General features: G+C 39.6%; 1 protein-coding gene and 1 long non-coding RNA gene across 10 annotated transcripts in view; both read right to left on the reverse strand.

Moving 5' to 3' along the window:
• Positions 1–10841: 10841 nt before the first annotated feature.
• LOC106039621 (uncharacterized) lies at positions 10842–87123 on the reverse strand. Of its 2 annotated transcripts, XR_001209418.3 has the most exons (6): positions 87036–87123; positions 86841–86932; positions 79377–79515; positions 19064–19212; positions 15286–15400; positions 10842–12280 (listed from the first exon to the last, which is right to left on the reverse strand). It is a non-coding gene; the product is annotated as an uncharacterized lncRNA (long non-coding RNA). The 2 variants fall into 2 exon arrangements; XR_001209419.3 differs by lacking the exon at positions 15286–15400.
• Positions 87124–127504: 40381 nt separating this feature from the next.
• TSHZ3 (teashirt zinc finger homeobox 3) overlaps positions 127505–144179 on the reverse strand; it is an 83379-nt gene continuing 66704 nt past the window's right edge. For 7 of the 8 annotated variants that reach the window (XM_067004212.1, XM_067004213.1, XM_048073303.2 and 4 more), the window contains one exon: positions 127505–132383. In XM_067004212.1, the coding sequence (XP_066860313.1) occupies positions 129184–132288 (3105 nt within the window). In that variant the 5' untranslated portion in view covers positions 132289–132383 and the 3' untranslated portion in view covers positions 127505–129183. Of the gene's footprint in view, positions 132384–140432; positions 141190–144179 lie in introns of those variants that run through there. The other variant, XM_048073305.2, reaches the window with a different exon arrangement.

A 144179-nucleotide genomic window follows, 5' to 3' on the forward strand; every position in this document is an offset into this window, starting at 1 on the left:
ATTTTTATTAATGTGTTATTGAGCTAGAAGCTGAGGGCACTGGTCAGTTTGCTACTGTATAACTCACTCACTCAGAGAATGAAGTCTAACAGTACAAAGGGGAGAACTCGTATGTGCTATTTGGGCATCACAATGGTATATTTGATCTGTGTTCGTATTTTATTCAAAGTAAGGAGGCGAAAAAAACAAAATGCTCAGACTGCTGATTTCTGCAGAAAAAATCTGCAAATGAACTGTTCTATTAGCACAAATGTACAAAAGTCTTTAGAACCTCTCTCTTCAAAAGCATAATTAGGTATTTATTTCAGACATACTAACATCTTTGCAGTAGCTAATAAGATGCAGCCCATTTGAATATTAATATAATAAATGATTAAATTAAACAGCAAGATTCAGACTCAGAAATAGCCTTTATAGGTCCCAGGGGGTCACTAAAACTGTATTCCATTTCTTCCTACAGTTAACATAGTACAAGGGACATGAATGCGTAAAGCAATATTTGTCTTATGAAACATGGAGTTTTATATTGTGCTATTCAGTTTTATTACTCCACAGTTTGAAGCGGAGGCCTGTGATAAAGTCACCATGCTGGGACCCAACAGCAACTCTTCCTGTTTCAGTGCTTTTTGGCATCCTAGTGACACATCGCTGCTTTGGCAGATGCAAACCTCGTGGCAGGCTACATATAAATAGGTTAACAATGGTGGCATGTGATAAACTAATAACACCACACACAAAAACTTGTCGTAAAGTAAATGGCTTAGGAATTTTTCATCTGTACATTATTACGTATTTATTATTAATAATATGTACCTAATAACGTGCAGAATTAATATCAACAGTGCTAGGATGATCGGTTGGGCTTCTATTTTTTCCCCTGTACACCAGATAAAAGAAAAATAGGCAAAGTAGGCAATTATAATTGGCCACTATTCCAATAAAGGTTTTTCCCTTCTCAAATTAGTCCATGAAAACTGCACACAATCCAAATCCCATGAACCTGAGAGGTGTTAATAAACATCTGGTCCTGGTTTTTGCTTAATTAGCAATCCTTAGTTTGGACTGAAGGCTGTTTGTGTAAAACAAAACACACACACACACACACACACACGCGTGCACACTCTCCCTCTTCGTAACAATACTAAAAAAGAGGGGGTTTTGTTTTGTGAGTCACAGCCCTTCAGGAGTCCAAACCAGCTCCTTGTAAGTGCTCCATGGGAGAATTGAATTTTTAAGTCTTATAATTTGTCAACACAGCAGAATAAAATGAAAGCTATTTGGATTTGTCTGTTTCTGTTCATTTTACCAGACTAATGTCACCTCAATCAGACCTGCAAAATCCCTGTATTTTACTGGAAGCAAAATTACCATTTTTAAATGCAAAAAGAAATTGCATACTTACTACAGGTTACTGAAAAATGCCATTTTATTATTCTTAGCATCCAAAATCTTACAGCACCGTCTCTCTAAGGAGCAGCATTGGCAGCAAGGTAATGGATAAACATGCAACTGGGCTTGCAAGACTATACTGTCTAAATTAGATAAAAGAAAAGTAGGAAGAAAACTCTAAGATAAGTTGTACAAAGTAAATCAAAACAAATCATCTTACCAAACTTTATTCGCATCTGATACCATTTTTAGAAATTAAGGTCAGTTTTGTGGAACTAATAGGGAGTTACACCTATATATCTTGGGCACCATGACAATGCTTGAGAGGAAGATTTATACACTATGGTTGCAGATGCAGAAGAAAGATATGAGAGATCAAATGGAAGTGCATGATAACAAATGAAAAATGGCCCCCACAGCCCATAAATTAATTGAGAAAAGAAGGTTGTCATTATTTGAACATGCTTTAAAATAAGGTATGGGGTCCAGATGGCAGAGAATAGATAGGCCAACAAAGTTTGAGTAATTGATGACTTAAAAATAAAACAAGATCTTAAAGAAATGAATCATGTTGGGAGAGTTAGAGGAGGAATATTAGACGAAAAAGCACAAAAACTCCTCGAAAATTCAGAGCAAAAATCAAAGTATAGGAAAACAGACACATTTTTTCGTGAAGGATCTAAATAAATGTAAGTAATAAATATTTCAGGCAGCAATTGTATCCCCATTAAGGACACTTTTCTATTGTCATTTCATTAACCTATTCAGCTTTGTTTTCGTGATTTTATTTCTCTCTTCTGTGGTCTAGGATTTTTTAGGAATGAACTGAAAGAAATTAGCAAAGCCTGTGCTATAAAAATCACAATTACCATTTCTACTCCCATCACTGTTGTTAGCTCAGAAGGTCATTGCAAAGAGCCTGTTGGTAAACAGAGATGCTTTCCAGAGCTCAGTGCCTGCACTTACAGTATCTTATTTCCAGCAGCACAGCTTCTTGTTCAGGTTAAAACCAAACCCTTCTTTGCCTCATTTGCAGGTTAGCAGGGTCAGCAGGTCAGGGAGGAAGTGCTAACACTCACATGCATTTTATTGTTTGTTTGTTTGTTTCATGTTTTTCTTCCCCTCTCTCTGTTCCTGTTCTTCAGTCCCACACTGAAGGAGTGGAAGCATGTGCCTTTAAACAGCACTTCAGTATTATGCAATGTCATGTAATAAATAAATAAACTAGGTACAATTTTATTTTTGCCTTTGAAATTTCACCCACTGAGAAATGGAAAACAGCTGTATGGGATAGGGTGTTTGTGCGTGCAGATGTGTGTGACATGTTTGCATACATATCTGCACGTGTGTGTGTGTATGCATGTGTGCATTTTCCACTTTTAACATTCTTCAGAACATTAAAGCATTTAGTACTTTGGAAGGCACTCATCCAAACAGAGCTCCATGTAAACGCACTGTGTACAAGCCAAGAAAGAGCGGCTTCAGGCTGATAGAAACCTCAGAAGTATGTTAAATCATAGTACTCAACTGTTCCTCATTAGAACACTCCTCATTTCTTTTTTTTTTTTTTCTTCCACTTAGAAAAAAAAAATTCCTCAAAGCCACTTACTTCGATGCTACACTCTAGGAGCATATTATGAATATTCAGATTGGAAATAGAGCACCATCTAATAACGTGCAACACAAAGGAGCCCTGAAATGTATTCAGCCTCTTATTTACATTGTTATGAGAGATATTGCATTATCAGACAATGGCTCCATTCCACACTGTATCCGCTACCCCTCACATTAGGCTCCTTGGGAACTTATTGTTGATGACAAAAATGCATCTAATGAGAGAATGCAGACTCGCTAAATGTGTAGGTAAGCTATATTGCCTATAAGAAAGATAGCCCTAAAGGAAAAAACATCAAAGCCTGAGAGCTGATTTAAGTGCAACTGAGATGAGAAGAAAAGCAAACTTGGGGACCTTCCCATCACTGTACACAATTATGTCATTAAGGTGCATTAATCTCAAACAAGATACATACAGGAAAAGTAGAACATGCCCCTCACTGTGGAAGGCAAGCAAAAAGGCTTGAAAATATTCAGAAGACAGAAATATACAGGCAACAAACATTTCAAGGGAAAGATAGTTGCCAGCAGGATTGATTTGAATACTCAAACCAGTGATTTATTTTTCATGCTTCTCATAAAAAGGAGAGATTCTTTCTTCCCCTCCTCTCTCCCTCACTCTCGCGCTCACTCGCTCTTTCCCAGACAGTAGAAAGGATGGGATGAGAATTGCCCATTGAGCAATGGCTGCCCTTTCACAGGCACTACAAATGAATGCAGGATGCTGGAGAGACTAATTCAGACACTCTGCAAGGAGTATATCAAAAATGGGATAATCCACATCCTTTGCATTTGTAATGGAAGAAAGGGAAAAAGGACAATTTCATTAAAAGTCCAGCCTCTGCAAAGAGAATGTTAAATAGTTTCATACCCAAAACCTGAACTGCTTTGAATGCAAGTCCTGCTTTGCCCTTAACTGAAATGAAATTTCACAAATCCAGCTGTACATATAGAATGAAAATGAGAGACAAAATATTTACTCATGGACTCAACAGTCCTTTTTTTAAGAGGGAGGGGGTTAACTATTGATTTTTTTAACAACATAAATTTAGCATATTTCACATGATCCATTACATTCCTTAGAACCATTATGATGCAGTTTACATGATTTATTCAGAATAAGGTCCACTTTTAGCTATATTTAAGTCTCCTATTTGTTACTTAACATGTGTTTAATGTTTTCTGTCCCTGCTGTGCACAGCTGCAAGCTGCTATTTTTTGGCAATTTTTGTGACTGTAAAGTGATTTGTGTCTTTGAATCTCACCTTTCTATTCTATGGCCTGCTGTTTGTGTTGGTTTTTTTTTTTTTCTAAACTTTAAGAAATAATTTGCACTGCATTGTGACCTTTACTTCACTTCATGGAAGTAAACATGAAGTCTAAAATGACCATTAAAAAATCATGGCAGATATCCTTATGGGGTAGATACAAGGACATGTATGTAATTGATTTAGCATTTTTTGACACTGCACTTCAAAGTAGTTTAAGAAAAACCCTCTAAAAATTCAGTAATGACATACGAACTACTAATTGAGTGGTGGCAAACACTTCACTCATCACTTACAGCCTAGGCACATAAATCTTCCATGGCAGGGAATCTTCCATATTGTACAACTTCATTACGATTTTTTCAGTTGATCTCTATTAGAAGAAATCTAACCAAAAAAAATAAGTTACTATTGTACAGTATATTTATAACATCCTACTTATTTCTACAATAATCAATCAAGCAGAGCATGATTCTGAAGTCCCACAGGTAGATACAAACAATTGAGGAGAATTCTGCATCAAAAGAATGGTCACAATGTAAGGATTCTGGAATTTCAATTGGCTTCCTGGAAGCAAAACTTTTAAAAGCTGTAATAATGACTGATGGCAAAGCATGACAGCAATAGCAATGCAATTACCATTTTTGTTTTGCTTTGGTTTGTTTTTGTTAGTATTAAACGGGACTTTCCCAAACGTGGCTAGGAGCAATTGTGAAAGTTTGCATTCATCTCCAGCCACAGTGTTTAGGCACAGTTGGTATCACCAGACCAGAGCCTGGCCACACTTGATCCCAGCCAGACCTGATCCCCCACACTGCTCCCCAAGGACCAGGAGGAGCTGCTCAGCACCCTATGGTATGAGCCCCCGTGGCTACATATGAAACCATCAATAAAAGGCACTCCAAAAGGACCTAATCACCAGACACTCACCTGTACGTCCCAACCCACTTCAGCTGGACAAGACACCTTCACAGATTAGTGCTGCCTCATCCAGTTATGGTTTTTCATCCCCAGCTCAGCCTGCAGAAAAGGGCAGCCTTCCCAGCAGACTTCATCTTTTCATCTGCTGTTTTCCTTCAGTCACCTCTTGATTTCGAGGAAATGAATCAGTTCTCTCTTGCAAATGAGAATCTACATATAATTCATGGGCAATGAATGTGCAATGTTCATATAATGATCTAAAAAGGCAGTTAGCAGTGCATGATGCATATGCTGGTACCTATTCCTTTTTTTATGTGGAGTGAAATGGGAGTGCTTTGTGGTGTGCTGAAACCTCAGAGATTCATGCTGGGGAGTCACTCTCTTTTTTTGGAAGGCTTATGTTCCACATCACCAGTAAATATAAGCAAGTGAAACACTGTTGGGAGTATTGAGGGTATTTGTCGTCACTCTTTGCAATATCTCTGAATAATTTCAGTGTCTATCAAGCTGCTGCTTTAATTGACAGGAGAGCATTTCCCCCTAACAATTTTAAGCAAATATAGTAGGTAAAAATGACCATGTAAATTTGAATATGTTTACCTGTACGTGGCAAACTTAGTAACTTCATTTATCTGATTTTAATGAAAATGGAAAATGTACTGCTATACGACTATTTTAAAAAAGTAAAATATACCAGTTATTACTGTTTGACGTATGTTTCCCATCCTTTTATAGGATCTATAAGAGAAAGCCATGTTGAAACTGTTTAATGCAACGCCTTTAACTTATCTAAACCACATTCAACTGACTGCACTGGGAAAATTGAATCTTTTCCTCACAATCTTAGTGACATGAAAAATATATAATACAATAAATGATTAATGCAGTTATAAACTATACCTGAGATAAGATTTAAGTATTCATATTTCTATCATGTTAATACAACACGATAAACCCATGAAGCAAACTTGACCATAGCATTTGTTATTCTGTCCAGTGTTCAATTATTCTTTGTCCAAATACAATTTAGGGGCTTGCTGGAATACAGTCTCTGGGTATGAAACATTATGTGCTACAGTGAGATAATCAAAGCAGTGGTCAGCAACTGTAGACCTTGATGCAGTATACACAGAGCTGCAAAATAAAAGGGAGCCCTGAATATAATCACATGCAGGTTTTTATTTGGGTTGTCCAACATATGTCATTTACATGTGAAAGCATTATTTTTCCTTGCTTTCCTTACATTTCACTGGAAGCTTTATATTTTTAGGTAAATCTGAATTGAGGTAATCACAGACATGCTTAGCAACTAGCCAAGCAGTTTCAGACCACATTTCTTTAATAACCAAGTTATTTTTCTAATTTGTGCAGTAAGGGTCAAAATCTGCCTGTGGGAAACACATGTATACAACTCTGAATGGTATCAAGATTTAAAAAAAAAGAGCCTGCCTGCAGTGATGACCACTTTGTTTCTTTGATGGGCATTTCATCACAAGGATCCCGTGCCTCCATGTAAATAATAACCACTTGTACTGTAGACAAGCAGCATGTCTAGCAGGCAGAGCACAAAACTGGGAGCCAGGATGTGAAACCTGTGGTTCTGATTCAGCCAGCAGCTTTAGGTTACTTGAGGAATAAGCTTGCCAAACTTCAAAATGAATATAAAACTCCATTTTCAAAGGTGCATTCATACCCTTGAATGAAAGGTAAGATAACTCTGAAATTAGATAAGATTAAAAGGTTATGACGATATTCCAGAAGTTTAACCCGCCTCTAAGTAAGGGGTCGGAGCAGAAGACCTCCAGAGGTCCTGTTCAACATAAATTATTCTACGACTCAATGATTTCAGCGTCTGGCAGCACTGGGTTTAAAACAGCTGCCACTCCAAGCCCTTTTCCCACAGCTCCAGCCCTTAACATATCATCCGTACCTAGCGACCCCAGATGTGTCTCATACCATGCTGACGCATTTAAACAAGCCATGTGTAGACGGGAGTCTCCTCAGGACCAGCTGAAAATTCTCTTAACTCTCCTAAAGGTTGGTGGCTTCTGAGCTGGAACCAATGACAAAACCTACAGGTTGTTTAAGAGTTATTCAGAAAATAATGTTGAAAATTATTAGAATTTAACAATGAAAAAAGTATATTCTTTTGTCAAAGCTTTCATTGAAAAATTAAATTGCCAAGAGTTTTTCTGTTCTTATTTGCCCCCCAAATCAGCTGTCAGCTGAAGAGCATTTGATGAAAACATATTTTTGAAGTGAGTATAGAAGCCAGCTGGGACGGCCAAGTAAGGCCCTTTGCTAAACTAATCTGTCACTGACTAAGATTTGGATGGGCAAGTATTCAGGGTGATCTGAGGTTTGCCTAGTTTTCAGAATGGTAGGTAGTCTTAATATCCATATTAAATAAATAAATCTGACAATTAGAATAGAATACGATACACCTTTCTGTGTGGAGTTGTTTTCCCCAAAGCATCCACAAGCTCTTCTTTCATTAAATAAGTCTTAAGAACACAAAGAGCATCAAAAAGGATAAGCACAAATGAAATACTTCCCACTACCTGTGTAAAATTTAAGTAGAGTATAATAATTCTTTATTTCAATGATGTTAATTTTATGGTCTCGTTCACTTCCTATTCGATCAGAACTATGGCATATAATAGCTATCAGCATTTCAAATGAGAAACCATATATGTTTGTGTATGTACCAGCATACTCACTATTGCAGTGGTAGTGTTAATAACCAGACATTTTTATTTAAGAGTAAAAGAGCTGACACAATTGGGCAGCCCTAGCACACAGACACCATTACTGCTCTGATAAAACAGTGCCATATACAGCTGTTTAATTAGGTATTGATGTGCACATTTGCCTCTATAGGCACCGATAGTAACTTCGTTTTTATTTTTCCGTGTGTACTTTCATGTATATATGTAAATCTGACCTGCAATAAATATTTTATTTCTCTCCAGCTCTCCTGGTTTACTTTCATGCTTGTTGCACAACTTCTACAAATACAAATGGTTTTACTTCATGAGCAAGATACATCAAGTATCTTTCTTTTTGTAATACATTTGCATTTCTCAGGTTTTCTAGCTTGGTCTGTACTACACTTAGTGACGCAAACACTTGAGACTTAAAGTCCTCACAGCAATCTTACAACAATTTGAAAACACGCCTATGATAATCCTATTATCACACAAGCTTGCAGTGACAAAATGATCTCAGTGCAAGTCTGCAATGACCCTTTGGAAAGCAATACCGTTATAATGTGAAATTATACAGGTAAAATGAATTCCATGAAAACACAAACTGTGTTTGAATTTCTGTGTGGAGTCCTGGTGAAATGATAAAATCAAGTTCACATTTATGCTACGTTATGTTTATGTTAAATGCAATGGTAAGATGGGAGGAGCTGTGTTCAAAAAATATGTAGCAAGACTGGTGTAAAATACAAAAGGTGCAAGTCCAGAATGAAAGTTCAACCGATTTGCAGAAAGGAGCTCAAGAGATTTGTTCAGGTGTCGTTGGTCTATGAGTGGTGCAAAGGCTGTGTGCCAGCAACTCCAGTACATCAAAGCTGCCCAGCAGATCAGGTGCATCCAGTGACGGAGCCCAAAACCTCTGCAGTGCTACACAGCCATGTCGCCTGCTCGTCTGTGGCCACCCAAGGCAACTTTCTCAACATTTGTGAAGAGCTGTTATCCAAAGCCATGTTCAGCCTCCTACCAGTGCAATAATGATTACTGTTTATCATGCCTTCCAACGCTCAAAAGGGCAAAGTGAAATCAGTGCTGAATTCATTAATTTATCAATTAAGAGGAGAGGGGAATACATCAGCAGCCTCCAGAAATGGTCAGGCAGGAGCATATTCTGCATAAAACATTACACCTCCTCCTGCTGGAGCAGAACAGACCCAGGGGGTGTGCAGAGGTAGGAGCCCGACTCTGTGACTTTGGCCAAGGAAGCAGGAAATGTAGAGGTGCTTCCTCAGGGAAACAGAGATGCTCTCCTGCCCCTGCTTTTGATTTTATTCAGCTTAACACAGTTTTCATTATAACACCGACACACAGAAAATCAACAGGGGCACCCAGGCATTGCTAAGGCAAAAAGCCATTTCGCTGGGCTGGCCTGCAGCACATATGGGTGAGGCAAGCTTCCCAGCTGGTGGCATAGCCTCGGGTACTGGCACTCCTGGTGAGCCACCCCTGGCTTCTCTGTATTGTTTTTTTTTTGTTCAGATGTGTGGAGAGCACAAACACATAATGCAATATGCCGGCTAGTAACGAGTGGAATCAATCTCACACAGCATTAAATATGTAAAGTCAGGTATCTAACCTGCACTACTCACTAAGCTACATCTTATTTTATAATCAGTGAAGACTATAAATCCATTTCATTTGACCAATGCTAAGACTCCGTCTTAGCACAAACTGCCCTGTTTCACTCCACTGACTTTAAAGGGTAGCTAGCTCAGACTTAATTGTCTAACTTTTAGATATCAAAGTCAAGGAAGATTATATTATATATCCAGTATTCCATGGATGTCAAACTGAAATGAGCAAAAAGTAAGGAGAAAGTAGTCAAACTATTTAACCTTTTGATAATTAGGAACCATAAGATGTTTACTTACAGAATATGCCTTTCAGAAATAACTTAAATAAATCTGTGAAGCTGTCAACTATTGCAGATGCTTTGTATCTACATCTGTAGGGGTTTCATAACACTTATTAAAAGCTTCAGACATCTTGCTTGGGAAAGCTCTTCTAGATGAAAAGGTGACTTCCAGGGACAGCTTGTTCTAATAGCTTTTTGGGTTGAAAGTATGACTGCCTGTGTGGACTTGAAGTAAACAGTGAGGGAGAGTCCATAAACCTTAATGGTATAATTGAGAATGATCTGGCAGCAGTGGTGTCATATCTGGGGATGAGCCACTGCAGGTCCTCTACAATCAGTCTTACAGGTAACAGTTATCTGAGAAATTAAGGGAGAATTTCCTGTGTGTCATTAGCCCCCTCTGAAGACAAGATGAATGGGAGGTATTTAACGAGAGTAGCTCAAGACTTGACAGATTCAAGTAAAGAAGAGGCCAAAGTCCCAGTTCCTCACACATGAACAATTTTCCCAGCCAACCAACATGCTGCAGTAACAGAAAATCAAGGAAAGCTTTCCTATATTATTGCTTTTACAAGTGTCTTAAAGTGATTGACAGCGTTCATATTCTCATTATGGCATCTGCAGATAATGAGGTATCTCGGCACAGGAATATCCACTGCTTGAGCATGCCAGGAATATTATCACTGACGTTTGAGCAAAAACATTGCAATTGCACACAATACCTCTACATCTTCGAAACGTCAAAACACAGCCAGATGCTGGAGCCATGGCTGCTGAAATCACATGGGTGAGCTGGTATCTCTTAAAAGAATTATTATGGTTGTAATGTATCTATTTAGCCACTCAGGATCATGGGTTTTAATTCTGCAGATAAGAGCAAGCTCCCCCCAGAATTTGAAGACTCGCCTCCCTTTCTCCTTTTGAAATCTTCATAATTTTCTACAAACAAGGCTTAAAAAATGTCTTAAGTGCTGTGAGGAACTTTCTGAGCCAAGGAAGGGAAGTGTGCTGCCTGATGGGGAGACCCGCTGGGCACCAGGCACAGGGACACTGAGTGAGCAAGCTGTTCTACCCTGCTCCGGGGAAAATGTTCTGAATACTGAAGAGGTTTACACCAAATAATCAATGGAGAAGTGCTGGAAATGCATGTCTTCTTCCCTCCTTTCACAGCTGACTGTAGATGTGGAGAGGGCACTGCCAGCACCATCTCCCCCACTTCCCCTTGGGCTGTGTGAGATGCTGATGTTGGGACACGTGCCTTTACCAACTACTTTTTCTCATCTTTGAACACACATCTGGCTTGGGTGGTCTTAGAATAGGAAGCAAGCACCGAATGTCCTTAAGAGGAACAGATGTCCTTAGCATGAAAGAAAGAAAGCAGGCCTTAGCATGCGTAACAGAGAGAAAGAATGTCTCTGAAAGCATTTGTAATGGCTTTGGACATTACAGCTGCTTTTTCCCCCCACCATGCTTCTGCTGTTTGACCCTCGTCCCAGCTAAAAGCACAAGGCATGTTAGGCATAAACTCATATTATCAGCTCTGCTGCTGAAATATCCACTGATCCACCACAGCCTTGTAGTTACACAGCCCGCATGAGGACACCTATGAACAAACACAGAAAGATTTGCAGAAGGCCTTCATACTAAACTAGAAAAAGAATGCATAGGGTCGTACATACGGAATTCATTACTACTCCTTCCTTCTGCAGAAATCATTTCTGCAGCTCGATATCAAAACTTCAGTCAAATGTCCTGTAGAGACAAGGTGCTTAAAAAATATCACTGTGGCTAAAGAGAAGATAGTAAAGATGTGAGATTGATCGCTAGTCCTTGGTGTCACCCATAATCTAAATTGCAGCAGGTGTACTGAAATGAAAATATACACCAGAATATAGGATTAGGCTTTATACTCCTTTAAAAGACTTCTTAAAAAAATCCATATTAAAAAATCTAAACTTTTCATAGACAACAACTGAAAACAATCTCAGAGCAATAGGTTATTAAATCCATATAATATTGCATATTGATATTTCTCAGGGTTTTTTGTTTGTTTGTTTGTTTGTTTCATGGAAAAGTCTGAAAAATCAGTGTCCTAAATGAAAACTACAGATGGGTTTCTGAAGTTAAACCAGTAAAAGCAATGCATTGTGAAAGGTCATACAACAGCCTGAAGTATAGTGTTTTGCTAAATACTAAATAAGCCTTGTTTAATTATGACAAGATGAAGGTCTTGTGGTTAGGACACCTTGTCAAATATGAGAAATTTCAGTTTAATGTGCTGTTCCAGCACAGCTTCTGAGTGTGACTTTGGCCATACCATTTAGTCTCCATTTCCCATCTGCAAAATGGAAACATGATTCCCTTCACATATTCTTGGTGTGGTTGGTCTACTGAGGCAGCAGTTGTATTCCTTCCACACACAGCAAAGACTCTTAAGTTGGTTAGGTCTCCATGTATGCCTCCATGTCTGGCTGCAATGCAGAAAATAATGCATTAAATGAAAGAGTCATTTTTTCAGAATTACAGAAGAATTCAGTAAAACAAGTACCAAAAGTATTAATCAGTTAAATTTCTAGCACCTGTCTGGAATGGTACCATACTTCTGTTAAAATTGGTCTACCTTATGAAGATAATAAATCCTACATTTTCATGACTTTTTTTCCTCCTTGTGCTCGAGAGATTTCTTATTATGCTTTGTGACCAAGCGCCACATTAAATGTTGAGCCCTTTCTTCAGGTTATAGCTAAAAGAGATGAAAATAATGATGTCTCACAATGACAGCTGTCAGAGGGGTCTGTGGGAATCAAACAGCTTTCTGGAAAACCCAGGGTACAAGCTGCTTGACCCAGTTGTTGCTGCCCATGCACGGCCCAGCCACTGACTTGCACACCAGGAGTCTACCCCTGCACTGGCTGATGCAGAGGCAGTGCGGGACAGGCGGTGAGAGAGAGCAGGGCAGCTGCAAATGAAAATCACCCTGGGGAGGGTTACAACTAGATAAAGTTTCGACAATAAGATTCCAGAGACTGCTGACTGGAGAAAAGCTCAATATTTTAGTCTCAGTACAAATTTGCTTCAATCTTATACAACTCCCATGCAGCAGCATCCACAGCTGCATGCTGTAAACAACAAACAAATCTATTTCCATCAGCCCTGCTGATGCTATGAGAAAAGTGCCTGAGCATAAGACATGCACAGATGTAGAGTCTCACCTGAGCCTAGTGCTGCCCTCCATTTGGCCCCTCTAACTTAATATCGTTGTTACAAAGCTATTGGTCTCCTGGTAGCGAGCTGGCTCAATGCAGAGCCTCTTCTTCCAGCTAATCTGACAACTCCGATCCAAGAAGCATCAAGGGCCCAATTAAGAAGACACATCTTATCAAGGAGCTTATTTTGCATAACAGAATACAAATGACGAATAAAAATTTAATGTTTAATAACTTAGTACAAAGAGGGCTGTTGATATAGAATGCCTGGAATTTTTATGGCGGCTGTCAGACTTGTGATAAAACTGTTATATAGGAACACTTGGCAAAAAACAGCGTAGAATTTTTCAGTAATGGTGTGTGCATGATATTGCATTAATTCTTGATAGGAAAGTAACTGTAAGCCTGGGAATCAGCCAGTTTGAGTTTCACTGTAAGACGATTTTTTTTTTTTTTGAAGGACATCTAAATACATTTTAATGAAGAGTTAGCTGAAAGGATGGTTGGTACTTCATAAATGCATTTGTGTGTTTGCTGAAGTCCAGAAATTATAGGCAAACCATCATAATCCCTCTGGGTTCAGAATAACTTTGTCAAATTCAGTGATGTGGCTGCAGCTTGCTAGTAACCATCACTAATGGATAGTAGAGAGTAAGCTTAAAGAGGAAGGAAAGGTTATCTATAAGGCTTTGCCTTTGCTGGGTAGGGGCATTTCTTCAATTTACTTAAACTGCATGCAACAGTCGAACACGGATGTAGCTCTTTTCTGCCTCTAATGATCATAATCTGCAGGAAAGCTTGATTTGCCTTTGTTCTTATAATTGCAATTTATACATTAGAAGTCCTTCAGGATAATAAACAAGATATTTCTGTGCTTTAAGGTCTGATACAAAATAATAGTTCTCCAATCAGCAAGGATGCATTGCATTATCAAATAATTTATGCAACCTCTGTAACTAGCAAGTTCTGTAAATATGTAAATACCAAATGGGGAAAAAAAAAAAAAAAAAGTGTTCAGAATTCCTTTTAACCATTTTCATAAAGCTGATGCTCTTGCTCAGGTATGAAACACTCACATCATATTCTGATGAATTTGCCATATATCCTAATACTTTTTGTAAAAAAAATAAAAAATAAATTAATTCATAATAATAATAATCTAAATATCTAAGTATAGAAATTAAGTCATCTTTACCAGTAAATGTCCATTAAACAATGCTAAAATAATGCTGAATTAGAGTGAAACTCTTTTAGAGGTACATCTCACATCCATATGAATACTAAATGAATTTTTTATTCATTCAATTCTATTGTATTAGTGTTATTGCAATGAATACTAAATGAATTTCTAATGATTGGATACTTAAAATAAAGTGTTACCCCTTTACAATAGTCATCAAACTTTAAGGACAATTTGAGATAAAAAAGATGATGTACTGGTGGGGAAAAAAAGGTTCAACTGTATAGTTCAGACTATTGAAAGGTATAACTTATCTGATGATACTAATATTCAGATGCAGTCATATTAGAATTAATACTACAGGAGTGGACCCTTATACAGAGGATTTGTTGCAGAAATAAAATCTATCAGTAACAGTTTCATTGTTCCATCATTATGAACTCATTTGGTATTCACTGTAATAGCACTGATCATAATGAATTTGTTTGATATTCATGTGGCTCTCACATGCATTAACATAGGCTTTCTGTTGTAATTCAACATCCAACAAGCATTAGTTAAAGCAGACTTTGGTTTAGGCATTGACTAGTATTCTGCCACTGAAGTTTCCTTTCAGTTTATAAGCAGTTAAGGGATGCTTTTCTCTGTCTAATTCCTGGCTCTTTCTTTTCTCAGATACATTATTTTAAGCAGGAAAGCCTCCTAAAAGACCCCACACTGCCTTTTCATATGATCATAGGTGTGTGCCATCTTATATCTCAGGCGACAAGCCAGAAAGCCAGAATTTTATCACCCAGGCACATTACCTCATTATCCCCTTGGCAATAGTGGCTTTGGCACAGCCTGGAGCTGGCAGGGTACCAACGGAGCAAGAAATCCCGACTCCTGGTGCTAAATGGATTTTGTTGCTTTAGGTTTGGAAATGCCAGGACTTCACAAGCATTGAATAATATTTATTTGGCAAAATGAACTCCTGCCCTTGCACTATCTTTCTCAAAGGAAATAACTCCATGGCAAAAAGCTGGGTAAATCTTTGGAAAGTTTTCATAAAGGAGGGAACTCGGCCAGGTTTTCAGCAGTTTTGACTCACTTGAAATGTTTTGGGCATTCCTCAGTCGAAGCTTGACTAACACTGGCTCTGGTGCGATTCAGCCTCAGTCGGGGTGTTAGACTCCGTTACCCCATTGTCTCTCTCTCTATTATATCTTCAAGAGATTATAGATGAGCAATAGATGAACTATAACAACTATTAACAAGAATTATAGCAATTTTTATGCATAAGTATTCAAAACACAAGGGGCCACACACTCAGGTAATACACATGAATTCAGTTCATGTAATCAATTTGATTGTAGTAATTGGTAACATGAAATTAAAGAGTCGGGCAATCTGCTGATGCTGTCAGCACTGCTGCTGTAACCCAAAGTCTTTTCAAAATCCTGTCCCTGTTTCATTCTGGTGTCTCATGAAGGAGGTTTTTCTTTGGCTTTCCTGATTGCTATATACAAAGAATTTCTTCCTCTCCTACAACCCCCCTTTCTCCCTCCCTTCTCCCCATGACTAGGAGGCCGCAGCGCACAGGGCGTCTTTTCCTCTCCTTGGGGCCTGGAGGTGTGAGGAGAAGGCGAAGGCTTCAGCAGAGACCTACTGGCTCCCAGAAACCTGGCATGAGAGCTACAAACCCTTCTCAGAAATACCCTGTCCCCGGTTTGGAAGGCTGATCACAGGACTTGGGGAAGGCAGCTCCCCACCTGCTCTCTCAAAGCTGAATTGGGTCTGCAACAGGCTCCTCACCCTGGCCTCCTTCACAGCATAGACATCAGCAGAACATACTCTTGTTCAGCCCCATGTAGAGGCTATTTGGGGTGGCTGTACCAGATGCCCAAAGCAGGCAGGCTCATTAGAACTTAAATTAGGAAAATACGTGCATTAAACAGTGAGGGATGGGTTTGGATGCTTGGTGCCAGGCAGCAGGACACATGCCTCTCTTACTGGGAGCAGCTGTGTGAAGCTGAACCCAGGAGGAGAGCAGGACTGGTCACGGGGAGAGAGGAGGAGCTGCCTGACAACAGCCAGCTGGGAAAGGCCAGAAAATCAGGATGACTTGCCCCAGGTTGGTTATTGGAGACAGACTCTGCTTGCTGCTCCTCTCCCCTGCAGTGCCCATGATGAAGGGCTGCTTTGTCCTTTGCAAAAATGAGGCTAGCAATGGCTGTGAGGGGCCTCCTTCCTTACAATTCAGCTTCCCTTTTGACTTGCTAGCAGGGTGAAATTCGTCAGGCCTCTTGGAAGCCCTGATAGATTTAAATACTGTTTAATTAATTTGATTTATGATATAACTGCACCACTGTGTTTGAGGGTTTAAGAGAATTCCACCTCCAGCATTTCTTTCTAAAAAGGATATCAGGTAAAAGTTTGCCAGGGAGGCAGCACTGCTCTGGTGGGAGGAAGAGGTGTGTCTGCAAGAGAAACACCAACCTAAGGTGCAGAGTCATCTACCTGCAGACTCTTCTGATGTGTGAGCAAAGCTATTTAAGCGCACAGTTACCAAACTTTTATCTACTAATGTTGTTCTAGGTAGACAGACTTGAAGTTCAGCAGCACTAGTTAACGTATCTAGTTTTTGTGTTGCTTTTTTTTTTTTTTAACCAATGTTGTGTTTATGACACAGAATTATCTCACAGGGCATGGAAAAAAAAAATTATGTTCTTTCTTTTTACTTGCCTAACCAAAAATTTATCTGTCCTTTCTAAGCTGAGATTAAATGTTTCTTTTCATAAATGTAGACTTAAATGTGTTTTCCATTTTTTTGGTATAAATTATGTTTATGATTAGTTGATACACAAGTGAATATCTTATGGTGTAGAAGCAAAGAGAAAGGATTTAAGTAACTGACTATTTTACACCATATTTTGTGACCAAGCACAAAGTTTGGCTGTGTTCAACAGCAAAAATGGTGGGCAGCGCTACCTAGCCACTGCAGGATACCTGTGATAATGTACTTGCATCACTTCACAGTTAAACTAAAGCAAACGTATGTCACTGCTGTGTGTGCTGTAACACCTAGGCACAATAGAATGAATTCATGGACTGTGCACCCATAAATCTTCATTTCCTAGTTTTGTGGGTTTGTCAGGCCTTTAAAGTTATTTAACACGCTTTTTGCGGTGATAGATAGGTACTGAGAGTGTTATAAATACTAACTTGTGTCTGAAAGTTAGGCTGTGAAGCTATCACCCAGGCTTATGGTGTCTGTGATTTTATATCCAGCTAACAAGTCACTTTCATGGGTCGGGACATCATCTGGAGTCTATGAATGTGTAAGAACCAACAGTTACTGTATATATGTTAGGTGCTGTTTGATTCATATATACAACATTTCTTTTAGAAAAAAGCACGGTAAGAATGTTCCTCGCTTTAGTTTAAAAAATAAAGACCATAGACCCTACTGGTGTCTGGCCTATCAGGAATTCATAATGAAAACAAATGTTCATTTTTTCTTTAAAAGTATCTCAAGCTAAATGATACTGACGCTTTCAATTTTTAACATCATAATCAATAAAGGCCGCTTATGCACACTTTGCAAAACCATCAGTTTAGAAGTTTGAAAAAAAAATCTGCATATGGCTGCAGCTTGCTGACTGCAAAGCTCTAGCACTAAATCTTCTGAGTTAAAGTTTTACTGGTGTGTTATGAGTAAAAATGCCTTGTCAGCCATCTGCCAGTTTTTCTCCTAACATCCATATTTTCAACCCTTGCTAAACATTGGGAGCATTTGGCCACAAGAGGCCAGCTCTACAATTAAACAGCCGAGCTCTGCAGCAGAAGCAAGGGCATGTCAAAATAGAACTGTCTGTTATTAATTTTAAAAGTCCATAAAGGAAAGCTATGACCCTGTCAGGGTGATGGACTGGCAGTTAAATGTATTATAAACTGTTAACTCTCTGAGACACAAAAGAAAAGGAAAAGAAAAACAATGCAGCAGTGTCAAAAGCTTCAATAAATGCTAATCATGGCAGATTAATCAGCCTCTAATTCCACTGATCCAAAAAGGTTAGAGAGTCAATTGTGTAAAATTAGCTCTTTCTCATATGTCCCTTTGCATTTGGAGAATCTGTCTGTTCATTTGCATCTTTTGCCAATGTTTACGAAGAATTCAGTTCATTAGTTCTTAAACATAAAATCAGACACTGGAAGGGGGATTCATTGCCTTTTCCTGCTTAAAGTAGTACTTAAAGCAAATAGCATTGCTACAGTGTACATTTATAGATCCTATCAAGCAGCATTAATTGCTGTATGTCTCATATCCAGAAACCTTCTTTTCATAGGAAAGTTTTCATGTGAAGCGTTCTACTTAGTGTTGTAAGGAGCACTTTTTGATGGGTTAAGATAAAACGTTTAATTGCAAGATAGAAATGAGACAAATGGCAAATAGGAGCTGCTAGACCTTAGTAGAGTACATGCTACAAAGAGATCCCAGAAGTATGTGCACTAGCTGCTTTGGGAAATAGCTGGCTTAACCTGCATTTGAAAATCCTGCAACTTGCCAGGGAGAATGGCAGTTCAAATGAATGACTATGCAGAACACAAGAAAGCCCAAGGAAGGATCACTTAATGACAAATAAAGCAGCAGATGAGAAGACATATTAGCTAGAGCTGTTTGAAGTGTTTGTAACTGAACTTGAGACCAGACAGGACTCACCTGCTTTCCTTACGAAGCCAGTGTTCAACTGGGATTCATTCATCATCTGACAATGTTTGACTGCTGGACTGGGTTTTGAGGTCTTACATTGCTATAACTCAAGTTACTCGGGGTGTGCCTCAGAACTAAGAAGTGCAAAAATGGAGACCCTAATTTCAGAACATACCTGCAAGCTGTACTGATCGTGTTTTCCCCTTTTAAGAAAATGTGCATGGTCAGTTGAGGGAAACCTTGAAAGAATGCACATGCTCTCCAAATGCTTAGTTTGCCTTGACTACCTCCAGTGAGATGAAATTTGTGACTGATTTCTCATTCCTGTTGAGAAAAAAATAAATAAAAAAATGATGTTTGTTCCCCACACCAAACCGATCACTGAGTTTAACACTGTGCAGAAACCTAGGAATTTCCCACCCATTTGCTCCCTGGAAGCATGGCCACATCTCTCTGTCAGAGTCCTACCTGAAAGCCATTTTCCCAGGTACAGAGGGGAGGGTGGAGGAGCTTTGCTCATCTCCCAGCTGCCCTCATTTTTGTGCTGGCCTCCCTCTGCAGGTGCTTCCTTCACAAGGAGTGCCCAGGGAAGGTCTGCATTGAGCCCACGCAAAGGAGAGAAGCAGCAGCCTATCACCTTTCCATGGGAACTGCCCCCTGACAGTGAAATCCCACAGAAACTGAGGACCAACACCACTCTCTCTCTAGTAACTGCAAGGCATTGCCTTTGGCTTGGCCCTCTCTGACATAAATGCACACCAATGTACCTATATATTATTGAAAGGTTTCAAAGCAAAACAATCCCTCAGCAGATGCACTGGGGAAGAGGATGAGAGAACAAGCAGGAGCCAGATGTTTGACCTGTTCCTTCATGAACTGCTGAAGGGAGCTCAGCTGCACAGGATGAGTCTCTGCAGATACTGGAGCTCCACAAAGTGCTGGGGGGTACTACTGCCCGATGCTGTCACAGAACATCAAACATCTCTCTCACTTTGAATGGCACTGCTCTCTGGGGACACACAAAGAAACCCTTCCAGATTTTCAGGGCTCAGCCCATTCTTTAGGTTGTGGCAAGTCTTGGGGCATTTATACTGTGGAGATACAGAGCGATGTACCTGTGTGAAGCATCACGCCACCACGTGGGACTACTTCCACTAATCACCCTAGTTTGCTTAAGGATAACTTGGGTGTCCATATACCATGTTTCAGTGCACCACGTAAGCTTGCTTTTTGGTCACAGATTCTTTATGGGGCTTCATGTATTTGCTCCCTATTGGTTCTGAGTTGAAATCCCACATTTTCTCAAGAAATACTTTTGATTTGAGGTAAATTTTATTTCTAGACACACTAAATCAAAAAAAAAAAAAATTAAAGTTAGTGAGGGAGACCATTCTGGGAAGAGAAAATATAGTTAGATATGCCCCCTAAATAGAGGAAGGAAGAACAGCACTGTGGGACTCCAATTTTAAAAGATGACCCATGAGGAATCTAGCTTAAAATATGAAAATATAATATGAAGAGTAAAACATAATAATGATATGGTAGAATAGAAAAACACAAATTATTTTAAAGGAGATGTAAAGTATACATGGCACAGTGCAATGGATGGACTGTCAGCAGTATTTCTTTGTGTGTGTATCTTTTGTATTGCAGTGAAGTGTGCAACAGCAAGATTTGAATATTCTGAATCTGCCATCTCCCTCTTCTGTCAATCAGATCCCTCCAATTTTGAACATGCCAGGATGAACTATGTTGACTTCTTCGGCACAAGAAAGTGAATCCAGTGAAATTCATATATTCGATGGTTTCATGAAAATGAGAAAAGTCTGTCTATTTGCTAGAACAGCTTTGGGCTAGTTTTGAACGGCTGCATTTCATCTCTGCATTTTCCCTCCCCACGACTGTTATGATGTGAAAAGTGCCCAAGGCCAGGGGCTTGTAGGCCCGAGTCCACTGAAATTAATTGTAATTGGAAAAAAAAGGCCTTTTGCCTAAGCCAGTCATACTATACTTTCCAACCTGACCACCTTTTTCCATTGATGGATATAGTATGCTCTACCAAATCATTTCTTTTTTGCAAGTGAAGCTAATTTAATGCCACCCAAAAATATATCAGACAGCTTCTGGCACCTATTCCTGTCTCGGAGGTGCTCCAAATGCTCAGGTATACATACAGCTCTGCAGCATACAACTGCTCCTGCTTCTGCAAAGTTTTTGCTCTAGTAATAGCAATGGACATGTTTAAATGCTTCTATTTTGTATGGAATAGAGTGGATATTTTTCTACCGTAGGTATGCTGCCTCCTCCACCACCTCCAATGAAGTGTGACTCTGTGCAGGTTGCAGAGGGCAGAAGACTTCTGCACTTAGAGCCATTTCGCCTGGCATTCTGCCATTTGGAGTTGTCTTGAGACCAACCAAAGTGGAGTTACCACTACACAATTACACAGCCTCAATTTAAATCTAAGCTTCCCAAAAGTTTTCTAATGTTTGGGTTAACAAGAGTGACATTTGTCCTGTTAAGAACCAGAAAAGCTCAGCTCCTCTTTCCAAAAGGACTCATGTTAAATTCAAATTTGTTAAGAAGGGCCCCCAGCTAAATACCAACTGACAATACTTCATCCTTCCCAATGCTGTTAAGTAGATTATCCTGGTAACAGTAAGGCTTTGATTTGATGATGAGTCTAGTGTTAGAAGATACTTTTTTTACTGGTGTAGTGGAGGATGGCAATAAGAGATGAAATTTCCAGTTTCTGTCACTAATTTTTTTGTTGTTTTGTTTTGTTTTGTTTTTGTCTGTAAAGATGATTTTTAAAGTTTTAAGACATATTAAAAATGCATATTGAGGTGGGGTCATGTCCAGTCAGTATCTGAACAGAGTATCTTCAAAACCTCTTGGGTGGTGCAGGAAGTGGGCAGTGATTCGAGGCATCTGTTTCTTTTATGGGCCAATATGACCAAGCATGGTATGAAGGGAAGAACTTTAATGCTAACGGAGAAAGCTTTCAGATAAGATGTAAACCAGAGTTGGTGGATGTTTTCTCTGCGCCTCAGCCTTCTGGCCACTTTCCAGCTCCTCTCTGCCTACCTACACTTTCAACTGCCTGGGATAAACTTAATTTCCTGCCGCAAAATGTAAATAGCATTCTTGCTCACTACTGAAAGAGCAGCTGCATGTTAGTGGTGGTGAAGAGAGCTTCTACCTCTCAAAGATTGTTATTAGACTTAGTTAATTAAAATCTATAAACACTTTAAACCGAAGAACATCTCTTAAGAGACAGAGGTGCTGGGAAGAGGATGAAGTGAACAGTCTGAGTGACAGCCACTGGAAACCTTTTGTTAACGAGACATGGGTTTTGTTCTCCTTCACCATGTGCCTTGAGTACATCGTACAAAGTGGCTACAAATTGTTATAGAAATGGTAGCATTCATGCCTAGTTTGCACTGGCCAACGTGATGGCTTAAGGTCAGGCTAGCTAGGATCAGCCCTCTGTAACAGGCAGTGGCTGTCAGACTGCCCTTTCCAACAGGCAGTCCAGCAGGACTGCAACCATCTTCTCCCTCACCAGAATTCACCCAGGCACGATGGCCCTTCTTCTCCCTCTCTCCTATTCTACTCGCTCATGTAGGAAATGTAAGTGAGCACCGCTCATTGCCTGACACCCCTTCACTCTCCGCTCAGTAGCAAAATACTAAGGATTAGCCCTTGCAGCTTTTCACAGAAAAAGGGTCCATAGGAATAGAAATAATGATAATAGTAATGGTTATTACTTCTCTTTGCAGATTTTTAGTAATATATTCCTCTCATATTCAAACAGCTGGAGTCAGTCCCTTCAGCATTGTTTGGCATCTGAGTTTTGGTGCCCTACCTATTAAACTAGAGAGAATCTGGAGCCACAAACTCAGAGTTAAAGCATGTTGAAACCTGCAAGAGGGCCAAATCTAAATCTGTATGCAGATGCTGTTTTGGACCCTATTTCTAAACCAAACCTTGCCTGCAGCCTTAGAAAATCTCAGACTCTATTTCAAATTTGGCCCATCCTAGTTTAAATTAGAGGCTTAATCTCAGATTTCCCACGTTTCTCTCTCCTTATCAAGTGCAAAATACTGTAAGAAGAGAAGAAAAACTGCCAGAAACCTTTCTCTTTCCACATATCAGGAACAGCAAATCATAAACAGGTTCTTTGAATGCTTAAGTAGATGATTATATATTTCACTGTCGACCAAAACCACAAGATGAAATAAATATTACGGTGAAAATACTGCCTGTAATCAGAGGACTTGGTTGTTACATTTGGTGAGACATAATTCAATTTTTGCTTGGTGTTAGTGAATTACTTCACTTTTCCATTCAAATTAGTGTGTTTCCCTTAGAAATCCACACAGACTACCCTTAATATTAAATCCCAGGTGAAGAAGGCTATCTTTTCTGGATGTCATAAGCTTCCAGTAATATATAGAATGTCCTCTGAGCTCTATTGGTTTCCCTTTCCCAAATCTGAAAAATTCTCAGAAAAAATATACCTAATTGATTACATCCCAGTGAATCTATGTTGACTTACACTAGCAAAAGATCTGGTTCATCTGTTTTGTTTCATGACCTTCCCATCTTTGTGAAAGTAATTCCCTTTGTCTGGGTTATTTGTCCCCTAGCCAGAAGGTGCTGCCTTATAAAGAGGGTGGTGGTTTTACATCAAACTCAGTGCTGGATGATTTCTTTCTTTGTCTGCAGCCATAACATCCTCTTGTTCACAAAGAAATAATAATAAGAAAGAAAGAAAGAAAGAAAGAAAAAAACACAAAGGGCATGGATTATGCGATGCATTTCCTGTAACATTTAATAATCACAGTAAAACACTGACATATATTGCTATCTACTTACAAATCTCTGTTTTCTGTAGAAATTACAGCCTACTGTTTAAGTCACCTGAATAACCTGCTTTATGCATCTAAACAACATAATAAAATAACTCATCCTGACAAGATAAATATCCTCTAGTGAACTTAAGGTCCAGATTCTGCTCCAAGTTTCCCTAACATCAGTCTTGAATAATGCACCCTTATTTACAAACAGCATAAAATGAGGTACAAACCATTCTCCTAAACTGACTAAACCTAGCTGTTCACAAATGCCCTCACAATGAGCCACACTTCCCAGGTTTTGTCTCAGGGGCCGTCTCCCCATGTTCACTGCCAGCGGGATGACTTGCCTTTCCAAAGCACAACACACCATCATCCCCTCCCATCTAAAGCCAGAAAAATCACTGCAGCAATCACAGCAATTGTTTTCCTGGAAAAAGAGCATTTGGGAAGTATTTAATGTATTTTTAACTGTCTTCCAGTGCAGTTTAGCAGCTGGAAGTCAGGTACAGAGCCAGAGCAAAGGGTTTATCCTGTTACTGCACTTCATGTCTTTTCCTACTGACTTAGTGTAGGAAATGGCACTCGCATGAATGTCAAGTTATTCTCTTACAAACAGAAGGCACAGGACAGTGTCCAGCACAACAGGCTCTGATCCTTGTCTTTATTCTTGACCCATGGTTTAAACAGGACTAATTGCATGTTCCATGCTTTAAGAACCACAGACAAGTGGAAGCTGACAAGTACACGACAAGCCTGTTTTGGGTAGGCACTGGTTAAGTCCCTGTTCCTGTCAGCTGGGGAGGATGTTTGAATTACCTGATTGGAAAATAAAGGCATCCAAAAAAAAATATGTTACATTTCCTTTCCTCTGTTTCTTTTAGAAACAAAACAAAACAAGGAAACCTGAACATTTGACAATCTACAGATTTCTTTTTATAAAACAAATAATAAAAAATGAAGCTTTTTAGCTTTGTGAAGATGATTACCAAGAAACTCCAAGAATGCTGAGCAGTTATGTATTTGTTGGAAACCTGCATTCCTATTATAAAGCTCTTACCTCAGAAGCCTTTAAATTAAAATTATTTTTGAAGCCCAGCCTAAAAACATCAAAACCACATCAGAGTTCAAGTGCACGGTACGATTCCCTTTGGGAAAAGGGATTCATTTATAGATGCTGGGTGATTTTTGTGACAGTAGGAAAGACATTTATTTTCATAGAAGAAGAGAGGTCCAATTCTAAAGTATGGCCTATTTGTACCTGGCTGTGTCTTACTCATTGAAAAAAGTATTGATCTTCACTGAGATTAAGTCAAACATTATTTTTGTTTTCACGACTTCGTGTATTCTCAGCAATCTCGGCTCTGTTCTGAATTGTTCAGTGCCGTGTCCTGGCGGTGGGCTCGCTGGGGTGGGGACCCCTTGTCCTCCGTGGACTGTGCCCCGCACCACGGCAGCGTGGCTGCCGTGGGAAGGATTTTACAGTCTCCCATGCGACCGAGCTTGATCAAAGCTTCCTCTTGATTTCAGTATGGGAGCCTGAACAATGAATCTGAACCAGTGCAAGAGAAAGTGGAACAGTTTTAAGACTGCACTTCAGTTTCCCTTTCACATATCACAATTAACAAATAATGGCAAGCTGCCCATTTGGAAAGGTGGCACATTAATATATTTTGAATATCTAAGAGCCTTGTTGCTATTGATATTATTATCATTAAATTTTCTCTTATGATTTTTGTTAACTCAGTGACCATTTCCAAAGATCACTTTGATCCCTTTATTAACTATTAAAAAAAAAAATCTAACTAATATTTAGCAGCTCCCCAGTTTCTCCCAAATATGCATATGAAACTACAGAGTGTTTCTAAATATCCTGAGAATTCTCTAAATAGGTTTTGTAAAATTCCCGTAACCTTTCACTAACCACCCAGCCCTTATTATCTAAAGAGGCTTCCAGGGAGGTGTTTGTAGGTAATTACCCAAGAATTAATCATAGGATTAACATAAAAGGCAAAATACAATAAATAATCAAGTTCTTACATACACAAGTCTCTGTGAGGTATGTTACCAATATTCATAGAGGGGCCACTCTCAGAAACGCAATTTCATCTACCCAATTAGCAGGTTTTGCTGCATTATAAATCTGTCACTGCTTTCTTTGCACCAAACAGCTGCTTATGCAGAGAACTGTGTGAAACTCTATTAAAAAACACAGGCCTGTGTGAAGGGGGCTTAAAATAAATTCCCAATAAAGCTGCATTAGATCTACTTCATTGGGAAGGCTGTGGCCGAGAAGCGGTTAAAATTATTAGGAAGGGAATTCCATCATGCTATTAATGTCCTGCAATTCAGCTGTGACTGTGTTCTGTTCACTTGGTTTTCCTCTTCAAGTGCTGTTCTGTTTTTAAAGCTGCTTTGAAGGAATGCTCTCCAGTGGACTGCCGCCTGTCACTGCTCCCTGTCATGTGTCTGATAATTAAAATCTGACTGATTTACTGACTGGCATCAACCATCACAGCTCAAGAGTTAGAAGATGTTCATCCTTCCCAAGGCTAAATTTACTTGGTGAAAAGGGGCCGCTTGCTTCCAGCCTGAGCTGTCATTCAGCTGCCGTGGAAACCATAAAGATAGCTAACAGAGCCCCAGCCAGCAGTCTTTAGTTTATTTTATTCTAATATTTATTGCCACCCAGAAAATGAACATAATACAGACAAGTTAGTGGGAGCACTGCACTAGTGATTTGTGAGGCTGGTGTGGAGTGAGAGCAAAACAGTCCTGCAGTATTAAAATAAAATAGAACAGCGGTGTTTCCCAAAAGTATGGCTGGGCTGTAGCTGTGTTTATTTTAACCCTAATGGGGCACAATTTATTATTACATTTTAAGTAGATGCACTCTTGAAGAAGGGTGGGTTTTTTTTCCCCCCTTTTTTCCTAAGTGCCCACTGCTCAGGAAGTGGGAAAAAAAAGGAAGGAAAGGAAAGGACTATCGTGTCATCCTGTGTGAGTGATCTAACAGTATTAATGGAGCCTCTAAGATCTATTGAAAGCAGCAGCTTCAATAGCTCAGGGTCATGATATCAGTACTTCTGATGGAACAAGCTATTTACAAAAGATTTAAACTCTGGGGAAGATGCCTCCTCCAGGCTCTTTGGCTTATTCTCCTTACCCTTTAGGGTCACATCCTGCTCATCTGGCTCCTTCTAGCTTCTGTTATCTCAGGTTGGGTGTGACAGTTGCCAGCAATCTTTAGCTCTGACCCTCCACTACACAGCATCACCCCAACTCAGAGCACAGCAGAGCAGCACTGTTTCCCAGTTCCCAACCTAGATTTTTTTCAGGGCACAATTCTCATTTTTTTTCCTGTTCCCTCAGCTACAGTATTTGTCATTTTCTTCACATAAATAAAGCAAACCTTAAATATATACTGTCTGGTAAGAAACTCAAATACCTTTCTAGCATGAACAAGATTAATCACAGATAATATTTACAGTACTAAACAAAACAATTATAACATCATATATACTCAGTTGAACAAACACGCTGACAGTTCGTTTTGAAAACATACAGTAAAAATCAAATGAAAATCCATATCAGAGTAAAGGAACTTATCTTCAATTTGTATTCCTCCTAAGCCATTTCTAAGAACAAAATTCAGAGGCAGACATCTACTGAAGCCACCAAGGCCTGCTTTACCAGTGTCTTTCTGCTGTAGGGATACAGCTGGAGGGACGAGCAGTGCACCAGCAGCAAAGGCAAGTACAATTACAAGGAGACACCAAGGGAAAGTCAGGTTTGCTCACTTAGCTCTACAGCCTTTCATTGTGTTTTTTGTTGTTGTTGGTTTTTTTTGTTTTGTTTTGTTTATTTCCTGCAATTATCATAAGTACATGAGGAGACAAGTCTTGAGCATGCAATGGCATGACCCCTGTTTTTGGAAACGTGGACCTTGGTGTGGCTTTTAGAGGACCCATAGCATGCCTAGGAGAAAGAGTAAATAGGAGTCTTGTCTACTAAAGAGTTAACACGCTAAGGGCTCAGCCCTGCAAATCATTCCTTCCACGAGTCTTAGACGTGCAAAAAGTCCTACTGACCATATATTTAAGACTCTTGCAAATAAGTGTTTGCAGGGTCAGGCTGGCAAAACTAGGCCCCAAAACAGGTCCATAAGCTCCTTCAGATAATCTGTATAAAACAATACTCTTAATTGTATGGTATCCCTTTCAGATGTACTAGATAAAGGAAACTATTACTGAAGAAGTTAACAGTGGAATCTTTTCTGTGAGACCACACAGGATGATTTTTGTGCATAATCAAAGACAGTCCTTTGTTGGGGTGCAGCTGGGGAAGGAGAATGTGTAAGTGTCCAGTACCTGCCTCTGCAGCACAGCCACAGCACAAACACAAATTTATAATAACCAACTGAGCACTGAAATATCCCTGGCTACCAAACAGGGTGTTGTCTGATCAACCACAGATCTGATGTGCTGTAACAGACTGTAAAGGAAATTCAAAATTATCCATAACCAACAACTTCATCATTCACTCTCAAAAATATTTCATCTTCCCTTGTCTCCTTGCCTTCAAGAATTTCTATCAACTTGATATTTCTTAATCAGAACTTATTTTTTACAGGTCATCAATTTGATTTCTCAGTGTCTTAGTGCTTGGTAGTCTCATTTGGAACAGCAATCAGCTGTGCCCATCGATCTTTAGCACCTTGTATTCAATTTTCATGTAGCAGTTTACAGCATAAAGAAAAAAAAAAGAAAAAGAAAAAAAAGAACAACTTTCTGGCAAATGAAAGTTTAGCAGCAAGTATTGTGAATCTTTTTTTTTTTTTAATAATGTGTTATGAAAGAAAGAGATGTATTTTAAAAAGAAACTCAACAAGCCACAAAAATAACAAAACTGTAGGAACAATTTTAACAGTAAAACTGTCTGCCATTGGAGCACCCTCAGGACCAAATTTTTTCCTGGTTAGTTCAGACATCACTGCAGACTGAACACAAGCTGTGGTTAGATCACTCTTATTTTAGCAAGTATAACTATAAGTGATGGTATTTGCACGTAAACATCTGTACCTGTTCCAGCTACAGTCCTTATGACCTGCTGCGGTAGTGAGTTTCAGAGACTGGGGACGCGCTGGGTGAAGAAAGATATCCTTTCATTTGTTCTAAATGTACCTGCTATTAATTTTAGTCAACGACAAGTTGTTGCTATATTAGGACTTAACATGAAAAGGAAGAACTGGTCGGTTTTCACTACATACTCACAACATTATATACCTCAGTCAAGTTTCTTTGCATTTTTCTTCTTTCCAAATGCTCTTTCTCCTGAAATCACTAATACAGAAGGACAAAAATTGGTTTCTAGTATGACTGATGCTGAGCAAAACTTTCAGCTCTATACTAGACAAAGATCACCTGGTTTTGATATAATGCCTCTTTCCCTCTTTCTCTTGCTCCCTCACCCCCCTTTCTCTGGGGATGCACAAAGCATTTCAACCAGCCCAGATCCCTCACCCATTGTTCCTGAAACACCACCTCTGTGCTCAAGTGATTCCAGGAGCTGCTGCTCTCTACCTTTTCACCTCTAAGTATCCTCTGAAAAGGCTTTTTCACTCTCCCTTCCAAAATGTTTGGCAAGTCAGATGACCCCATTCAAATCTTCAATGTCACTTTGATAGCAGGGGATGACAGAGTTTTTCAGCAAACACAAAATGTGATGCTCTTCCAGTCAATAGCATCCTTCAAGGGAGCTCTTTGCTCCTGAGCTTATTAGCAAACAGGACAAGAAAAGTGTTTTCACCTCTGCTTTGATCTAAGGGCCAGCTAAGCTTCAGTATAAACAAAGTTGGGAAATTACTTGGACTTTATGGGTGGAGAGCAAGAAGACATTGCCCTGGCAAACTAGGGCATCCCTTTGCTCCTGGCCCAACCTCCAGCAGTCACCAGCACAGTCACTGTCCCTGGAAAGTTCCCTCTGGCATCAGGGACTGGAGATGCATAGGGCCTAGATACAGATACCGGGATGTGCTGATGGTCAGAGCTCATGAAGACCAGAGCAAGCAAATCCCCTCACTTCATTAAGAAGCCAAATATTTGAGGTTTTTCAAAATCATTTTGAAATCTCTAAGATTTTTCACAAGCTTTGAAATCAGGGTGAGCGAGCTTTAGAAGATGGTGAGTGTGGCACAGCAATTTCCTTCACTCCCTGAAACCACAGGAATGCGAAGAGGAAAATCTTGCTCGGTGCCATGTCACTGATAGCCCACAGCATGCTCTTCTCCTGACTGCTGCCATCCAGCCTCGCTCCACACACCTGTGGTCACAACAATGCATTCCTGAGATTGTGAGTATACTGAGGGGTAGGACGCTTCATACTGTGTCTTAATCTCTCTCCTTTACTGTCACATAAAATTAATTTAATTAGAAACTGTGATAAAGCATTACTTTCAAATATTTCAAAAGATTTCAAAATATTCAAATATTTCAAAAGATTTCAAAATAAATAAAAGTCAGTATCAGAAGGAAAGATTTTCAAAGTTATTTAAATGCCTGATTTGAGCAAAGCGCCTAAAGTTTTCAAATGTGACCCATAATGCATTTCACCCCAAAGAATATAAGCAGGGTATTGAAGACTATTCATATATAGGAAATATTCATCATCCAAATGCACCCACTTCTGCAGTGAAATATAGCAGATACTTAACAGCACCCGGCAATTCGATATGCACTGAAGGTGGGGTGTGGAGAAAAAATAGAACAGTATCCAGATGAAATTGCAGATGTCAGGAATGGAATTCACCAACTGGGAGGAGACGAGCAAAAAGGGAGATTACTATTTTTATGTAAAATAAATCAGCCTGCTAATCGGGCTGGGATTTTGCTGCTGGGAGTTGAGGAGGGCAAGAGGAGAACCGTAATTTTTAGAGCTGCTACTTTAGACTACAGCCCCTCTTGCTTCAACACTCCTTTTATGTGGCATCAGAGAGGGAGCATCTTGAAGTGCTGTAATGTCATGGCTCAAACAGGCATATTTTAAAGTAACAGGAAGTAAATTAAGCCAATTAAACCATCTTAATGCTTTGACTTTTTTAGAGTGCTTGCTTACCAAGCAGATTTTTCTCAGCTTTCACAGTGATGATCATTACCTACATTTTAGGAGGTAACTATTTCCCAGACTTGTAGGCTCACACTTCAAAGTTTGGGCAACCCCTTTGTTTTCTAGCACTGAGTTTACATGTATAACACGGGGCTCAACAGTTTTCACACCCTGCTTGGGACCCTCTGCATTAGTGGAAAGCAGGGCAATGCAAAAAGCTGTTAAAATCCCTGCCAGGCTCCCCTGCTGGGATCTGTGGCCCAACAAAGAGAACCACCCAGAGCCCCTGCAGCTGCCAGGGTGCCTGCACTGCCTTGGGCCAGGACGTGGTACCCAGCACTCCAGTGCCCTGCAACAGCTCAGTGACATGCTGGGTGCTCCCTGTCAAAGCTTTCCAGCTCTCCCAGCAGCCCTGTGTGTGACATAGGTGTGAAAGCCCCAGGAGCCCCTTATCCCCAGCATGGGGCCACCCTAGTCTGGCTGTTTGCAAACTTCCCCCCCTTCCAGATTTGAACCCACTGGCCAATTTGCACCCAGAAGACCAAAATTACGCCTATGATCTGACATTCCTACCTATTTATTTTAAAATACAAGTCCACCTGTGGTGGAGATACCAGTCTGAAGCAAAGACTCATTAGGTACCAACTATATTGGGAAGCAGTCCCAGAATGAGGTGGAAGCAGAACTGAAAGATTTGAACTTTCATCTTTCCCTGGGGAGGGATCAGCTTGTCCCCTCACATCACACCAGATAGGGTAAACCCAGGTAAAACAAACAAACAGAAAACTCCAGGTCTTTAGAAGTTTTCATCATGGTTAAAAGATGCCTCAAGTCTGGTAAAGAGTCTTATTGCTTTTAACCTTATTTTTCTTTTTCATTCTCCCACCTTCTCTCAACACTTGTTGAGCTCTCGCATGTGAGCCTTTAGTGCCAGCTTGAAGCTGAGCATCACACCCATCAAGATCTTCACTAAAAGCCATTGTAGGTCACCACACAACTCATTAAATAAAGGGACATACTCTGCATGCCAATTAAGAGATTAAATTATGGAACAAAGCAGAGGGAGAAGTAAAATTTAAGGTCCCCTTGCATTTTCAGGCAAGTAATCTGTCAAGTGGAGGAGCTATTCCACTAACTGAAGCTTGTGAAGAGCCTGACATAGCCATAACCATGAATATCTCAAATCATTATGTCATATGAGGTTACTGTGAAGTTGAAATTGTACTGGCAGTGGAGTCCTCTACTGTCGTTATTCAAATAGAAAGATGAGGAAAGAAAGAGAGGCATAGAAGCTGATCAGCACAAGTTTAAATGTGTGATCAGCACAAGTTTAATTGTGAATAGCAAATGGTATGGCATAACATACGTATCATGAGTATCGATAAAACATACATCCCAGAGCATTATGGGGCTATTCATGCATACATTATATTTCATATTGACAATCTCAAAAAAAAAAAGAAAAAAAAAAAAGGATTTTAAAATGGCATAGTGGGAAATTCAGAGGAAGACTTGCACAAAATTATTATTCAAATAGGATTTAAGTACACTGCTGAATTCACCTGTTCATCTAGGCTTCGCTTTTTGACTATCAAGTCCCTTGGATGCCTAAAAGCTCTATGTGTGTGTTTGTGTGTGTGTACACTGAAGATGGTCTAACTATAGAGAAAAGTACACAAGTTTATATATGTGTGCGTGTATACATATACATGATACAGGGGCTACAGTACCACATTCGTGTTTCCATCCACTGTTGAGTGAAATCACTGTTCCACAGGGGACTACCTTAAACCCAGTTTTCCAAAACCTTTGGCTACTGCAGAGATGAGTGCTGACATTCAAACTGCGCACACCCTACAAGCCAGGCAGGCAAAAGCCAGTGCCTCTCTAAAATTTATAAAGCCAAATTCACCCATTGCTATGCCCGCGCTCGCAGCTGAGACTCACAGTATGTTCGCTTGTACAGTGAATGCACTGTAATAAATCCTGCTGCAATTCTAGCTTACTGCTGAACACGACTGTTTGCGTCTGTCCATGGAAATCATTCCTAGCTCCCCACAGCAATGAACCTGGAGGTTGCATGCACCAGGCTCCGAGTCCAGAGCAAGAGACCCTCGTGCACCGGGCTTTGCGTTGGTTGGCATTACAGCCCCTGCATCTCTTTCAGATCTAGCTCTTAGCAACCCTGATAGAGCTTTCTTCATGTAAATGGTGCTCTTCTCATGTGATTCCAATTGTTGGATGGGAGATTATAAATAAGTACAAATCTTAAATTAGTCATCACATTCATAAGACTAAAAGAGGTCTCACACAAAGATTATCTTCCAGGACTACAGGCACCAAAGGGAAGCCCGTTACATGTCCATGTTGAGTCCGTGGACTCATGTCATGTCCAAGTCCATGGACTCATGTAACACGTCCATTACAAGTCCATGTTGAAGATTTCTATAACTTCACCTCCCTCAGATCTGTTCTTAACATTATCCACACAATTCTGAGCTGGCCAGATGTTTTGAGACAGTAAGTTTTGGAGCTAATTATAAGTCTGAACTGCGGTTAATCTGCACAAGAATTGGATTGGTAGCCAGAGAGTTATCACAGTTCTGCACAAATTGTGATTTATCCCATAGTACCAGAGTTACTATGTGGCTGTCACATGTCATTGTATGAGGTGACATGTCACATCATTGTCATGGTGACATGTCACCACGTTACCATACAGCTATCACGGACATAGAGTTAAAAGCCCTCACTACAACTGTTTCCATTTAGGTATTTAGTTTCTTAAGGATTACTGACTGTGATGTAGAAATTCCTATCAATCATAATGTCAGCTCTACAGAAATTAAGCTACTTTTAGATGAGGATTTTGAAACAAATTTAATAACACAGAATAGTGCCTATTTCTCAAAAAGTGGGTTACATGCATCAGGGAAATGACACAAAAGACAAGGTGGAGACAAGGGAGGGTTCCTTCTATTGTTTTCCAGAGATCTCACAAGAAAAAAAGACAAATTTAGATGTGAATAAAAACAATTCTTAAAACGTAAAATTAGTACTGCAACTGCAGAAATGTGTTCCTGAGTTTTGCAGGGAGCCTCAAAAAGAGGTATAGTCCCACTCAACTACATCAGCATGCATGGACCAAAATACCGAAAACTTCTATAGCTAATGCATTGTAAGCATACATGGCTAATCCACCATCTCTAGGAGTTACCACAAAGTGGCTGGTAAACTCAAACACTTGGTTGTTTCAGGCCTACTGGTAATCTTGCCTGAATGTTTCATGCAAAACCTGCCTGAGATTTGTCTCCACAAAGATTTCATAGACAGATAGCTTCATAGCTGTGTATTGTCTTGCTGTTAAAATAAAAATAAAATAAAATAAAATAAAATAAAATAAAATAAAATAAAATAAAATAAAATAAATAACTAATTTAAAAAAAAAAACTTTTTGCAAGTTTTTGCAAAGACAAGGAAGAGGACATTTTTCGTAATGGAGAAATTATGAAGAAATAAGGAAATTGAACCTGTGGAGAAATTGAAGCAAGAGAGGAGAACATGTATATGCTCACATGTATATACATATATGCCTCTGTGTGTGTGCTTATATGTATGCATATATTTCCATATTTGACAACATAAATAGTTATGATTATCTGGTAGTTTTCCTGCTCCTGAGGAGGGACTTGGCTAAGGAAGCACAGGCTAAGCAGGAGGCAAAGAGGAGGTATCTTGTTCTCCTGGAACTGAGAACACTCATGTGGAATTCTCCCTCTCAAAGGAGAAAGAAGAAGCGCTGTTTTTATTCAAAATAAATCAGCTTGCTAATCAAAGTGGGATTTTGCTTCTGGGGATTGGGAAAGAAAAGGAAAAAAAGAGAATATTGAGAGCTGTCATTTTAATGAACAGCCTTTGGTGGGATCACACAAGGTAAAAGTCAGCATAAAATTTAGCCCAGATGTTCAGCTGGAACAGGAAGTTTTGTCTTAATGTCATGTTTTTCACATTTGCATTCTGAAATCGAAGCATAATTCATATAAAAAGATTGTATAAATGTTTACAGTTCTTTAATAGAATTGTAAACAACCTAAGAAAGCTAAATTCACCTTAGGATCTCCTAACATTGCTCCCAAACCTGAGCTCATCCTTTGTAAATTGTGCCTGTCAGACTGTATACAACTCCACACTACACTGCAGTATTTTACCTCCACGCACAGATGAAGTCTGAAATTTCTTGTACACAAAAATGAGCATTTTGGCATGAACAATGTGATCAAGACAGTTTCCATCCTCATCACTGAATCTTGATGGTTTTCTTGAACTTAGATATAACAGTTCCCCACACACAGGATATTGTGTGTGATACAAGCAGTTTTAACTTGAAAGCTCACTCCCACCAAATGTCTGCATTTTTGTGTGAGCCAAGAAAGACCTAAACTCAACTATAACATATTTCCGAGAAAAAGTCTTTGCTGTTATTCTCTCAGGCACAATTTGTTTCTTAACCAATGATGCTATTTAATCAAAACTCACACTAGTCTTCCTAAAAGCATTTAAAAAAACAAAACAAGAAAGAAGCATTTCTGTTCCATAGTTTAGTTCTTAATCATCTAATCAAACTTGATAAATTTTCCACTCTCTCTCTCCGAAAATGAATTCTTGGCAGCCTTCAGTGAAATAATAATAAAAAAAAAAAAGTTCACGTAGAAGTTCAAAGCAGCAATTTATGTTTCTGATAATTCTAAATTAATTCCTAATCTATGAAGCATAAAGAAACTATGCTTGAGATGCAGCCCACATCCAACCATATGGCTTAAGGAGACAGTCTCTGTGATGTGTGGCTGCAGATCTTTCTGTCCCTGGCATACACACCTGAAGTTCATGCCCCCTAATGTAATTGGACAGTTTTGTTTGTGAAAATGGCCTGTTCTGCCAAATGCTGAAGTCCTTGCTTTGACAGATATATCACTTTTCCAATGTGAGTGTATTTTGAAGAGAGCTGACACATGATCAAGTTCTCCTTAATATCCTTCAACAAACCTGACAGTTGTCCAGCAGGGTCTTGTGCAGCATCCAACTGTCAGCTTCTGCAAAGGCATTGTGGGAGAGCTGACTGAGGAGAACAGCAGCAAAGAGGAAAGAAGTGATTTATGCCTCTCTGTGTACTCAGCTTCGTAACAAAAACAAGTACCTCAGCTCATATGTATTTTAGCGGGCCTACATGGACAGGCTCCCTAGGTTCTGGTAGCACAGGAGAACAATCTATTTATATTTAATTTTTTTATTTCTACTTCAGGGATTTATTGTATGGATCATTATAAAGCACCCCAAATCTCACACGTCCAGGTTTGAGTATTTATTTGAAAACAAAATGTTAGAGTAATGAAGACTAAATGTCCTCGTTAAAATCCTTTCCAGATTTGAGCTGCCTTATAAATACCACTAACTGCATGTGTTTTTAACTCTTTGGGGTGCCTCGGTTTCATACAGTTTTTAGAAGGGTCTTTCATTTACATGACAACAGTTCTCACGTACACAGAAAAATGCAGATGGTTAGTATTTTGCTGCTTACCCATGCCACAGCTGAGAAAGTCTGTTTTACAGTAGGAATCTGACAGCGTAAGCTTAGAATATCTGGCCTCTCTTTTTAGGCCAGACTTTACCCTTTTCACCTTAAAATTCCCACTTCTGCGGGAAGGTAGAGTCTGAGTGCAGTCACTTTGTGCTACTTACTGCAACAAGAAGGAATTGAACTGGACCTAGACAATAGTGGAAACCCCATCATCCCCACCATGAAAACAGCCTTTGTACCCTCAGACTGCAGCTATTCTCTTTGTCTGAAATCTCCCTCAGCCCCTCTTCTGGTATGTGTTGCTGAAACACTGAAACATTTCTTAATGCTCCAGTCCCTGCAGTGAACCTCTTTGGTCTGCAGCCTCATGCCAAAATGGTCCACCCTGACCATGGTGGGGCTCTCTGTGAGCCCATCTACACGTCTTAGTTGTAGGCACACGAGTCTGCAGCCAGCTCTGTGGCTGCACACATGGAGAGCCCAGAGCAAGCAACCACAACCTGAAGCGGCTGGAAACTGGAGTAGGCAGCGATGCTGCAAATCAAACTCACCCTAATGCTTGGCCATGTATTGACGAAAATCACGCATGTGAGCAGTGCTGAAGTTGTGTGAGCCCTGAGCTTCTACACAGAATTGAAAGAAAAATCCTTTTAGAGAGAAAGACAAGTGTTATTGAAGCAGTTGTAGAGGAGTTGGTCTGAACTGGAGTACTGGTGAATGACCGTGTTATCTCTGTTATTCCAATGCCCCTTTAAATATAGTGCGGAGGTGACTGCCTACTTAGCCTACGGTGAAGGCCATGCTTGTCTGTGGTGAAGTCTCGTAATCTTAGTTTATTGCATCGCATGTATTGTATTTGCTCAAGCTGTTGCCTGAGGGGGTGCTTGTGGGAAATGTATAGCTTTCTTCTCCCCCCCTTCTCTCGCAGACTATTTAGGCTGACATTTATCAATAAATTGCACATATTGTTATACATTTTCCTGTTGGAGCAGCGCTACAAGATTATGTGATGAGCACATTTTATCAATCTCGCAGCACTTTATTTTTTTTCCTCACAAAGATTTTTGCTGCAGAAGTGACTGGAATGTCACATCTCCAGCATGACCTGATTGCTAAGTCAAACCAGAGACTCAGATAGTTTTCACTGCAGCCCTTGTTTCAGGAAACATTTCTGGGGAAAACTGTTTCTGGCTGCTCTCCCTCCCCCAGTTCTGTGGACAGCAGGACTGTGGTAGAAATGCAACATGGCCCTCTGCTCCCCACAAAGCCCATAAATCTCCCACAATCAGGCGATTTCTACATTCTGCAGTTCTGTATGTTACATTTTTCCCCCATGGGCTAAGCTGCTACAAGCCACTGCCTGACCTCCTGTTAAGTTATTTTGTTTGTTTTATTTTTCCAAGGTAGCAGCATAATGACCCTACAATCAAGATCATGTCAGTTAATCCGCCTTTCAGATCAGCACAACTCTTCCTCATGCATTACATTTAAATTTTCTTTAAAAAATGCCTTTGCCTGAAAGACAAATCATTTGTCTTCAAATTTAATCTGTCAAAACCTAGACAGGTTATTTCCATAGTATATTTTTAATCTTGCTCTGAAGTTTGTTTCTTCTGTTTTACTCTCCTCATTAGTAGCACCCACATATCTGGATTATTCCAAAATGCCACTATTTTGGACAACACTGCAGCAGAAGAATCTGAGTTCAACTTATTTAAAACAGCAGCAGGAATTTATCCTCATGCCTGCTGCAAAATACATGTGGCCACCCCCTGTGCATGACCAGCATTCTTTGAGGTCCCTTGGTTAGAATAAAGATGGGAAAATTGGGGGAAAACTTACTGTGACCACTTAGCACACTTGAAATAGAACTTGGGAAAGCTGCTGTGCACCACCCAATCTAGCACTTCTGTGCACATATTTTGCTACAAGACTTGTTTAATCCTAAAATGCAGTTGGCATCATAAGTAAGCCCCACTCATTTTGGAAGGAGGTAGAACAATTTCAGACGAGGCTGGACCCCACCATAGCATGGAAAGGCAATACCAAAATGATTGAATTCACCCATCTGGAAGGAGCTCACAGCTGATAGCCCATGCATGGTGGCAGCCTTGTTTAGGCCTTCTTTGGGCGTCACGTTCCTGTGCCCAGCCCTTTGCTCTTGTACATCTCCCACCAAGCCCTGGTGGCTACTTGCTGTGGATTGGGGTGCGAAGTGCCCATGGAGCAGGGCGGGCAGCCTGCACCAGCCCCGGGGGAGGGCATCCATGAGAGCACGCTTCCTGCACCATGGTACTGTGATTTACTCCACAAGCAAGCCAAAGCATCCTGTGGACAGAGCAAGAATTACCCTGGAATCCCTCATGGGGACAGTGGCACTAAGTGTCCACTGTTCCTTCAAGGATGGTAATGTGGGGAGAAAAAATTAAGGAGCGCACCACATCTGTGGGTGGCAGGAATGATGATTACTGTGCAGAAAGACTGGCTCTTACCGCTCCAGAGCTGGCAGGGAATCTTTGCCAGAACAGTCTAACTATTGCTGTGCTGCTGCCTCTAGCTTTAACCCAGAACTACACAGTCACTGAAATGATGAAGAATTATCCAGTAAACTGTTTTAACTTTAAGGCTTAATGAAGAAATTCAGTCAGTTTCAACTAAACTATTTTCTTTGGTTCACACTGACTAGCAGACACTACTCTGAAATAAAGAAAAGAAGAATACTGTAGTAAAAAGAAACAATGAAAGAACTCATTGGTTATGTAAATTTACTGCTGTAATTGTTTCATTATTAAAAATGTTTTGGTAAGAACAGTTTGTTGAATCAAGATTGATTGCAATAAAAAGTAAATCCAATAAATAATCTAAAAAGATGTCAAATTCTTTTACAGAAGAATTAAAATAAATAAGGACTGTATTTTATGAAACATGCTGACTCTTTGTTCATCTTTTGATGGTTAGACACAGTCATCAGTGAAAGATTTGTCAGAAGCAACCATCTCAGTTTCTAGTCTTCTTTGAGTTATGCGCTGACTGAAGTCTTTGCATTTGTTAAGTGTTTATGATCACTTCAGAATTAACAGCTTCCCATGAATGTCGGATTTATGGACAGTCTGTTAAATATTTGCATCAGATCTGTTTACCTGAACTAATCCATCTGAAAAAAAAAAATACATGTTTTCCTCAAATGCCAAGGGTTATGTCATGTCACTTTGCCAGTGTGAAAGAAAATATGTTGTTATCAAAGAGAAATTTGCTAACAATCTGAAGGACGCATGATACATGGAAGTATTTGTATGATTGACTATCCACTGCAGCTTTTCACATTCTTAATTATTGGCTGATACATCCTAGCGGTGCATGGAAGAATAAAAACAAGTCTAAGCTATAGTTCTGAATAGGGCATTGAAATTCAAAAAGCAAAATCTCCCAGATATCCAGAAGACTGAAATAGTCTAATAGATACACAATACATTGCGTGAAATATGCTCTGCACTGCAAACAGTAGAAAGGTGTTACATGCATTTAGTAGACATACTTCCTCTGCTGCAGCATTTCAGAAGCATTAATCAACTTAGCCCCACAGAGAGGGACTAAATGGAAGGGGACAGGAAGAGGAAAAGACTAGAAAGGAGGAAAAATACAGAGAAATTATAGAGGGGTATAGCACAAAAGAGAGCTGACTGGATAAAAATGGACAAAGAGAAAACCTCATGTGAAAGAACTGAAACATGTTGTAAATAACTTCTCCAAAGTAAATATATATATCTGAAACTTTCTGAACTGAGTCTTCCTCTTTCCAACAATAACTTTTTCAGCCTAGCCCTCCGCAGTATCTCCGAGCTAATTCTGTTGGTCAGCATTTCCACTGACCACTACAACATAGGGCATTGTTTTCTTTCTCCCCAGGTCTACCCTTGCTTTCCATTTTCTCCCAAAACTCATGCAACAGCTGCCTGTACTGCTTCCTTGATTCTTACACATATTTTTCTCTAGCAGCTTATGGCACTGATGATTCACAGCACAGATTGGAAAGATCCAGTCCCCAGTCTATTACTATGTCTACTCTAAAATCCTTAGTCACGTAAACTCTGTTCCATAAAGCCAGCAGGGCGCTACTTTCTACTGTTATAGGTTATATTTTATTTGTGATTTGATCAGGTTGTCCCAGGCTGCATCATTCCAGAAACAGTTACAGCTTCCTCACATCATCCTTTTCCAATACTCTTGGAAACAGCAGTTCAAGTTGTTACAATTGTACCCCATCCCACTATTTTAAAGTACCCATATAAATGTTCCTTGCCAAACATACCTGTACTTAGACTTTATATCCAACCATCAGTATATAACACATGCACTTAATCAATGTATAATTTGGACATTTTAGGGGAACATCTCACAGTGAACTGGTTTAGCTTATGATAATGAATGGTCATGACTACCATGTAACTGGGATGGCATTTGTGCAGAGGGGAAAAAAAAAAAAGAAGAAAAACCCTACATTCATATAACCAGTGTCACGAGGTTAAATAGTACTACAATTACAACCACTTGCTTTTTAATGTGGAAATGAATAAATAAAACATTAAAAAAGAGGAAATATGCATGAAAGTTAATGAATGGCCATTTTATTAACTTTGCCATTCGTTTCATCTCTGTAAGATAATAAAAGACACACAGATCAGCAAAGCTGTGATGTGACGACCATACTTGAAGCTTTCACGTCCCCCAGTCTCTGAAACAGTGATAGCCACCTCCTTTCTTTGCTTCAGTTTGCAGATGCTCAAAAGTTTTGAAAATCATTTTGGACCACAGAAAATTCAGGAATCCAGAACAGAACTGTTAAAAACTCAGGCCTTACTTATCTGATTATATATCCAAAGCAAGTAATTAACTTTCTAAAAACTAGAGTTGCCATAGATGGCAAACAGCATACGTACAGAGTAAATCTCTCAAAAATAAAACCTGAATGCCTAGGGGAAGTAACACCATTTGTTAATTCTAAGGCTACACATTTTTCTGGAATATGTTTTAGCCACATGAATTTTGTTCCTACCACTATAACCTCTGCAGATATACACACCAGCAGTTCCTGCATATACTTTGCAAGACAGAAGGAAAAAACTCTTCACTAATAGTCCATATCACTTCATAAGAAATTCTCCAAACAAACCTGTTTTCAGACTTTTAGCCCAAATGAAAAATTCAAGGTTTTAATAATTTTAATAAGTTTCTGATAGGCTTTCAAATTTGAGGTGTTTATCCAAATACCCTCAAGCTTCAGAGAATCACTTATCACTGCTTCACTTCCTAATAGCTGTCATTCCAATAAATATCATAGCAATTAAAATCTCTATCAATCAAAAATATTGCTTTCTTACAGGCCTGTCATTTTTTTTAAAAGCAAATCCTGATCTACCTTTTCTAACAGTTCTTGAATTTTATAGCAACATATAATAACTACCTGACTGCCTTTATTTCCATTTAACTTTTATCTTTAATGTCTTTGCTGTTTCAACCAAAATATTTATAGCATTTTTTTCCTTTGCACACTTAATATTATTGTCTCTGCTTCCTGACATATTTTGCTCTTCTTCCCATGAAGAGGGAAAGCAAAACCAGTGAAACCAGTCCTGTGAGACAAAGACAAATTTTTCATGAGTGTTCACAATCTTATCAAGAGAACAAAGACACCTTCCTACATGAAGATGCACGACAATGCAAAAATACTTCCATGGGCAATGCTGAACATTTCAACAAACCTGGACAAATACCCTAAGAACAATCCTTCCTTTCTCTGTAGTGTCATTTTACAGACTAAAATTGCCTCTTTTTCTGACACGACATCTCAAGACCTCTGTTTAGTGCTTCCTTTTGGTGCCATTTGATTTCTTTGAGGGTGAAAGGGGTTAAATAGGCTACACAGGAGCTTGCCAGTACTCATGACATGAAACTGTGATGGCCTGGCAAAGAGATTTAGTTGGAGGACTAGAAAGAAAATAGATGTAAGAGAGGTTATAAGAGAATAAGCATCAGAAATTCGACGCGGCTTTTAAGTGGAGCTATAGTGAGGAGAAACAACAACGACAAAGATTCTTCTTACTAAAATGAGGAAAACTAACAATTCTGCTCATGCTCCATTTAGTCTGAAAGGTGGATATCCACAAGGAATTACCACATAACCAGCTGCTTTCTTGGAGGAAGAGGAGACAGGCCAGGAAAAGAGAAGCAGGTGTGCAAGAAGTTGAGATGAACCTGAATGGACTTTGGAAGAACATTCTTCCATATTGCATTTTCTTTACTGCCACCAGGAAGAAGACCGGAGGAAAGATTTCTGAAGCGTGCTTCAGGGATGTGCCCATCTTCTTTAGCATTCTGTTCCCTCCCCCAAGTTATGCTCTTTTTTTCTCTCCCTTCCTGCAGTTTCCAGTGTAGCCAAATAAATCCACTTCTAAATCAGTCCTATTTTATTTTATTTTATTTTGACTTACTATTTTAGGAATGAGCCGAACTGTTAATGGAGCCCAGTTATCTGATCTGTTCCAAGTCCTATGGGCCCTATTTTCATCTGTGAAAACAAGCATTGAGGGCTGCCTAGGCAGATGACACTTAAAGGTTAAGGAGGTTGGATACTGTTTAGAGGACAAACTGTCATTCCATGATTTTCAAACTCAAGCCAATATTTTGCAATGCAAATGCAACAGTTTTCTGTATATTCGGTTTATTCTGTTTCATGTTTTGGCCATTCCACACTCTCCAGAGCACTATTAAGATTAGGAGCATTGCGTGCAGTGGTTTAAAGAATATGAAAAGAGATATTGTCTGGTGTATGAGTGAGCTTCTACAGATTGGAACCTTGAGTCATTTTAACCTTGAATTCTTCCTAAAGATGTCAGATAGATATTTTTGGTAAACTTATATTTCTTGGTAGCTCATAATATGTTCACTATACAAGACCTAGTTCCCAGGTAATTTGACTGATTAAATATCCAGAGATACGTGTGTGTGTGTATGTGTTTCAAAACATGGTATAAATTTAAAATAAAGGAGCCAGACAGATGCTATTTGGTTGATCCGAGTATATTAGTCATACAGTTATTATATACATAAATCTGTTGCTCTGGATTGATGTCCAGTACTATTTATTTTGTCAGTAAAACAAAAGGTGGTAGTAAATGTTGTATATTGCAGCTTCTGTAACAGTGGATGAGTAACCAGTAGGAGATGCAGCAAACTGCAGACTACAAACTCAGTTCAACAGTCATATCAGGCAGATTTAAAGCCAAGCTTCTGAAATAGGAGATCTTTCCATTCCCCAGTATATCTAGACCTCCCAAAATGTTGCTAATATATTTCATGAAATAGCCCAACATTCACATCTGTCAACTCAAACACAAGGATGACAGAACAGGTCTGGTGCTGCTGGAAGACATGACCTTCTTGTCAGAGGGCTATTGCTAGGTAGGCACATACATATCTTGCTATATCTATACTTTGAATTCTATGTAGTACATTATATTTTTTTTAGCACAAAATGTTTACCCTTCCTTTTGATCACAGTTGGTCAACCTAATTTTAATTATTTCTCAGACTATTTCTCTGGATCAACTTTTTTCATTAAACCAGATTCCCCTTTTGCTAATTTATTCATTCTCTGTCAAAAATAAAAGTTCTAATCCCTTAATTTAATTAAAATGTTCTTGACTGAGATCATTAAATCATGGAGAGATGTTTAATTCAAAATTTACTGTATCCACAATGGTAGCGATTTAGTAACAGAAAATCAACTTATGTCGTAGTAGTTTGTTAGAATATTTGTTTACTCTTCAGCTGAGGCATGCTAATTACAATAAGAGGTCTTCACAAGCAATCCAGTTAGCAAATATGATTGGTTCATAGATAAGGAATGATTCATGATTAAAAGCATACAAAACCTACATCTGCAGAAAAAGGTTATTAGACCTGGGGCCATGTCACAAAGTGTCAAAAATTGGGTCGTCAGATGTACTTGGGTTGCCATGTGGATGGGGAATCAGACATATTTTTATTCTATGTGCAAACAGAAACTCACATGTACATTTGCCTCACTAGAATCGTAGTGGCAGTGGTGTTTGTTGCCACGAACATCAGTCATCTCTCATCCATGTAAATGTAGGATTTTCTTTTTTCAAAAAAAAAAAAAAAAAAAGAGACCCTCACAAAATCAGCAATCTTAGGAAGGGAACGTAAAAAAAAATGATCAACCTGCCCCCCTGAAACAATATGAGCTTAAAAGGTATTCTTTATTACTGCGTAAGAAGGACTACAAAGCTAAAAAAAGCTTCTATTTGTTGCACATGGACATGACCTAAAATCAGGAATGACTCTTCTCCAGTGTAGGCATTAAGAACATGGGTTCAGGAGTAAGGCTTTCCATAAGAACACAAGTCCTCCCTGTCAATGACTCCTTATCAGAGAATTTTACATGCTAAGCTTGTACACAGGTTGGGGAAAGCTTAAACAAATAGGATATCAAGGTAGATGGTAGCTCATTTTTAACTGATTTGTGCAGATATGGGAAATCTATTTGTAAATTAATAAACAGAGAAAGTCCATTAAGTATTGTGTTCTGTTTTTGTTAACTGGGAAATCATTGCTTTTCTTGACACAAGGTTATTTTAACTTTGGGGATTTTGAAATAAGAAAGGATTTTGTTAACTTTTTCCTCAGTCATTGGGGATATTTGATTTTATGTTTTAATTAAAAAAAAAATAAGCATTGCTTTAAGCAGGGCTTCTGTATGCAAACAGCTCTTGAGTAAATACATTACACTGTAGTAGGAAAATGAATCCCATTATAAAACATCTCTTGGTCTCTCACCTTGTTTTGCATTTTTCTCAGATGCTTTTTGAACCTGTCATTTAAGTTTCAAAACTTCATTCCCCTGCATCCTGTTCACTTAATCTGCATCTCATATAGCTGATTTCCTTTCCTCTTTCCGATGAGACCCTATCATACTTAAGTCTGGTACTCTCTTTTTTCCCGGGCCAGCCTAAATGGATGTCTAGTCATATTTCCTCCCAACCTCTTCCCTCTTCTCAGTATGCCTTGAGCCATCCCTCAGCAATAACCCCTACGATCTCCCAGCAATTGGCACAGTCCCTAGCTGGCAGCTCTCCCTGGGAACTGACCCCTGAAGGCACCTTGGTCAGGGGATGCTACACCTGGGAAATCTCAAGGGCCTGGGAAGCTATAAACCTGAGTCAGAATTCACTCGCCTCCACCCTTAGTTTACATTGTTAATGTGAATGGAAGCATTTTATTGTAATTAGCTGGAAGGGGTACAGATTGTAATTGTTTTATAGAAGCAAAACTATGAAATCTATAAATGTAAAATTGTTACGGCAGCCATAATACATTCTGAACACTAAATTAAATTATGTCTTAATATATAGGCCATTTATTAAAGATAAAACATTGAATAGCTCTCTTTTTTTTTCTTTTTTTTTTTTAATGAGGAGCTCCAGATTGAATATCTTGGCAGCTGAACTTTTCTCTTTAGTCACGTAGGTGCAGACTGTGACAGGGTGATCACAGCTGTGTCCCAGCCTGGTGTCACCAGGAGTGAAAGGCTGGGTGACTCCCACCTATACATCATCTGGAGGATGAGGAGGGCGATGTTGGGCACAGTACCCACATCCTGACTGACCCCACAGAGCAACCATGTTCCCATACCCAGGGGCAGCCCAGCTGAGCTCAGGTCAGTTTCAGCAGCTTACACTTTCCTTGCTAAAGGAGCAAGGAGGCTGCCTTACTGCTTTAAGCCCTCCCTTGTCAGAGCAGAAACTACAGTTGTCACAGCAGTGTAAAGCACCGCAGGTTACCCTTACCTGCTACCCTCCATTTCTGCTAACAGAGCCAGGCAAAAGAGTATTGTAACTGGTGGTTTGATGCTACACTACTGGAAGTCACCAGTGACTGGGGCTTACCCTGGCTCCAAAAAACAAGCTTCTGCTCTTCAGCCTCTCAATGCAGAGGTCTCTAAGGGATGGTCTGGGGGCATCAGCATATTGAACATGTCATCAGCATAAACTTTTGTCAAATACTGGCATGGGGTGGTCTAAGTGGGGACCCTGAGCAGGGCCAGGATCCCGTAATCCTTTCCTGGGTGGGTAATTTACTCTTGGAATAGTCTGGATAGCTCCCTCAGGGCTTCACTGAATATGGATTAGCAGGAGGAAGTTTCTAGCAAGACTAAGCTCCTGGTGGTGAAGGAACTGATTCCTTTATGTCAGCTGGCTATTGGTAAAGAAAGAAAGGTAAATGCACAAAGCCATGTACTGCTGAGCAGGGGAATGCTAAAGTCACTGATTACCAGTGTAAAGAAAGGAGCAGCATCCTTACTAGAGCTACTCAGTGATTTTCAGCTGAAATTATTTTCTGAAGAAAATTTCAGGGTTCATCTCAAAAATTCTTTTCTTTTTTTAATATCACTGTTCTCAACACACTTGCCACTGTCTCTGCAGCAATCCGCTTAGGAGTGGAAAAGTTTGGTTTGCTTTTCCTTAAAATCCTTTTCCCAACCAAGGAACAAAATCTATTTTTTTCTTTGTGGATTACTTTTTTTTTTTTTTAATGCCACTTTTTGTGGGACTCTCCTTTGCCAGTCACTTCCTGATGGAAGGAGTGACCTGTAGTCAGCCATCGATTTGTCCAGACAGAAGCCTGTAATGGTAAATTCTATGCAGAAAAGTGTGGGGTAAATGAAGGGCATCAAGCAATCTGCTAAGCAAGACACTAAACTGAGATCCACTAAATCTCAGTTCCACCCCCAAATCACACATCTTTAGGAATCAATAGCATATCCCATATTCATTTCCCATCTCTGCCTATTCCATCTCATTCTTCTAAAACTAAGTTCATATGTGCAAGAAATATCTGTAACTGTATATGTGCAGCACTAACACGGTGGGACCCTGAAATCCACTGCAGCCCCTAGATCCTGCTACAACACAAATTAATACTGATAATGAAGACCTCTATGCCACAGGAGCGTGCGATATTGTCACCACTTCATATTGAAAAATATTTTTGTTTAGGATTTCCCAGTTCACAAACAAACTCCAAAACTGTCAGATAAGCTTCCAGCTGTTCCTATTAGGGCAAATTCATGGTTGTTTTGCAAATGTTCATTAGAATTTTAAGCTGCAAGGCCGCTTGATGGAACATCTCTGAAGATTCACCTTCCAAAAGTGCACAAATGGTTCATGTAAATGGTGTTGCACTTTATGGATATAGACATTCCTAGTACCAGAAACTCTCAAATGGTACTCTCAAGAACATGGTTGCTGGAGAGTATTCACTATTTCCCAACTATTGCACTTAGCCAAAGGGTATGATCTCGTCTGAGAATGCTTAAAACCTTGCCAGAAATAACAGATCATTGGGTATAGAACAACTCTAAACAAGCCCTGTTGGTGGCAATTAATGCAGAAGTAAGCATAGGTTAGCCAACAATAAAAAGAAAATATGCCATTTTTATTACCTGAGCTTCACTGCTGCAGACACAGAAACACACCTGTTAACAAGGATGAGAATGAGTATGTGGGGATATTGCCTGTGCAGAATAGTCTGTGGTGAGAATATTCTACCATTCCTCTATCCCAGTTACAACACAACTATTGTGTTATGCGTGGCAGTGCAGACCGTGACAGTTTATTACTATGAGCATTAAAAGCAACTTGATCAATGGGGTACAATAGATCCCACTACATCAGAAACTCCATTTACAGCATCAAGGGTTGCAGATGGTCATTTTATTTTCCGGAAAGTTTTCTCTTACATTTCAAGTGCTGCACTTGATGGTTTATTAAATGGTTTGCCAGAATTAGTTTTATCTAAACAGTGGCAATAAACTTTACTACTGGCTCTTTACCCTGCAAGATTTCGATTTTCCCTGGTCCTTGCTCTTCAACCAGCCTGTTTCCCAGTACGATTTTCCCTTTGTCTGGCCTGCAACACATTTGTGACTACACAAATTAACAGCATCACTTCAGTAGAAGGATCTTCAGGTCCAAACTCCAGAGTAAATTCCATGATCAAGTAGGCTGAATGATGCTTTTAGTAGGCCAGGGCTGATACTCACTATAATTCACATTCCCTGGGTACACTGCTTTGCAATAAAGCTTGAATGTGAGGCATGTCAGCCAAGAGCTAACATACCTGTTTGAACTAGTCCTGTGCCAATGGAAACATATCACAAACTGAAAACATTTAGCCTACTGTATAATCGTAAATGGATTCTTTTTAACCAAATGAAGAATAATCACTTACACATAAGCACACAAATATGTTAAATGTTAATATGTAATAAAGCCTTAAACCACTCCTAGCTGGCATGTTCAGAATAATGTCACTGTAAATAAATACATTGAAGAGCTATTAGGGTCCAAGACATTTTTGCCCATCAGTAGTATTAGTTTAACAGGACAAACTTTCATTATATTCTGACATTTGGTACACACAGTACGTTGTTTATGCACTAAATGTCAGAATATAAAGATGGTTTAGCCCTTTTATTTATGTATTTAAGAGTTACTAATTTAAGAGTGACCTTATTTAATCAAAACTGCTGTTTAATAAAAATCACGTTCACAGATTTCAAAATAGAGCTTTTGGTTCTGAAGAGACATTATTTGTTGTTTAACACACAGATTTGTGCTTAGCCCTCTTTTGAATTCTTTTTTTCCTATCTAAGATTGTAACTCCAGCATGCACAATGGTTTAATCGTATATTGTTCTCTGAGTACTAACCCTTTACAAATCATATGACATAAAAAGAAAAATAAGTAACATTGTAAAGACAGTAATGAGAACTGTTGAGCTAAAGTGCCTCTTAAAGAAATCCTAATAAATTACAGAATTTCTAGTCTTCTGGCAAGCTTTCCATTTAGAATAAAATCAATGATCAATGGTTGCAAACAGTCAGCATCAGGCTTGCATGCCTCCAGAGCAGAAAAAACTCATAGACGAAAGATGACATTTAAAGGAAAAAAGCTGACATTGACTCCATCACTGTCATTGCTTCTGCCATAAAGCAGCTTCAAATATTAAAACATTTTTCATCTGTGCTGCATTATTGGCACCAGAAATTGTTTTCTCTCTGTCTGATACTCACTTGAACTGCAGCAGAGCTCCCCAGAGACTCCAGATTGTTACCAAGGCCTCATAACATATTGGCAGTTGATGTGGTGGTGTTCATGTACACTTGCCACTCACAAAGGAGCCTCCCCCTCCCCTCACACTCACAGGGAAAAGAAAATGCTCCAACAGGAATTTCAGACCAGTTCAATGAGTTCACTGACTCAGATGTAGGAGCTGCCATGCATCATTTTGTGTGGCCTCCTTGAACTCAGTACAGGTTTGTCTGTGGGGCTGGGGAAGGTGGTTATATTGTCTGCAGTCGTGGTTCTGTGCAAGTGTATTAACAAACTGACCATTTGCATCATTTTTTTCCAAAATCTTTGTCCTTCTTCTTTTACATAAATTCCTCATCTCAATTTGCCTTGCATTGTGTGCTCGGGCAGTTCCCAGGTGTTTCTCAATTCAGTGGCAAAAGCAAAGCTTTTGTTGATCAGTACACTTGCAATCTGTCACTGTGAGGGGAGGCAGATTTAGATGCAACATGGAAAGCCTTCATTTACTGTAGGATAATCTTGGCATAAGTTTTTATGCAAACACACCGGTAGTATAGAGGTCAGTGAGAACTGGTAGGCAAATAAAACATAACTAATGCATCAGCTCATCAACAGAAATTAAGCACCTAAATCCCTATCAGTGTTCAAAACACTGACAAAATGAATGAATACGCTTCACTTTGCATCACCTAACCGAAAAATACACAGTATGTTATCAAGCAGTGGTTCTCACTCAGTTTATGAAAGACGAAGCAATTAAATACAGCTACAGATCATCAAAAATGATTCATGCATCCTTCTACCAGGAAGAAGGCTGAGCCTTTCATGATCAGGGGCTTCTGTCACAAGCACTTGTCCAAGACCTAATGTTCAGAAGGATGTGGGGCAGCAGGACAGGTGGGTCAGCTCTCCTCTCCGGTCCCTGTGGTGCATTATGACCATCACACAGGCTGGAGCTTGAGTCACCTTTGACTTATTATCAAGTGCAATAAGGAAACAAAGACAGGCGGTAAATTATCTTCTGTTATTTTCTACCATCTCTACCCTCCTTGCCAGTGGATTCATCCACTTGGACTTTACAGGTGTAAAACAGAACAAATGCTGCAATTTGCAACTGTGTCCAGCAATTCTTCTAAGACCAAGGTCTCTACCCTATCGCACGTAAGTAACATTGCCCACCAGATCCTGGGAGACTATTTACAGTTATGGGAAAGCAAAAAATTAAGACTCAGGCTGACAGGAAGCAAAGTAAGATTTGCTCACTGTTCACAATTTCATCACCTTCATCCACCTTTTGACCAACAGAGCCAAGGGACTGCTGCTCGACTGCTGCTCAAAGCATTTCCAGCAGCTGGGGCATGACAGCACACCTGCTGACAGTGGCCTCTGTGCCTGCAGCACACCTCAGCTCTTGCAAGCCCTAAACCACTTCTGTCGGTGCCCTACATGCTGGGAAGTGGCCTGCAATTCTGCTGCTAATGCTGTACTGCCTAACAACAACTGCCATCAGCAATGCTTTTTGTTTTTTTTTTTCTCTCAACTTGTCCCAGGGGCAAACCAGCTCACACAAAATTAGGTAAAAATACAGAAACAGACCAGAAAATGAATCAGCCTGTCTGACCCCTTCCTGCCTGCCCTCAGGAGAAAGCCCAAGCACCTGTACTGTAGCCCTGTTACCTTATCATGCAGATTATTTTGTAAACAAAATCAAGCCACAAAGAGCAGATGTTGCTGCTGACCCTGCTTGGGGTGTCAGGGAACCTCCTGGATGTGGATAGCAGAATTTGCACAACACCAACGCCCAAACCTGCAACAGGATGTGCTGTTCTAGCAAGTTGAGCATCTAATTAGAGCAAGGGGCTCTCATCTCATCTGTGACCGTGACTGGCTGCCTCCACAGCAGCAGTCTTTGTCTTTCCATCATCTATCCCCAACACAGACGGTCCTTGCTTTTCACCAGGGCTGCTGGAGAACTGGTTAGCTACATGCAAGCTGCTGACAGAGAGGAAAATGCCAGAGAGGGATGGGCAGCTCCTGACTGAACTCCTACCACAACAGAAGCAAAACAGATGGAAAAGGTGTATTGGGGCATAGGTTGGTGCAAGAGACAGTGAAAGTGAGAGGAGGATATTTTGTGTTGCCAAACGGTTTGGTTTGTCTCAGTGGAAGGCATTCAGCATCCCTCCACTTTGGGATTCTGTATTATTTGTTTAGTGCCACTAGGACACAGCTTCCTGGAGACTGACAGCATTAAAAAAATTATAGGGTTTCAGTCTATGAGAAGGAAGTAATCATTTGCCACAGATCTTTTACTGGATATTATCTCATGAGTCATGACCCATATCAAGAGAGCAGCCGTTTGAGTCTGACTTGAAAAGCCAGTGGTTGATAACGTTCCCCATATATTCCTGTAGGTAACAAGTGATATTTAGCTGAGAAGGTCTGTATAACTTGGCTTGCTGGCCCTTTTAACTCAAGGAACTGCCTGAGAGTGAATGACAGACTAGAGAGATTGTGTTGAAAACAAAGAGAAAGAAAAATCAAATAAAAAGTATCTGTATGGGTTGTTTTATTGTGGAAGCGAATGACAGCATTAGGATTTAGACCTCCTAGTTTAACACATCCTGCCTTCCCTAGTTTAATAACTATACACACAACTAAAAGAAGCATATAAAAACATGTAGCGATTTAGTGGATCAGGGTTGCAGTATTTGGATTCTCAGGGCATTTAGGGGAAAAAGGAAAGAAAAAAAAAAAAGACCACACAGGGAGACAGTGCAAAGAGCCTCTCCACAACCATCTGCCACAGCATCACGTGGCTCTGTAAACTGACAGACACTCCTTTAGCAGGGCCCAGGCACGTCAGATGAATCAATCAATCAAAAAAAATTCTTATGAAACTTAATCACGGAGGGTCGTGTTAGGGAGTGGGGAACAGATTAAATTACCACGGTATTAGATACGGGAAATGATTTCTGTCAAAACCATCTTTACTGCAATTATAATATGTTAATTATGTATTTCATTAAGTAAGTGGATTAGAGTCTGCACAGATGAAATCACGCTGAAGGCTTTGAATCATTTGCTGAGCAGTGTGGGAGGAGTGGTGTGAATGGAACTCAGTTAATTTTGAAAACTTTCACATGCTAAACATGTCCCCCCACCCCCTCAACTGCAGGAAATAAATGCCTACCAGATCGCTGTGTAAAACATCCAAAGACCACATTAATTTCAGTGATGTAATCAGATCATGCCTGATGCGGTCCAGGAGCTTGTCAGAGCAGCCATAAATGCGTTTGTGTATACCGATGCTAGGCTGTCTGTGAACCTCCCGGCCATAGAAGGAAGCTGCCTCAGGCAGGACACCAGCCCTCCTCCGGCCGTGCCGCAGCAGGCGGCGCAGAAAGGCCCCCCCGCCCCGCAGCCCTGCGTTAGGTGCTGCGCAGCCATGTGTGCAGCTGCCAGCCAGAGCTGCCGGCAACGTTCAGCCCGCGAACGCAAAGCACGGCCCTGCAGTATCCCCTATCTCCTGCGCTCCTGCTTCTTTCTCATCGGTGACCGAGAGGTCCCGGACCCGCAGGAATCAGCCGGTCGGTGATGTACGAGCCGCTGACCTGCCGTGTGTTTATGTGCACCTGAAGGGACACACGCTGCGGGTGCATAAGCCAGCGCAGCTCCTGGTGGCAGCACAACTGAGCTGCTTTACACTGGAGGAGGATCCGGCCCCACACCATAATCCTCATATTTGTGAGGACAGATTATTGATGCACATAGGTACGGTGGGAGGCCACACGCACAAGCTAGACACTGAGCTGGAAGGACTATTTTCTTGGGTTGAATTCTGCGTGAGTGTGAAAGAGTGCATTTGTGTTTCAGTAGTGAGATGTTCCCCGTGCATTTAACACTGTGCTTTTGACAGAGAAAAGAACAAGAAATAAGGGAAGATCGTGGTAACTATTGTTCTCCTCACTCCCCAATAAATTAAACGGCTCATTTTAGAGGTTTATCTCGGAAAGGCAAATTAATGAATAAATAAAAATAAATGTGTCAGGCTCTAATTAACAATAAGAATTGGGCACCTTGTCATGGGATTTTAGACATAGCAGTAGGTAACCTTCCATTCAGGGGAGACTGCCCCACATATTAAAAATAAAAGGACATTCAGTGTCACAAAGGAATAAATCTTCCAGCTCTCCTGCATATGCCTCTCTTCTTTTGAATAGCTTCCAGGGTAGGAGAGACATTTAAAATATATGTGAAAAAATAAGAGCAAAATAATTAATTTTAAAAAAGGAGAACATATACAATACACATAAATTTGCCTCATCCTAATTATTTAGCTATCAGTAATAATCACAAGGGATTTAAAAGGAGGAAAGAATCTGAGACAGCATAACACCCTGCATGGAGTGAACATTGGTGTAAATGACTGGAAAAGGTTGGCTGATTTGATGAAAACCCAATCAGACTCTCTAGGGAGATATTACTTTCCTCATTATTCCACTGATTGGCCTTATTTCATCTGAAGAATGCAGCACATTCTTTACAGTGCTGGCAAGCCTCTTTAACAATATCCAAGGAAAAAAACCCTATCACCTCTTTAATCGAAACAACAAGGAAATTAACCAGAGTCACTTTCCTCAGGGAACTGCTACAAAATCCCCAAAAATCTTCTGATGGATTGGCACAGTGAAGCTAAGAGGCAAAAGGGGTGGGATTTTGTCATATTTGGCACACAGCAAAAGCCTTTCATAAATTTGCTAAAAGCAACTAAAACAGCAGGCTCAAACCATAACTCCGCCCTCCGCACTGGAAAAAAAAAATAACATTCGACTTGTTTGCTTGTAGCAACCTAATCTTAACCAACAGTGACAATTTACTAAGGGGGTTTGTTCTTGTGATACAAAATTTGTTATGCCCACATCACTGTGCAGGGCTTTAGAATAAAGCAGCAATTTCAAGTCAAGTACAAAACACACTTGTGAAATTCAATCTGAGAACTGTGTTATCGATGGCCTCGAGCTTGCAATAACTGTTAATTAAGTGTATTTTTCATTATTCTTTAGCAAAGAAGCAAGATTTAATGATGTAAGTTAACAATAGATAATTTTGAGTAGTGACAATAGTTTAATTATTCACACACATGTAAAAGTTAACTTCATAACTTATTTCTTTGTAAGAACAAGTTCATTTAAAATATTTTGAACAGTGCATACAATTATCACATACAGTATCCTGCCACACTGTTTATGTGGGTACAAGTCAGTTTGCTACAGAAGACTCTCCTCTGGCAGTAATGTAGAGGAGGAATTCTCCAGGCTTTTTTTTTTTTTTTTTTTTTTCTGTTTGGGAGGAAAACAGAATTTACTAGCAATAGATAGCTGTGGGCCCACTGAATTAAAAACTGAGGTCAGAGTCCTCAAACAATGGACCTCAAGATTGCCTAAGCTATTTCCAAAACTTTCACAAAGGCCTCTGTTGAATTACAGGAAATACCTTGGGGAGAAAATAAAAATACAGCCTATGATGAGCCAGAAAATGATGCTGAAAACCTACTTGAACACCAACTTCTGAATGCATTTGAATGTCATGAGACCATCGATACCTTGAAACAAACCTAGATTAAATGTAGTCAAGAGCCTTCTGTAAGAAAGATTTGTTTCTAGTGTTTTTAATAAAACAATCAAAAAGGATATCGGTCTGACTTACAGATTTTGAGTACCGAAGGAAATTATAATTCCAGCCCATTTAAATATAAAATAATCATTTTAAAAATTTTATCATTTTTGTAAAAGGAACCACCTATGAAGTAAGCAACAAAGATATAGTAACTCGAGCCAGGCACAGATCCTTCTGCTTCAGCACTGTATTTTGTACATTTTCCTCTCATTGCAGTAGACAAGCCTTGGCACACAACTAGTCAGCAGTTTTAGACTAGATTTCCTGATTGGGAATGTGGAGATGTTCCTCGCTTATTACTCAAAACTCTCAAAAATGTCTGTCACACAGAGAATTAGAACTCAGTAATAGTATGCCATATCTATTTTCAGCTGACTATTTGATTTACTGTTTTCTCCAATGCTGTGCCTGAAAACCTGTGGGGATAATATGATGGCAGCCTGATCCATTGGCCCAATCAGGCTGTTCTTTTTCTCTGTTAAGATCACATTTTAAACAACAGATTCACAAACAATTAAAGATTTCATACCCCTAAATGTTCTGCACAAGGTCTGGACCAGTCCCTCAATTGTATACACCAGGCATGAAGAGCTATCAGGGTCTCTATTTTCAAAGAAATACTCCTCCTTTCAAATAAAAAATAAGAATAAAAAGTCAAGGCAGATGCACACTCCGATACCCATAAATCGGCAGCACACTGAGGTATACCAGGAAGGTTAAGATTATGAAAACTATTCCCATCTGCAAGAACTTTCCTGTTTTGCAGGAATTTTGTTTCTAAGCAGGGCCAGCTGAAAGTGAGGGCAGGCCCATGCTACTTACTTGAGTTGGGCATGTGCAATTGGCACCTGTGTTTTGGATTCCCACATCCCTGAGGGTGCTCTTAGGAAGCCCCCTTAAGTTTTGAGTGGTTTTGCAGAGTAATGATGGAAATGCTAGACATTACTTTCCTGTCCCTGAACTGGCTCTAACATAATTAATTATGCCTTTTTCTCCTGCTGGATTCATATCGCTCCGAAAGCCAGTATATTTGTTCTTCCAGCAAACACAAGGCCCTTATTTTTGTCAAGCTTATCAGAGTCACACAATTTGGTATTGAATCTCCTTGGAATGAACAAATACTCTGGGTATAATAGAGCCAGAAAATGTGACTGCCTCAGGATAGGCTTGTCCATCTGTGCAATGGAAGCAAGGAGAAACACAGTGACCTTTGGATCTGCGTTTAGGGAAGTACCTTTGTTAGAAGGTGGTGCCCATGTTCTGGAGCCAAACATCTGTTTCTTTATACTACAAACACTGCTGATTTTAGCAATATCAAGCTCGGTGCCTTGTGAATGTCTTTAAAATTCTGGGGATAAGATAAAATTCACTGTTTGGAAAGTGATGCTTATTGGGAGCTTCTGAACCTGGAATTATAGTTCAAAAGATGAGCTAAATAAACTGAAACACTGACATGTTATCAAGCAGCAACTCCTATCCACTCTGGCCCACAGAAAAGAGAAAATTTAAGGAAAATATCAGGAAAAGTCAGAACAGAGAACATCAGGAAAGAGAGATTCAGTACCACTGAGTAACCCCTGGGAAGACAGCGCCAGGAGATCAGTGGTTTTATGTACAGGCTGTGGGCTCTGTGCCCTGCATGCCGCTTGCATGACTCAGTGGTTCAGCTTAAGATACAGCAGTGTCTGTTCTTAGGTCCTAAGAGCTGACCACTTACAAACATGGTTTCTCCAGCAGGCTTTGAAGGTCATAGCCATCCCTGTCTTGCTCTGATAGTGATGTTTGCCCTTACAGCAGTAACTCTACTGCTGGTGATTTAGAGGCTCAACCACTTCCTTGGAGATACCTCCACATGGCATTTTGCAAGCCCCAGGGCAGGTCCCATGCACTCCTCTTTGCCTACAGGCTGCAAGACGGGGGGTAGGCACAGCACTGATCCCAAACAAGATATCTTAGATTGAACTCCACACTACTAACATTCACTCCATTCTTAGTCAGCTCACAATTCAGACAGACCTTCTTCACATCTGCCTGGAGAAAGCCTACACACACCTCCCCAAAGACATGCGATTAACTGCTGATGTATTTATCAAAAGAAAGATGCTCTTATCTGGGGGAGAAACAGATGTGAAAACACATTCCAGGATACTGCAAACCAGCGGTCTTTCAAGACCACACCTTAAGCTACAACACTGTGAAGAATTCAGCTGGGCAAAACTACCCTTTGCCTTTGACAAATCCCAAGTGCTACCTATCATTTTACTGTACTTTTCATAAAGGCAACTGATTTTGTAACGATGGAAGATTACAACATCTGATTACATTGCACATGATAGAACTTACATCCTACCCACAAAACATTTCAATTAAATATGGCAATCTTGATTCTTGACCAAAAATGTAAAACTTAAAAATAGGAGATCATGGCCAATTTCAATGGCACAGGAGGCAGACAAACACAGCAACAAGCTTAGTAAATACAGCAGCTGAATTGGCTGTAAAAAAAGCTTGTTCAATTCAACTCCATCCCAGTTTCTGAATTTTAAATTAGAATAAACCAAAATATGTCAGATTAGAATAACCTTTGAAATTCCCCCATTATAATTTATTTAAAATTTTCATCTAAAATTCATTAAAATCACTAGCTTGAGCAGAAATTCAACCTCCAGCATATAAGGACAGACAGCTGAGTAAAGTCATTTTTCCTGTTTCATTTAGGTGTGGGGTTTGGCTCCAATATTGTATATAACATCTCACTAAAGTTTTCTTTTTTTTAAAAAAAAAAAAAAAAAGCTTGCTCTCCTTTTGGAAAGAAATACAAAAAAGCAACCTGCTCTCAAGCCTCATGCGTCATTTACTTCCTTTTTGTAGGATACTATCTGACTCACCTTCTAATCCTTTCCAGTTCTCCTTTATTCCAATAAACAGATATTGCCTCTTGTGTGTCCTGACTTGGGTTGCTTAACTCAAAATGGGTGGTACTTGAAGAAAGCCCACGGATCTGTTTTGGGTGAGGTAAAGTGCTTTGGGACCTGCTCTTTGTTAGGCAAAAATATTCCCGCAATGTGTGCTGTCCTGTTCCCAGAAACGGAAACAAAGCTAAATTAACCCATACTGGTCCAGAGCGTGATTCATGGAGGTTTGGTGAGCTTTCTCCTTGTTAACCATCACCACCAGGAAAATCAAAATGAGATTTTCTGTTCTTCCCCATGTGGTCTTAGAAAATAAACAAAGAGATGGAGCCAATGGCTTTAATAATATTTGGCCAGAAAAGCAGCCAATGTTAGTTTTAGTGTACTGATAACATGGTTGGACAGGATAAAAAGCTATGGCAATAAAAACCTCCGGTCAACTTCTGAGTTGTGACTTCAGACTAAACCCAACTCTCAGTCAAATCACTTAAGGTTGTCTAGTTTCCTTTGTAGCCTGGGAAAAAAATCACAGTTTTTGACCAATTGCCATGGAAAACCATAAATCAGACTGCGGTCATTGAAAGTTAGACTCAGGTTCACCATATGGTTTGTAAACCTGGAGAATCACTGATGCGTTTTGAGTTTCTGATGAAATCTGAAACGTTAGCTGGTTTTACATGGTTTCAGATTCCCTTGCAAACATTTCAAACTCCACTTTCTCTTAAAGCATAAATTCTTTCATTCATACTAGAACGTGTTAGGAGATTACAAAGAAAAGTTAAGATTTAAAAGAACAACAAAGTGGAAACACAGTTTTCACAACTGAGTATACAACCAGCTTAATGACCCGGACAAATGCACTTAATTAAGCATTTGGGTGCACAATCGCCCAGTTTGTGAATAAAGTCTTTACAGTTACCTCTACAAACCGGATGTCAGATGTGCATAGATTGTACCTACCCTATCATAAAACTGACCTTACTGAAACGTGGCCTTCAGCTTAATCACTAATTTATTTATTTCAAGACATGTATAAAATGTCAGACATACTCAGTGCATCAGCTCGATGTAAAACTCAACAGCCAACCTGGGAGGTTAGGTTTAATTTTGCAAGATTGCCAGTGTAACTTGGCCCAAGGTATTTGGAAGCTGAGTGGGTTTTTTTAATTATTATTATTTTATAGCCAAGTATGGGAACTGTTAAAAACAAACAAAAAAAAAACATACTTTTTTCCATTTTGGTGAGAAATAGTTAATGTTCCATAGTCTTTGATTTATTTATTAAAAGTATTTTACCAGGAAACACAACAGAGACGGGCCTTCTCATTTACAGTGAGACCCCAGAGAGCAGTAAATTTACATACACAAAGGACTAGCATCAACCCCTGAACCTTCAATGTTTATTTTGATAGCCCACCCTGCTGGTAAGGTCTTTTGTTAAGAAGCCAGGTACAACAAGGCAAGGATCCAAACAAATGACACTGGTAGCTTTGTTGACCAGGTCATATGATGTCCTGCCCTTGAACAGTACCCCTTGTCTCTTACCCTTTTCCCCTAGAAAATGAAGTTAGTTAGAGTCCCTGTGGCAGATTTAGCATTTCCTTTCAGTGTCTGCCAATCTATCAAAATTCAGCTACCGCTGTGAACCCATCAACTCAGTGCAAAAAAGAACAAGGCTTACCACGGACCCCCTCAAAGTAGCAATCATTTATCCCTTCCTGAACTTTAGCTGACCTTTGTAAGCATGCTAGAAGTTGAAGCATGTAGCACCTTGTTGTGCAGGATCCAGGCTGAGGGTTTTTCTCTCCCCCTGCTCAGCCCTCCAGCTCTCATTTCTTTTTGTTAAAAAAAAAAAAAAAAAAAAAAAAAGTGTTGCATTTAGGAATAACCACTTGAAGGGAAATAAAGTCTTCAACAGGAGGATGCAATCTCTTCAGCACCATGCAGAAGAATACAAACAAATATAAATATTCTGCATTTACTGAGCCAGTTAGCATCACTTTGTAGAGGAAATAAACAAAACAAGTGGATTCCATTCACAAAGATTTATAGGAGGGAGGAGGGGAGATATTGTTCACAGAACACAATGATGCATTTATATACATACAAATAATTGCAAAGTAAAATGAATCATATAGAGCATTCAGCTCCAAAACTGAGAATACCGTATAACTACAATATATCGTCTAAATATTGGAGTGGCTTTGTTTTATTTTTTAAAGCAGAAGGAAAATCTAGATTGCAGTAAGGGTTATACACAGTGTAACTCCCTCTGTAAATTTAAACTGACCTAAGGGACATAATTACATACATCTCATCATGAGACAATATACTTTTTATTTGTTTGAATTTTATTTGTATTGGTGAAACTGACCTGAAACTGACACAAGTTTATTAGAAAAAGGACTCTCAAAAACAGAGTGGGCTGGTCTTCTTACTTAAGATGGATGTGCCAACTTCTAGTATGATTAGAGAAATGGATAACTCACTAACATCTGTGCAAACTACAATAAAAAGGGATTTAGTGTTACCCCAAGGAAGGTAAAAGAGGCTGTCTGTCCATTAAACGCTTTATTACAGTGCCAGCAGCTTTTTTCTAACTCAGTTATTCCTGCACAGAGCTCAGCACTGTGACTGCCTGTCATCCTTACCAGACAGTGCTTGGGGCTTCGTAGTTTTTTTGTGCAAGGTAGATGACAATCAAATGACTCATTGAGCAGGGAAAGCGCCTGACCCCTAGTGAAGGATTAACTACGGAAAGTGAGTGTGATCATGTCGCACCATTACTTAGAATTTTCACAGTCAATTTCTGAAAATGTGAGATAACTCCTTAAAGAGACAGCTCTTTCAGGAAGCGCTATGAGCCAGCAGAAATTCCCTTCCAGTACAAAGGCAGACAGGGCCATCACGGAGACACCCACTTAGCTGCTCAGTGTAAACCAACTACATCCTTCTCGTGACAGCAGATGAGGTTAAGAGTGAGCAAGACGGAATTCAGAAGGCTTACTAGCCATCCAGGTGGTCTAGACAGAGAGCAAAGTGATAGGAGAGAATACTTAGACCCTATATAACAGCACAGCCTCCATTTGGGTTAGCACAAGGCCTTTAAAAATGTTCTTTAAAAAGAATTCTGTGTGAATATAGGTGGCTAGTTCATCTGGTCCCTCTTTTGTTAAGAGAAAAATAAAATTCTCAGTCTACCACGTGAATGCAACTGTCCAGCAAACCTATTGGAAACAACAAATGTTTTACCATGGTTGCAAACACACGCAGACTCTGTCACACATGGGAATGTCTGCTTCTGCATGGCACAGCTGGACAACTGTAAGGACATCTCAAGAAAAGCCACAGAAATACTGTTGGGTTCACCAGCAGCGCTAAGCCCCAGCTTATCTCTGTGAACCCGTTACCACTTTCTCACATTAAAACCCCCTTGTGGTATAAGAAGAGAGGCTTGACCCATTAATCAGCAAATGAAGGGCCCATTTGCTCCATTTTTACATAACACATTTTTTCATGCACAGTTCTAAATGTGAGATTCATCAAGTTTCCACCAAAAAAAAAAAAAAGAAATTCAGCCTAAGAACCTCAAAGCTTGGGCGTGCCAAAATGAGTTAACATCTGCTACTGCCTGAATCTAATTGAAATGATTCATTATAAAATTTACAGATCTGCTTAACGATTTTTGTATTTTTTTTTCAGAATCACCTTGTTCATTATCTCACCTTAGGTAAGCTAAACTCAGCAAAGCAGTGGTTTCCCAAACCTGCTGGAGTTTCCTACAGCATTTCCTAATAAAAGGAGGCTGATTTTTTCTTTGACATTGTGTTTATGATTTTTTTTTATTTTTTATTTTTTGGTAAATGTACTCCTTCAGAGAAATGCTCCATTATCATCGAGCAGAGACCCATTAGGGGCACCTTGGAAATTCGGACCCTTTTACTAGAATCAGGGCTTAAATAGCAGTTTAATTTATGGCAGTTTTCTGGCTGATGGCATTTTTGCTCCCAGGTAAGGTCATCTCAATATATATCCCTTTAGAGAAAACCAACACAAGAATCTCTTTATGCTTTTTTATTTGCAAGTAGCCAACTATTCAGCTGCTAAAATGTAAGGCACATACAGAATGTAAACACATTTGATTCTACCCTGTTTTTAAAAAGGAAGATCCTTTATGTGTGTAAAAGGAGAAAAGTGAAAAGAAAAACAAAACGGATAAGCATGTGAATAATTAGATCAGAGATAGATGCCACCTTTTCTCAGTGTTGAAACTGTGAGGGGGGAAAAAGTGCTACCATATAATTGACATAATTGATCTATTTTTTTCCCTTTTTTGCTGCAGTAATTTTTTATGCTTGCCATTGTTGCTGTTATTATCCAAGATGTGATCTTGTGTGGTTGATAATACTGACTAGATATGAATACTGGTAAGTACCAGCCAATCACAAATCTATAGTGTCTATTTCTGCATCACCAGGTGCTATCTCATGGGAAATATCCTCTTTTTTGGCAGGCACACAGCGCTCTGCATTATCTGTCATTTTCATTAAATTCAAGTTACAGCTGAGCCAAAAAGACTTAGTTCTAGCATATGTGCTCAAAATGGCCAAGATGAGGTTGTCCAAATTCACCCTTTCAGGATTGTATTAGAAAACAACTGGAGCTAAAGCTAAAAATTAGAGCTAGCAAAGTATCTGAATTGCATATTGGAAACTGCAAACACCATAAGCTCAAAAGATTTCCAGCTTATCACACTCATCGCCTCCAAAAGCTCCAAGGAGCCTAAGTCAGCAATTTCTATGTTTTTCAACACTTCTTTTGTACAGACTAAATATGATGATGTCAACGAAGAAGAACAAGGACATCACAAGAAGACAAAATCCTTCTGTTTTCCAGTGGCTCAGAAAACTACAGCAAGAAGCCACTGATTACATGCAAATGCCATATTTAATAGGTCAATGTTATTATATTCTGAGTCAGCACTAATACATTAGTTGGGGCTGTTGTTTATTAATAATTCTGTAGCTAAACTATATGAAATGGGACCACGAGCCTTTTTTCAATTACAATAAAATAGTAATACTGTATCCTCCATCTAATGAGGACAGGTTTAATTGGGATGGTTGCTTTATTAAGATACCTCCCAGGAAACTAATTTGGTATAATGTTAGTGAATAGCTGTGACTGCTGTTTAATTGGGATGGTACTAACAAAAACTCTGCTTAATGGGGATACATTTGGTCAGTACCAAGGGGTTAAGTGATACTTAACTTGGTGTTAAATGGGTGTGAAATTCTGAGTTTTGTTCTTTTAATGAAGACATAGCTAACTAGGGGTCAGACAAGGAAAACAGGGAGGAAAATGTAATTCTATAGTTCTTAGTTTTGTCCTCTTATTTCACTGCGAGAACTTTAAAAATGGTGACTTCTTAGTAGCATTCATTCCATTCCCTTGATATAAACTTTTTTATCCATTTTCTGTGGAAAATGTATTAGGATCTAACTTTTTACCTGAAGTGTGTTCACTGAAAGAAGATTTCACGACTGGTTTCATATGATTTCATCTTGCATTCAAGAAGCATTTCTAGATGGTCGCTTAGCCAAGGGCTATGATGAAGCCTTTACTCCATTCAAATCTTTTAATTTCATGAGCTGAAGCACGAGCTTTCTGTTACTCCTATACAAAAGGATGAAACTAGCAGGTATGCTCAAAATGAAAATCAAAAGCCATGTCAGTTCTCCTGTAAGCCATCCATATGCATGAGAAAATGTATTTGTAGTAAAGTTCAAACTCCTGTAAGAAGCAAATACCAGACACAGACCTTCCTACTGCGTGTAAGCGTTTTACTCAAGGAACTAAAGAAGCAGAAACAGTAACCTGATCTCTGAGATCAACACATCTATAACACACTCCCAATAGCAATACACCTACCTGCAGCTGTGGTATGTATTAGCTAATAAATGTTTTATGTTAAGAGGTTTTAGCCTATGGAATGTAAACCCTTAATTATGAGCTCTACACCACATCTAAAACATTTATCAACCAGTATTGAATAGCAAACATCTGTAAAAATCAATCTCTTTTTGTGGCTCATTTGCAAACCCAGGAAGAACTACATTGTGCATAATAAGCACAAAAATGATCAGGAGATCTGCATAACTGGAGTAAAAAGATAAAAGGATATCCCATTATGGTACTACTGCACATCCTTGCCTAGAACTAGAAGTTAAGCTTTATTGGTGACAGGAAATGTACTTGTTGGCATTTAATAAAAATATTTACAAGAAATCAAGCTAAAGTCTGTGTTTTAAAATCAAACTTCATGTACAAGTACAGAACGGATCTCTGGTGATTGTTAAAATTTAATGTGGCTTTGAGTATCGTTTACTCCTACCAAGTACTAAATTATGCTGTCTTGATGATTTGCTGTACATTCATTCTACTTTAGATTGCTGTGAGGGGGAAAAAAAAAATCACATGATGCTTTCTTAGGGCCAAAACCCACAGAAATCAATGACAAAACACTTTTAAGTTCAAATCAAGGCCCCTGTTACAATTTAGCTTCTAATTCTGAAAAATATAGAAACTACCTCATATTTTGATTTCATTTATCAGTGTGTTAATGGAAACAAGAGGAGAGAATCTCAAAACATTTGAGTGAAAGAACATACAAATAAACTTTCAAACTGTCTTTCAGCAAGCAAGTCTAAAGTTATTGAATATGTAAATTGCCTTATTAAAACAAGAATGATGTCTTTTTCAGCAATCAGTTTAATTACATTAAAATCTTTCAATAGAGAAATCAAGTAGTTCTGCACAGACAAAGTCTGTTAGAAAAGGGACTCAGGTGTGACATATGAAAACTGGAAAAACATTCACAAGTTGAGAAACTATTGAAATGCATAGGGTTTATTAGCTGTTACAATGCTGCAATAAATTGACATCTTCACCAACGTATGCTGATAGTTCTATGGAGGCATCAGTACTCTGTGTTGTGGTTGGCCTTTTCTGTCATGTCACTGACCTTCCATTCTCAGAACAGGTGCACTAAAAAAATTTTTATGAAATGTGGCTTTTGAAAGGGGCCTGAGATTAGAAACATCTAACTCATACTAACAAGTACAATATAGGAAGTTTTTTCATCATTTCTATTATGACTTTCTTAAATTCAAAGTCATTTATATTTTGCATTTCGCTGCAGTCAATTTAACCTGATTTTGACCAGGAAAAACATCATACAATATTATATACCTCGGGATAAAGAACTAAGGCTTTTCTTTAACTTAAGGAGTACAGTTTGGCCTTATATGCATCTGTGTGTGCTTGGTCCTTCTCCCTTTAAAAGTTTTATAAAGGTTTCTGAATTTGAAGGTCCCAATGTGACCTTCTGTCTGACATCAGTGCTAAGATACAACAGTGAAGGACATGAAATCCTTCAGCAGGCCAGGTCAGGTGATGCTCAGGCTAATGATGATTCCTAGTGATGAGCTAACTTAATGTTTGTACCATACAACAACCAAAAGAATTAATGATCAAATGACTATCAGGACTAATGCTCAGCTAACACCACTGATTGTAGTCCAAATGTGGCTTTGAGGGCACGAGGAAGATAATGGACCATACTTTGAGAAATCAATCTGTATTTTTCCTGTGGGGACAAATGAGCTTTTTGCTGCATCAAATTTGGAATGCTAATGGTGGCTCAGAAAGGCCCTAGAAGAGGTAGAATGCTGCCTTGATTTTGAATGAGGGAGGATATGATTTGTAATTGGCCTGGGTCTTTCAAATTTGCTTACGGTCATTGTCTGCTAAATACTTTTTTCCTAGCTTTGTTAGCCAGGATCCTCAATGCCCTATGATCCGCAGCTGATGAAGGTAGTTAAGGGAGAACGTTCAAATGGGAAATTTGAGTCTGAACAAATGCTGCAAAAATTAACAAAATACTAAGATCTTATGCAATAAGATCTTTGCAAACTTCCCACATTAAACTGGGGACATTAGATATACTGAAACTGGTATATTGGACTTTGAAGAGCTTTATATCTCATAACAAAGTCTTTGGGGGTATCATGTCTCCCCCATATTTTTAAATGAAACACTCAAAATGGAGCCATATATGAAGTCAAAATAAGCAAACAAAATTAACAGTCAATTTCTTTAAAGCTTATATTACAGGTCAGCTAAATATCAAGTTTTGAATGCGACTGGCTTTTGCATAATACCTAGAGAATCAATAAAGCCTCCTTTTTTTCCCCCTTTGTTTTTAGTTGTGTATGCAAACCTTGCAAAACCTTCCAAAAGCTAATGTAAAAACAAAAGCACCCTGTAGACCCATGTACTTGTCTCTACTTTGAAACAAAACAAATTCTCAGTTCTGTTAGGGTTAAAAGTTGGTGGTCTCATTTGAGTCCACAGTGGACAGTCATCTGCATGACATAGGTGGTATGCCTTTTGGCACAATTCAGCGTGATTGGCAGTATTTTCTCAGGAGAGGCTCAAGGCTGGATGATGAAGTAACTTCCATTATAGAATACAGACAAGGTCAGCTTCATGCAGAGAGTAGCAACAAGAAGTCCTGGTCCCCAAAGCCTTTGTTCTACTGGATGTATGCTTTTGTATTTTGCTGATACGCTTTAATGAAAAAATACTTTTCAGCTGTTAACTGCTATGTGCACAAAAGGTTATCAAAACTGTGGAAAAAACTACATCCCATGTACAAGTTAAAAAATAACGGTGCTTATCTACTGCATCTGAAATAATCTAAGGCTGTCCTACATGTTTTTGCAATACTTTAGATGGAATGATTGATTTTAGCAGAGCTGTTTAGACTGTGTCTCTCAGGAAAGCTGTCCATAGAACAGCAACTAAGAATAACAGTTGTGTTTTAAGAGTTATGCCCGCATTTGAGAGCCCTGATTGTAAAGCATCTCAAGTCCACAAACTTGCCAACAGAAACGGGATTGCTTAGAGCTGGAATGGAGTGTTTGACATGGCTGTCTGAGCAGAATTTTTCTGATGAAAATTAGAGCTACAGTAAAGCAAATCCAACAATAAAGCAATCATTCAAAACTAGCGAACTTACAAAATTCAGTATGAAGTTAGAGTTAATAGGAATATTAACAGGGGCAATTCAAGCTCTATGAGGGACATTTTATCATACTGTGGCCTGTATTTCACATGGACATGTAATAGACTGAAATTGTATTTATGCATGGGGACAGGTAACAATTCTCAATCCTTTCTTTAACCTTAGTGTTTTGGTATCTTCAATCCCCCAGACCTATTCTGGCCTAAAACCTTTACTAGGACAAAGTCAGCTGACAGCCTGTAGAAATGCTTTTGGAGAGAAGAGCCAGCTTTTGCGACATGCCCCTGAAACAGTTTTCTTCAGATTCTTCTGTAACAGAACGTAAAGAGTTTTCCTCACTTATTTAGAAAAACAGGGGATAATATACACGCAGATATGGATAAATCCAAATTCTGCTTCACAGACAAATAAACTTGGGGCCTGTTCCTCCCCATCCTATGCCTTTTGCAATCTAGCCCCATTGAATCAAACTTTTTGACCTACTACCTACAGTCTACTTTCTTCTTGGTTACGGTCAATTCCCAAGGTCACTAGGGAACAATGACAATATTCCACATTGTGTATTTAGTAGTTCACCTAATCCCTCTCCTTTCTCCTCCCCCCAGTATGCGAAGCCATCTCTCATTTGCATGCTGCTAGACAGTACAGCTTGCAGGGGTGAAAGCAAAACTCACAGTAGGTAATGTATCAAATTTCTTTTAAATCACAGACAAAAGCAACCAAAATAACCACCAAACAAGTACATTTTTAAGAAAGAATGCACCTTGCTGAAGCCTCATGATGCTACTGATTTATCTGCTGACAGATCATTCCCATTATATATGTCTATTTACTTTGCTAATCAATTAAAACACTGAAGTTAACATATGCCATATTAAGTTGTGCATATGCTATGAAACAGTTTGTTAAAAAAAATGAAGAAATACTTTTTGTGAACTTCTGTTCCCATCTGATGTTTTAAAACAGTCTTGAAAAATTATCATTTTCTAGCCCCAACACAAAAGCAATTCTCACAACTCCTGCTGACACAGCTGAAGGTAATGGAGGTAACCTTAGGGGGGATCACAAGCAAATGAAAATACCCCCTCTTTGGCATGGGAATGGTCTTCAAATCTTGCAGAGAAGTCTTAATGTTTGAGGTTCAGTGAAAGACAAATCAGCTCAGAAATGAAATATCTTGTCTTTAGGAAATAAAATTTGGCTGCAAAAATCTCCTGATGACAGACTCACTTCTGTAATTCCCAAGAGACACTGTTCCCAGCAAGACCACACATACAAGGAGAGGACTGTTGCTGGGCTATAGAGCCTAGCATGTTAGCACATGATGCCCTATACCATTGGAGTAGGTTGCTTGCTTAGGATTGCTGTCACACAGAGGAAAATGAATTAAAAATGGACTTTTTTTTTCCTGATTGAAAAAAAGGAGGAAAAAGCCAGTAAAGAACACTGGCTGTTAGGTTCAGACTGCCAAGCCTTCCCAGAGGGGACTGACAAGCATGCATTTGCACGCAGTTTGCTAACACTTTGCCCATCAGCCCTGACCATCTAGAGAAGAGGTGACCATGTATGAAAACTACCTTCCTTGCAGCTCCTTCCTGACTGATTTAAAATATCTGTACACTAATCCCACCATTTCTTGGTCTGGATTCTTCACCATTACCTGTTTAGTAACGAGCTCCACGCTGGTCTCAAACTAGACCAGGGGTACTAAAAACTAAAAAATGTAAATGGCATTTTAAGCATAAACATTGTAGTGTGGTTAAACAGCACTCCTGAAGTGCCCCAGGCATCACACATCATTGTGATGAGGACATGTCACATTCTGATACTGACATGTCAAGCTTGGGAGGTTTAGACAGGTACAGTTAAATCACATCATAGCATTGAACTTCAACTTCTAAAATTTTTATCTTGTTTGTACAGCTAGTCAAGATGGATGTCTTTACAAAAGTTGTCTTGCCACACACACACACACACAAAGGGAAGGAGGCTTACTTGATCATATGAAAACAAATGGAGGGAGTATGGAGAGCACCTATATCTCTTTCCACTCTCTGTGTAGACTTGTTCACAACCAACAAAATGTCTATCTGGACAAAAAAAAAAAAAAGAGGCAGCAGGAGAAGAATTAGCTGCTGTGAGGATTCAGCTGCTCACCCCTTGCCAGTGCAGCCATTTCAATTTGGAATTCTAGGCTGTCACAGACCACTAGGCTCACAGGCTCATCCTTTCATTGATGGAGACAGTTCCCATGGCAGGATAAATCCAACTTCAAACCACCTATGCAGTGCATAGCCACGCTGACCAGATGAAATGTGAAGTTTTAGTGCATGGCAAGCACCAGCAGAGTCAATTAAGGTGAGCTGCTAAACTAAATTTGCCGTGCCACCCCTTGGCAGCAGAAAGTTCTCCTCCTCACAAATTTCCCATGTCGAAAAGCAGCCCAAAAAGCCTTTCAAAGACCCTTGAATGCCAGGCAGGAGTAATCACTAAGAAGAGCTGCAGGGGATTCATGCTGTGCTATTAGTTTCAGCAGTAAACCAAGACACCCAATGATAAAATCAGTTATTCTTCTGTGAGAAGTAATGGGGAGTGTGAATGATGCTCTTCTTCCTTGTCTTCCTTGGCTCCTGAGGGAGAAGCAAGGAAAAATCTATTTCCAACATTAGTCCTTAAAGTACCACTAGAAAGAGCAAACCAAGACATTGAAAGAAGTGTGGGGGTGGTAGCTAAGGATGCATCTGGATCATGGTAGCAAGAACCACACATCAGCACTGTTACGATGAGTGTTTTGCATTCTGCTATGTAGCATATTATTCTGTGCTGATGAATTTTCCTCAAACCAACAGTGGTCTGGCACAGTTAAAAGCAGAATTGGATGCTGTGGCCAAGACTGATGTCAGATATTCCTGTATATCTGTTTCCCATCTCCAGTGGACTCCTTCTATTACAAAATCAGCTGGAAATATTTCCTGGCAGCAAAAAGGTTTGTAGTTATTGAGAAACAAGACATAGTCTACTGTGTTAGAGGGAAGTGCTAACAGCACTGGACTTCTTTTTCAAGAACCTTTAACCTAAACAACACTGACAACTGCTCCAAAAATCCTGAAGAGCCTCCAAGTGAATTGAAGCAATGCAGCTTGTAGGACAAGCTTTTTTGAAACAGCCATAGTTGCTTTGAATCTGCAAGATGTATGTATTGCTAATTCTTTAAATCAAGCCTTCATAATAATGCCCAGGTGTTTCTTAAACTGAGAGAATGCCTGACCAGAGTAGCAACAAAAACACGCAATGCTGTTTTCAAAATCAACAGAATTTTCACCACTGGCGTAAGAGAGCAGAACACAGACTGAGTGTTGGAGGCTGTGCTAGAAGAGGGTGGGAGCATCCTGACCACACAGATGAGCTGATTCCTGTGATAGGAAACCTCACCAGCCAAGACCTCTCTAAACCAAAATTTATATCAGTGGAAACTAACTCTTTGCTTGGCTGAGGTCCCTTCAGAGAAGATATTTCTATTTTTGCTGTTCAAAGGTTCCTCTGAACACGCATTCTTTAACCTCTAAATTTTTGTTCTCTGTCCCTATTCACTTTCCCAGTACCAACAGGAATTCACCAAAGGTGCTGATGGTCAAGACTATCCTCCATGCAGTTGGCCACCAGTCATTTAATTGACTGTTAATGAAAAATTCCTTGTCCAAATAATGCATCCTTAGGAAAGGAAAGTTGAGGGGGAAAAAACTACCACCACTACCACCAAAAAAACCCACACACATACTGGATTTAGAACAAGGTTTTTTTGTTTGTTTGTTTTCAAGGTAAGAAAAATGTCACTTCAGAAGTCGCAGTCATAATTCTAAAGTAAGTATCTTAGAATGGGATGGCTGAAGCTGAGCCTTCTTTCTGTACAATTCATTTATTTCCTATGTCTCTTTTCAGTGAAGATTCCAAAAACAAGAGATTGTTAAACTCCCCATAAAATGAAGTTACTCAGATAACTTTGTGTTAATGAAAAATCTGATTTTGTACGTTTTATATCTGGAATAATATTCTCTGAGTCAGCCCTGGATAAAGACACAACTTCCCCATTCTTTCAGGGTTAGAGTAAAAGTCTTGGAAACCGAGAGTCCTAGAATCAAAGTCATGGACCTTTCAATTGAACTGGTTTGCATGAATTTAAGCCCTTTTCTGCTGTTAAGCCAAAATGTAATATTAATTAAAAAATAATTATAAAATATTATTTTATATTAATATATATAATTTCAGGAACATGATACCTTCAGGATGGCAAGATACTTGTCTTAGGGCTTCAGCAACTGCAATCTCTCTGAGGTTTACAGCTTCTGCTATAGGGTCAGCTCATTGAAACTCAACAGCATGCTCATAAACCACAATGGAGAGCAACAACATACTTGGCCTTATAATATGGATATTTTTCTTCTAAAGTTTCAGTCAAAACAAATTTTAGTCCCAGCACCCAATTTCCTTAAAGAATTTTAAAAAGGGGATTTTGTGGTTCAAGCCTCAACCTCTGGTTGTTTGATGGCAATCAGAGGTCAACTCATTTTAAACTGCTTGATCATGTCATTTTACTTGACCATTTTTGCCTTAATTGCAGATCACATTGGCTATAGCACAGTATTCTATAAATACTTGAACAATCTGTTCAATAGAGTGATAAAGCTAAGCAATTTAAAAAATAAGTTGAGCTATGTCACCTTCTTGTCAACTAAGCTACTAATTTAACTATATGTAGAACTTATATAATGAACTGCTATGCTGAGCACTGAGTAGAATTTCCAGTTACTCGCTTTCAGTGCTCATTAAGGTGAGAGATGACAGGACTGGCCACGTGTTCCTCTACAACTGGATAGCACTGAGATTATAACTAACCTGGCTAGAACAAAATTAAAAACACTTATCAGCATTTAAGGAATGGAGGGAATATTTTAGCAGTAGGTTAGTCCTGCTTCCATAAGCCCTAATGTTTTGCTGCTACTACTGTGAATATTAGTGTTAATTATTACAACCATTTACATATATATCTGCTCAAAATTGTCTGTCCTTCCCTTTTCCCAGGTCATGATATCTTTTTTAAATCTCCTTGCTGACCTCTCCTCATCCTCATGTTTTAGCTTTTGGGGACCACTTCCTACCCCTACATCACTTCCTCATGGCAAAGACCATTTTAGAAGGACCTTAACTGTCTCCAACTGTCCTTTCCTGTCTGCCAGTCCCACTCAGGAGCTGCCAGAAATGACAATTCTTTTCAAAGGCTGAATTCCCCTTGGTGGTGCAAACGGACCATGGGGAAACACATTTTCTCTCCTAATCCAAGAGCCCTAGCAACCAGCTTGGGAGCCACAACACAAGGGTAGGAGTGCTTCCAGGCTTTGCAGTAGTCAACTGGTAGCTGAAACAACACTTTGCTAGCAGTGCAGCCCTCTGCTTCAAAAATACCTTTCCTGTCTTAGGATGTCTTCTTGGAAACATCTGTTGTAACAAGTAACTTCTGGAAAAAAAAAAAGTAACAAAGCAAACAAAACAAAAAAAAAAACAGTCTGTTGGTTGTGGTCCCCCACTTGGGAAAATGCTGATTTAGACATCAAAGAGAGAAGAATATCACATCATTATGAAACACGGAGAAACATTTTATGTTAACTGCAATTCCAGTATCATTCACTGGGCAGTTCATGGAAAGCCATAGTTTCAAAGATACCAAGTTGTTCCAGAACATTGTCTCTAGTACATTTGTGTCTTGGGAGTCTTGACTACGAAATGTATGAAGATGCAACGTCCATCCACAGCTTTTTCTCTTCTGGCATAACTAGAAGGCCTCCCTTCAGTGTATATTCTCTGCAATCTCATAAATTACAAATACCATCTGAAATTTTTCTCTCAGGTGAGGACTACCACACTCTTCCTTTACCTTCCTGATTGCCTGGAGATCATAGTAAAATTAATATTCTGCAATAAGTATCCATCTTTTAATTCTTGAACCCCAATTACAAAGCAATTTATGCATGAACCAAACAGCCTCTGACACTGCATATGCTTTGTTTCCATAGGAAACTAGGACCAAAAGAAAAAAAAAAAAAAAGAGACCAATTGTACCCTTCTGAAGAGCTGTCCTTGCTGAGTTCTGTTTGCTCAAGGAAATGACATGGCTTAAGTTTGGATGTATACCTCTTCTTTAAGTCATGTTATTGCTGACAGAATATCTGTAAGTGTTAAAAGGTACTTCTCACATGGCTTTTGAGTAAATATATCAGTACCGAGGAACCTTTTCCTCGCTGAGGAAACAGACCTTTCCAAACCGTTTGACCAGCCACATATTTACATGTATCCAAATGCTAATCCATAATACCACGAAAAGAGGAATACGACAATAGGGGCAACAAGAACCAAAATCACAGACTACAGCAAGCTCAAAAGCATCAAGTTGCCCAACCCAATACAATATAAAAATATAAAAACAAAAAATAAAAAAGAAAGATTAAATAACTTTCTCAGCCCTTGTTCTCACAGATTTTGCTCTTAGATTACTCTCATTACTGTCCATACTTCACAGCACATTGAAAGCAGGGTTTTACACTGCAGGAATCACACTAGTTCAGATCCCCAAAAATATGCATATTTATAATTCCTATTGAAATCTTACCATCTCCTAGGCCAGCACAAGCTATGGACAGGGATACCTTTAAAAGTCTAATCCGTTCTGCCTTCTGAAGGAAGGGTCAAAATAGTTATTGTACAAGAATGAACATTTAAGGGATCAAGTTACCATCTTACCACACTTTCAAAAGGTTGAAAAAAAAACACAACCAAACAAAAAAACCCATGTTAATACGAATAAGAGAATAATTTTGCAGACTTATGCCAAGACATAGGTGTGGATTTTTCTGTCAGTGGTGGCTAGGAGCTCCCCTTCAGTTCTCACTCTTCAGTTTAAAACCCATACCTTTGAGAATTTTTTATAAATCTGTTGTTTCTATCCAGCTTTCAAAGTATGACAAGAATAAATTACTGCAACTAAGGAAGTTCTCCCATTATTTCTTTAATGCAGTTTTGCATTAACTCCTTCCCTCCTGCAAACAACTTCCTTTCTGCTCTCAGATTGTCTAAACGGTTTTCACAGAATTCCCATGTACTGATTGAAAATGAATGTTTTAAAAGGCCAAGCTGCCCTGCAGCCAACACAGCAGTAGTAGACACATCCTGCAGCGTAGCAAAGCCTTTATTTAATAGGACTTTCTCACACATCCTCCACCTCTGTGTCACCACACAGCAGAAAAGTTTCCTCCAGTGTTAGGAGGCACACACAGCCAAGAGAGCATGAGCTTGCATACACAATCTGGTCTAGGTTCCCTGGCTCAGTGCATAGCTGCAGCAGCCCACCCTTTCCAAGACAAGAACCTTTTCCTGCTGCCAGTAACTTAAAAAGTCATGTCATTCAAATAGTTTAAATCTGTCCTGAGGAATCAGGGTCAAATCACATGCCTGAAGGGAGCTGTTAAGACTGAACAAAACAGAATTTGTTTCCTTTCCTTTGTCTGTAAATATACATATATATGTTAATTCCCAGGAAATTACATTAAGACTTTTGAGAGGTTATGATTTATGTTACAAAAGTTGAGCACTTACAAGATAGGAAATGCTAAAATTAGGCAGTCCATATGACTTCAAATCTGCCTTCTACTTAAGTGTAGCATACGCAGACTTCAATTATGACTTTTCTCCACACAAGCCCTGCATCATGCAGTATATAGGTGGGACATAGCGACTCAGGAAAAGCAGCAGCTCTTCCCACATGGGTTGTTGGTCTCAGATGTATTTGCTGCAAGGAATGCTGAATTGCTTTGACACCTATTACCAGAGTACATTGCCTTAAAAATACTAAAGACATCACTCCAAAGGGAGATGGACAATACTAATTTTCCCATTATACAGGCAGCAGATAAACACACCAGTGTCCCCAGGTAAGTCTGGGTCACAAGTTAAGGCCTCTCATATCCTGGCCACATGCTACAGCTTCCAGACCTGCATATGTAATTACTGCTCGTTTGACTTTATCCACCACTGTAAGAGCTCAGGAGGTCTGCTATTCTGACCCCATGTCCCATGCGAGCAGACAGATTTTTCACTGAATTCTCTTGCATATTATTTACTCTCATGTTGTTTTTCTGCTTGCCGTAACATGTTCCTGTTAACTTTCAACTGCTAGAGCTAGTAAGGCAAGGAATTTGCAGATAATTAATTGCCTTATACAGTGCTTTAGTTTATGTCCAGAAACTAGCTCATCCTGTGCTCTAGAAGGGCTGAATGGGAGGTGGGGGGAAATCCCATAGAAAAAAGAATTACATAATCAGGTAGCTAAAGAAAATGTGAAATCACATATGTACCAGCTGACACCAACAGAGTTCAGCTTGAATGAGTAGCTTAAAATTCCAGAATTTTCTAAAAGTCGAGTGTCTGCATGTGCAACTTTAATATTCTTACAAGAGCCTGATATGTGCTCAAAGTCCTAAGGGTTCTTTAGTTAAAGCAGCTTTATAGATCAGTTGTTTACAGGAAAGCAGTGCAAAATAACATAATCTTATTGTTTACTACATTCTTCTGACTTCCCTTATCTCACCTTTTTCAAAATGGCAATCCATCCCCCAGAAGCAGATATTCTTTCTCTACCTTGGATTCCTTTCACATGACTCGAATTTCCATTATAGCTTCAACTCTGAATTTGCAAAGAAGGAAAGAAGAGGATGTGAAAGTTCCTGTATGAGAAGCAATTTATGTGCAACGAATATTAGCTTTTCTACACTGTCGCAGCAAGTGTGATAAGAAGCAGGCACCCATGTGCTGTATGCACAGAATGAAACCTTTCCTTAGCAAACAGAAACTGAAATGTTTGCCCAAAGGATCAAAGATTCACACTGCAAAAGACTAATATTAGAGGGCAAGATAACCAATTAGTGTTTCCAGGCCATGTGTAGAATTGATTATTATACTTAACTCAGGCAAGAATTTCATCCTTTGCCCCCTATAAACTACTACAGTGACACAGACCCTGTGAATGTAGGAGAAATGAGTCACTTCTGACAAGATTTATGTATGAAAGCATAGGTAAATTCATATTCAACTCACTATCTAAGGATCTGTCACTAATATAGGAATCATTTCCATCCCAATGCCTTTTTTTCCCCCTATGCCTAAATGCAGCTAAAAGAAAGGTAAATTGTGAATGCTTAACAGTGGTTTCTGACCACTCAGTCTGTCCTGTTTAAGCCAGGGAAATCTTTTGAAAAATAAGGTATCAATCAAAGTCAGTTTGGCTTTTGCAACTTGATCATATGCATAGGAAACTGGAATGTAAGGTACCATAATTTCTTAAAATATCACTACACATTTTTTCTATCCCATCCTGGACTTGCAGGCTCATCTTAATGTTTGCTAAATACAACAAATGAACAGTTTTATAATAAATATGGTAACATCCGGAAGGCTACAGCACAGAACGCTGTTTAGTTAACATTTAAAAGTGTGGGCTGCATAAAATTCAGGTGAAGAGCACTGATCTATTACCAAGGATATCTGTGTTAAAGAAATTCAGAGGGCTGCATGGACTTTGAGAATTAACACAGTATCTCCTGCTTCCCGTATATTATTATTGTTGTTATAAATGATATCCATAAGTTTCTATGTAATCTCACTCTTCATCAAAGTACATCCATCCTGTTCTTTTGAATTCTCTTTTTTTTTTTAAAAAAAAAAAGTAAGCCCCACATTTGGCCTAACACATGCATACTGTTCCCTTTCTATTAATACCTCTTACATTATTGCCGAACAGTCAAGCTTTTCTAAAGCACTGAAGTAATTCTGTAATGCCCTTACTGCTGTGGAAACTGCTGAGCAAAACCCTCATGCAATGGGTCTCCCTGGCATTCTTTAACCCTGTTGGTGATGATAAAGTCTCATAAATCTAGGTAAATCTTTAATTATACCTTAGGAACACTCAGATGTTATAACTATGAAGTAGTAATAAAGAATACGCTGACAATTAGCTATAGTAAGCCTACACTTTATTTAATAAGGGGAATTGTTTCTAGGGATAAACTAGAGTTGCATCAGAGTTTCTTGTTGCAATTTTTACTTTTCTTTCACTAACTCCTTACTTTATGGGTTAGCATACATGTAGAGAGCATATATTACCCACTTTTTTTTTTCCCCCTCTCCTTTTGGCTAAAGTTTCTCTCCTTTACCTTTATCCTTTTCTCAGGAACATTTAGAATTTTTGGTATGGGAATGCCACTCTGGTTTTGGAAAAAAAAATAAGATGTAACTATACTTTTGCCATGTATAGCTCTTTCTAGTAAGATTTCTTTTTCACCCTGTCTCTGAAAATTAGCAAAGGTAGACCTCTTACTATGACTCTGAGGTTCTGGAGAAATTGGCAGAAAATCAGATTATGTCTGGCTTATGGTGTAAAAGACTGAAGATTATAGCTTTGCTTTTAAATGTTAGTGCTACATTTGCATGTATTTTCTAGTAGTGTGTGCAAGTTATTTATATCTTAAGCCAAAGCATACATTTAACCTGTGTGAATAATGCTGAAAGAATAGTAAGTTCTTTTACTTTGCTAATTAAATCATCTTGAAAAATGGTCTAGGTAGTAAGTGACAGGATTAACAAGGGCACTTTGCAGGATTCTGATGTTTTCTTGATTAGATCAGGAGTATTTTATATAGAAGCAGTATTTGATGAAGTGGTTTTAGCAACATAAATGAATGCACGACCCTAGTTTATCTCAGTATCTTCATAAAGAAGCCATCTTAGCTGTCAAGGAAGCCCAACCAAGAGTGAAAATGACCTTAGCTCACAGCTAAGCAAAAGGTCAGCTGAAAAGAATAGTGAGAACCATTATTCTCAGTTTTGATTCTATGGGTTAGCCAGCGCTATTCCCAAATAATGTAATGCATTGTACTGAATTTTAATAGGTTGATATTACAGTAGTATGAGGTCTAAACCCCACAAACTTATTTTCACTCTTTATCTTATTTCATTTCTGCAGGAAGCTTTCTTTTCTACAAGAAACAATGGCCTTCCTATTAATATAAAAAGCTTGCTGAAAAGCTTCTGTGAATGGGGCTATATTTTAAATAGATTCATTTCAAGATCAAGAACTTTTTTTTATATAAAATAGTAAGAGATGGTCAAAATACTTCTGCTGACAACAGCCATGCAAATTCTCTTTGCCTATTTGCAAATGTGATTCCTAAACATTTCTATTTTTAACCTAGAAGTAATAATAAAACTGTCAAAATGTTTACATATACTACCTACCACCTGAGGTCTCAGACTGCTCTGTCAATATCCAATTAATTGCATTATAAATTTTATAGAACTAGAAAGTATAAAAATTCCCATTTTACAGATGGGGAAATGGGAGTATTAAGAATTCATGCACTCAGCCACACAGGAGCTAGCAAGAAGAGGGCTAGAATGAAGATCTCCAATTGCCCAACAGCAGAGCTCATTAGACAGAAGTCGAGCAAAGAAAAATATTGCATTTGTCCCTGTGATTTCAGTCTTCTAGATATGAAACAGTTTGGTACTAACACAATAGCAAAACATTTCCATGGATTGCTCCAGGAGGAGGGCAATTTGGATCAAGTCACAGTACCTCTCTGGCCAAAAGCAACACAAATAGACTTTTACAAAAATAAATTGCAAAATAACAAATGGTAACAAATATTTTTTCCATTGAAATATTAAAAAGGAGGGCAAATAAAAGCCAGAGAGGATTATTAAAAAGCTACCCTATCTTCATAAAAATTCAGTGTTGGTAAATGCAATAGCCTGGATTTAGTTTGCATATGTTATATTAATCCTGGTCATACTTAAAATGGAAGATAGCGAATATAAAGAAATCACTTCCAAAGCATTCTCCTGGAGAGTTTTAAAATGACAAAGAAAATCCAAGATTACTCACAGAAGGAACTGGGAAAGGACGATAAACCCCCAATTACAGCTTTTCTCTGACAGATGTCCTTCAGGCATTGAACTTGATTTAGGTTTATTTTTAAGACTACATGTGTCACTTACACTTTAGCAGATATACATGTCTCAAACACAGCAGGATTTATCCCATGGTTTGGTCAGGTTTCCTCCCATTCACTCTCTTGCCATAGTCTGTGCATATGGGTTGCACAGAAATCTACTCCAGTTACACAGAAACTTCAGGCTGTAAAAACAAAACAAACAAAAAAAACATTTTTGAAATTTTAAGATCTCGAAGCGCCTTGCAAACATTCACAAAATAAGTCTTATAAACCACTCTAAGAAATACTTTCTCCATATATCTTTGAAGACATTCTTTCCATGTAGTTTCCACACAGAGGGAGGACAGTTTCCCTGGGAGAGCATTTTTTTTTTTTTTGGCCAAACTTGAAATCAGAATTCCATGTTTTCAAAATGAGTTGCAGTAAAATAAATCGCCCCCAAAAAAATAAATCTTAAATGAAAAAAAGTGGTTCAGTTGGAAAATTGTTTACATTTACAAAAACAAACAAACGGACAAATAAAAAACTATCTATCTAAATACTACTATCTAAATAACTGGATACAGTACTGGATCAGTAGCCAATATCTTATCAGCTACAGTTCTTTAGGAACTTATTTCCTTACTTCCTGTGTGTTTTCTCTTTGTTTTTATTCCCTTCCTAACTATAGTTCTGGGAATAGTTTATTGATTATGACTCATTGCTTGAAATTACAAAACAATTTGGAAATCCACCATTTTCTCCACTTGTGACAAGTGAATTCAAGATATATTTGAGTTTTAGTGAGCTCAAGGAATATGGTATGTCAAACTTTTGACACAGAGGCTGTCTCCTGAAGCTTAACTGCCCATAAGTTACTTGAAAAATTCAGAGTTTAGTAGAATAGAAGTGTAAAGAATTTTTGTTTGCTTCTTTTTATCTTACTATATTTTCTTTCAACAATATGTTTGAGCTCACATTATCAGGTTCTTCACTCCTAGTCGTCTTTTTTTTTTTTCTTTCCCTTTGATATATTTACTAATACATCATTTTTTCCCATGGTACTTTTGAACTGATTACATCCAGCTTCATGTTGGATGAATTTCAGCTCTTTGTAAGTGCTTACAACACTCAGCACAAACATTGCTTGTGCGATCTAGGCTTTGGAAAGTTATTTCCTAAGCAGAGTAGGAATAAATGGATGTCTACAATTTAGTAAACTTGTATTAGCCTGCAATCTCAATCTAGATAACAAGGGTCTGCTACAGTCCCAACCCTGTACATAGTTTCTACTTCAACACAGAGAAATCTGGGGAATGCCTTTGCAGAGTGCAGAGTTTAGCAGGCTTGGTTTTGTTCTCCATTTCCCTATTAACTTTGGAAACTGCCCATATTTGATGGAAAAATACAGGGTAGAAAACAGTGGTGTTACCTATGGCATTAAGCTCTAAAGAAAGTTTGATTGGTATCTACTGCTTATGTTCCCAATATTACTCCAAATCCTAGATCTTGTACCAGGAAAGGATTTTGCCAGGGGAGATGAGGAACTTTGGGGTAACAGAAGTTACCCCTTTCTGTACAACAAGAGAAGACTTTTTTTCTAAGGATTGTTTGATTTTTTTACCCGCTAGCGCTTCATGAAGTTCTTTCCTACATTTCAGAGTTGTGCACTACTCTGGTATTAGAGGCTAATTATTTTAGAGCTGTGATCATATTATAGACAAGTATGTATTTGTTGGGAAGCATTTTGTGGTCTATGGGGGTGAAGAGCTGCATGGAGGAGATGTTGCTGAGTATGCCCCCTGTCTTCAGTGGCGGTCTGTGTCTGGTCTCTGCCTCCCAGTTCAACAGCCTCGTGGACACGTAGATCCCAAGCATTCCCACAAGCAGATCATCTGTCCCATCTCTACCTTACATGAAATTAGCTAGGCACAGAGCTGCCATGATGTCCAATACTGAGACTGCTGGATCCCTGGAAACAGATCATGGGAGCCCTCTCACACATTTCCTTGCTCGGCTCGTTACTGTGGCCATCATATAAGTGATTCCTGGTGTCTGCAGGGGCAGTTATGCACTGATCCTCAACTAGAGGAGTAGAAAGCCTTCTCCAGGCTGCCAACACAATAAATAGCTGATCCTCAAGTTAAATATAAATCACAGTTACAATAGGTAAGCTACAGGTGCACTGGTGGATGTAGCAAGCACTTACTTTTTTCTCCCTTTTCCTGAACACTTACACTCTTTAAGCTCAACCCCTCAAGGTAGCCCACGTTTTCTATTTGCAAGTGAAGCTATTATTCCTCTAATCCTGGGCTATATATTGAGAGTTGTCACCTTTCAACTGCTTTCCAATCCACCAGACCAGAGGTTTTAAAGAAGGCATTTTGTGTGGATGCTAAAAGCTCCCAATAGATCTAGTGATCCAAAATCACAAGTATCCCAGATTCTGGACAGCTAATTTAAAGACTTGCTTATTTTTGGCCTGAGCCTCCCAGATTTGTTCAGTGACTATGATTCAAGTACAAGACAGATTCAAAAGAAAGAACTATTAATGTGGTCTCAAGAAAAGATTTTATCTATAACATTGAAAGTTAAAATTGAAAGTTAAATTAAAAGCAACAATGCCAATGATAAAAAATATGTTGATAGAAATGTTAAATAGGACAATTTTACTGTAGGCAAGTGGTTTCCAACTTCAATTGAATTCCTAATTAAAGCCATGACTGCTATTTATTGTGCAATATGCTTATTTGGTGCTGCAGCATCTGCTGCTTGAAAGCAGCATTCACCCTCCTCTCCTGGGTTAATTTAAGTTCACCCGCCTCCCCTCAGTTCAGCACTGGCACTGGAGTCTCACAGAAAGGGAATTCGACACATCGCAGAGATTTAGTACCTATCTGAAAACCCAAACCTTCTTTAATAAACACATCCTAAATACTAAAAAGCTTGTTTAAAAGTGGCAGGGACAGCACATAGAGCATCAAGGTGTCCCCGTGAGTGTCATTCACCCTGATGCGATGCCCACAGTTGGAAGTCCTCTGTTAGAACTGGATGATTAAGAGAAGCCTCCCTTTTCAGCCTCTCCCCCTAAATGCAGCCGCCCTGACAACAAAAGGAACGGAAGGCACTTGCTTTCTCCCCTCTCTTTACTCCTTCAGCAGCCTCAGCCATGGTGATTTATCATTGATCCAACTTCTCTCCTGAGGAATCCTTCTGGAGCGGGACCACCGGATCCATGTGCAGATGTGGGCGCTGCAAGGCTGGGTGCTCTGCTGACACATGGCAGGATCCTCTTTTTTCCATGTTTCTTTTGGAATTTAAATGAACAGGCAAACAATTGTGGGGTAAAGCAGGGGTCAGCATGGGAGAGCTATTTGCCCATATGGAGGGAGAAGGAAGAGGTAACACAAGGGAGAGCACGCAGCCATGCAGCAGGCCCTCCTCTGCTGCCTCAGCACCCTTACCCCTCACCATGCAGGGCAGCAGCTGATGACACCCTGCCAAAGGTGGCAGTGCTGCCACATGGAGCCAGGAGGGCCCTGTGCCCATCAGGGAGCAACACCCCAGGCTGAGGGAACACAGGCATCCCTTCCTCCTCCTCAAGGAGCTGGAGCTCTCCTAAAAGGACAGAGAAGATAATCCTCTAAAGCCACAGGAGCAAGCATCTTTTTCATGCCATGGCAAGAAGGGTGCACAGATTTTCCAGGCAAACATCTAAAGTAGAAGCATGTATCTGAACCAACTCACACACACCTTCATGTCCTAAGGTTTTAGTTACCCATAAGATAGTGCCAGTGCTGAACTGCCAACTGGTTGGTGGCCATCAGAGACCCCAGAACTGGATGAGGCCCTAGAAATTACCAGTCCTATTTTTTCCTGCCTCAAGGCATGATTTTTTTCCTGGTGATTGCAAGGCAGCACACGGCCCAGTCAAGTTGGCATTTTGGTCTTTGTCACCTGCACAGCAATTCACCCAGCATACCCTGCCAGGAGAGGCAGGGATGAGGCTTACCCTATAACAGAGACACTGTTGAATCAAGACTCCTCCTGCACAATCAATCCTTCGCATTTCTCTGAAGGTGCTAAATCTTGTAGTGGACCAAACAAACACATCCAGGCCTTATCTAAAGCATCTAGGTCTTCACAGGACAGCCGGGAGGTCTGTTTGGCTGCTCCAGCCAGGGCTGGCAGTATTAGGGCCAGGAAATGGATCAAAAAAATTAAAACCTTTGCACAAAGAGCATGCTATTGCCAAGGACTATAGAATATGACTGAAACATTAAAGAATTTTTAGTGACTCTTTGAGGGAGGGGGAGAATGATATGTTAAAACATAAGAAGTCTCTTCCAGCATAGTTTAAATTGCTTTACAATACTGATTAAAATAACAGAACATTATAGCTTGCTTAACTAAACATTATATTTCTAAATCCATTTTCAATTGTTTTCCTTCAATTTAAACATTTTGAGCAATTTTATTGCTATTCATACCTGTTTGATTTTTTTTTTATTAGAAATTAAAATGCATACTTTTTATCTAGGTTACAGAGTGCTGGTACATTTAACTCTTTCAATTCTGCAGATGAGCACAGGAGACCCATCAATGGCATAAACACAGTTCCTGTGCATTAGACTGAAACAAGAAAATAAATGTCTTAGAAGACTTTTTGTTAGTAATGACAGAATTGAAAGGATAAAGAAGTGAATGCAGGAGGCAGAGGGTGGGGTGCAACAGAGAAAGAGGGAGACTGAGAAAGGTGGAAGAAAGTAAAGCAAATGGTATAAATGACAGCTTCAAGATTAACTTCTTTGTTTGTTTATTCAGATCCCTTCTGTACATTTTGGGGGCTTCCCTCCCTACCGTTTGTTTGGCATGAAAAACAAAGCAAAAAGAAGGTTTAAGAAATAAGAAAGTGAACTAATTGTGAGTAAAGAAAAGTAACAGTCTTTTAGACTGTGAAATACCAGTGAATTGCAAAACCACTTCTGTAGCAAGAGAGGCACCTAGAGTTCTCCTCACTTAGAGAGGCAATGGTTATCCATACTGAGAAGCAGCCAGCCATTTCGGCTCTGGTGAGGCCGCACCTCGAGTACTGTGTTCAGTTTTGGGCCCCTTGCTACAAGAAGAACATGGAGGTGCTCGAGAGAGTCCAGAGAAGGGCAACGAAGCTGGTGAGGGGTCTGGAGAACAAGTCTTACGAGGAGCAGCTGAGGGAGCTGGGATTGTTCAGCCTGGAGAAGAGGAGGCTCAGGGGAGACCTCATCGCTCTCTATAGGTACATTAAAGGAGGCTCTGGTGAGGTGGGGCTTGGTCTATTCTCCCACATGCCTGGTGACAGGATGAGGGGGAATGGGCTAAAGTTGTGCCAGGGGAGGTTTAGGTTGGATGTTAGGAAAAACGTCTTTACCGAAAGGGTTGTTAGGCATTGGAATGGGCTGCTCAGGGAAGTGGTTGAGTCGCCATCCCTGGAGGTCTTTAAAAGACATTTAGATGTAGAGCTTAGTGATATGGTTTAGTGAAGGACTTGTTAGTGTTAGGACAGAGGTTGGACTAGATGATCTTGGAGGTCTCTTCCAACCTAGATGATTCTGTGATGTCTGGACTTGAGCTGCACGCCCCATTTGAAAACCCCCCACTTTTGGCTTGAGATCATGGGCATTTCCCTCTCCCCTGCCACCCTTTGCTCCTTCTCCCGCTGGTGAGAGTGCACACCTTCACCCTTCACAAAGCGAGATTCACCCCAAGAACATGGATAAAGATAGTATAAATGGCCCCACCACATTTATGCCTGAAGCTTTCTAATTTCCCTAAGTCAGCAGAGGACGTTCAGAGACCACTAAGTGCTGGTAACCACATCAAAACATTAATTAACGCAACTATATTCCCACACAAATAAAACATTAATATGGTAATTTCTAGCCTATAACCAGCTGGTATCTTTTCCCCAGCTATATAGATAGTAGGATTAACAGTGCAAAGCAAGTATTATAACAAAGTCAAATTAATATCACCTTTTCCCTGTTTTATAATTCAGAATCAAACAATAAATTATAGAAGTCCTTTAGAAGCCATCTCTCATGAAATACTTCCCCCGGACCCATGCTCAAGCTGTAAATCTCTTTCCACTGAGCTCTGGTTTTTGTGCACTTCAAGGCTCCTCAATGACAAGATCTCAGTCCAGACGACTGTGACCATCAGACAATCCTGCATCGCTTTCCACTTGCTGTCACTGACTCTGCAACATCTCCCCAGCCTTCCCTCTTAGCAATTTTGAGATAAAACAGCCCACATGTTATTCAAAGGTAGTTGCTAAGGCTCTGTTGTCATACAAACCAAGAACAGGAAGAGAAATGCTACTTGGTCCGAGGCAAAGCCAAGTCAATAGTTTTAAGCAGGACTGGTACTCAGTTAGCACTTTGTATCTGGGGACGGGGTGTTTTTATTTTTAAAAGTTTTCTCAGGCTCCAACTGCACTTGTCAGAAAACACACGTCTATTTCTCCTCACTCTCTGCAATAATTTTGGCAGTGCCTTCAATGAAAAATGAATTTCATGAACATTAACATATTACACATACATAATTTGAAAGAACTATGGGGAAAACAAGCAGCAAAAATATGAACAGTGTCAGTTAATGAAAAGCTCACATTTTCAAACTGGTGTTTGGCTAATTAAAATTGAGTTAAGTGACTACAGCATTAACTATGTCAACTATTTAGCATAAAAAGTTGTTAAATATATCATATTGTATGTAGGAAGATCCTTGCAATCTTTAATTGTATGAAATAGTCATGTACTATTTAATTGCATAACTGGGTAGGGTATAAAATTCTCTTATATAAATTATATTTAGTAAAATATGTTAAAACAGGTTGTTTTTAAGATTGTTGAATTTTATGGATCGTATAATAGAATTAAAGCACATTCTTAATTGCATAATTATTTCCACTATCAAAGTCCAGCTAACAGCATAACTGCTCGTGTTTTCACAGTCTAAGGTAGAAAAAGACATCAAGCTAAGTGCTTGAAATCACTTAGCAAGACAATTTTCAATTCTTATTTGAACATTTTTTTTCCACAAAGTTTTTGACCAAAGTCAGTACAGTATCAGAACAGAGTCCTCCAATTACTGGTGGAGTAGTATTCCCCTAATATGATATTCCCCATCATATGTACATAAATATACGTAGAAAACTTCTGGCAACACTTTATAAAGATACTAACTTTATAAACATTAACATGGTATGGAAAAAACAAACAAACAAACAAAAAAAAACAACATAGAATGAAGCCTGACAAACCTGAATATTTCCAGAGAGGATATTTTTTTGTGGGGGATCAAGAGAGCGCATGCGTGTGGAGGGGGAGAGTTTTGTCTTGGGAATAAGCCTACCTACATTACACTTCTGACATGGGGAAATCTGGATCCCTCTTTTTCCTTCATTCACAGAAGCACTGTTATATTTTTTCATCAACCACAACAATCACTTTTTGTTTGCAAAATTAGATGGATTTCACAGCATACTCACCTCCCAGCATACTCAAGCAGCTATTGACTTCTCCAATAAGTTTATGCTAGACATTGCTATACACAGACACCATCACCAGTTCGGGACAGTGGCTGGGGTAGAGAACCACCCAGAAAAACACAACAGATAACATTCAACATTATTAAAGTTATTCATTTTAAAAGCGTTCTGCTCCCAGCCTGCAACATGACCCACCAGCAGTCAGGCTCCTGGTGTTGTTCATGTGGCTGAAGGGCAGAAGACCAACATAGATAACAGTGAGGAAAGCTCTACATGCTTTTCATGTGCCCCAGAGACCCACATCTCAACAGCACTTCTTTACCTGGCTGTGCACAGTCCCAGCTGCACATCTCATCATCAATCAGGAGTTCGCCTACCGACTTAAAGGGGAATTGGCTAGATGCTGATGCTAGAAGATGGAATAACAAGTGTACTTTACACAGCTGGGACAATAAAAGCAATTTATTATGTACCTGGATTAAAGATTTTCAACTTCATTTTTATTTTTTTTTTTAATACTACCCTAGGTGGCAGCAAGAGCTGTTATTCCTGGCTCTATATACACCACTTCTAAGTAAGTCATCTACCACTGATTCAAAACATAGTTGACACACAGTTTGTCCAAACCATCGTGCAATGGGCTACAGCCCACCCATTCCACTCTTCAAACCAGAGGATAAGGAGCTCTCAGACTCATTGCAATAGCCTCTTTTAGACTTAACACTCAGGTTACTGACTGAACCATCTCAACTAGCACAGAGCCAAAATCCAGGATTTAACTTCACTGCATGCAATGCACATACAAAAAAGGAAAATAGAAAAAAAAAGAGAGAGAGAGAGAGAGAGAAATTTAACTGCAGAGGAGAAGCAGATATGCAGTCCTTACTTTAGTCTCAATAGCTGTGCAACTAAAAGGCAGCTCGTGGAGCTGGCAAATCCACCTGTGTTCACTCAGAGCCTCTCTTAAATTCCCCAGCTCCTTCCCTTAGACAGCCCTTGCCAGATCAGGTGGTACTGCTTAGTCAACTCCTGCTGCTGTAATTTCATACCACCTCCGTTTGGGGTACTTTGTGGGTTGTTTTTTGTTGTTGTTTTGTTTGGCATTAAATAGCTTTTAGTTGTCACTTTCCCCCATCCCAATTTCCCCTGATTGTCTTGTTAAAACCAAACGATACACATTGTGTGAGTCTATCCAGAAAAGCCCATGTTAGTCTGCTAACAAAGAAATTTATTAACTACCAAAATCATGTGTTTTTTATACCATGCTTAATCAATCCTAAGATAAGAAATCAAACCTTTGATTCCACATTTAAATTCAGTTTCCAAGTTTCAAAAGGAATACAGACATGCGAAACATAATAATTAAAAGGCCAACTGATACATTTTTATTGCCATCCTTTCTAGACAGGGTGATCCACTGGATGCAAACTCTATTTTAAAGTGGTGTTTTGTGATCATTTTGATCTACCTTGCACTCATTCTTGCATTAATGTTTATCACCTCTGATGAGAATTGATATAAACAAGTATAATCAGCATTATTTTAGCATCCCCATTACACAAACCCTTTTGGGTAGTTTTATGAAAGAGAAAAACATGGTTGTATATTTAATTAGAGCTAGTCATCTTTGTAACAACCTTACTAGTTTTTATAGCTACAGCTGTAGTTATAGTTCAGCAACAGTATCAACAAACTAGAGAGAGTCAAGTGGTCACAAGAGGAGAGGCTAAGGGTACTAAATTTGATTATCCTGAAGAATCAAACAATCACAGAATGGTTTGGGTTGGAAGGAACCTTTAAGGATCATCTAATCCACCCCCCTGCCATGGGCAGGGACATCTTTCAGCAGCTCAAGTTGCTTAAAGCTCCAGGGAATGGGGCCCCAGAGATTAATTGTAGTCTTATACTACCTAAGGCAGGGTTACAGCAGGGACTATGCTCAGAGATGCTTAGCAAAAGAACAAAAGGCAATAGTCATAAGCTGCAGCAGGGGAAATCCAAATGGGAATTAAAAAAAAAAATCACAACAATGACTGTGACTATTTATACAATGGGACAGTTTGCCCAGAGAGACTGCAGAATCTCCATCCACAAACATTTTCAGTTTTTGTCTGGATAAGGCAAACCAGAGTGACCTTTTCTAGTTTTCAGTATATGCCTGTGTGGAACAAGTGTTTGGGCATCCTTGGCCCACCAACTTAAATCACCTTATTCCAGTGCATGCGTAAAACAAAGCAGGAGAGCACCTGCGCATCTTCTGTCCTGCATGTGATGAATTCAGGCAGCCTCCACAGAGGCAACGTCTCCTGGAGCATTTCTTTTCTTGGACAAAATATCTGCCAGTTTTAATTTCGATATGCAGGAGAAAATGCTTGCAAAAGTAACAGAAATATGGAGAAACTTAATTGATGAGGGTCCATGCCCCGTGTATTTTAAGAAGTAAAATCCCTCCGGAGTTTATGTCCAACTGAAAGACCTCTGCTTTACTGAGAGAATCCTTCTGTGGCTCTTGCATGCAAAAGCATGTCTGTGGCAAATGGCAGGAAAGAAAGAGGGCGTTTCACATGTGTTTCTCCAGGGGAATGCAAGAGGCAGGATTCCCTCCGTTTACTTTAGCAATTTACCTTGCATCAATAATCAAGAAACCCCTAGATCAATCATCACAAAATCTTAACAAATACAAGATATCTACTTAAGCTAAAAAAGCTTCATCTGCTGACTTATGAGCCAAAATGGCATCATATATTCTTCAGTCCATACACAAAAGCTTTCAGCATAAAAGCTTTTCTTTTTGAGGCAGATGACTTTGGGGGTCATTCTTATGCTAATCTCACAAAACAGTGTTTGGTTTTTGCTTCCTGGTAGAATAGCATGTCCTTAGGTCTTGTCTTGCACTTTTTTTTTTCTCAGTTGTAATCTATGACTAGATTGTCATTCAAGCCTCTGTGCTTGAATGTCTCTGTATATCCAGACTGACTCCTGGCTCTCAAACAGAAAGAAACACACTGCTACATGGATCAAAGCAGGTACTTATGTTAAAAATCACCCTGTGATGGGAGCTAGGGACATTTAAGTTGTCAAGAGAAGACAGAAGGCCCACATTAGGAGACTGCAGCCCAGAATAACTAGACTCTCCCTCTACCTTTGAGGGTAATGGCATTAGAAACCCATACAGCACTTCGCAGTGTTGCCAGTCATCGCTCTCTCTGAAGATCTGTTCCTTTCACTTGAGTCACTAGGAAGTCTGCAAGCCACACCTAATATGGAGAAATCCTTCCTAAAATTTGGGTAATGAAGTGGCTGTAAAATGAATGGCAGCATTTAGAACTTTCTGTTTTCTCTGTGTTGGTTTTGTGTGTGTGTGTGTGTGTGTGTGTGTTTGATGTTTGTTTTTTTTCACTCTTTCTGAAACTGGAATATGAGAGTTACTAACAAAAGATAATCTACATTTCCTTGTCAGACAAAGTTTATGAGTTTTTTGTCCCAAATAAAGAAAAGACTTGATGAGAAGCCTTCACATGCAAAGCTTCAAGAAGATGAATAATTGTTGATTAAAAACTTTGATAATGAAAAGTTTGCAAATCTACTCACTGCTGGGGAAAAGTAAATAAATAAATAAATATGTTCTCATAGCAAGGAAAAGCACAAACACAAAGAAAGTAATCTTGCATGATTATGTAACAATATATTCCTTTTCCATTAATATATACATTCACATTACTTCTTCTAGAGCAAGACAGACACCAATTATTATAGATTATCACTTCTTTATACCATGCAGGGTGGTCTCCTTTTCTGTGTCACTTCCATAACGTGACGGTTGTGTTGTATACTACAGTGAATAATGTCCTAGTCAGTGATACTGAATGTATTTATGATGAGGACCCAAGAGACAGGTCTTCCTGCTGCTGCTGGTAAAGAGCACTGTGGTTCTTTACTTTATTCTTACCATATTGTTACCGATGACAATTCTGAGCTGCAAGGTGAGAAAGAGATCTGAATCCCCTTGCTTTGGGCTGAGTTCCCTGCTCAATCTCTGTAGAGCATGGGTTTGCAAAAACTGGATATGCTACTGATAAATTGTGTAAAGCATTCTCTCTAGGAAAAGTCTGGAATAGCATTTACCCATTTTCATAAAGTATTTTCAGCTCATTGGATGAATACCAGTCTCTTCACTGTGGTATTAATATTCTATTCTTAATTGTACACAAGGTATCTTTGAATATGATTGTAGTCCTTAGATAATAATGCTATACAACTAGCAACTCCTACACATCCTCGTCATCTAATCCACATCTATTTCTTTTTTACTTCAGTATTTTCCTTTTGCATTTTCAGAATATACCTCTAGAAGAAGAAGGTGTGGTGGGATCCTTAAACTGATTTCTGTGATTTGGGAGTGAATCACAAGGGTATGAAAACTTTAATTAGCTTTGGTAATGCGACTGTAAATCAGGCAACTATACAACTGCAGTTAGGCTTTCTGAGAGGTGAGGTTAAGTACAAGGGAAATCATCTTAGTTTCTTCTAGTGATCACAGCCACTGAAACACAGACTGCTGAGGTGTTTTGCTGAGGTGTTTTGTCCTCTCCGGTTTGCATTTGACAGGAACATTCTGATGCTCTAGTGATTGCTTTCACCAGTGTAACCCTCCTGCCCACATGCACAGACAAGGCACCGCAAGGCCAACAGCCTTTTATAATCATATCCTCGGTACAGGCAGTAGCCAACTTTCACGTCCAAGGAGGGATAGTATTTGTGGTGTAGAAAGCAGCTGTTTGGCTCCAAGATTTGACTAGGACTAAGCGACCTTGGAGCTTAGAGAGGCTTACAAAATGTACATTATGCCATATCTAGCTCAGGATTTGACCTTCTGTGTGAGCTAATGAGGTTAGAGTTATCAGGAATTCCATATCATGACATGAGACACAGCTCCACTTTCAACACAGGCTTTTCAAGTATTGCCATACAGCTTAAGTGATATGACTTTACTGTCATTCAACTTTGTCTTTTATTAGGAACCAAAATTTTATAAGTCAAGAAGTCATGTCAAATAATAGAGTAATATTTGAGATGTCTTTGAATAGGGCTTTCTGCATTCAAAACCTCTTAAATATCTGCTTCTTTGTTGCTCCTCCTGGAATATAGCCCAGATTTCTCTGAGCATTGCCCCTGAATTCCAGGCTGTGCTGGAGAATAGGGAAGGCTGGCTAAGGAAACTGCAGGTATTTCGGAGGAATCGTACAAAACCTTGCCTTTTAAACCAGTGCATCTTAATGTATTTAGACAACTGCCAGGTCAGTTGTGGGCCCACACAGTTTTGAATTTCTTCTTTGGGAAATAATGCAGAGATTTCTCTCTGAGGTACTGACAGGTGCTGACTGCAAATCACCCAAGACCTATTTGGAATTAATGTACAAGAAGACAATAAAAATAAATAAATAAAACAAGTGTCTAGAGTTTACAAAAGAAAAATTGCAAGAGAATGTCGATTTATTTATTTATTTTATACAAGTACTGAAAGGATGGAAAATTAAGGTTGTACCTATATTGGACTAGAAACCCAAAAGGAGGTAGGAAATTCAACCATGCGATGGAGGCTTTATAGATAAGGTTTAGTACTTAGTAATGAGATATGAGCTTTTTGTAATGTTTGAAAACTGCACCGTATCCTCTTTAGTACACTATCAGCTTTGCACTGGCTCAAAAGTTTAAATACTACCATAAAAAATTCTCAAAATTTTCCTGGTTGCTACAGTTTTTTGCAGACTGTACCAAGGTATTTTTACTGAGGAAGTTAGCACAGGTTGATATACTGAATTACGTAGCAAGCTGTGGGAAGAATCTACTCAGCTCCTAATTTTCATGCAACAATCCTAATGATTTGGATTCACTATAGGGCACAGTGAAGGTTGTTTACTTGCCTTAATTAGGTATTTCCCTACTTTAATATGCTTGCATTTCTTTTAAGTTTAATCCTATCTATTGAATTTTGTGGGCTTGTAAAAGTTGTTTTAATGATAACTACAACACCCTGGTTATTTCTTTGCCCCATGTTAGTGAAATGCACTCTCAACTTCTCAACTTCTTCTGTTTTAACTCAAGGTTTTCATTAGGAAATGTACAGAGATTCTTTTATTCCAGAACTGAATTTTGTTAAATCACATTAAGTACAAATTTCATTTGCAATTTCTTTGCTTTGAAACTGAAAAATAGTCAGTTAAGGATCCTTTTCTAAAAATTAGTGGCACTCATCTACAAATCTCAGCTTGACATTCCTGACTCATTTGATAACTTCCCAACAGTTGAATACGAAAATTATATTTTGAGCCACAAGAGTTTTCTCACTCACAGGCAGGTCACAGGAAGGTAGTCCCAGGTGAAAAATTTTGTCAGAAACCATGACATCTATACCTCCTTCCTGTAACATTTTTCTCTTCAACAAGTAGAAGTATTCTGGCTCAGATACTGACTGAAGCTCTCAGATGCTATGCTCACTAAGCAAGCTTTTCAAGTGCATTTGCTTGCTACAGAAGAAAAGCAAAGTCCAGCATCCAAGCAGCCCCCTCCTGCATCTTGTCTGGGAGTTCCTGAGCTCCTGGGGGCCACCACAGCTCTGCTTCTCCTTCTGAAATGGCACAAGAAGCAGCAGTGTTATCACCATACCCCTCATCCAAGATTCACTGCTTCATGTCAGCACTGAAGGTGGAAGGTAGGAGGAGAGGGAATGCACTGAGCTGTGATACTAGCTGGCCATCAAAGGCAGACTGCTGCTTCCACACAAATGACAAGGCAAGGGAAAAAAACAATTTTCCACAGCTGTGGAAATTCAAACCCATAGCCTCCCAAGTCTGTATTAGAATTTCCATCCTCCAAGACATGAAGCCCCTACAGAATCTATAGGCCAGTATTATTCCCTAATATTTGCTTTTGGACCTAAATTCTGCTGTGGGAATATGAATTTCTTTGGAAATCAAAAAGTGAAAAAGTGCAGATTTCTCTCAAATCCTTTTAATGATGTCTGCATACAATTGGAATCTCACTTTTTTTTTTCTTTTTTTTTTTTCCCCCTCCATCTAGATATTATATTAGTGGAAAGGTCTGTTTGATTTTTTAATTTATTTTTGGTGGATTTTGGCTCCTTTAAAAGGGACAGCCTGCTATAACAGGTGCATTGCAGGCAGGTGCTGCATAAGGTTCCCTACATAGCTCTGCCAATGCTTTTCAACCATGATGTACAACACCCCTGGTACTCCTGTGTGGGGCCTCCCCTCCGTTGGAGTTTCCAGGGTTATGAATTATGCCATCGTGTATTCATTTGGACAAATGTCCACTACTGACTAGGTCAACACCACTGAACTTGGCTCGCTGGTAACACAAGCCAAATCTTGGAAGGCTCGTGCTGAGCATTTAACCCACTGTGAGGTCTTCCTCAGTTTTTCTTTTTGATTCAGTCACACTTTATGTACCCTGACTCCTATGCAGATGATTTGTGGCAATTGCGTGATGTATGAGGTGCCATTTGTAAAATATTATTTAGTGTAAAACATGATGTTTTTTCTGTTGATTTACAAGTTGGATTTATAAATCTGCACTTCTCACAGTTTGAGTTATATATCTTGCCTCTGATTTATAAAACTCGCCAGTAAATCTTTAGCAGAAAGTTTTGATTCAGAAATCATTATTTTTAACATTAGATTTAGCTAAAACATTCAACTGCTTTATAAGTCATGAAATGGATTTACATACCCCAATCTGGATTTACAAATTCTACAGCAGATTTACAAATCATGCAGAGAAATTCCTAAATAAAATGCTTTGATTTATAAATCTTCACTTTGCACTTAGGATACAAGTGACTGATTTATTACTCTGAAGCTATACAATACTGGTTTAGTTTACAAAATCCTACTTTTACTTTAAGTTAAAGTTCTGATTTATAAATGCTGATTAGGTATACTGCAATATAGGCCACAAGAAAGTAAAACTGTTTGGTGCAGGGCTGTTTTGCAAACAGCTCTTTGCACACAAGAAAGGTAAGACATTTCTGAGAGGTCATAGGAGACCATCCTAAACTTAAAAGAAACTCTTTCTTGCTAATAAGCCCAGGGTTTTGCAATGCAACATCTTGCCTACCCTGACAAAATCATTTCTCAGTTTAAAAAGCTTTCTCTAATCTCAGTCTCAGACCCAAACTATAGGTAAATAGTTTGAGTATCTCCAACAACTCCAGGAGTTATGGGGACTTCTATTGAATGTCATGAGGAGTTCCATCAAACACTGGAGGAAATTTGTTCCTCTCAAGTGAGCTTAATGGTTTCCAGCTTTCAGGTTCTGTTCAGATGTCATTTATTTGCACCATTCCAGCCCAGGTGTTTTCAAGTATTCAGAACCAAGTAGGAAAATACTCCGTGAATGCCTCATTCTTTGATGTGCTCCAAAAACACTTACATGACCAACAGGGCATTTAAATATTTTAGATACCTGAGAAGCTGTTCATCATTAATACCCATCAAGGAATCAGAAGGGATACTGGGTACAGACAGAACTGTCAGGTAGTATAAACATAAAATGCAGTGGAGTAGAAATTAAACAGTTCATTTTTAGTAAAAGCCAAATTTCCTGGAAATGTTTTGTTAACATTTTTTAGAAATTACTAATAGAAGGCTTAATCCAAAATGCAAAATTCAGAGTAATTATCTGAAAGTCAGCAAAGAAACTCAAGCATCCTGTCAAACTGTGGGATGTGGTGCCAGAACGCAGCCATCAAAGATGAAGTTCCCTTTCAAAGCTCACTTCATAAATCTTCAGGAAATATGAGCAGACTGGAGAGCCCTGCTGATCTGAAGGAAATTTTTATATCTGGGTAGCTCTATTAGAGGTTAACATCAACACTGACTCTAGGAGAAGTCCTCTTTCTAACAGAACTGGAATAGTTACATAATACAAGGCTGCTGGAGCACAGGGTTAGAAATCACAGTCGTTGATTTATTACCATCTTCTAATGCAACCACCAAAACTTAAATCCTTCCAGACATTTGGGTTCCTAAACTTCAATTTAAGTTCAACATTTACTTAACTCCGAGGGTCTGACAATAAAGGTGTCTTTTTATGATCTCTTCCCTTCTTGTCCCCGAGTTTCCACCCCTGTACAATGGGTCCAACAACAGCCATGTACTGCACCAGTGTGCTGGCAGCTGGTAACAAAGAAAGGAAGTTCGAGGCACCACGGGGCAAACATTGCTCCTCTATTCTCTCTGCTCACCCTCCCACCTACTCAGGGAAATATTCAAGATATGTAGTGTGCTCATTCAGGAAATGTAAAGAAGATACATATGAACTGACACTCTTTGTTAGTCATGAATGCTTTCTTTTATTAAAATAGCTTGTGAAAAACTAAGAGCATGTACTGTGTTCTCCAAATGATTGATACGCTACATATAGTATACTTGATTTTAAAACGCAATTCTCAAAAGTTCAGCTTACCATTTGTAAAATTGAAATGATATTTTTAAGCACTCTAAAATCTACAGATGGAAATGAAATATAAGAATAAGGTATTATTTTATTACAAAATTATTATTAAATTGTCAGTTTTGCAAAACTATTGCATTTCATTTTGCTGTCAGATTTTTGGAGTAGAAGAAATAGTTACACAAGATTTAGGCCCTAGCATTTACTAAATAAAATGAAGATCTTATCCAAAGCCAGGGAGAGGAAATGACAAGGGTCTAATTTACTTCAGCAAGCTCTGCATCAGACCTCTTCTTGATCATACAGTTAATATTGTTAGTACAAACTTCAGTAAGCTCAAATGCAGGTGCAAAATTGATGTGCTTACATGCATATGTATTCTACAATCGCTTTGGCTGCAACCAACAGAATGACTCTACTAGGGATGACCAAGAAAATTCAGCTAAGTTTTGTTTGTGAGGGTGAATTATCAGCTACTGCAACTCCATAACTGCTACATAAATACACTTGATGGTTCGGGACTGCAGCAGTCTGAAACTAGATTCCTATATTCACAGTAGGTTAAAATGCAGCAGAGGCACATAGATGCCGTACCGTACTAGATACATGCAGAATAGTTTTTAGTTTTCCTTTTTCAGAAGACTGTAGTGATGACACGTGAAGGAATAGCATTATCACTTTGCTGATGTAAGGGCTGTAGGGCTCGGTCTCCAAGCTGTCCCACGCAGGGGGCACAGCCACCCACCCTGCTGAAGTCCCCACTGTCATTCCTGCCGCAGGGAACTGGCTGACCTAACCCTACAGGGATCATCCCAAGCAGCTCTTCCCAAGGTACGTGGGGCTGACCGCTGTTCCTGTTGCCCTCACATCTTCCCTAGCCCTGCTACACACCTGTGGAGCAAAGTCCTTCCTCAAATGCTGCTCGGTGCACTCAAGCCGCAGGCTCTGCAGCACAGGGAGGCTGGAGCACCACTGCCTTGGCCCTGGGCAGCACCCGGCTGATTTCCCACCCGAGGGGCTAAGGGATGTACTAGCGCTTTGCAAACATCTCAGCAGTTGAGACTTCACATCTTAGATCGCATTGTCTGAATGATATCAGCAAAAGTCAGCATACATTTTCCCCCAGCTAATGCCAATTCTTTCCTATTCACTTTTAAATCCTTTAAATAATATCCCATTATCTGCTGCTTTGATCAACTCACAGAGATCTCTTTAAGAAGTCCACATTTACACAGTAGGTACCTTGCTGTGATGTCTGAGGCACAGCAGACATCTGCATTTGGGATAACTACAGTATCTCAGCACCATTAGGAGATGATTTTAGGAAACAACCTCTCTTTGAATTAAGGCTCCTATTACTCATGCTAGCTTAAGCAGGGCTGACACTGCCGCAATCAGAGGACCAAAGTATTTCCTGATGCACCCTCACTACTGGAACCGTCTCAGTGTAGTGCCATCATTTGGTGTAAGTAGGAAGAAAATTAAGGCTGTGCTTATGCTCTTGAACTTTCCCTTAGTGCATTTGGAGACTGACAGAAGATATATGCATCCAATTATTGAAATAAAAAGGTCTTGAAGAAGAAACCAAATTGTTTCACCAACATATCTGCCAGACAAAAAATAATAATCAAGGGCAGGCCAGGTTGTTATGATCAAGTACTACACAACATCTAATATCTTTCCTCAAGTGCAAATCTTAATGGATTGGCTCTCAAAACACATGGGATCAGATTTTCTACTTGATCCTGTAAGCCTACAGCTTTATGTGCGTTGTACATCTGATCAGCCTTGTTACATGCTCAGACACTCAGACATGCACATCTTAAATGTGTATTTACTATGGTGCTGCCACATCTGAATGCAGCTACATGTGCACGCATGCAAGCAGTAGATGCCATCATGCATAAAGCAGGAATCTGCATGTCTGGCAAACCTGCCAGAAAATGCCACTCCATAACTCATTACTGACAATTTCACAGTAGATCTACCTTTGATTAACCATTAGTCAAGCCCCCAGCCTCATTGGTAGTCCCAGGAAGTGCAAGTTGAAAAGAAGGATTTAACTCCACCCCCCCCCCCCAACCCCCCCCCCAAGCACTCCTCCCAGTATTTGCAACATGCCACCTGGGAGATCTTTTCATCCATATTTTGCATCTATAGTTTGTCCAATCAGATCCTGGAAGGATGAGTCAAGCCACCACAATGCGAGGTTTTATACTGAGAAGATGACTTGATTGGCAAGATTTTGCGTTTAGCAGCTTCCAAATGTTCTCTCTATTCTTAGAGAATACATATTTCCCTTTAAGACCTTTATAAATTCTTTGCCATTCTTTTAGGCATACATGTTCACCTACCTCCTTAAATTCACTTGGAGACATTATTTGGAAACGAACAGAACAACACACAGTCATGTTTTCATATTCCTCTATAGTCTAGCAGCCGCAGTTTACTTCCAGTGTGTTTGGTTCAAATGTGGTGGGTCTGGTTCACAGCCCAATCCTACCCTGGTACAAGAATTTGACGTCACTGGGAACTCTGCCTCCTTACAGCATGGTTGAACGGCTCCCCCAGTTCAAAGCCAGATTCATATCTATGTTAGATTACTTGCATTTATTTTCCTGACAGGTCGCCTTTTGCTGTAATTACAGTAGTAAAATTTTCTGCACCCATGCTAACCATTTTGAATGTTCTCTGCACAGAAATAAGAGCATGCGTGTACTGAAAGATAGGTCTACAGAGCAAAGGAGTTTTAACGCTACTCTCCCTCTATCTTCATTGTGACTAACATCCATTCAGCCACAGATAAGAAACAAAGCTTGTAAAGTTATTGAGTATAGCTCATTACGGTGCAGCAACGGTATTTTGGTGAAAATGCTTCTCTGACCGAGACATACAAATGTCCTCCAGAATCACCACTTTGTGTGGAGCACTCTGTGATAATGAAAGATATTGAAGATTTTTATCTCAGTTTGATAAGACCTAGCAGACCAGCTGAACACACACCTGGCCCACCCCTCCCTACTAAAAATTGTTTCCTGCCATGTTTTCCAGGGTTTCCCCCATTCAGTGTTTAAAGCTCCTAAGTGATGGGGTTTCCCTACCTCCCTCAGATGACCGTCCTGCAGATTAATCACATCTTACCATTAGGAGCTTCTCCCCTGACATCCAGGCTAGAATTTCCCTCTGAATAACATTTTATTTTCATGCTGCCACTTTCTTCTCTTCCTTGCCTTTCTTTCTGCGAGCTACCCTAAGTACTCCTTCTCCACACTCCAGGTCCAACTCTCAGCCCGTTAAAGCTGCTCTGCCTCTCAGTGGCAACACGAAGCAGCCTCAAAGCCAGTTTAACACCCAACAGAGGATTTCCTGGGAGGAGCAGTGTCCTTGGCTCCGTGGAGGGCATCTTACCAGGTCGACAGCAGCCTTTTCCCGCCTTGTGGTGCAGAGCAGCTGGTTGTTAGTGCTGCACTGTAGCTGAAGTGCCAGGCTGCTGTGGATTGCTGGTTTGGTCCATGCCAGGCTGCATGGCAGAATTGGGGTGCCTTTGAAATCTGCCTCTGATACTGCCTGCCATTCTTCCCCTCCCAGACAGCAGAGCTGTTTCCCTTTTCCCCCAGGGCATTAGTTTATATTTGTCCCAGCTGACATTCCTTTCCTTATTTCTTTGGCATGTTTCTGATCTCAGTTTCCTTTCTATTATTTCGCTGCCTTCAGTGATATTTATAATGTCTCCAATTTAGTATCATCTGTGAATTTCATTAACCGGCTGTTTACTTTCCTCTTTCAGGTCATTAACGAGGATGTTAAATAACACTGGACCTAACGCTATTCCCTGCATTGCATTAGTAGGAAACTTCTCTACACTTGATACATTGCCTTTTATTGTTCTACTCTGTACAGTTCTCTAGCTGGGCGTTCAATCCACATGCAGCATTTCTATTCAGCAATTGATTGTGAATTAATTTCTCAGGTAAGATTTTGTAAGCAAAGCTATCTGATGCCTCACTAAAACCCGGTGCATCTAGCATTATATATTACAGAATTTTATTTTTAAGTAGAAATCAAGTTTTTCCTGATAAGACGTTCTCTGCAAGCCACAAGGATAACAGCATGGGAGGGACCAAAGCTGTTTCAGTAACTGTTACACTCTTGTTACAACCTTTTTTACTCAGCATTAATGCTGCTTTGTTTAACTACAGTCAGTGCCTTTCCTCACTCTTGCATTTGCATAAAGACAGTATTTTAAAAAGACAGATTTTTGCACAGTTCTGTTTGAAGCTAGGAGTCTCCCACGCTGCAATCAAGGGTAATGGCAGCTACTCACAGGTGTACATATATCACATAAACAAGTGAAACATTGATTGTGAGGGGCGCAGTGACAGTCCTCTATCCATAGCATAATCTTCTCAAGAGATATTTAATCAGATGATTATTTACATCTTAAAGACCAAGGAAAAGGAAAATGATAACATCGAATTATGGGGAGGAATGATAAAGACGATGCTGCGCATGTAGTGCTCATCACAGAACTGATGAATAAAGGGTTTGCCTGAATATGCCTTAACACCACCACTGCAATCTAAGCCCAGCCACTCGCATGATCTAAATCAGCAGAACCCACTGCAGCCAGTCGAGTTTCAGCAGCTCAAACCACTCAGGAGACCGTGCCCTGACCTCTCTGATGTGAGCAAATCCCACACTTTTTCATCACCTTAAATTTTTCCACAATTTCCAAGTTAACTCACGTTATACAACATTATAAAGCATGTTATGGAGAACACAGAGTCAAAAGTCACCCTTAAAGGCTTGTTCTTTTGTATACAAAATCCCCCCAGTTTAATCTGCCTCTGGGTAGGAGTAGGACAGTGAACTGAAATTTATTCTACTAATACTGAACTGGAAGAAGGCTTGCAAAAGCCAATGAGATTTTCTAGTGGTGCATAAAAACATGTGGACAGCTTATGGCACAAATTATAGTTACATCCCTTACGCTAAGCCTCTCTTTCAATAAGTACACATTTTCTGCTGTAAGAGCGAGCTTGTTTTCTTAGTGGTGTAGTTTAAGGAGTTTGCCATGAGGCACTCTTGGTTGTGAAGGCAGACTGCGAGCTGGAACTGTCTAGAGCTCCACTCAAAAAGAATAATCTAATGTTACAGGTGAAATTCTTCCCCTAACTCAATACATTTCACCGAAGAATACAAAACATCTGGGATTCTCTGGTTTGGGAGTCACAAAGAGAACAGCAACATGGAAAGCAGAAGAGATCATTGTGCTGTCTGCTGGATTGGTTAAAACACGAACCCCCCTGTGTCACTTCCATCTGACACAGCGTCAATGCTGGAATGAACTTCGGACTGCAGAGAGCTTAAGTTGATAAAATTAAGTTTTGGAACAGGCTGTTGCTACTTGAAAGCCTGGCAAACTACTAAGTGCTTAAATAAAAGTGACCGGTGTGTATCAATTAATACTCCTATTTTTACGATGTTTTGACAACTGGCGCTGAGAAGTAGGGTGTGCCTGTAGGATTGAGAACTCTACTTTCTACACAAAAATTACTGTCTTGAATCTAGAGCTTTGGGTCACTGTATCCTGATCATCCCTAACACCAGATACCATAGACAAAAACCGCAGTAGAGTCTGTCATTCACTTAACTTAGTAGCTCGCCAGAGCAACTGCTCTGCAGCTTACCCACAGCCTGCCGTCTGCACCTCCTTACTGTCCATTAGACTTGTAAATCAAATGCTGGAGTGGACTAGCTGGACGGGATTTACATAAAATCTCAATCAAATTCACAGCAGCACACCTTTCTCTTTGGTAATTAGATTCAGTTTCGTTTTTGCTTTTCTGAACCCAATAACCCATTTCTTTACTTTATGATATCTTTGCAATTTTCATTAGCAAGTGAATTTCTATGCATCACTTTTTAAAAGCACCAGCTGCACCAGTAAAAATGTGCAGCCATTCACTGAACAGTCAGAAAACCCAAACGCATATTAATACATCTATACCCATTGAGCTCTCAAGCACATCTAAATAACTATCACTTGCTCCTGATTTCCAATGCAATGTCCCCCACAATGCTGTTGAAAATACAATAGGAGGGGTGCAAAGTTGGTTGAAAACCATACGTAGAGACTAATTATCAGTGCTTCACTATCAAAACGAACCCTGAATGTAGTGCATGTACGTCAAGCTACAGGAAGAGCTGGATAAATTAAGAAAAGATCTGAAAATGTCCTGTGGCTATAAATAATATTTAATGCCATGCTCAGATGCATTACAAACACAGACATACTACAACATACAAATGAACAAATGAAGTAATTCTTCTGCTCAACAGAGGGAAAGCCCCAGATGATAGCAGTGTGGGACACCTTTCTTCAGTGAGGCTGTGATCCAAGTGGAAAAAATCTAGATACAATGACAAATCAAGAAGCCATAACCTAGCAGGTTAATTAACCAGCTTTATTAAACCAGTGAAGGAAAGAGCAAGGTATGTTACACGTTCACCTGATAACAGTTTGTAGTCACATTAAAGGCTGCAGAAAAGAGGAATGGATTCAAGGCCGGTCTAAGCCACAATGAATAGAGCACAAAATAACAGGTTTAAATTACAGGAAGTAAGATTCAGATTGAATATTAAGAAAGAACTGTTGTGTGGCAAAAATGGTGAAGCACAGGAAGAGATTTCCTGGACATATTGTACAGTTTCCCCAAATGATGTTTTTAAACAAAAATGAGACAAGTATTTGCCAGGAATGACACAGGAGCAATCAGTTACACCACCCCAGGGCAGGAGGATGGCCCTGATGCTTCCTACAAGCCCTTCAAGTTCTTGTGACTAAATTTAAAAGCTCAGCTTTAGCGTGTTTTCTGGGGAAGCCAGAAATGTGAAAGCCTTTCTTTAGAGATGAAAAATACAGAGATTTCCAGTTCTTTCTTCAAATCCAAGAAGAAATGTTAAGATTTCTTATTCATGATTCTTGCTCCTGAGCTTTTTGCAAGACAGTGTCATGTTACGAAAAACTTCCCTGCATAGCAAGCTATTCCAACACTGCCTCGTCTTCACTTGTTACTCCATTGCCGTATTTCATTTGGTATGTTGGAGAAAGCTGCAGCACATATTAATTCAGAACTGATGGTACCTTTCTGGCATGCTAACTGACTGGATAGCTAATTGGCTATTACACCTGTGGTTCACAACAACGTATCTTTACCTTATCTTAATGGTCCTTTTTAGATGCCCAATGATGGGAAATTGTAATTTAAAAGTTTATTCATCTCCATACTTGCTGCTAAAGGATTCCTGATATAAATTTGTTTTCCTTATCTCATATCAAGTTTGTAGATGGACTATAAACTTAGGCTGCTAGACATTCCTGTACCATCAGCTTTAATTTCAGTCTGGGCTGCCGAGGGGCTTTTTTCATTTATGAAGATGATACAAGGCTGTACCTTTTCCAATAACATGACCATACCTTACTCCATTCTGTGTAGCCTCTCTTGTACAACACATTTGAAGGAAGGAGAGATTAATTCCCTACCACAGTAAAAAAGTTCTCTGGTCATTTTTTAGACTTAGTTCAACTAAAATTTGAAGTCTCCATGCAGTAAACTTCTTCATTTGATTCTCAGACTTCAGGGCACGGAGGTAATTTGATTCTCAACCTCCAGTCCAGAGGATTGATCCTTAAAGGCAAGGAATGATGGTTTAATCACACCAAAAGGATACAGCAATTAGAACTCAAACTAAACCTGGACTTTCAGCAAATGCTGGTGGAGAAATTTCTGAGATACATGCTCTCCCCATCTAGCACATTCTCTCACTGTTATGAACTGTAACAAGACCAAAAGGCTTTGACAAGGACAATGAAATGTTGATAACACAGTGCCATAATATAGTTCTTTCATTTAGAGGGGTTCAAAAGTACAGTTATTAGTTTGTATAGGTGTTTTTTCTAAACTATTGAAATGAAACCCTAGCTACACTGAAAAGCAGTAACAAGGCTTTGCATGAAAACTGCATGGAACTCTTCACCATTGCTGAACATTTGAGGGCAAGAAATGAAGTTTACCAAAATCTTACGTCAAGATGGTGAGAAGAAAAGAAGTGTTGGATTAAAGATGGATGAACTCTGTAGTCAAAACTAGAAGCAAACATTCACCTATTCATCCTCCTTTTCATTTAAACACAAAGGACAGACTGAGTCTTTCCCCCTCCAGCCTTCCTGTTTTGAAACTTTAGGAAACCTCAGTGAGGCTGGAGAGAAGATGGATATCCTCTGCTGACCTGCAGATGGGTGAGTCTAAGGGCCAAGGTACAGAAACCTTTGAAAGGAGATACTAATTCAGTTCACTTGGCAGCCACACTTCTCTTGCACTACTGCCTTCACTTTTAGTTTGTATGGGCTGGCAGAGAAAGGGTGCCTTACCACAGTCTGAATCAGTTTTTCCAGTGAAGATCCTGGAAGGGATCTGTCCTTGTTATCTACCACAATGTTGACAATGTAAAAAGAAAATCTATTTTTATCATCATCATTAACTTCAAGGAATAACCACTGTTAGCAGAAGGATGGCTTTGCTAAGAGGGAGCAGCCTGAACCACAGCAACACTGCCTGGCCTGGGACTCCCGCTCCTTCACAGAATTAGCTTTAAAAAAAGAATGTAACACCAGGGCAAGAACTGATGGAAATGAGTAACTCCAGGCAAGCAACTGAGAGCAAAACAAGGCTACATGAACATGCATGGGAAAACCTGATCTAAACTGTTATTATTGAACACCCCCCCAGAGCGGATAAGGTCCAGCTGTAGCTGTGAAGATGACATTCTTCTCTGGAGATAAGCCAACCTGGGGGGAGGATGTGTCACACCACCATTGCCATGATGTTTGAGTTACTGCCAGCTACGGAGTAGAGAATTCATCATCCGTCAGTGACCTCCAAGATCAGTCAAAGTTTTCATTGCTCAGAAAAGAAAATCATACTGAAAGTGAAACATCTGTTAGGAGAATGAGCTGCATTTTATGGTGTTTGCTGTATGCAGATACATGCCTATAATCTCAGACCATGTTTGCTAATAACATACTGACTCACCACTTCTCTTTACTACTCTGTTCTGATGCCCGAAGTCACCTTGACTGGAGCAACCATTAATTTCTGTCAGTGGTGTTTTAAATGTTTGCATAGACAGAATTATCAAGGCAAGTGTGAGCACATCATAAGAATGGCCAGAGCAGCTCTTCACCTGGCTGTCCTTTTGGAGCTCTGCTCGAGTTACGTACCCAGCAGCCACTGAGTCTTTCCTTACGCATAGTCTGGAGTGTAAAGTCACAGTAGTATTCAAAAGGTTAAAGCAGAGTGAACTGTTAATTTTAATGCTTTCTCTAAGCTTCAGTTTTAATAAGCGAAAATGATGTTCTTATTTGCAGTAAAGTGGTGTTATAAAATTCTGTCTGTCAAGCTCATTTTAAAACCATGGAAATAAATGATCTGACAAAATCAGGCTATTAGACAAGTGAAGAAGAGTGATTTCCATAAAAGTAGAGGAGCTGTTCCTTAATTTCACACTTGGTAGTCTTTTGGGTCGACTAAATTTTTAAATAAGTGATAAAATTATATTAGCACAATTGCATTTTTATAGATTTTTTTGGTCATTGTACTCTTTTTCAATTCCTTTATTTTAACTCAAACCATTCTGCTGAAAGGTTACCTCTCAACTTATGTTACCTCATAACAGTTTCTGCTCACAGAACAGAACTGTAGGTTCACAAATCCTCTATAAAAGTAACAGAATGACCACGCTGACCCCGAAGTGTTCTAAAGTGGAAAGATCATCTCACTGCCGTCATGTACCGCTGAGATGCTGGCCCTGCACACTGTGTTTGACCGTCTGCAGAAACAGATGTGTAGTATGAAACTTCAAGGCAGTTTGCTTTCATACAGTAACGTTTTCCTCGGGAGCAGACTACGATTTCCATCATCTACACCACAGATGTAAAAGCCAAACAGACAAGATGCTTTTCCATGTCAGGGTAAGTGTGGCAAGGATATCATTTATATAAAGAGCAGTCACTGCTTGTGATATCTAGCCAAAAAAGATCACACAGGCCTGTTTCTCCAGGTGATTGCAGGACCCCAAAACACATAGCTCAGCACTGAGAGATATCACAAACCCATTCTGGAGCTGGCGCTCCTCAAGCACTTCCCAGGCAACTGGAAGGACAACTGCCCATGCCTGACTCTCCCTTTCACCCTGGGAACGAGGGAAGTTTGTACATCTACAGCCCCAGGGAGCGTTTCTGCTGCCAATTTTCCTAGCCTAGGCTGAGAAGAAAGGAGTAAGGCTGTGGCTTCTCACCTGAACCCAATCACTCATTTTGAGAACACAGCAATCTGCATAAAGGAATTTGGAAACACTTCTAGCACCATAGACTCTTCTATGTATTAATTTTTCCACCTCTGGAAATTTCCAACAAGCTTTTTTCTGACAAATCAAATCACACTTTTAAAGATTAAAGCAAATTCTCCCTCTCACAGATTTAAATAATGTTCTAATTATTATGTCATAGAAGGGAGGTCAGTATAAAAGGATTTTGACCTTTTATGAGGTCAATGACCCTTCAGCTCATCTTGCTCTCGCTTTCATTTTTTTGTTGAGAGAAGAGATCTAATACATTGATACACAGGTTGTGACATGCTGTTTGAACATTAGCTTACTATAATTGGTCACGTCATCACGCATCATATTAACAATATACACAAAAGTGCCCTGAAACAATTGTCTTATAGATCCATCACATATCATAAAGAAGCTTCTGGGACTGTTATCCAGCAGCATCCAATTGTGATGCACATTCTACTTGAGTTCTGGATCTAAACATCACTGTCATCTTAATCGTAAGCGATAGATTAATAACTTCCTGCTGGCTTGCAAAACCTACATGCATGTAAGAGATGGCAATTCAAATTTATTGCCACTGAGCATGCTCAAAACAGAAAGCCTGTAGAAATGCAAAAACTTCTTTGTGTGTATTTTTCAAACAAACAGCTCTCCATGTTCCCAAGTATGGCAATTCTGTACCCCTGTCAATGCAACTAATTGTAGTGCAATACGTTGTTTCAAAAAGTAGAATTAGAAGAATTTATTCATCTGAGAGTTGAATGAGACATACATGACCTTAGAATGCGAAATGAAAAAATACACTAGCACCTTGGATTTGTCACATAAATCACATTGAAAGCATTCTGTGTACAAACGTTTTTATATCCTCTTTCCCCATGCTTTCATAGATTTTAAGAGAAATGCAAAATCAGGTTCATTCTACACACAGCAACCTAGCTATATTTCAGTGTAATTAAAATTCACATATCTCATAGGCAGTTCTGAGATTTTCAGCTAATAACTTTATCTTCCCCCCACACACACGTTTCCACTTATTTGACAGTGAGAAATACAAATGATTTAACTCCTCATGCAGTAGTCCAAACTACTTTTAGAGCTCATATTCTTCTATTAAAAGGTTAAATGCATAGGTAGGTGTTACAGTTAGAAATACTTCTACCTATGGCTTTTGTAGCCCTGGAATGTCATCAGTTTGAATTACACTCAACAAGAAAGTAAATATCATTATCCTCCTTACACCTACCATGAGCCATCAGCATGTAAATCCCATAATCTCTAGCAGAGGGACTTTGTAGGGGAAAAGTCCCACAAGTAGGCAGAACTAGAGTATAAACAGAGAACTTAAACAAATCTGAGACTTTCCTTCACTCCCATTCTACAAGCTGTTCAAAGAAGTGTACATGGGTAGTGGTTTACAAAATGTGAGTTTTATATTGCTGCAAAAAAAATGCTGTTGCTGATTCTGCAGGGGCCACACTATTCTTCCAGTGAGTCAGCACTGAGTGAATGCCATGGCATTTGTGCAGCTGGTAGTACTATTTTTCAGATATGATGGAAAACGATACAAATTTTAATGACCATGCAGACAAAACTATTAACATGCCTACAGCCTGTTCTGCATATTATCAAAGTCTTTTGACTAAATTCCATCTGATCTGCTCCACTGCATGGCTGCAGAACCTCTAGACTGGCAGCAGTGTGTAATGGCAACTCTGCACCCCTTGAGCACCAACAACACGTGCACAGGGTCAGGACCACAGTGAAAGGAGCTCTGTGGATCAGGCGGCTGTATAATTGTGCTTTTTTCCCCACACATAAAGTTTTGAAGCACTCCATCTACCAGAAAACAATCCTCTTTTTTCCACCCCTGCTATTTCATCTCATTGATACCTGTCCTTCTCCTTGCACAGAGCACAAGTCCAAAGGCCTGTGCCCACCACACCAGAAAGCTCAGGTGCATCAACCACGGCAAAGAGCCCTTCTCCAGCAAAGCAGGCTGCTCTGTCAGGCAAGCTCACTGCCATGGGGTGACCATGTGGCTTGGGGATATTCACCCCGAGGCACTGAGCATGCTCGCACGCTGTGCTGCCTCCCACCGTGTGAGAACCCTCGGCACAGACCCTGTGTGATGTGGAGCTGTATGAACATGGCCACTGTCACCACCTTGCTGAGCCCCTTAGAGCTGCAACCTGTGGAGCCTTAGAAGCTCGCTGAGAGCCTTCTGGGGCCTAAGAAACAATAGAATCGACTTACCAGGATCAAAGGAAACCTGAAGCAGTGCCAGCAGGTCTGCCTCTGCCTCACATACTCCCTCCTGGATGTTAAACACAAATACACAAGGTTAGGGTGCTCCAGCAGCTTGCGGATGCACATTCAGCAGAAGTAAATACATGCTGTAGTTTTTAGTAAAAGGAAAGGCTAATTTAAAGCTCTCTTGGATGTCTTGGGAACTGAAGTGTACACGTGCAAAACAAAGCAGTGGGGACTGTGCTGAAGCTGGGAGATGACATGCCCACAGGCCTTCAAGGGGGCCCTCATGCTTTGGCAGTGATGGCTTGGGGCTCTTTTCCCGCCACCAGGGCTCCTCAGCACTGAGGCAGCATGGGGACAACCTCCCCTGCCTTCACACCAGCCACAAGCCCCTCAGAGTGCCTAGGCCTCAGAAACATAATGGGCTCCTGATCACACGCCCCCCACTCTGCATCCAGGGAAAGCCACAGCCCCTCTCTTCTCATCCAGAACTTGCAGCCTCTTCCTCTAGCTGTGTGGCAGAAAAAAAAAAAAAAGAAAAAAAAAAAAACTCTACCTAAGGAACAAAGCCAATGTACAGCAGATAATCTACCTCAGAAAGCTGTCTGGTGTGAAGCCTTCTGTGGCACAGAGGCACTAGCAGCCCTCAGGCCTACCAACGGCCGGTGTTCCCCATAGCACAGCAGAGCCCACGGACCCCAGCAAGGTCCAACACCATCCCCTGGGGGCAGCTGCTGCCCAGGGAGAGACAGCACACAAAACGAAGCTGTGCCATAGCCAGGCACAGGGAGTTCAGCCTGCTGTCTCCCTGAGAGAGGTGGTCTGAGAGGAAGACAAGCACCACCACACCTGAGGCACCAGCTGAGGCCCTAAAAAGTGAAACGCCATCTGATGCCTGGCACTGGGCAGGGGGCAACCTTTGTGCTACCACACGCTTTGCTCAAATTAGAGTCAAAACTTCATAATTGCCTTCTTTTCCCCAGCATAACCATCAGCTTCATCACCCCCTCCATCCAGCCAAAACACAGCATTGCTGGTACAGAAACTCACCCTTGTTCACCTACTTGTTTACCCACATCCTCAAGAAAACTATTTCCTATTCCCCAAACAGGCTAAGTCTAGGAAATAAAGAGCTCTAATTTTATAGATGGATCTTTCTACATTTTCAGAGAAATACTGGTCTCAGCAGCAGCTGGTTTTCAAATAGTGAAGACAGCTAGGCCTAGAGAAGAATTTCACCTCTACCCTAACGCAGTGCTTGACTTTGTTCTCCCTCCCCTTGTGAAACCACTGGACATCCAGTGACGTGAAAGATGTGAGAGTAGAAACAGATTCAGATGTGCATGGAAATGGCAACTGCAGCCAAAGAAACTGCAGAAAATGTCTATAAAACAACAGTTTCTTGAGACTAGTTCTTTGATGAAACTCTGAATACATTCAAATCAGTGAAAAAAAAATAAAATCTATTTCTTTCTCTGTGATTACCCAGGGAGTCAAGTAAATTTTCTTCCAAAATAGTCTGCATCCAGCTTCTCTTCCTTTTACCTATGCCTGTTCAGAAAAGTAATGCCTCAATGCCCACTGCACAATAGATGACAAAGTACTTGGAAAGAAAAGGGCACAGAAGTTACTCTTTCAGTATTAGATCATAGTGGTTGATCCAAACGTCACAAAAGTGTCTTAAATGAAGCTTTTTCAGCTGCTCCCATAGACTTCATGAACCTGAAGGGTAGGGTACTCATTTTCCCCATCCTTGATTCACTGAGCACCTTCTGAACCTATTGGAAGGCTCGTTTCTTCTTGTAGTGACTGGAAGGATTGATGCAGGCTGCTTAACTGGCTGAACTAGAGTATTTTTACTGTCAGAGCATAAAATTAAAGGAAGAATTATAATAGGTTAATGTATACTATAAAAAGGGAAGACAGGAGTCCCCAGCAACAGTTCCCATAACAAAATTTCAAAATGGCAGAGATGTCAACTTGCAAAATCACCAGGCCACTCCTTAAAAATGGTTTGTAATGAACACAAATTATTCTCGAGTAGCTTCTCCTGGTAATAACAAAGTTCTTATCAGTGTATTTGATGTAATCAAAACTATTTTTCATCAAAGAGGTGAATCCACATTAGATCTGACTATTAACACATGATTAACAGCCACACCACCATGAGCTAAAAGTATGTAGTCTATTTGCTTTTCAGATGTAGTCATCTTTTATATGAATCTTATATAAATCTTTTGGGAGATCTTTAACAAACAGGACCAAGTCCTGTTGAATTCCCCAGCCATATCCTATGAACACAGAGCAGTGTAGCTGTTAATAAGGGTATTCATCATGAGACAGCCTATTTTTGGCATTGTATATGACAGTCTCAGTAACTTACAATTGTCCCTTGAATGTGAACTTATCATTTAATTACACTCTGAGAGACTGCTTTCCCATATCACCCTGCAAGTTAGTTAACCACACAGCAATTCTCCAGCTAATCCAAGTGTGATTGGATCAGTCTGAGGTGCGCAACCTATCTTTCAATTCCTGGGAACCCCCTATGGAGCAGTGTGTTTATTTCCACCTTTGTTTTTTCTTGAATTTAAATATACACTGTCAAATGCTTCAAGATTTTAAATAGATAAATAAGTTGCTTAAAGAAAGAGGAATTTCAATTCATTATAAAATAACCAATGTTAAGCCAAATGGATATACAGGAGTCTCAGAAAATGCACCAATAAAACCTTGGAAAGAAAAATAGATTAGTCATTGGTAAGGATTTTATTTATTCGTAATTACTGTACATTAATTAAAACAACAGGTGTCACTAGATAATTTACTCATTTATTATGTGAGAATATATACATTTTGCAAAGGGTGTGGGGTACAAAAGACTTTCTTTGTATAGGAAGCATATGCTTATGCTAAAATGTATAATAATTGAGATATTATAGCACCCCCAAGTTCAACCTGATGCATATTTCTTTGTTCCTACGCTTGTACGCTTTATGCAATGTTGACAGATAGCCTCAGTGCTCTACCTTGTTGCAGTTCAGTTTCACGGGGATATGAAGCAATTGTATCCTGAGGGACATGGTCAATCTGAAATGACACCTGACTTTTATAACATCATAGTATAGTCCCTGTAAGTAGTTATTATTCTATTCCTTAGCTGGAAAGAAACACACAAAGAGCATCAGTTCCTGCAAAAGGCTTTCAATCTTTTGCACACAAAAGCAAGGAGGGGTGAAGAGGGTGTTGCCTATTTTTACCATTCTGCTTTTTAACTGCAGAAACTAGCCCATTGCACAAGCCTTAAAATGGCACAAGCAGGTACCCCAATCACCTGTAAGTTTGGTCTGTACCAATAAAAGTCAGTATGTATTGCCTATGCAGTACATATTACATTCCCTTAGAGAGGCATTAAAATGCCAGCTACATTTAAACAAGTGAATGTCTGGCCCCTAATAAAACCCACATAATTTAATACTAATGAGTCTACCAATTATGGCCCAGTCTCTGAGCTTCCTTTCTGGGAAAAATCATTGGGAAGGTAGTTCAATGCCAACTCTAGCAATTACATTACTGCTCCAATACAGAGAGCCCCAGCTTCACTTAATGGTCATTGCATTAACTGATTTGGGGTGCAGAGGGGAAGGGATGAGGTGCAATTGCCTCCTTGTGACAATGAAGAGAATCTAAACAAACTTACTGATCCTCAGACCAATCAACTGCTTTTACATCTTAATCAGGATATACTGTTGACTTTAATGATGGTAGCAGGAAAAAAAAATAAAAACATCAGGAGATTACTTCATAAGTGATAACTACTGCTAAATAACTTAATAGTGCCGTCGCTGTGGCTCTATGAGGATTCCCACTTGAGAAACACCACAAAACCCATATTCACCAGTGTTTCTTTCTGTTTCTATAGGAATTCTCCTTGAGATATGTATAATATGACTGCAGCACCTACAGACTAAGATGGAGAGCTTTCAGTCACCTAGTGTCTTCATGTTGAGTATGGATGCACAGTTGTTTTTTTTCTCTGTTCATGGCAGAATTCAAGATTAGGTGGAAACAAGGTCTCTCTACACCCAAACAAGAAACTACTGTTCAGAAGCAACAAGAAGCACACAGCCAAGTTTACAGGGCAGTTCAGTGTGGCACCTCCTACAATGATTTTCCTTCTGCTGTCTGCCTCAAAGTTGCTAGCTTCACTCATCTGCTAGAAGACTAAGTCTAATTATCATCTATCCGGACTTGAATTCAGTGTTTAACATATGTGTAATTAATAGGCTCAGCTACAATAAAAAGCTCCATTTTGAGCTACTGTTGAACCACACAGAAACTTTGGCTGGTGGAGAACAGACCCGTCTGTCTTCTACACTTGGGCCTGCTGCAGTCCCATGTGGCATTTAGCTCATGTACAATTAGACGCCATTCCTTCACCCATCCCCTGCCATGACCTCCATGCTCTGCTTCTGGTACAGACTCCTTCTGGAAGCCCTGCAGGGCCTTCTGGCAGGCAACACTGGATGCTGCTGGTGTACCTTTAATTCATGGTGTACCTTTAATTTCTGTGACATGCTGAGATAATACAGTGAGGAGTTCTTTAGAAATGCTATAAATAGCTTAAATAAATAGATATTCTCTGTGGTGGGTCCTCAGCTCCGGAACTGACTCTTGCCAGAAATCCATTGGAGCCTGAATCTGGCAAGCTCTCATAGGAGATGCAAGACACATCTTTTTACATTCCAGCTCACTAAATGCAAGTGCCTGACTAGTTCTGTGAAAAGGAAAAAAATGTCTGGAATATAACGGGTCACTCCCTGTGCCAGCTCAAAAGTTGTCTGCCATTAGTTCACCATGTACTAGCTGTTGGAAAGGAAACAGATACTACGGTGCTAGTGCCTTAGAAATTAGCTTTAATTAGCGTACGTATTTCTATGAGAAACACTTTGTGATCCTTTGAGACAAAGGCTTGCTGTGGATGTATGATATTATCTTTGCTGACTGCATCTTTAAAAAGATTGGTCTGGAAAGGTATGCATTTGATAGTCAAACAAAACAACCGTCTCAAAATCACTTTAGGGCATTGGAGAAGTGGCTTCTATTCCCGGCCTCTGAAGTCAAATAACTGTCACAACTTTGTCTAAACTAACCAATGCCTAGGGTTTCAAGGTATTTAATTACATAATAAGTAAATTATAGAAACACAAAAAACAAGTGGAAATGCCTCTCATTCAGAGTCAGACATTTTGTCTCAGTCTGGCATCCTTAGTTCTCTTAGCAGAGAATCAAGATGAAGTCACAATTAGTGATGTTACACTACTTCTTTTTATAGCAGTTGCCTTAAAGTCCAGAAATGCCAGCCCATTAATGTGCTGTCACTCAGTAACATCACCTATTTTGCCCTTTAAGAAAATCATTCGTATGCATTTTTGAACATCAAGGGCACAGACATTCACTGTTTTAAAGTTTTTGCAGTGTAACTACTTCAAGCATCTCCTGCCAAGACGTTAACATTGATAGTTTAACATGGCTATGTATATATTATTTATTGCATGAAGCATGTATTAACTATTTTATTTTGGTGACATCATTTGTTTAAAAAAAAAGGCAGAGCTCTACCTTCTTGGTTGTTACAATTCTTTCACCTTTTGTCTTTCTAACCCTGCTGCAAGTCTGTCAAGAAGAGCTCTGAAATAAATGTAACATTGTAATTATTACAAATAAGTCACCCTGGCATTTGTGTAGGAAGGCGCCCCCCTCCCTGCATGCTTCTACCACGGTGGCAAACTTATTTCAAAAATTCTGATGAAACGCTTTGTAAATTTTGTTATTCTGTGATGATAATAAATCATTATAGCCTTAAACACTTCTCTAGCTTGGAGCCTCAGTCACAAATTATCTTGTCATTCTGACCAAAACATTCTCCAAAAAAGCTTGACAAGTGCTAAAACCCAGAACATGAAACCATGTGTTGTTGTGAAAGCAAGATTCAGAAATGTCAATTAATTAGATTAAGAGGCTACTTTTAGCTTTACTTGTGTTGCCAAATAACCCTTAAAATATGCATAGCAATGGAAGTCTACCTCAGCAATACAGTACTTCTGTGCAAAATAAAGACAATGGATCTGGCTAATAGAGGGAATTATTGTATCTGTCATTCAGACATGGAGAATGATCTAGAAGCAAATGTCTTGCTTCCTTTTCCACTGTATGGATTCACAAGCAAGATAAATTCTGCGATTTATGAGTTTAGGCACTTTTTTTTCCTGAAATCTAATTCAGATTAGAAAGTAAAAATCAAATCACTATTATACATCTCCACAAGTAAAATGCATTTCTAACATCACTCTGTGTAGCTGTCTCCCCCCCCCCCCATAAACTATCATCCTTTATTTGCATTTTTGAAGTTCATTTTAGAAAAATAAAAAATGTGGTGCAATTAAATACATTTATATTCAACTTTTTTTTTTCCTCATAGCTACCCCTATTTTTTTTTTATCTTTAAATAATCCATATCCTCAATTTTATTTACACTATAAACTGTTCCTATATTTTAATGGTATGTTTGCTTTAAAAGGGGTTGTTGGCTTTAATAGCTCAGTTATTATCTTTGTAAACTAACATTCCACATTCCTCCTAACTAAATCCTAGCAAATCATCTGTGCTTGCATTTGGAACATACATTCCACCACTGAAAATAAAATTTAAGCCAAACAAATGTTCTGTTCAAATTAATATACATAAAATGAATAGCTAAACGTAGATCAATTCTGATGGATTTAACAGTGGGTTTGTTATTGGCAGGAAGGTCATGATATGTAATACACCCAAAAGAACGGAACTAAATACATTTAGTTTCCTGTAACACCTATTATTTTCTGCTACAGTTTGTAATGCTAGAACACTATATACCAAAACAAACAAGAACTAACAAACACTCTTCAAGTTTTTATAAAACATATGAACATATGTGAGAATTTATGAAGACATATCACTACTGATATGGATCAGTATAAAGGTACAGGTTAGTATACACATTGACGCATAAGTAGGTACATGAAATAAAAAGGGCCCCAGCAGTAGCAAGTCTGCAGCTGAAGGAAATCTGTAAGCCTCGGATTCTGCCCCAGGACAAGACCACATACACCACAGGAGAGCCTTTGCTGAAGGTTTGGAACAATAACTTTGAAGAAGTTAACCTCTCATTTCCATTTTTCATTGAAATACATCACAATAAATATACTCTTCTCTTTGCCCTTCCATTCTCTCTTTTCAAATGACCTTATCTATGGCAAAGTCAGTATTTCTCAGCTAGCATGGTTATGGGCACAGCACAAGTCTCGAAGCATACAGTACACAGACTCACACATGGTATGCAGTGGCATCCATCCTTGAGTCAGTCTTTGAATGACATTTAATAACTCAAATAATGAATTTTGAGCTTTAACTTCAATTTTAATTTTTTCAGCTTAAAAAATAAAAAAAAATAATTTAAAAAAAAACAATCTTTCAACAGATTTATTTTCCCCTGCTGGCTAGTCCACAATTAACCATGTTATAAGCAATGGTTTCTAGCAATTAACCCTGTTCCTCCCCTACCAGAACTTGTACAGACATACTGTCTTCTCCATGGCCTGGACTTACTCTGCTAAGCAGATCTTCCCTCTTCCCATTTCTCGGCCTTTCCCCTCCTCACAGGGCACCTACATGGTTTGGCTCCTGGCTTCACCTGTGATTAAGAGGTGACTGTACGCAAGTGCCTCTTGATGTTCTCTAGTCTCTGTACCTTGGGAAGGCGGTAGCCTTTGCAGACCCCTTAGTAAAGGGGCAAGGACACAAGGAATTGAGAAAAATATTTATGGATTTAAAAAAAAAAAAAACTACACAAGAAAAAGGCAAGCAAATAAACAACAACAACAAACACCCCTACACAAAAGACCAAAACAGTCCTTTAAATTTTAGACGCACCACAAACTACTCTTAAGTTCTCTGGCCAAGGCTTGTTAAGTGCAGAACATCCTAAACACACTAAAGGTTTGTATGAGAAGCAGATGGAGGTGTTTCTTTACAGGATGAGCCTTAAGACAAGTGTAACAACTAGAATGCATCATCCACCAAAGATCATGGCAAAACCATAGTATTAGAGGCACCCTGTGTGCAAAGGCATTAGGTGCCATACCTGCAATACGTCCTGCCGCAGACCCAGCTGCCTGAGTGCCTCCTCACCTAGCCTTCAGCCACCCCTCAGAAGGGCAGGGGTCCCCCTGTGTCCCATGTGCCTGTTCCCTGCAGGCATTTTGGAGACCCCAGGACCTCTCGAACATCCCTGTTTTGGCACTTAAACCCTGCTCTCAGTGCCTGTACTTGGAAACTGAGCCCTAGCTGAAAACAGCGGTTAGAACTAAATTAAAGTAAATTTGTTAACAGGGCCCGAATGTTAACATGCTTTATTTATCTCAAATTTATTAACATTCTTAAGAGTCTCTGAAACACTTTATTACTGATACATGGGATTGTGCTGCTATAATAGGCTTCCCTGAGGAGTAACTAGGACTCCAGCTGTACTGCAGGATTTGCTGTACTACGTATTATAGGGTTAAACAGTGCTGTCTGTTATCTGCACAATGCACACATTGCAAGTGTAGAGGAGGGAGCTCATGTGAAAAACCTGAAGTCTGCACTGAAACACTGAGAAGGTTCGCACTATTGGTGAAAAAGAGTGAAGCGCCCCTTTCTCCAGCTGCAAGGAACTGGGTCATATGATGTGGATTTGATGTAGGGAACGGAAATGCTCCACCCGCAGAGGACATGAAGTGCGTTAGGTCCGCCTACACCAGCAGCCTAGAGGTATCACAGCGCAGAGGGGCAGGGCATGAGGCCAGCTACTTCCTGTCAGTGGGAAGTAGCTGACGGTCTGCAGAGGCTACAGTGACACTATGCTGTGGAGATTCCTCCCTCCACTGTGAGGGAGAAAGCTAAATATTTCTTCTCATGCAGCATGGGGAAAGCCTGATGAACTCAACTGTTGACAGAAGAGGCGTGAAAGCTGTATCAAAAGGGTTAAAATGGAAGCAGTTGGTACCAATACATGGCAGGAAGGTGGATAAATTCGCAGAGAAGAGTCATTCTCTCTGCAATAGCCACGCATACATGAGATGCTCAAAAAGGATTGTAGGTTACAGGAGCCCTCAAAGTTCTGGGTATTCTGCAGCACAAATAGGTAAAGGACACCCACATTGGTTCTTTGTGAGGTGCAGTGAGGGTGACTGAGCTTATTCTCCACACGCTGCTCCCTACTTACCTTGTAGTTAGGGTTGTGCTCTCCCTGATAACACAACCTCGGTGTACCTTGCTGCAAGTTGAACTGATTAACTTATTCCTGCCTTTGGTAGACATATAGAATATCTGATCAGCACCCATTTTATAACAAATATACATATAAGACTATTATCATGTCCCTACTCAGCCTTCTTTTTTCTAGACAAAAGAAATCCAATTCTTTTAACTTTTCCTCATAGGTCATATTTGAGAAACCCCTAATCATTCTTGTTGATCTCCTCTGGAATCTCTCCAATTTGCCTCCATCTTTGTTAATGTCACCAACTTCAGCAGAAGTTTTGCAGCTTCGAGAATTGTTTCTTGCTGCAGAAGTCACCTGACACCCTGACCTTTAGCTCAACAATGAGAAATAGCATACAAGCTTCCTTAAAGAAAATGGTATTACATATATACTGTCATGTATACTCAGTGTCACGCCACCTGCTTGCCACATCAATGGGCTATTTTGCCTGAACAGCAACAAAACAACAAACAACAGGAAAAGCTTCTCTTTTTTTTTTGTGAGCTTTTGTATAGACAATCTTACTGTATAACTTAAAAATACAAGAAAGCACAGCTGAGCTGTTTTTAAATTCCATCAAAAACTCATTTTTTCTCTCCACAGCTCAAAAAAGCAAAGCAATTTCAAGAAAACAGAACAGCCTAACAGAAAACTGTGAAAAAGCCACATACTCACTGTTAAGTTGATGTTAGCCAAAGTTACACCGGAGTGAGTAAAAGAGTTTTATTTTTCTTTTATTTAAAGAAGAGACTATTGCCATTATCTCATGCTGCACATTAAATGAGCATAAAAGTAATTAGACAGGTGTGTAAGTTAAACTTTGCCCAGGTAGCAGCTCACAGGAGTTGTTTTCTTCACTGTAGACCATGAAATCCAGCAAGCAGCACCTCCTACAAGAGCAGCCCCCAGGGAACCCCAAAGTCTGGTGCCACTGGGCACACTACCTGCCCCCCCCAAGCAGCCAGGCCCACCACAGAGCAGTTGATGATGTTCTCCAAGTCTTCCCTCAGCTCCTATTTAACCCAGTAAACAGCTTTGTATCTGCCAGTTGGGGAGTGCCAAGCTCCCTGTCTGCTGATGGCCTGCAGGTGAGATGTGGGGGGCAGTCCTGGACCCAGCAGCAGGGAGCTTGTGGGGTCTGGCCCCAGCTATGTTGAGGGATTCCTGCTACCTGGCTTCAGAAAGAAAATGTGCCGAGAGCTGGGGAGCAGATCAGCCCACCCAAAAGCCTTCTTGTGCACAGGGCAAGGTGTGAATGGAAGGGAGAGCTCTGCTGCTGGGCTGCCAGCTGCAATCTCCAGCTCCAGGAGAGGGCTTGCAGGGGGATGCTGAGCAGATGGCAGGCAGCACCTACCTGGGCTCCATTAGCCAAGGGTGGTAGCACAGATGCTTCAGCTGCTCTCCAGAGTATTTCATTTTCAGGTACCTGGCTGTGTTGCTGTGTGCCTGACCAGCTTCAAAAAATCCCCCCTTCATCGCCAGACATGTGGTGACCTCATTATTTGCAGGGCAGCCCGGGTCCCCAGCTTCCTCCTTGGCATCAGAGCCAAGGGGACAGGTGGGACACAGAAACCACTGTGGTCTGGTGCTGGGTGTCTCTGACAACTGGCATTTATCGTCCCACACAGAACAACCTCTTGAAGAGAGGTCTGACCAGGTTTGCGGGAAAGCACAACAAATGGCCTATTACGAGGGTTTCAGAGGAGGAAAATGTGTTCACAGAGCACGCTGCTTACCAAGAGAGGAGCGTGCTGAGCAGCGGGCTGTGTCCAGCAGAAGAGGGGTTAAAGCAGCTTTCAGAGTGCAGGAACAAGGCGAAGAGGGAGTATTACATGTGTTGAGAGTGTTTCTATGGGATCAGAACTGTTTACATGATAATGTGCCTGCACCTGTGGGTTGGTGTGGTTTTGCCTGCTGTTCAGTGCTTCCTGAGAAGCTGCTAATATACCATAGCTGATGAGACTGCTGTTTTGATCTCTCCCTCTGTGGAATCTCTTCTAGTGCCTTTAATAAAAGCCCTATTAAGGAAGTACAAGTGGGTGCTTTGTGCTTCTTCAATACCTAATTTATATTTTTAACATTAAATACTCAAACACATGCCCTGAATTTGATTGTGCTTTTTTTGCCCTTTTTTTTTTTTTTAATCTAATAGTTTCTTGCTGCAGACTTGCATACGTGTTGTATCAGATTTCCCATCATCTTTGACAAAAAGATTTTGGGTGTTCTCACCTCCTGTCCAAATCTTATGTTGAAAGTAAGAGGCATAATGAAGCCTTGTCATTCAAATTATTGTCTGGGGGCAATGGTTATATTAAAACACAACAATAAATAAATAAATTAAAAAAAAAAACAAACCACATATAAAGCATATAGCATTTTCAAAACATTTACAAAATCTGGGCCAATGAAGACAGAAAGGGTCGTGTTCACTCCTAAAACAGGAGCAACTATGTCCTGAAGGTTATGCATGGATTTGGTTCAGAGAAAGCTGGAGAATCTCATATATTTTGAAATCAGGGAGGGTATGAAATCAGCATAAGTTACAGCTGCCCTTAGGTGCTTTCTTTTGAGTGGTCAGTGCCACGATCATTCAGCAGAGCACATTGATCTCCCTGACTTTGGCAGAATTATAGAGGGTCTGTTTGCATGAACCATTGCTGAACGATTTATCTGATATATTAATCATCTCTTAGATACGAGTATCCAGACTGCAGATTTTTCATGTAATCCAATTTCCCTCCTGCAATCCTTTCTTTTGGTTGTTGTTGGGTTTTACTATAAAATAAAAAATTGCATTATTTTTTTCTTTTGGTGGTTATGGTCTTGGTGTCCATTTTGAAGCACCGTGAAGTACTGGACGCCACGTAGCAGTGCTCTGTAGTCTTCAGAGCCGACGGAGGGGTGCCGCTCTGTGCTTCCCCTTTCTGACAGACACTCTATTTCAAAAATGGATTTGTCTTCACGGTGGCAAATAGAAATCGTGAACACATTTTTCTATCTTCCAAATGCACATATCAGAGGGAAAAAGTGAACGTTTTATCAGAGATTGGAAGATGGTTTAATTTATCAGGTCGATGTGGCCATTTTGCCCATCTAGCAGTCCTGAGGCAGGCCATGCCCATACCGTGGCCACAGCCCTGGGGCAGGCATGAGGCCTTGAGGCCGAGGGCAGCGTCCCAGCCCTGCCAGGCAGACGAGAAGGCTTCCTGGCCATGCAGAGCATGAGCCTTGCTCATGCTGGCTAGGCTCCTGGCCCAGCACTGTGTGGCCTTTAGGAGAGCAGGACCTGGGCAGCCCTCCTGCTGCCAGCCAGGCTCACGGCCTGGCACCGTGCGGCCTTCAGGAGAGCAGACCTGGGCAGCCCTCCCACTGCCGGCCTGTTTTCCTCGTCTCCACCACCCGGACAGCACTGAAAGGTGTTGTGAGGAATTCCTCTGTCTGCTCTGCCCTTCTCTGCAGCTCTGGGCATCGCATGCTCAACTTCCTGTCACAGGAAATAGGAATTAATGCAGAGAAGTCCGTGGCTGGCCCTGACCAGCCAGCCCCTGCCCTCCAGAGTTAATCTGCTGCTGTTCCTCCTGTGGGCCCAGCGCAACACAGCATTAGAGATGGAGACACAACCTGCTTAGGCCATTTCTTGCTTCCCAGTTGCTGGTGTACCCCCCTAATGAGTTTCTGAAGTGGAGTTTTAACTCCAGTAATTTCCAGAGATATTTGATGTGGGGAGTCCATTCTCCTGGGCTCCTCCAAACACAACCCTATGATGAATCCATGTTTTATCACTAGCCAGAGGACACACAGAAAATTTTCAACCATTGAGAGGGACAAAAAGCAGTAATCTTAGTCTGAAACAATTGCACTGAACTAAAGCACTACTCCTCTTTCCTAGATCTACTTTTAAGAGCCCTGTCAAAACAGGCCTTCAAACACATTTGATTGGGTTGGGGCTCATCATGCTGTCACCAACTCACTTTTCATTAGGCTGTTGCTCTCTGTTAGCCTAGCCAAGCAGAAGAACTCAAACACATGCACAAATTAAATCGACATCCAAACTCCACCAATATACAAAGCAATTTAAATGATATTCATTAGAGCGATGACAAGTCCTGATGAGGCTTTCAGGAGCGGAGTCCTTCAGCTTCTGCCGACTCGGTTTCATGGTCATTGAGGCGTAACTGCAGTGACTGTACCTCCAGTTGAGAAAAAAAGGAGCCGAGAATACAACTGCGCTTCCTGACACACACACCTACCTCATTCTCCCTCTGCACAGGTTTACAGCTGAGCACAGACTTCAGGCTTTCCTCACAGTTCCTTGCAGGCTTTATATGCATGCACGCATTAACAAATCCTGTTCCTTTCCCCACCACCTACATATGCGCCAATTAGAAAGAATTCCATTTTCAAGTAATTTCATTTCACTTGGCTAGAAAGGTCACTAACTCACAATTATGATGGCTATAAACATGTCCCCCGTTTCCTACCATGCAAGAATGAATGTGATAAGTTGAAGCTTAATAAAGAAGTATTTTTCACTGTTAATTTATACTAAAGTTTAAAAATCACCTTCCCTCCATTTATATTTTTGATATTAAAAAGAAAAAAAAAAAAAAGATGGACACTGTCTTCTCCACAGGGAGTGGAACAGAGCTGACAGGTCTAATGCAGGCTTTTCTACAGTGCCAAATCATTTGAAATTCATTTCCCTTGCAACCAAAGTCCTTAATTCAGGCATCAAGAGGTAAGAAATCAGGAAATTAGCTCACTCTTTGTTACCAAGCCCACTTTGCCAGTGCACCGGGGGAGAAGCACATATCCGTGCCCTTGTGCGACACGGGGAAAGCCCAGCACGAGAAGCGAGGGGCACCCACACCACAGCAGCCTGGCTGCAGCAGGAGCCCCCGCTAGGTCTGACCAGCCCCACTGTTCCCCCAGGGCTGGGAGATGGGGGCATGACTGCTACTGCCCTTTCTTACTTCTCTTTGCTTGCTCTGGGACTACCTTTTCATTTCGTTGTGAAGGCTAACAACTTTAAAACCATGATACAGAGAAATGTCTGGCCTGAGTGGTAATTTTTAATTTTACTTTTTAAACACTCCTACACCTTGGTATATAGAATGATTTGCAGCTGTGTAATTTTTCAGTAAAGGTTATATACGTGAGGTTGGTGAATGGTCTGGACATAGCCATGCACCCCCAAATGTGCATCAGATTTTAATTCTCTTAAAAGATGATTTAACCAGAAGCGTGTTTCAAGCTATAAATATGGTGAAGTGAATCAAGCAACAGCTGCTGAGTAAGTTAATGTGTCCCACCTAAATATCATAACGTACTGCTGAAAAGCAAACAGCTACCTTAACATGTAAGCAGGATACTAAGTATAAAGACCTGTAGATCTGCATGTAAAAAAATGAGTTTATTTACCACCACATTTGTCTGTGTACTAGATAATGAATACAGCCCCTAAACTAAGTATCATAAAGCTAAGTATTAGTAAAACTTAGTCATCTTTTTCATGCTGAACATTCAGTTAAAATTATTGCCCCAAACCAAGTTCTGAAAACAGATTGTAACCTCGCTGATTATTCCAAAGCTTTCTGACATATATAATGATGCGTTAATACATAATTCTGCTCCCTCTCATAAATGACCCTGATTCTTTCTTCCTTCACTGGTAAAAAGAAAAAAAAAAAAAAAAAGACTTCTTATGCAAATATTCTTCAATGAGGGCTGCAGTATTATAGACATGAACATATATGAGCTTTACATTATTACAGGATAATTAGTGAAAACTCAACTAAATTCACTGCTACCACACCCTGGACAACAGAACTGCTTTCATATTCAGAGATAGCAGTCGGTAATTATTTCTTGGTCTCTCGTTTACCTACAGCAGGTCAACCAAGGGCTGGAAGGCACATCCTGGCACCAAGTCCCAGAAGAGAATTTACTGGGCCCTTTTAGCTGGAGAGCATATGGATTTATTAGTAATACCCAAGGGAGTTACACAGTGTTTCCACTATAACCACCCAGTCAAGTATACATGGTTAGTTCACACAATTCAGCAACTCTTTACACGTTCTGTAACTTTGGAACTCTTTTGTCTACTTCGCAAGATAAATTCTCATTTTATGACCATTTCCTGTATTCAGCTCTGTTGAGCAGTGTGGGTAACTGAGTAGCTAGCAAAGCTCCAACATATTGTTATAATAAAAAGTTACCTGAACAAAGTAGGCAAAAATAATTGCAATAATTTGATATTTTTCTAAGAAATATATAAGGCTCTCTGGAGGCATATTTTAAAATATAAAATTTATTAAATTTAGCTTTATTGCCAGTTGTCTCTGTCATCACTTGCACCACAGTTACTTCTTTTTCTGTTGCAGCTGAAAAAAGAACTTGCAAAATTAAAGGTTCTTCTCTTCTACACATGCCAGTACTTTTTTTAAATCTCAAAGTATAGCCAAAATTTTTGCTGTCATAAAATGCAGAGTCATATCTGTGTCTAGCTTTATATACCAAGATACATAGCCACATTAAAATGCAACAGATAATTCCCATACTGATAACACTAATCTGCCTTGGCTTAGATTAAAAAAAAAAAAAAATCACAAACAGTGTTTACCATGAAAGCAACTGCATAATTAAAACAATATAGTTTCAATACAAAAATAAAATATAATCAAGTTTCTAGAAAGAAGTAGGTTTCAAAAATTCCCTTACACTAACTTACAAGTCATATTTCAGTTAATTACAGATTTCTTGCTAAAACTTTAAGATACATTCCGTTGTTTTTTTTTTTTTTAGCTTTTTTTTTTTTTGCTAAATGTTGACTTCAGCGAACAGCTCTCTAAGATCTGGCATATTGATTTCTTGTTGTGAAGTGAGCTGTTCAAGCTCCATTTAAGATTTTCATCTTGCATGTAGCCCTGAGCACATCATAGCACCATAAATTAGTTAAATTGCACATTTATCACAAATGTTATTTTAAGATACTGCGTAAATGTGATGGCTGGAAGATATACAGTATGCTGCAACAAGCCACTACTTGGGTGGGGTTAGACCAGGGTCACCTTTACACACCTGTGATTTAAAGCTCTTACCACCCATCACAATTTCATTTTTAAACTCTTTCTTGAGGTATTTTGTTTTCTCTCGCAGTCTGTATCTTTCTAAATAAAATATCAAATGCAAAGCAAAAGTTGGAATTCAAATGCAAATTTTACAATCCTGCATTTATAAATTTATGTTTAGTAGGAAAAAAAATAACATAGCTAGGTTGGTGATTTGGTTAGCACTAATAGTTACCATGCCAATATACATATCAGTGTATGGATAAAAAGGACATTATTCTAGTTCATTGATTCTCTAGATTCTTTATAATGTGAAATCACATTGGTATGCCAGTCCTGGAGGTTCAGAAATGCAAGCTGAACTTTATTTTAATATATTTGGTATATGCAGCTCCTGACTAGCCATTCATTTGCAAAGTTCCAAGCATGTTTTAAAAATACATTTTAAAATAAGTCATTTCTGTTGCACATTAATGGACATGGCTGCTCCCTGAATTTTCACCTGCTGCATCTCCTCAATGCACATTCTGACCCAGAGAGTCAGGCCCTGGAAGTGACTTTTATCAGACTGGATGATGCTGCATCAGCAGTATTTGGTGTTTGCAGTCATCAATTCCTTGTCTATTTTTTAAGAATAAGGAACACCACGCAAGACTGTAGTCTCCTGCTTTTACTCCCTCCCAAGTCCTAGATAACAGTATTGCATGTGGAGCTTTTAGCATTACAAGTCAATGATGCATCTTAAAAATAAATTGATTGACAATATATGCAATAATCTGTCAGTTTCCTTATGTGTGAATTTCTGTTTTGCAACCAAACACTATATTTAAGCCGCTCTAATTTTCAGAGGAGGAATTCTCTGCTGTAGATGTAAGAAGTCTGGCCACATTTAGATTTAGATCATTGATTTGCAAAAAATGCAGAGGGCCACCAGGGAGGCTTCATAGAAGACTTTGGCTGGCCAGGTTGCCTCTCCTCAGTACCTGAGGGGCACTCCTGGGACAAGGCAGGCGACCAGCAAAACTGCACCTTGCAATTTTATTGCTGGAATTTGAGCTGAGGCCATAAACATTGACATACAAATGACCTTAAAATCAGATACAACTGTGAGCCAAAAGAGATGGAAAAAAAAACAGAGCTAATCATTAATCCCATTCATTCGGTCTGTTTAGCAGTATTTGCTGCAGAACGCACAGAACACAGTTACACTTGTGAAGATGTGGCACTGGCTTTCACAATTAGAGTGAGAGGAAGAAGGGAAGAAAAAGCACAAAGCAGATTGAATTAGTTGCTTATTGGAAGACAGTATTTAAAAAAAAAAAAAGAAAGCAAACTGTACATTTGACATTCGGATGGTAGTTATTACTTGAAACATGATTCTTAAGTGCTGTAATGGTGGTTTTGGTTCCCCTGTAACCATTTCTAGACTCCAAGTTCACCTGACTGGCAAAAGACATTATTTACATGCATAGTAATATAGGTACTTTGGAGATGTAAATTGTTTTCAGTGGTTTTGATGGGGTGACCTGTCAACACCAGAAGAAGTCTGTCATTATCATATAAATGCTCTTGCTTGTTTGCGTTTGTTTGGCCTGTGTTTATTCACCTTCCTTCCCTCCCTTGCTATCTGCTCTGTGTGTTGTACAGCAGGAGAGGGCCATCAGAGGATTCACTTCACAACCACAAAGTTTAAGTCGTCAGTTGCAGGTGCCTACTCCTGTCACTCCGAAGTGCTCGGTGGCGGAAAGGGCTGCTCTAACCTGTGCATCACCCAGCGGTGCCACTTGTGGACTGCTCAATAGGTTTGGGGAAGGCGTGCAAGTATTGGCATCCCACTGGTGCTGCATACGCAGCACAGCAAAACACCTATTTGCTTTGCCACACGTTGCTTCTAAACCCTGTCTTCACAGCCAGCCTTACCTGATGCTTAAAAAGGAGTTATAACGCTCATTTATCTGTTCGGGGGGGGGGGGGGGGGGGGAGGGGGGCGGGGGGGGATTGTTAATGCAGCCTTTGAATAAGTGCTACCCTGCTCTTTAAACGCTAAAGTTCACTAAAACTCCAGTGATTTATGTGCAGCTTTTGACTGCCAGCACCTGGCAGATGAAGAAACCTACTCAAGCTTCAGTCATAAACAGATAGCATACAATTTAATTTTAATGTGCTCATTAGTCGTAGCACATTTCAGACATAATTGTGAACGCAACACAAAATTATAGCAAAAAGACAATTTTAATGCTGCTGTAGAAAAAAAGGTTATATGAAGAGTCATATAATGGTGCTTCATTGTCAACAACAAAACAGGGCACAGAGTGCATTACAGTGTCTGTGCTGTTTACATGCCAATATTTTATACATAGATTCTCATATGGTGTCAGCTGTCAGTTACTTCTGCAAATTAACTGCCAAAAATGGAGACGAACAGAATCACTTAGTGTGCTGGTAACCACGGGTTACCTTTCATATGCCTAAAGATAAAGCTGCAGTATGGAATCTTGGGAGAATAATTAGGCAGAACAAAACAGAAAGTTACCAGTTGAAATAAAAAGGCATTCTACAATAGGAAATAACAACCAAGAGCGCTTATAAATAAGTAAAAGAGGTTATATCACAGAATGCCTCATAACTTTTAAGCAAAGTACTACAGTACAAACATTTTAAAGGCTTTATCAATGTTTAGGAAATACAGTACAAGTTTTCAAATAGATTTAACCCTTTGAGCACTGAGTTTGTTTTGAATTTTCTCTTATTTTATTTTTTTACTAATAAATACCTTTAAAAGTCATGTTGTGCAAAACAGTTATAATGCATGCCAGGAATGCAGTCCGTGGCTTCTGTTTCTTCAGACAGTTTTTAAAAAAAACAAAAAACAAACAAATGATAGCAACACTAATAAATATGTATAATTTAAACATGAACCTCTATTAATATAGATGTACTGTATAGCAAAACAAAACAAAACATACTTTAAGAATAATGTTTCTGAATACTTTATAAATGCTATCTGCCGTATCTCTCATCATATAATTTACAATGTTTGGATGTTAAAAGAAGAACTGTTAGATCTAAAAAATGAAATATACACTATATATAAGTACAGTTCATACCTGGGGCTTACCAGGTACAAAAAACACTGTTGCTAAAAATGCTGAAGAAAAAGAAAATGGCATTAACCACAATCACATTTTTCATAAGAGATTTTGAAATCTATACAATATATACACCTATGTTTCAATGTGAAAATTATATTTTTAAATTTTAAGGTGTGAGACACCTTTGCATAAATGGAGGTTCATATTAATAATCAGAACTAAGCTGGTAAGGTGTTTTTTTTTAAAAAAAAAAAGATCAAAAAAAACAACAACAACAAACATATCCATACATTTTTGCCAAATTAATGCAAAAGTGCTTCAAAGTACTCAGAGGGCTAAAGATTATAGGGTGAGAAATACCAGCACACTTAGGTCACATGAAAAAAGTGCACCAGAATTAGTTATAAATGCTTAATTAAACTGTCTGTTAATGCATGCAGCTTGATGCATCAGAGGGATGCACAGCAACTAAATCCAATTTACACAAAGTTCCAACACTTACCACTGCATTTTAACCTTCATATTTTACCAGTAACAACAGCTGATTATGCACCTCTATTTAAACACTGTACAGTTATACAAAACAGTTCAGCCCAGAGTGACTCTGGAGTTAAAATAAGAACATGTGCCAAGAACTAAACAGTAGCTTTAAGGCGTCTTTGACAGTTTTCCTCAAAGCAAATTACAGTTATTCTAATCAAAACCAAATGCTACTGCTTCTCTAACTCTGAAACATACAGAAGATGATCCTCTGGTGACTTCCCATGTGTTTTACTAAGATGAAGTTTAACAGCGTGCTTGCTTGCAAAAGTCCTGTTACAAAGTTTGCACTGGTAAGAAGTTCCAATATCTTCCTCTGGAGAGGATGTCACCAGCTTTTCAGACGGTGACTTTGCTTGTGCTATCTGATTGTTAATCTGTTCACTGGACAGTTTGGACAAGTCTCTTAACCTGAAACCCAGATGTGATTCAAGATGACTGATATAAGTTGAAGGAGTTCTGATCTGTGACGCGCAGTCATTACAAAAGAACACTGGATGTCCAGTGTCCAAATTTTTAAGGAACTTAGTTCCCCCCGTCCTTCGGAGCTGGTATTTCACATTGGCTAGCCAGTGGCTAATTGTGGTCATTGAAAGTCCTGTAAACCTGGAAATGTGCATTCTTTCTTGAGGGCTCAAGTCTGACATGATGTATTTACCCTCTGAAGTCTGCCGTAAACTAGCTGCAAACTGGGCCTGCAAGATGAGCAAGTGCTGAGGGTTCCAGTTAGACTGACGTCCCTTCCTTTTCTGAGCTGGTGTACTCTCTTCTGGTTCCTCTATTGTGGTACCATCAATGTCAGATTTCTCAGATATGCTGGAAGGTGTGGAAGATTTTGATGTGTGACTTTCTGTCAGGTTCTTCAGCATATCAGATATATCTGACAAGGCATTCTCGCGTAGCGGCGAGTTTGACATGAATGACACGACTGCAGATGTCTTTGCTGTTGTCACTGTAGATGAAGAAGATGCAGAAGATGTCGATGTGGATGACAAAAGCGCTGAACCCAAAGAGCAGCTTTTGTCACTCTTGCCTTTCGTCAAATCTATGGGTTGGTCATTGTTGACATGATAAAAATAACGGTCTAAGTGGTCTGTTTTTTTGGACTGTAGAGGTGGGGTGGCCACTGCAGCCTTTTCTGCCAAACTATTGCTCATTTTAAAAAGCATGGTCATTGGGTCCAAAGCGGGCAAAGATGGCTTTGCTGCCTTCCCAAGGTGAATATTCATGACAGACTGCAGCGCACTTAATGGATTTACAAATGGCTGTTCAGGAGGGTGATCAGTAATGATAGCTGTGCTGCTACTTAAAGAACTTACAATTGACTTAACGGGTTCTTTCCCATTTTCCGCAGGTTCTACAGTTGGACTGTCCTTGCAGCCATCTCTCTGAGGGACTGGGCTGTTCTGCTGGCTTTTAAAACCACCATCATTGGAGGCATCCATTTTAAGGGGTTCACTGACTTCACTACTGCATGGTGAAGGTGTTGCACGCTTCATTGGAGAAAGCTTTCCTTCAGGCTCTTTCATTTTCTCCTCCACTTTAGCCACCTTCTCAGTGACTTTCTTTACCAATTCTTCCATGGCATGAAAGTTTGTTTTTGGCACAGGTGAGGTCTGGCTGCTTGGTGGAGACACCAAAGGCTGGTTTTTAGATGGCGATACTAGTTCATTGTTTCCAAACATAGGTTTTAATGGTGTACTCTTGCCAGATGAACCCAATGATAGCTTCATCATATTTGGCAGCTGATAGGCAGCATGAATGCTGGGGTAGCCACCCCAGCTTGGTGTGCCATTCTGGGCTTTATTTATAGCTGATGTAACTGTGTTTTCTAAAGATTTCAATATATCTAGTCCCCCTTTAGGGCTTTCTTCTAGGTCATTTTCAGTCAAGTAATGGTACTTTGAAGAAATATCGTATTTCTCCTCATCTTCACTTGACTTTTCTTTGTCCTTCATTTTGTCATCAGCAATGTTTCTTTCTTTATCTACTTCTTTTTTTATTTCAACATTTAATTTAGGGGAAACACTAGACGGCGTATTGGAAGGAGATGTAAAAGTGGTGGCAGCTAGTGGCACAGACTGGACTTTCTCATCTACTAAAGACGTTATTGTAGGTGTTGCTGGAGCTTCTATAATTGGCTTCCCTTTTTTCATGGCAGAGTTAGTGACTTTAATAAAATGTCCTGTCACCATCATGTGAGCAGTGAGTTCCTGCAGAGTGTCATGCGAACTTCCACATTCCATGCACTTCAGAATTTGAGATTTCCTTGCCTCAAAGTGCCAGGCATAGCTTGCACCGTTCTGGTGACCATAGCGATTATTTGGTGTAATGTAGGGATTGGAATTCTTTTGAAGTGCATCATTGGTATCCAAGATTGTTGCTTTTGGTGTCCCACCTGTGGAATCTGGTGAACTTGGAAGTTCAAGCTCTAGTGATGCTTTCTTTCTAGTAGCTGGGATAATTTTTGCTGCTACAGGTGTAACAGGTTCCTTCAGAGGCACTTTTTGGTAGTGTTTTGTTTTGATCATATGAACACTCAAATCCTGAAGAGATTCAAATGAATGACCACAGTACATACACTTTAATACTTTCTGGGCATCTTCTTTCCCTTCCATTTCAAGCAATGAGCGTTTACGAGGTTTGGACCATCTTTTAGGGTTATTGTTATCAGTTTCATGGTTGTCATCTCGATAATGTCCCGTTTCATTCATGTGCACTGTTAATTCTACTAAAGTATCATAGGCAGCACTGCAGTCTTTACAGCGGAATTTACTGGCTCCAGTAAATATAGAGCCATAAAGCTTACTGCTTTGTCTGTACAATTGAACTGTACTAAAAAGGCTCGGTTCAGGAAGAATTCTGCTCTGAGAAACTTGCTGCAGTGTTTTAGCCATAGCAGTCTGGTGCCAGTCAAAGCTGCCACTTCCACAACTACTGCTGCTGCTGCTGCTACTGCTGCTGCTACCGTTGTTTTTTTCTGAAATTGGCTGGTGAATATTCAAATTGAGATTGGACCAGTAGGAATTGGAGAGAAAGTTATTATATACAGCTTTCATTTGTTCTAAACTATCAGATACAGTAGAGTCTTCGAGTGGTATTGAAACCTCCTTGTTCTCTTCTTCATTTTTAATAGAACTGCTCTCAAAGTCTGCCATGCGGTCACTTGTCTCACTGATGTGTGACTCACTGTCCATTTCATGGCTAGAAAATTCAGCAGCTGGAGAATTTTGGTAGCTTTGGCAGTTCTTACTGAAGTCTTTTTCTGGACACATATATTTTGCTGAAGGCTCCCCATCAACTGTGTTTTCATCAGGTTCCACATCTTCTTCCACCAATGCTGCTGCTTTTAGTTCGTCTGAAACATAGGCTATTATGAAGAGAAGAAAATATAAGTTAGTTTCTGCTGATCATACTTTCACTCGTGTTTCAGCCAAAGAACTGCACTTATTTGCAAAATTAAACGGTTAAAATTTAGTGTTTCTTCTGAGCAAGAAAAAAATCTGCTCTTCAAACATAATTTGCCACCTTATTCTTCTCAAGGGGCAACAGCTTGAAATTAAAACTAAATTTGAAATTAATGAAGCACATTCTGGAGGTGGCATTCATTTCTAAAGTAATAAATTACTTGTATCAACCTCAGAGACAGCAGTTCCTGTCTGTCAATTAATATGTCTTATGCTTCTCCTACCCCTAATGCATTTCTTAACAGACAGATTCACAATTTAAATTAAGCAAGCATTTTTTGCTCATTACAGTTTTGAGACTCAATCTTTAATAAATATAGAGTACAACAAACATCAAAAATTCCTACAAAGTAAAAAATAAAAAATAAAATTCCCCAGTTGCAATAATTAAAAAATGAGATTTTCAAGAAGTTATCATTATTAGCAGTTATCATATTTCAGAGGAGGAGACAGTAAAAGCAGGTGACACAACCTTCTGAAACAACTCACTAACAGCAATTCGAGGATATTCATTATGGGTGTAACAAATGACCCATTCCCATTTAAGCATACCTTTCTCAACAAGAAAGCCCATGCAGAATTATGTCAGGAGCTAGTTCAAGAAAATTGGTATGCTGTACTCATTCTTGCTGTATAAATATATACAAGACCTTCCAGTGGACCTTACAAATGTCAAAGTGTTTGCTCTTTAGACTACTTTGTCAATATTTACTCAGCATAAGCTACATAGACACCCAACAGGGATCCTGTCTTTTTTTCCTCCTCAAGTAATGCAACTGGTGACGTAAATTTAAGATACTCTTCCTGAATAGGATAGTTGAGAAATGACAGTAAACACATTATTTTTTTCCACAGAGCTTCTGTGCACGTATTCTACATATATTAAGTCTACCTAAATTATTCCTTCAGGAAGGGAAACTACAGTAACATTAGGAGAGGGATCATTAATTGATCAAAATAATCTATTTCTATATAGTGCATTAATTTACAGCTAAGAAAGCAAAATAGATCATGACTGTTCTGAATTAAGTGGAATTTAAAATGTGCTTGCAATCTATCACAAATATAATTATAAACTTTGAAAAAAAACATGTTTCCAGTAGACTGTATGGTTGAGGACACTTGACTTTTGACCTTCTTCTCTGCAACACATCTGGAATGTATGGGTATCTGTATTGTAAACACATTAAATAATCTACAGCTTGTTTATTCAGGCAATAGTGCTATGAAGATAATGATTAATATCCCGAGAAAGAAAAGTGTAGGAGAATACTATAGTAGATATCACGTATACAGTATTGAACCATGCAAACTTATTTCAGTGAAAATATGTTTACATGTTGTCAGAAAACCAAAAAAAGACATAAACAACTGTTAAAGCAACAATGTAATCAGGCTTTTAGTTTCATAAGGAGTATTTCTTCATTCTGTTAGGAAATACAAAATATTCACTACTATTTCTCACATGGATGAATAGTAGCAAATCTTCCTCCAAGCATGGAAAGTTATAATCTGATCTACAGAATACCAGCTAAACCTTTGAAGGCACAAACATAACACAAGAGTAACAGGTAATTGTGATTATATGATTTAAGCTCAGGTAATTTCAACACAGAAAATTCATGCAGCAAGGCTCCTATTTTTAACATTTGGAAGAGTGTAGTTTGAAAGAATTAAGTTAAAAACTTTAAATTATTATAAGATGTTTTGAAGATGCTGATAACATCTTTAAAAACATATATGTGCTCTCATGAAATAGAACGTCTCCCTTTTACTCTATGCTTTTTCAGAATATTTTGAAAGAATTAAACAATCCTTTTTTTACGTATGCTACAGTCATGCTGGCAATCTGTAGTCAGGATCAGTGCCTACCACACAAATACATGCAATGAAGCCACTATAATGAATTTATCATCTAATGAGATGGATTTCATTCAATAATTTCATTCTCTTATAGATGGTACAGATTGCTTTTTATCTTATTTGTGACATCATGTTTCTAAACTCTACCAAAATCTTCAGCAAAATCTTCAGCAAAGCAGACCAGAGCTCTCTAGAGCTAAAAAAATTTAAATAATTACTCTCTAGAGCTAAAAAAAAATAAATAATTACTAGTAACTTGTAAACAATTGACAACCAACTACCTCCATCTGAACCATGCCAAAGATCTTAGTGATAAGAATGAAGAAGGATGGAAGGAAGAAATGACAGCATGAACCTATGATTTGGAAGCAAATGTACCCTTTTTCTTTTCCACCTTGTCGAAACAATTTTTCTTTTACTACTCTCATTCCTTTGCCTCATGTGAAACTGAAGACTCCCTTTTTAAGAGGTAAAGAAAATCCAAGGTTATTGTCACCCTGCCTGCATTAGAATGATCTCGTGCACACCTGCAGCCTGAGATGAAAGACCAAAGCACCCTATAAATGTACCTGTCCTTCGCTCCTTCTGTCCACTGGGTACTAGCACGAGCGCGTGCCATCCACTCCCACACAGCACATACCAAAGCCCTGGGCTGGGTCCCTGCACGCCACTGGAAGTGCTCCTGCAGACCAGTGCTCACCAACGTGGACAGGGGGCACAGAACGAAGTCCCTAATTAGTGTGGTTTTCTTTACACTTTTGTTTCTCTTACCGCTGAAATCTTGTGAATTTTGTTTGGATGAAACACTTGTATTGTCACATTCACTGTTTTTTTCGAGAGTGACTTTTACATTAGGGAAAACCTCCAGCATGCGGCTCATTTAAATGTAAATCTATTTACCTTTCATGCTTTCTTTGCCCTTTTCACCAACTATCAAGCATATTTGCGTGTTAACCAGGAGCTGCCTCTTCCATAGCTGTTCTCCTTCCTAAGCTCAAGTTGTGAAGCCAAGTTGTGACATCAGTCTTTGATCCAGATATGTGGGAAATGAGGAATAAACAACAGCGTGGAATTTAACCCAGCAACCTGCAACTTTAATCAAGCTACAGTTTGAACAACTCCTTCTGCTCCCTGCACAAGGGAGAGGAGGGATGAAACACAACATTACCCCCTACTTACTCAACCAAAGGTGTATACAAGAGATGAGGGTGTTCAGGGAAACATCTCAGCCTACGACTTAAAACACGGTCCTAAGCAGTTTGTGCCAGTAGCTTCTAACATCTTATTCCAAGGGCTGGTCACCTACCACGTGCCTTCAGGGCTGAAGGACAGCATCATAAGGCAACCCAGCAAGTCTTGGCCAATCTGCAGTGGCAGACTCAGCCATTCTCAAAGGTTTCCACACCACTACAGGTAGGTTTACAGTGGCTGAAGGGCTCACAGCTCCCTAAGGCTTTGTCCTCAGAGGGTCCATCAGCAGGCAATGGATGCACTTCCTCCTCAGAAAACCCAACTGAATTGTTATCAGCATGTGGGACAGAAGGGGATTAAGGCCAAACTTCAGTCTCACACCACAGGGGAGTATGGGATTAAGGGCACTGGAGGAAAGGAGCCAATCTGCAGCTAAGGGAACCTCTGATCCAGCCTGCCTCACCACAACTCACTCAGAGGGAGACGACCGGCGTTCTGTCTAGGTGCAACAGACAGAAGGACAAGGAGGGCTGTGCTGAGAAACTTCTCCTTTGGTTAAGTACCTACGGGAAGAGCAAAGAGGCTATGAAAATGGAAAATAAAATCAGGAGGAGATGGTTAAAAAAAAAAAACAAAACTTTTCACTGAGATTCACTGCTGATGGAGAGATTGTCTTTAAGAAGCACTGTCTCCAGTCCATCTGTACTCAGCTGTTTGCTTCTTATTAATAAAAAAGAGAGACTCTTGGTTTGATATGTTTCAAGTGTAGAGTAAATGTTTGAAACAGCAGGGCATCTGTACAACTGTTCTTCAATGCCTTGACAGCAAAGTCTGAGGGGAAAAAAAAGACTTTAAAGGCAATTCTAACAGCAGAAGTTAATAAGAATGGAAATGAAAGAAATTATGTACTTCTGTATTTTTGATTTTCTTTTTCCAGTGTAAAAGAAGAATAAAAAGTCACCATTCCCAAAAAAGTTTGTAGTTTACGTCTTGTAGGACACCATACCCCACAGGAAACTGCATGCAAGTTGACGATGTTGTCACTGTGACATATTTGACAAAAGATGGGCAGTGGTTCTGTGGGGAGGCCTTCAGTTTCTAGAGATGAGGATATCCAAGGGATTCTGGAACCTATTGCAGGTACAGCTATTGAGAGGTTGAGAATGGTTCCCTCATTAATATTTATTAAAATTATTAACTAAACTGCAAGGTAAAAATGAAATTAACACATTTGATATAAATACGTAACTGTAAGCTGTGGTATAATGGAATTCATTTCCATACAAGGGGAAATTACCTTCATAACCGAGCTATGGATCATTTCTTTGCCAGTGGAAATAAATGGTGATACATCACTACCCAAAATGATCTATATACGTGCATATTGTATATACACTAATACACTCATGTACCTCTCTCTACACTGACACCACAGGCACTATAGACACCTCAGACACTATACAAAGCCGGAGAAATGTCATCGGCCCATTATGTTTCTTCAGAGCTGGAACGACCACTGCTCCGCTGACCTCCTGGGCCAAACTCTGCCACCTCCCGAGGTGCCCACCAGCACAACAGCCCCTGGCTCGAGCCTCGTCTATGAGAGCTCCTCGGTAGCACTCAGATGAAAATGCGGCGTAGCTTTCCTCCCTTCCATGGCAGCATCCACACAATATCCACAACGTGGTCAGACATGCACCTCGAGTTTGTTTGAAAATACAAAACCCTAGCATTAAAGACATACTTTACTGTTCTCCCAAAACCAATTAATTGCACAAATCTTCTCATATTTCCTGAAAAAATGCATCTGAGACCATATATTTCGGCTTGGATCTATCCAAATATTTCATTGCTATACTTTTGCAATGTCTTAATTATGTTTTTTTGCCAAGACTTTGATTTTAATTAGCTTACCAGCATATATTTAAACTAGAATATAAGCTCTTTGCTTGAAAAAGTATCAAAACATTCAAATATTCTTCCAACGTGAAAAAATGCTTGACTACAAGTTCATCAAAACCATTCAATTTCTTGGAAGTATTTTGATTTAACCAAATGGCCTTTTATTAAAAAAATGCAACCAACTTTATTACTTATTTATGCACGGTTTGAAGTCATCGTGTAATGCTAAGGATCATTTCCCAAACCACCTGATTTTTCAGTGCATATTGAAACTTTTAAACCCTTAAAAAAAAGGGAATCCATTTACACTCATACTTCAAGAACAGAAGACAGACACTGAGAGCAGGAAGGCTCCAGTCACCTAAGAAATTACTTTATTATTATTATTATTATTTACAATTTAAGTAACCTATGAAAAAAACCTCAAGGAGTCTACAGTTTCTGTGGGGTCATTCAGAGTCAAGATGGGGCATGGCCTGAACACAAGTCAAGAGAAAGTCAACAGCTTTCCTGAGACACTTTGGCTGTGCCAATGGACATTATGCACAAAATTAATGAACAGAGGCAAGAGAAAAACAGCCAGTGGATGGAGTCAATCAGAGACCTAATGCAACTGTAGGCATACAAAATAGTTCTATCAGTCTGTTAGAAAACTCCCACTCCCCAGCCCTTCCGCTTACAGGAAGAAAGGCAAACATCTCACCCACAACATGAGTTATTTCTATACAGAGTCTGACTGATAATTCGCATGTAGCTGAAACTATGTTTAAGACTTCACCATGTGGCAGAGATGTCAGTATATTCCCAGTGAGGCAACAGAAACAGGAGGCCGTAGTGGCTCCCGGTTTACAAGAGTGGCACATGACAACACTGCCCCCGAACAGGCATGGCAATGCTGATCAGCCAACACCTTGAGAGGGACGTTTTTTTTGTTAGAAAGGTCAAAAGTTCTGTTTCATAGGGGCAGGACTGTCTATTATGGGAGAGAAATGTCATTTCCAAGTGGAGAGGTCAGCACTGCTCTCACCTGTCGGCTGAAGTAGCTGGTACCTTGCACCGAGGCACGATCCTACTCCAAGATTATTCTGAATATTCTGCCCACTGGCAAGGTCAAGAATATTAATTTTTAACATGTCAATTTGATGTGGTGTGCGTGATTCATGCTTGTTTAGCTGGATTTTTTGTATGTTGATACATCTGCAGACTTTGCATGCCAGTAATATTGTAGTATGAAGTTACTGGGAATCAGCATGGATGGTGCAACACAGCATGCCAATTTAATAGGTAGCTATCATTAGGCACCAGAAACTTTGAAGTGTACTTGTGTTTGTTCCTTCATGAAAATACTGCAGCTGTCTGATACACAGAGCTCAGAAACAGGCCAAAGGAAGATGGCCAGCTGCTCTAATATAGCATCCTGGCCTGGTACTACATTTGGAGCAACTTCTGAGAGTTCAGATCAAACGTTAAGTGCTAAGAGTTGAGAATTACATGGACAAGAATACAGAGGAAAGAGATGATAACCAGGACTGAGTTCATACGTCATTAACGTAAAAAGCAAGCACCTCTTCCTCATGTCACTGTATTCCATACTCCCCTGCCTTTCGTGTACTTTAAAGGAGGGTACAGAATTCAGGTCTCCTGTTCAATTCAGACTTTACGCTGCCATACAAAAGGTATCATAGAGGGAACCTACAAATAAAAACAGTAAACATTCAAAAATTGCTACTAATTCTGCTAAAGCAGGCATTCCTTTTTTCTGGAACCAAATACCATTCAGTCTTTTTTTAAATGAGATATTCCTGTTAAAAGGAATATATGCTATCTCCTTCATTAAATATACACCTGAAAAAACAGAATGCCATTATATTAAATGCTGGCTTAGGAACAACTTAGCACAATTGGCCATCATTCCACTTTGGTGTTCAAAAGCTCCAATGACTGTTTTACTCTTCACAGCAACCCTGTGGAAGAAGCATTCTTACCCACAGTTTATAGCTGTGGACCTGGAAATCCAAATAAGTTAAAAATGACTTGCCCAGTGCCAGACAAGAAGACAAGTAAAGAAGCCTGCAACTCCTGTAGGTTAATATATATAACGCAGTTATTTACACAAAGCATGAGCAGAAAGCTTAAATCTGTGTTTTGTTCCTATGCTTCTTCACAGTATGTTTATGTGAGTGCAACCTATGTGCGTAATTGAAAATAATTGCTAGTTTTCAGCTTAAACAATTACTAAGGATAAAATACCCAGTGAAATGCCCACATGTGCACATACTGTGCAAAATCTAGAGTCTGTGGTTAAAGAATCTCCACTGAGCCAAGCTGCTAGAATCCAATAAATGCTGAATCTGCACACTGCCAGCAAACTCCCTTTCACAACGGGAAAAATAGGAAAGGTTTTTGAAATTAGGAAAGGAATTGTCACAACTCGTATCCAAAAAGCTTTCTGCTCCCAGCACAGAGCAAGACTCCAGGTAAGCCGTGAATGTCTGCTCTACCAGGGCAGCGTTGGAGATGTAACACGGTGGATCATGCCTCCCTCCTCCAAAGCCATGCTCTGCCTTAATTTCTGCTTGGGGCCTGAACTCCCTGAATTCAACCTGCTAAGCAGGGTTTTTCTAAAATCTGCTCATATTATCCACCTGTGAAACGTAACACCACGTCTTCCTAACATGGAGAACAGCACAAGATCATATCATGCTGCAGTGCACGTAGGGTTGCGTGAGGATCGGTCTGAGATCTATCTCACTTAGAGAGCTGATCTGCAGGAAGTTTCTAACAAGAAGGGATCTGAAGATTGACAAAACCTTTGAGAGATTCACGGTCCAAATTACTCCCATGTATAATGCACTAAATCACATGGATTTTTAAAGAGAATTCCTCATGTAAAATTTGCTATCAGATGTCAATATTGTACAGCTGGAAGAGAACGCCATGCTTATGAGAAACAGGAATAATAGCTCAAAGCATATGGCTAGTCAGGAACAACAGACCTTTTTTTCGGTTGTCCTAAATTTGCAGTCACACATACACGATACAGCTGACTTCCAAAAATACCGCTGCGTGGAAGCTGGGGGGCAGTTTATGCTCCACTCTGCATGCCCACGGCTGACGACCAGCAGCAACGCAGGATCACAGCATGCAAGCAGAAAGGCTGGGAAACACGATGGGCTCCTGTGTGGACAAAAGGCCCTCACTTGCTATCGTATTTTGCACTTGGGGGGAGTAGATATTTTGACAGCCTCTATGAGCATAAGCCTGAAATTTCTGTCTGATCCTGCTGAAATAGAAAAAGGAGAAAAAAAGGTCTTGGCCTTCTCTGTCACTGCAAAAACAGTCTTTCACAAGCACTATTGAGACTAGATCAAGTAGGTAAGTAAGAAACAAGAACTGCGAACACCCCGTGGGAATTCTCAATTGCTGTTTGGTTTGAGTAGCTTCATGGTCATCAATATTCACGAAGTACCTTCCTCTTCCTCCCCTCCCCACCTCCAGGTTACTGGGGAAGGGGTGCCCTTCCTGCAAGAACACCAACGTTACAAACGCACACCACGCACAGGGGCACACAGCTCCCCGCTACCCCTCGGAGGGTTGAGAGCCAGCTAACAAGCCATGGAGGGGGGAAAACACCAGGGGAAGGATTCAAGAGCCAGACACAAACTGTTGAAGTAAATAGCTCATGAGCAGCCCCACAGTCTGAAAACATTCACATAAACTTACCAAATACAATTACTATGTGCATTAGTAACAGGGAAAAAAAAATCTACATTTTCTGTATAAATTATTCATCACAAGTAAATGTGATCCACTCTGAGACAAAACTGGTTTTGTGTTGCTTTCTAAGACAGTTGCTTGGTGTGAAGTACTACACACGTGTTAGAATTTCCCACTCCATGCAAGCACATATTACAGCAGGAAGTAAATGCTTGATTTTGATTTAGGAGGGACACTGGGTTTTGGACTCTTCACAGAATTTTTCTAGGCATAGAATTACCATTTCCCCGAGTAGACAAAAATATTTACTGGAATACCCAAAGAATAAAAAATAATTGGATTTTTTAAAAATTATTTTTATTAAAAGTCACTATCAACATACTTGTAAGAACAAGCCAAATTATCTGTGTGAATTTGTACTAAAATATGCAGTGACACAACCTCTGCTTGATATCAGCATTTGGGTGGCATCTTTTAATCACTGAAAAGCACACAGTGCATTCACCAAACGAATACAAGATTCACAGCCAACTCCAGGATAAGCAGGCATGAGCATAAAAGTTCTCAATATGGCTCTAATAGCTCTTAATTATTATAATCCTTCACTGAGCAAACAGATGTTTTAAGGGAACTTTAGTTTCTTCGAATGCAGTAATCAAACCATTCTGCTTCTGCCCTGCCTCTTTTCAGTAAATGCTTTGTATACTGGAGTGGAAATAGCAAATTTAGTGACAAAATGACCATTTAATTGTCACAGAAATCTGTTTCTGAACAAAACTGATGTTGTCATTTCTCTTTATCCACATTTCTCTGAGCCTTCTGATTACAGTTTAGAGTTTTTTGGACTAAAAAAACTTACACCTTACTTTCTATAATCTTCCCACATCCTTGGTTGCCACATCTTACAATCTGCCACATCTTACAAGTTTTACAGTGACCAGAACACTGGCTTTGTATTTGTGTTTAACCATAGTAACATTAACACACATCTCGAGCTGCAGCCTTCATTTTTCTTGCAAACTTGAAATTCCTGTTGAAGCCCTTTATACAGTAGTTTCAATAGCTATTTTGGTTGCAGTGACTACTTACAATGAACTCCATACAACTGTATGAATGGTATAGTAGAAATCCAAATGATTTCAATCACAATTTCAGCTATTGTGAACTTGTACTTATAATGAAGTTTCTCCATGAAAAAAAGGAGTTCACTGTGGGCCAACAAAGCTTTGTGTCCTTTCAGAGTTTTTATTCGGCCTTCATTTACGAAAAACAACTATTGACTGCTGTATGAATCCTATGACTTAGAGAAAGCAAATATCCCAAGGATTACCTCTACAAGATGGCCCCAACTTGTTTTGTATGGAAAGCAAAAAAAAAAGCACTGAATATTCATTTCACTCATTTGCTAACTATACTAATATACTCTTTTGTAAATGAGTCTCTATCTAGCACTAGCTATTGAACTGAAGGGTATTTGAATAGGTGGGTTTTGCTATAATGCCACACTAAGATAATGTGCTGGAAACAAATGGTTCACTGATTCCTGAATAGAAAATTTGCTGGAAAACCCTGAGAACTAGAAGATGAGGGGGAGGGGATTAAAATGCCTCTTCAAAGCCACCAACCAAACCCTTGTCATTTTTAAAAGATGTTCCTATGGCACAATATGAATAGTTTATAGCCACAATTGTGAACATTCAATGTCATATAAGAAAAGACACTTGTCAAGAGCCTTTCCCTTACAAGCACCCTCATCATGACCTGTGTTAATGAAGTTAATTGAATTTAAGATCAATAATGGTTAATTATTGCAATTTGACATTCTGAGATAAATGGCTTTAAGACAGAGAAATGTGTGTGTATGTGAATTCTCTCCAAGAAGGTGAACACGTTACAGCCTAAGAGGGATCACACAGTCCTTCCATTGATCCTGGTACAATCTGATCGACCTAATCCTCTGATGAATGTGGGCTTTTCACAGCTACAAGTAAATGTTCTACAAGACTACTCTAACCCTTGTCACTAACCAAATCTATATGAGCTGTACACTAGAAATCTATTGAGATAGATTAAAGAACTGCTGTAGAAACAAGAGATGCTTCAATAAAGATGAAGGCTTATTATACTGACTACAAACGTTGCATGCAGTATGTAATTATGAATGCTTATGGATTATAAGAGCTTAATTTTAGTCAGTTGGATGTAAGTGGTCAAAACTGAAAAACAGTGTGAAATTATAATAATTAAAAAAAAAAAACAGATAAAAAATAATCCAACAGCCACCCTGAATTTGATGACTTATCTGTGAACGTTCAAGAAGTGATTTCAAAATCATCCTTGAAATGTGCAAGAAGATAAGAAGATGCTCATAGACAAGTATTTATTTCATAAAGTCACTCATCAACCCACTACATATTTTTTTTTTAAGTTTACTTTCATAGTAGTTCCTCAACAGGAAGACATTTTTTCAAACATGTTAGTAATGATATTCTTACATGCATACCAAACAAGTTAAATGACCACTTACAAGATTTATAATGACAAAGTAAATGTCAAGGAAAAAGTATTACTGATTGCAGAGCACTGACAATAAAAAGCCGCTGAAGAGTTCTGTCAAAATGTAAGATTATGCAAAAACACTATTGAGAACACTGCTAATCATCCGCTCTTGTCAATTACTTGAAGGGTATCTGACAGCATATTTACATTAAACACATTTCAGTAGCAAAATCCTTAATGCTGTATCAGAATATTTTCATTATCATTAGAAATCCTCTAAAAAGTCTTTTTCCAGCAGAGTATTATAGCAGCAATGATGTAATATGTATCTCTGTACCAGGTAGGGGCATCTATTTCATGCAATTGTAGCTAGATAGCATTTGAAATAATACAAAGACTAAATACACACGTGAGATGGCAATCTCCATGTTCCCTTACCCAGTGTAGGTACTTTCAAGTAACAGCTTTGTAGGAGTCTCAAACTAAGCACAAATGAATGATCTGTCTTTGTCTAGCCATTCTTTCAG

Source organism: Anser cygnoides, chromosome 12 (assembly GCF_040182565.1).
Source record: "Anser cygnoides isolate HZ-2024a breed goose chromosome 12, Taihu_goose_T2T_genome, whole genome shotgun sequence".
NCBI lineage: Eukaryota > Metazoa > Chordata > Aves > Anseriformes > Anatidae > Anser > Anser cygnoides.